Source organism: Colias philodice, chromosome 27 (assembly GCF_061535455.1).
Source record: "Colias philodice isolate Cphi_HAF_F1 chromosome 27, ilColPhil1 Martin Lab GWU primary, whole genome shotgun sequence".
Lineage (NCBI taxonomy): Eukaryota > Metazoa > Arthropoda > Insecta > Lepidoptera > Pieridae > Colias > Colias philodice.
In genome coordinates, this window is record NC_143112.1 from 1780588 (window position 1) to 1924766 (window position 144179).

Below are 144179 nucleotides of genomic sequence, written 5' to 3' on the forward strand. Positions count from 1 at the left end.
ATAATTTTATTTGTACTTTATATTTATCCTTGTTTCTCTTGTTTTCAGCAGTATTTTATTAAATGTACTTCACACACTTTTAAGGTCTTCTTTATAGATCTTCTTTCAATACTTCTTGCTGCATAACTGCTTGGCTTCTTTTTGAAGATTAATTTGTAAGATGTAATAAATTTGCGGATAAATAAACCGCGCTTATAGTTTGAGTTTACAAGACGTACTGACACTTATATGAAAGTGACGAAATGTAACAGGAAATGTTCGTTCATATTATTCATATGTTGCCGCAACAAAATCGTGCGGAACGGAACGGTGGTACAGCGTCATCGCGGCGTCACGTCGCCGCGCCGTGCGATTGGCCGCGGATGACCCTACCAGCTACCACTGTCCGCTACGACTTCGACTTGCCACGCAACCGCCGAGCAGTACACTCCCTCGCTAAAATCAATTGTCTAAACGCACTCTGTAATTTTGATTAATAAACTTTATACGCGCAAGTTTACTTTCGTCTTCTTTCGCCACCTAAAATCCAGAGACCAGTACGCTACATAATTTCTGGACCTTCGACCCCGGATCCTGGATTTTGGAGACGCAATCGGCGAAGAAGTCGCAAAATTACAGTGCAGTTTGGTAAGACGGTCAACTAATTTATCCAACCCTAAAGGCATAAAATAAAAACATAAAACTTCGTAAAAACATTGTATTTGTTACTTACTGTTCATCAATAATATTTTAATTTACACATCTGACCGTCGATACAACTTTTTCATTTTTATTTCCTTTTTACACGTTTTCAACAACAACACAATATAAAAACACAATACTACAGAATTTAACATCAACCCTAAAATAAAATAATTCATGAGCACAATGGTATATCTAGTTGGACACCACAATATAAGCAAATCTTCGGAGAACAAATACAAATTTATGATTAAACATAAGAAAAACGTTATAACCGTTAAACTAATTGCATACTTTCGTATCTTCTCCGAAACAACTTTATACAAAATGAATAAATACAATCCTGTACCAAAAAACATTACCGGCCATCGTAGTAAACAACACATTATTAAATAGGTAGTCCTTTCATCAAGGTAACACGTTATTACAGTGTAAAAAATACTTAACAATATTGGTATTAACCACGAGCACAATGTTACTTTATACAAGTCATTTTTCTTCATATTCACCGCGACCACTATAACACTTTCATACATGTGTTTTATGAAGAATATAACTAAAATTATTATCACATAGTCGTTGTATATTTGTGCGGTTCGAAGGAGACAATTTTCCAAAAACGTTCGTTCGTAAGAACTTGATAGCACATTCGTCAAAAGCACGAATCTTTCCAGAAACCGCGCTATGCTTACTTGTAATAACATCTGGTTTCTGTAATTCCTTCGCCATAATGTTACCTTTAGATTTGCGAATATAGAAATTAACAGAACCATTGCTGTCATAATCACTTCAGCTATTATAAAATGTATGAATTTTTGTAGAGTCTCTGCATTGTAAAGTTGTGTGAGCGTCAGATTTGTATAAGTTTTATTTGCCTCCAAGGTATCGTTGTAATCATAAGTAACATTAGCTGCTTCTGTGACAAACACTTCTGTTGTTATTTCTTCCATTTTGTCTGTATTGTATAATTTTATTTGTACTTTATATTTATCCTTGTTTCTCTTGTTTTCAGCAGTATTTTATTAAATGTACTTCACACACTTTTAAGGTCTTCTTTATAGATCTTCTTTCAATACTTCTTGCTGCATAACTGCTTGGCTTCTTTTTGAAGATTAATTTGTAAGATGTAATAAATTTGCGGATAAATAAACCGCGCTTATAGTTTGAGTTTACAAGACGTACTGACACCTATATGAAAGTGACGAAATGTAACAGGAAATGTTCGTTCATATTATTCATATGTTGCCGCAACAAAATCGTGCGGAACGGAACGGTGGTACAGCGTCATCGCGGCGTCACGTCGCCGCGCCGTGCGATTGGCCGCGGATGACCCTACCACTGTCCGCTACGACTTCGACTTGCCACGCAACCGCCGAGCAGTACACTCCCTCGCTAAAATCAATTGTCTAAACGCACTCTGTAATTTTGATTAATAAACTTTATACGCGCAAGTTTACTTTCGTCTTCTTTCGCCACCTAAAATCCAGAGACCAGTACGCTACATAATTTCTGGACCTTCGACCCCGGATCCTGGATTTTGGAGACGCAATCGGCGAAGAAGTCGCAAAATTACAGTGCAGTTTGGTAAGACGGTCAACTAATTTATCCAACCCTGTAAAGCTTCATCTGAGTGATACTGTGCTTTGTATATTCCAGAGCTTTTGGTGTTGCTTGCCTCCTCACGTGCTTTTACGCAACCGAAGAATCTGCTTCACGTGGCACGTAAGTACTTGTAGCTTTTTACTTCAGTAATTATGTCTCTATTTGAGCAAAAGGAGCTTAAGGATTTGAGGAAAAAAAGGGGTTTAATTAATTAATGTAGATTAACTAATTTTAAAAAATACGTTTCTTCGTTTGAAAACGTGGATCTTGATACGCATCAAAGGGCAGAACTAAAACCACCTAAAACTACGTAGGGGAGACCGAGTTTGGTTGTCTCACGGGTTGGTTGTCACAGCGGTCTTAACACAAAACTGAACTATCGAATAAGTCTGTTGAACAGCGTGGCAAGAGCGATACAGTGAAAACGCTGTCCCAACTTCGCGTCAGACCGCTCCGATCCGCCGTGAGGGCCTCACACGTGTTTATTGTTTTCGCACAGCAAAAGTAAATTTTTGTGCTGCTGTGTCGAACCTCGTAATTAGACGTTCTTGTTTTACAGTAATAATCTTTCAATGCATTTGATGATGATGAAATGTGTTTTATAATATCGTAGTATAGTTTTTTAGATATTCATTGATCGGAATTTATTTTCAATTTTATTTTCTTAAAACGTGTTATGGGGCTCGTTGTCACAAATTTTCGGGGGCTGGTTGTCACATATCAACCAGCCCCCTGTATGCGAGATGACTTTATTTGCGTTTTGAGGTTGTTTGTTTTAGCCGTAAATTTTCAATCAACACCGGAAAATCACCCTAACAAACCTGCTGGAAGTCCATCTGTCCTTGATGACTCTGTATTGACTCACGATTATTATTGTTTGCTAAAATTGTGATTGATTAATATTCAGACTGAAATAAAGACCGTAGACACGGTTTCATTTGGTTAAGAGTTCTTAATTAAAAACTATTCCGTAAAATTATAAGACCAAAGTGTGACTTTCTATTTATAAATTGCCTGTTATTTAGTATGTGACTACCTACCCTAGGCATTGTGACAACCATCCCTGACCCGGGGTTATAAGTCACATTTTTCTTAAGAGTGAAAATACAAAATATTTCTACAACTGATAATATTACACAAAAATACGTTTATTTCTTTTGTAACAGAATAATTACACTATCTTTTGGTATACAAATATCATTCCTAAACAACGTATTTTGGAAGTTACATAAAAAAAGCTAAAAAAAAGCAAAGTTTAATGAACGATTTCAACCAAGTTCAAAGTAAAATTGAAGAATTAAACAAAATACAGTGACGTTAACTACGTACGAGCACCCCTCGCGTACTCTGTGCTCGCGTACTAATCACGCACAAACCGTTGTGTAAAGGATGAAAATTCTTCGCAACAGATTGTCATATTGTCTACGGAGTACGGCGATAGTTGAAGTATATAATGAATCGGGTGAGTATTTTTGCGTACGCGCAGTTCTAGATAGCGGAAGCGAGCGATCCTTTATTAGTTTATTACGCAATCGTTAGCAAATAAATTAAATATAGGTACGAATATTACACTCCACTAAACATATTCACGGTGTAGGTAATTCTATTACGCAATGTTCGCAATTTTGTAACATTGAAATTAAATCGCGCGACGGGATTCCAAATTACATCAAAATTGCCTACAACCACGTTAATTAATAACCGAAGGAAAAATGCGCCTTAAGGCCGTGTACGCGGTCCGTGCGCTGTTTGGCTCAAATATGTGATTTTTCAAACTAGATTGTCCATCAACCACTTATCTTACAAACATATGAATTACTAATAATTTTAGGAAATTTTATTGTCTATGTAGTTAGTTAAGAGTTTTTTTCAATTAATACAGTATTTCTGAATACCATCAAGATAACTGAGCCGATGATTACTTGATTTCACTTTTAGTGTCAATTTCGAAGCTAAAAATATCTGAAATTGCTGACAGATCTAACACACAATTATTTTTAACTAACTGCAAAAATCCTTATTAAAATAGTTAGTTAAAAGATTTTTTTATTTTGGACTCCTAACTTACGAAATTAAAATCCGAACAATGTGAATTTTTTTAGAAATTATAGTCGACAAAATGATTATTTTCACCAAGATATTTGACTTTATTGAATATAATTTATACATATTGCAATAAAAGAATGTCTTACTTATAAGATAAAATTTAAAAAATCAACTAAGGTACCTCTATTATTTTTCTACATTTTTTTTTAAAGTACATACTATAAAACACTGCGCGCGACCCGAATCCCGATTCCCGATTAAAATCAGTCGGCAGCGAGCCTTTCCAGAGAGAGGACATGTTGCTCGGCGCTCTCCTGTGGACCTATGCTGTTCATAGTAAAAGGATAGCGCAAGCCGCGATCTATCGTAATAGATCGCGGAGTTTTTAACTTGCGTTAAATAGAATCCCACCAAAAACATTTTCATGTAAAATGTTGCCAAGACGAGCCCATATGATTCGCACTGTCAAAAAGTTATCAGATCTCATGTAGAGCCAAGCTTCTAACACTACACGCCCTAACTCTACAAGGCCTAACTTCACAAACTCTACACCTTAGTCAAAATATGTGGCTTGGCCATTTCGCTACATTCACATCGGCGTAAGGTGAAAAATTAATTCACTGTTCATTACTTTTGTGTTATACAATAGTTCTTGTAGTAACGAACGGCCAAGCCACATATTTTGACTAAGGTGTAGAGTTTGTGAAGTTAGGCCTTGTAGAGTTAGGGCGTGTAGTGTTAGAAGCTTGGCTCTACATGAGATCTGATAACTTTTTGACAGTGCGAATCATATGGGCTCGTCTTGGCAACATTTTACATGAAAATGTTTTTGGTGGGATTTCATTTCTTTTTGTAGGTTGTTTGTAACAATTTTTTTTAACAAGGAGTACCTATACATATATATATCTAGGGGAACCAAGTTTTAGATTATTAGATTAGACCTCTAGCGTCATCAAAATTTAATTTAAAATTACAGGTCTCATACAAACTCCCATCCCCTAGTTTAAGGGGTTGGGGGATGAAAGTTACAAGTTTTATAATTTTTTTGTTGTTTATGTGCTAATACTAGCTTACATACAAAATTTCAGCTTTCTAGGACATTAGGAAATACCTTAAGAATTTTGATGATCATCAGTGAGTCAGTGACGAAATTAGCGTTTTTTAGATATAAATAAAATCTGAAGTATAAAAGCTAATGTAATTAAAACTTAATACGTTCAATAAGTCCGCTATTGACAATATATCCCGAAAATTTTGTTGATCTAGCATAATCCAAACCCAAGTTATGAGGGTTCAAAAAAACGTCGAAGCGCTTCGAGAAAAGGTAGGTAGTGCCCGTGCGCCTCGCTTGGCTCGTCTTGGCGGGGGCACTACCGTGCCCCCAGATATGCGCTCTTAAAAGTGGTCCTTTCCTTTCCTTCAAAACACCAAATTAGGTTGGATAGTGTCGGGTGCAATTAAATCTTTTCCGTATACTAATAATAAAAATTTAACACATATTAATTGTAATTATTCGACATTATCCACGGAAGATGATTCACTCGATAAGCTAGTTAGGAATTTCTGGGAATTAGAAGAAATATCCGCGCCTAGCAATAAATTACAGCAATTATCTAGCGAATATTGCTTGTGAGGAAAATTTTATTCGCACAACACGTCGACTTTCCGATGGTCGTTTCTGTGTTTCAATCCCGTTGAAACAATCACCTGAGTTATTAGGTAATACACGCGCACAAGTTGAACGTCGTTTTTACGCGTTAGAGAAACGTCTTCAGAGTTCAGCAAAATACTAATTATAAAAAGATGTATTCTGATTTTATACAGGAATATATTAATTGCACGCCTCATAAGCGAAGCGTTGAGGTGGGTACTACTGTCACTTCGCGCAAAACATCTGATTTTTCAAACTTAAAATGTCTTTATGTATCATACATTGCACTTGTAAGATAATACATACACACACATATTAAGAAAAAACACTATTTTTAACGTTCATGATATTTTTGATGTCATTTTTGTTATTTAAACTAGTTAAAAAACAGTTTAAAAAAGTTCTGTCTTGGACGTCCGTGTGTCTGTATGTGCGGATCCTTTTTCTTGTTAACACGATAGCGACCGTAATACTTTACTAATCGAGTCTTTTTTTTTCTCTTACGCTTGAGTATGCTCAGGAATAGAACCCTTTCATTTTTCAGGGTCTGATTCGATGTGGTTTAATTGTTATTAAATAAACAAAAATAATAATTAATAAATAATTATTTAAAAAAAATTATGAGGCGTGCACTTTTGGATTTTCCAAATTTTTAGGTCATATGAGTCTCGTATGGGAATCCGCACTATTTCCTACCGCATCATGGTGTGTTTAGGGAGCACGCCACCACAACTAAATGAGAACTATATTTTCTATCACCAAAATTTATATTTGTCATCAAGTTGTATCACCTAATAAAATAGATCTATCACCACGAAATATTTTCGTTCTCAGATAAACAAAAATTGTTCCCAGGTATGAATTATCAAATTAATGTTAATATATTATGTGTAAAATAAGAGATCGATAACCAATAAAATTATATTGCATTATATTATATTTTATCGGACGTCGAGTTGAGACGTCCAGGATGAGGATAATTAAATGACCTTTTTTAAAGAAAATAATTAATACTACATTGAGGAAAATTCAGACTCACAGACTCTTCAGACAGACAGAATTTGTGCTCTATTCTGCTTGCACACAAGGATTTTGCTATTAAAAAATGTAATTTATGTATTAATTAAATATAATAGAAGTAGTACGTCACTCAATAAAGATATAGGTTCATGGGAATATTATCTAATTCTGTTAGTGCTTCTAAATCGTAACAAACAACAAATGTTAACAAATTCTTCTTCTATTAGATCGAATCTACATTTTGACCTTCTTATCTATTATATAACATATTTTGATCTTGACTATATAAGATTGATAAAGAGGTCAATGTTGTAGGAAATTATGAAAAAGAGTATTTTTGTAAATGTCATAATAATGTTGGTTACTACCTATGTTATGTACCACAGAATAGTTAATAGTACAGGTTTTACGTAGTAATCGACTCGACATTTCTGTTTTCAGAATTTTACCTCTAAGATTTGGCTAATGTTGATCTCTGACATTCGCACATATACGCAAACCCACAAGATCAGATTGGAAAATGTGTTTTCCCTGCATGACCGCAAACATTCGCACAATTTACGAATGTTTTCATTCCAATTCAATTTCAATTCCTCATTTAAATATAATCACGACACGTACACACATCTAGGGACAAAGGCATAAAATAAAAACATAAAACTTCGTAAAAACATTGTATTTGTTACTTACTGTTCATCAATAATATTTTAATTTACACATCTGACCGTCGATACAACTTTTTCATTTTTATTTCCTTTTTACACGTTTTTAGCAACAACACAATATAAAAACACAATACTACAGAGTTTAACATCAACCCTAAAATAAAATAATTCATGAGCACAATTGTATATCTAGTTGGACACCACAATATAAGCAAATCTTCGGAGAACAAATACAAATTTATGATTAAACATAAGAAAAACGTTATAACCGTTAAACTAATTGCATACTTTCGTATCTTCTCCGAAACAACTTTATACAAAATGAATAAATACAATCCTGTACCAAAAAACATTAGCGGCCATCGTAACAAACAACACATTATTAAATAGGTAGTCCTTTCATCAAGGTAACACGTTATTACAGTGTAAATAATACTTAACAATATTGGTATTAACCACGAGCAGAATGTTACTTTATACAAGTCGTTTTTCTTCACATTCACCACGACCACTATAACACTTTCATACATATGTTTTATGAAGAATATTACTAAGATTATTATCACATAGTCGGTGTATATTTGTGCGGTTCGAAGGAGACAATTTTCCAAAAACGTTCGTTCGTAAGAACTTGATATCACATTCGTTAAAAGCACGAATCTTTTCAGAAACCGCGCTATGCTTACTTGTAATAACATCTGGTTTCTGTAATTCCTTCGCCATAATGTTACCTTTAGATTTGCAAATATAGAAATTAAGAGAACCATTGCTGTCATAATCACTTCAGCTATTATAAAATGTATGAATTTTTTTAGAGTCTCTGCATTGTAAGGTTGTGTGAGCGTCACATTTGTATAAGTAATATTTGCCTCCAAGGTATCGTTGTAATCATAAGTAACATTAGCTGCTTCTGTGGTAAACACTTCTGTAGTTATTTCTTCCATTTTGTCTGTATTGTATAATTTTTTTTGTACTTTATATTTATCCTTGTTTCTCTTGTTTTCACCAGTATTCTATTCAAGCACTTCACACACTTTTCAGGTATTCTTAATAGTAAATATCTTCTTTCAATACTTCTTGCTGCGTAACTGCTTGGCTTCTTATTGAAGATTAATTTGTAAGATGTAATACATTTGCGGATAAATAAACCACGCTTATAGTTTGAGTTTACAAGACGTACTGACACCTATGAAAGTGACGAAATGTAACAGGAAATGTTCGTTCATATTATTCATATTCTATGAAATACCGCGATTTGTTTACGTCATGTTGGGAATGACTGCAGTAAAAACCAGTGGGGTCTTAACACAGTCAGTAATTAAAAATTGGGTCATTATAGATACGTACCTAATATGATATTTAGGTAGAGACCATCTAAAGTGATCGTGTCTCACTTATATGTAGGTGTAACAACTTAAAAAGAAAAATTAAATTTCCTGAAAATTTTTACTCAAGGTCTCCGCCTGATTTTAGCTCTCCAGCATTTTTAGTTATTTTAAATGTATCTTTTGTACTACAAAACGCAAATCGACGGTGTAAACATCGAAAAAAGTACATTAAAACTCATTAAAATTATTAACTAAACGTAACTAAGAAGATTTTAGATTAGTCTGTTTTTTGTATCACCTACAACATAGGTTGAGGTCACACGATAAAACATAGGAAGTCACTATGTTTACTAATAATTATATTACACGTTTTAATTGAATTAATTAGAGTCAGTCTACTCAAAGAATTATGATTGAAAATGTTAAAAATACTGCCAATTTTATTGTTAACTAACAATATTATTGTAAAGTGTGATAGTGGTATACAAATCACAATAAACGTAGCGCCAAATAAGGACAGAACTAACGTCACTTACTCCGGTGTTGACAAAAAATTAATAAGTGATAAAGACATTCCTATCTTCAATATAACAAAGGAAAATTTGAAACGTGGCTTTCGCGTTGAATTTGGTCAAACTCCTGACGATGTGTTTCTCAAAGATCCAACTGAATACCATAATTTGTTCCATAAATATAATTGGACACAAGTCAGTAGAGATATAAGAGTGAAGAATGTTGAAATATACGATACAATAATCAAAGACGTTGAACTGAAAACTCACAATCATATAAATAACACAACGGACACTATAAAATCTAAAATTTCACTATTTGAAACAGTTGAAAATACCATAGTGACAAAATGGTCGGAAGCAGGATATCCTGGTGAATTTTCATATAATGTGAATGCTAATTTTGATGGTATACGGTTTAAAATAAAACATTCGTGGAGGAAGAATGAAATGAAATTCGTTTCTGTTAATTTTGGTGCGTCTAAACAAGGCTTTATTTACATGCGTCCAAATCAAATAACAAGTACAGTTTTAACTGCTAAAAGAATAATAATGATCGTAAAAATCGACTTCATTACAAGTTTGTCTGGGGCTGTAGTGGCTAATTATGGGCATTTGATTGCAACATATCATTTTTGGGCACCAACTATCCAAAATATTATGAAAGCAGTCAACATTAAGAATGAAATTATCACATCTGAAGTTATGGAAATCAAATGTTATACGGATCCTGTGGTGAATGTTTTTGATAAAACAACAAAAAAGAAATTGCACATGGTCTCTCCATTTCAAACATTAAAAAGCAAATTAAATATGCCATAATAATTATTTATTTCATTGCGCGATATAGATATGAACTGTTAGCTAAAATATAAAATTGAAATTTTAAATATTGGACTTCAAATATCGCTAATTTTCAAATTATTTTAACTATTTTTTCATTTTTAACAACGGTTGTTTTTGCATATATGTAGTTAGGTACCTACTCTTTTTTCAGTTCATTCAACAACGTAACCTAGTATGTAATGGTGACATAAAATAATATGTTATTTCGTTTTGTTGTAATCTATAATGTAAATTGTACCTAATCGTAATTGAAAAAAGTTAAGCAAACTGCACATTTGCTTAACTATTGCACGCCTCATAAGCGAAGCGTTGAGGTGGGTACTACTGTCACTTCGCGCAAAACATCTGATTTTTCAAACTTAAAATGTCTTTATGTATCATACATTGCACTTGTAAGATAATACATACACACACATATTAAGAAAAAACACTATTTTTAACGTTCATGATATTTTTGATGTCATTTTTGTTATTTAAACTAGTTAAAAAACAGTTTAAAAAAGTTCTGTCTTGGACGTCCGTGTGTCTGTATGTGCGGATCCTTTTTCTTGTTAACACGATAGCGACCGTCGAGTCTTTTTTTTTCTCTTACGCTTGAGTATGCTCAGGAATAGAACCCTTTCATTTTTCAGGGTCTGATTCGATGTAGTTTAATTGTTATTAAATAAACAAAAATTATAATTAATAAATATTTATTAAAAAAAAAATATAAGGCGTGCACTTTTGGATTTTCCAAATTATTTTCAATTACGATTACATATTTATAATAATAATAACCGATAAAAGTATGTAATTTTAAGATTTAATTTTAAGTACTGATAAACCATTATAAACATAATAAACAATTTCTTAAAGAATAAATTGACGTCGTTACAATTTTTGTCATTAATCCTTTTTTTTATACCAGCGACCGTTACTCTAAAAATGTATCTGACATCTTGAATCGAATGCATTGATTACTTGTGAATAAAAATCATCATAAAGTAATAAATGCGTTGTGTTTTTTTTATTATGTAGATACAATATGTCTTATTTTGCTCCATAAATAATTTATGAAAGAAAGTACTGGGACAGGGATTTGCCTGATGAATTTTAAAATTGACATGTGTTTCAAGTTCGATTGACAATAATTAATGTTTCAAGTACGTATCGATTAATTCACTATAATCGATGTTTTTAAGCAGGTTTCCTCTCTTCGAAGATAAAATTGAAAGACGTCAAATGTTGCCAAAAAATTGGCTCGACAGTCGACAGTAATTAAAGATCAATGGGTGGGAAAAATACAATTTCTATTCATATTCAATCACATTATTCAATCAATAGATTTCCGCCCGCGGCTTCGCCCGCGTTTTCAAAGAAAACCCGCATATAGAAATTTTCCTGACGTATAGAAATTTTCCGGACTTAAGGAAATTTTCCTGTCTTCAATTAAAGTGAAACTTTTATTACATCGTCTCAAACTTTTTGGTCTGTGTAGCGCATGTCGCGTGTATCGCGGCTGCCGAGTAGGTATACCGTATACCTACTCGGCAGCCGACCGTCACGCGACATGCGCTACACAAAGCAGTGTTCGGAACCGTTCGAACAGTTTCACTTTTACCGTGGTTTCATAAAACCACACAACATTTTTTTCCTTTCTTATGGTAATTTTCCTGGCGTAGGTATATAAATTTTCCTGGCTTATAAACATTTTCCTGACTTTTACAAATTTTCCTTATCTACCTATATAAATTTTCCTGCCGTATTTTCCTGACATAGAAATTTTCCTAACGTATAGAAATTTACCTTGTTTATAGAAATTTTCCTGACTTATAAACATTTTCCTGACTTATACAAATTTTCCTTATCTATATAAATTTTCCTGACTTATCGTAATTTTTCTGTCAATCGAAATTTCCCTAACTATTGTTAAAATCATTTTACTAATCTTCCTAAAATTGGAAATTTTTACGACTGATTAAAGTAAACCACCCACATATTCCCACCCACATCCCGTACACTATGCTCTCTATCCACAGGCCGCGCGTTCGCAGAATGGCTCAGTATCTGGCATCTGCATAGCTAGCGAACATATAAACTCGCCCGGTCGTTGGGCGCTTTCACCAGGGCCCTGGAATAATGGAATTATTATTAATTTCATGAACAATATCATCATCATCATTTTTATTGAAAACAATATTCATATATTTTTCTTTGCCCGCGGATTCCCCTGATGTTAAATTCGCATTAGTATGAGTCGTTTCACCGCTGTCAAAAGTTACCCATGGCCATGTCACATTAATACGAATAAACACTTTCGCATTTATAATATTATAAGAGGTCCGCCCCGGCTTCGCCCGTGGTACATATTTCGCAATAAAAGGTAGCCTATGTCCTTTCTCGGGTATCAAAATATCTCCATACCAAATTTCATGACAATTGGTTCAGTAGTTTAGGCGTGACTGAGTAACAGACAGACAGACAGAGTTACTTTCGCATTTATAATATTAAGTATGGATTCAGTGTATTTCTGTGGAGTGTTTAGTACGGTCTACACTTCACTTATAATTATCTAGCCTTATCTGTAGTTGACGTCATCAATTGACAATGACACATTCAAAATGACGTTTAAACTTCAAAGTTCAAATTGCCTTCAGCGAAAAGTGAGGATAGTGGTGGAATAACGGGTTTATTAAATTTACAGCATTTAAATTAATTATCAAGGTTTTTTTATTTTTTTCCGGAATACGTATACAGATTATTGAAAGTGCTCAGTCGTTCAAGAATTTTTGAGACGTAACCAATAGAAAATCCGTGTGGAAAAATGTTAGTTTGAGCGCACCGCTCATTTTATTACTTTTGTAATAAATTAAAAACTATTCGTTTTTAATTTACAGTTTGACTAACGTGTAGTATTAGTTTTAAAAATAGAAATTATTTGGATTCTCATCATAGTTTTGTGTGTGATTATTTGCAATTTGTGTAACTAAAGCATCATGCAAGGATTACTATTGTGTGTGCCTTTATACACTACTGCGTAAGTAATTTTTCTATTAAAACATTTCTTTATTAACTAGAATTTATTCTGATAATGTAGCTCGTTATCCGTAACACTTAGTGCTTTCATAAAAATTTAACCATATTTTTAGTACTTATTAAGGAAAACTAAATGTCCAATGATACATTTTTATAAACATACTAAAGGTCCGCCCCGGCTTCGCCCGTGGTACATATTTACGTTTTCTCTACATAAGAACCAGCCTGGTACTTCAAGGAATATAATAAAAAAAGAATTATCGAAATCGGTCCACCTGTACACGCGTGATGCCGTGACCAAGGAAAACGGGTTTCATTTACATATATATAGACTAATTATACCCAGCAAAATTAAAAACTTGTACACCAATTTTAAAGAACATCAGCAGATTTAAAATCTATATTAACTATTCTTATATACATTTTTTGTTTGCTTTAACAAACTTTTTATTTTATCTAAGATCCGAATATAGGTCGACCTGCACCGGCGTGATAATAGAATGAGACCAATTTTATAATAAATGTAGTCTATTAAAAAATCTATTAAAGATGGGTTGACTGAAAAAATCCTGGACCGGACATTTTAATTAATTTTTAAAAAATATTTTTATTTTTTTAATTATGCAGTGTTGAGACAATAAACAATTTTGTTATAAAACAGCGCTTTTTTGTTACAGGGTGTTCATATTTGGTGCCTCAATAACAGCCGGGCTATTTGTATTCCATGTAGCCGTCGTGCCTTTGATATTCAAGTACTCTAAGACATTCCAGCGTAGTTTGATATTCGCGAATTTCGGTATGTATTATTTATTTATTATGCAATATTTATTATTAACTTTTTTTAATGACATTTTTTTTCTTGTATTTGTTCAGTGTTTTTTTGACATTTTGCTCCTAAATCTCGATGCCTATATGATTCATATGTACAAAAATTAGAACAAGAAAAATGATAAAGAATAATTTTCTATAATAACCCATTGATTTTTCACTATTGTCTCATTTATGAATAATATAAAAATATACTTTATTAATAATATAAACTTTATTTTGTTCCAAATAAAGTCTTTGTAAGTCCCTTCACATGCAAATTCAATAGAAATGTTATTTTTCAGTCCAATGGCCATTCCACATAGACCATGAAGACCCAGCTTCAAGTGGCATAGAAGGTGGTCGAAATATTACAATTGAATACCAGTCAAAGGTCGATAAGTGTCCAATTAAATTGGGTAAGTGTAGTGTGAGTTATTGAATTATATTGCTTTTTATTGTACACCATTACAATAATAAAAAGAGTGTGTGTGCCGAGCACGTGTCAGAAGTGAAACATGTTTGGCAAGATTCAAAGGTACCAAAACCGTCGCCTTACTCCATGACGTGACGGTATTGCCATGCATCCTTGATATTTTACTTTCAACGCGCCTAAAGAAGTTAAAATTTAAAAATTAAAAACATATTTTATTATAGAGACATGCACAAATAGCGGCCTTATAGCTACTAAGCCATATCTTCCAGGCAACCTAAATTAATATCAATGAATATGTGGTGTTGTATATTTTAATAATTTATTAATTTCGATTATAATTCTTCAAAAGCCCTTGAAAAAGTTGAATAAATAAATGTTAAAGTTTGATTTTAAATGTTATGATGACTTTTAAATAAGTTCGTTTCTTTCACACTTAGGTTAAATAACTTATAAGTGAAAGAGACAGATAATATAAAGGCTTTTTATAAGTACGAGGCAAGGACCTTTGTAGTTATGTGCAGTTATAAAACAGTGATTATTTCTTAATAAGAGAGATAATACATTAATATCTATACTTAATATGCTGAAGAGTTTGTTTGTTTGAACGTGCTAATCTCAGGACCTACTGGTCCGATTTGAAAAATTCTTTCGATGTTAGATAGCCCATTTATTGAGGAAGGCTAAAGGCTATATATGTATATCATCATGCTAAGGAGCGGAGCAATGCGGGTGAAACCGCGGAGCACAGCTAGTATCAAATAGTAGTAATTAAGTTATGTGTGTTTCACAACGAAGAACAATAGGCTAATTATAAAGATTAAAATTGATGTAAACTAATTGGTGTAACATTGTATAAATATACGGATAAAAAAAAGCTACTGAAAATTGCAGATTTCCGTGTTATAAGTAATCTTAATGTTATTCTATCTCTGTACCTAAATTCATCTTGATCAGTTGAGCCGTTCCGTCTATCAAATTTTTGTATATTATTTGATAGGCTAGAAATAGATTTTATTTATAACAATTGCTAATTAAAATAATTGTCCGTCTGTAACTCGAAATTTATTCCAAACTTTGACCAAATTTCTATCGATGAATATTTATAACGTGTTGTTATTTTTTTGCGTCATTGATTACGACGTGGTTTGAAAAGCAATTATATTACGGTGCATTTACACCAAACGAGCGAATGCTCATTCTAAGCGTTGCACATTCTTTCGTTGTTCTTAGTACGTACGAAAAGATTCTATGCAATGTTCTAATACTGAACAACACTGAATACGAGTTTTCGTTTACACTGAAAAATCACGAACAATTCTCGGTATAATATAAAATAGCCTCTTTATAATACATATAAAGTACTACGACCTTTCCATGTTAACCCTTAACACGGCAAGCCCTGAAATAATGTACCCAAATATGACCTGAATTGGTTTTAGTGATAGTTATTGATTAAAAAATACTATAGTAGAGAAAAAAATAAAACAAATTTTCCGTAAGTAGGTTTTTCAGGATGTCCGTTAAAACGGCCTTTGCCAAGAACCCCGTCTTCATTGCTGTCTCAAAAAACGGACAACGCTGTCATACAGCTTACAAAATAACAACGAAAAAAAATATAAAAATAACTGCGTTAAAAACAACCGACTTCATAAACAGAAAAGTAAAAAATAAAAAAGATTTGATATTATTAATTACTACATATTATTTAGATGTGCTATTTATTAAATAGGTTTGAAGTCGGTGCCAAACACTAGTATTAAGCCCGTGCATTCTGTTTATGAAGTCGGTTGTTTTTAACGCAGTTATTTTTATTTAATACTTTTTAGTGTATTTATCAACACGAATCAAACGAGCCCAATCTCGATATAATTGAGTCAATATATTACTGAGTTCCTATGGCCACCTTCCGGTTCCATCATCAAATCAGCTCTATGTCATGATAATGTTTCATCGCTATCCAATTTACATAAGTATACAAAATTTCAGCTCAATCGGTTACCGGGAAGTGAATCAAAGTTACTTGCAACATTTCAATGAAGTCATCGAGTACAGACAAAAATGCTCATAAAATAAAAACTACTGGGTTTATCCGAATAAAATTTTTATGGAACCAATTCGACACCATCCCGCATCGAACAAAAAAAGAATCACGTAAATCGGTTAAGAAACCTAGGAGTAATCGGTGTACATACATCCAAAAAAAAAAATTATACCGGCCGAATTGATAACCTCCTCGTTTTTTTGGAAGTCGGTTAAAAATTCACTTAATACAACACAATTGAAAACAATTTCAAGTAGCATTTTATTGTTTTATTGTATCACAGTATTTTCACTATCTATTATAACAAGAAATTCTTCAATTTTAACTAAATACCTAACAAATGATAATTGAGCCCTCTCGAGCTCAATCACACTATTTAGTTGTGTGGAATGTTAAATAACATTTATTATTACGTGTCAAGCAACCTTTGGTTTCATTTAATACAAATAATAATGGTTTTTCTAAATGTGAAGTGATATTTGGCCGATGATTAGGACATTTAGACGAAATGCATTTGGAGGTCGAGGAACTCCCGGTTCTATTGTAGACCCAACAGATTTAACTTATCTTAGATTATATTCGTCATTTTGAACTTAATTAAAAATAATTCTACGTATAATTAAAGACTCTAAAGCAAGAAAATCCCATAAAAGTGATATTTTATTAAAGTACGAATCATGGCAACGTCCGTTTCTTGGGACATGCCAAATGGGTTCTTAGTTACCTGTATTTACGGCACTGTCCCAAAAAACGGACCAGCTATATTTCGAATATTTTGTCATAGAATTATTTGAATATTTCATAATATTTAGAGCAAAAACAACAGTTTACCTCACCTAAAAGTTAAATCAATAGAAATCAAACATGGAAACTATTTCATTAAAGCTATTATTGACCAGAAACACAAACCATCACTAATTCCGGGAATCCCTAAATTCAACAGTCACCTAGCGGCTAGCACACGAATGAAATGTTCTCTTTATTTGGCATGTAGGAGAAGAATAAAGGATTGCTATCGTACTTTCTCCAACGTAGTCGATTTTCTAGATTTTTTGGAACGTTCAAGATTTACACGGTAATAAGTACATGTACTAAAAAAGTGACAGAAAAGCTTTAAGGGTTAACTAAATAAGAATTGTAGAACATATTATATGTCCAAAAATAATTTACATACCTAAATCCGTACATTTTTTTTTAAAACATCAGCTATCTAATATTAATTAGGACCGCCTCCTCGGTACAGTGGTTGACGCGTGAGCGTAACACCGAGGGGTCCTGGGTTCGATTCCCGGTGGAGACGAAGAAAAAAAAATGTCTTAGTCTGGTAGGACACAGAAGGCTGATCACCTACTTGTCCCTAAAGAAAATCGATCAGTGAAACAGATGTATAATGCATCTGCCCCTTACCCCACTAGGGGACATGGGACTTCACTTTTTTATCTAATATTTAGATTTGTAGCATTCAAAGTCATGCTTTATAAATTAAAAAGTTTTAAAGAATATAATTAGCTATCTGCCTAAAAAAAGCCCCTCATATACAGAAAAGCCAGCCTAAAATTACAGTCCCAGAAATAATAAAAATACAAGTATTTTTGGTCATAATAAAGACATATAGAGCTAAAGGTTACAAACATACAGTTTAATTTATGTATGCATGAAGATTCGTGCGAAGGTCTATGTTAATTATGTGTTTAAAAAAAACTAGTTTACTTAGGAGGTACTTATCGGGTTAGTAGGCCTACTACCTACTACTACAAGGTCTACTACCTTGCTATGTTTAATACAGAATTAGATAAAACTATAAACTATATCTTAATCTTAATACTATTATAAAGGCGAAAGTTTGTAAGGATGTATGGATGTATGGATGTTTGTTACTCTTTCACGTAAAAACTACTGAACCGATTACAAAGAAATTTAGCACACATATAGAGGGTAACTTGGATTAACACATAGGATAGGTTTTATCCCGGAAATCCCACGGGAACGGGAACTATGCGGGTTTTCCTTTGAAAACGCGGGCGAAGCCGCGGGCGGAAATCTAGTATATCATACTTTTATTTTCTTGGTGGGATTCAAAATACATGCTATTTATTTGATAATCTCTCACTTATATTTTAAATACTTAATCTATGTATACTAATATTATAAAGCTAAAGAGTTTATTTCTTTGAACGCGCTAATCTCGGGAACTACTGGTCCAATTTGAAAAATTATTTCGGTGTTAAATAGCCCATTTATCGAGAAAGACCAACAGGAGTGGAGCACAAAGGTTTTGGTGTGGAGCGCAAAGTGGAAAACAACAGGAGCGGCCAAATTTTGACTGGCAACCCAGTCGATATATATTCTCCTAATTAAAAATATACATAAAATTTCGGTTTTAGCAAAAAAACTATGAACGCACTAATCCTGCGGTGGGATCTTATACTATGTTAGATAGTCTATTTATCGAGGAAGGCTATTATAGGCTATGTATCATCACGCTAAGACTAACAGGAGCGGAGCAACGCGGGTAAAACCGCAGAGCAAGCTGGATTTTTTGAAGTAAAACTTCTTCATCGGGGTTGGAAAAAAATTTAGTGTAACATTTTTTCGTTACGCGTGACATTTTTCCGTTACGCGCCATCTTTTTCTTATCCCTACCATGTGTGATTCGACGTATTTCTGTAAAGTCCGCATACAGTAAATTATTTTTTGAAAAATAAGGTCATAAAGAAGTTTCACTTCTTACGTGTGTACACTAGTACACGCACACATTTTTTTTTTACTAATTCATGATTTGAAATTCCCCTTTCCAGGCATCTGGCACATTCTTCCAAAAAGCTGTTACGAGAAACTAAAAGGGAATTTCGAAGATAACTCCGACAAAGAGGTGCTGAGTAAACGCTTAGACGACGAGCTTCGTAATTCGAAACGACCTATCATACTCTATTGCCATGGTAATTAAATATAAGTAATTGAGTTTTTTAAACTAGAAAAAACTGAATCTTTTTTTAACTAGTACACAACCTGTATAAGCTGATGTATACCTAATTCAATTTTTGTATAATTTGTTAAATTTTGCTTATAGGAAAATAATTAATTAAAACATTCCATATAGGTATTAAGATTTTTATAATTAATTATTATTAGAACAAATACAATATATGGATATGGAATAGCTCGAAAAATTATTAAACAAAAAATATTGCCATATATTTTTAATATCAATATGGTTAATATGTACTTGTTAAAAATTACTTTTAATTGAAAAAAATAAATAAAATTAATTACGTTCCATTTAAAGCTTTTAAAAAGGTACATGCTGTGTGTGTATAGAAAAAAAATTTTTTTACATATTTATTGTATTTTCAGGCAATTCCAACTCCCGCGCAGCGTCCCACAGAATCGAATTATACAAATTTTTCCAAAAAATGGACTTTCATACAATCGCATTCGATTATCGAGGTAAGATATATTTTTATCTACACGCGAGTTTTTCGTGATTTTTCGTACAATATGAATTATTAATTAATTTGGTTTTTTGTTGATATCACAAAAAAGATAATTACATAATATAAATAATGTATACTTATAAAGGTAATTAATTAGTTTATATGGTAATTTTATTTATTATGTATGCTGTACATTGTTTGACCTCGGAAAGTTATTTATATGACCTTCTTGATTTTGTGACCTTATAAGAAAATCTATAAGGTTTATGTTAAACTAGCTTACCGCCCGCGGCTTCGCCCGCTTTGTCTAAAACTTAATAAATTATATTCTAAAACCTTCCTCTTGAATCACTCTATCTATAAAAAACCGCATCAAAATCCGTTGAGTAGTTTTAAAGATTTAAGCACACATAAGGGACATACGGACAGAGAAAGCGACTTTGTTGTATACTTTGTATTGATTATTTTTCAGGTTACGGTGATTCCACAAACATAAATCCCAGTGAAAATGGCGTCGTAGAGGATTCTCTTATTGTGTACGATTGGTTGAACAATACAATAGAAAACGGTCAAGACAGACCCGCTGTTTTTGTATGGGGACACTCTTTGGGTAATTTTTATATTTTATTTCTTTATTTTTTTGTTAAACTCGGATTATAAGTGAATTTTTTGGCGCGTTGAGAGTAAAATTTCAGCTCGCGTCATGGTAATATCGTCACGTCATGGAGTAACGCGACGATGTTGGTATCTTTGAATCTTGCAAAAGAAGTTTCACTTCTGACACGTGCGCTCGGCACACACGCTCTTTTTCATGTTTATTTGTTTTTATTATCTTTACATTAATAAGTAGATAGAATCTTTAAATAATATCTAATCGGTTATCCTAATAAATTACTACTATTATAATATTTGTAAAGTTGCTAAGAGATTTTGTGATACCATATCATATAATCTATACTTAATATTATAATGTTGAAGAGTTTGTTTGTTTGTTCGAACGCGCTAATCAGCGGAAGGCTATAATCATCACGCTAAGACCAACAGGAGCGGAGCAATGCGGGTAAAACCGCGGGGCACAGCTAGTATTAGATTAGATATTAGCCTTTTATCTGTAAATAATAAATATACTCTCTGATTTATCTACTTCTGTCTATACTTAATTACCTATCTATACTAATATTATAAAGAGGAAAAGTTTGAAATTATGTATGCATGTATGGTTTTCACGCATAAACCTCTCAACCGATTTTGATGAAATTTGGCACAGACAATCTTTAAACCCTGAGAAAGAACACAGGCTACCTTTTATTGCGAAATATGTACCACGGGCAAAGCCAGGGCGGACCGCTAGTCTGTTAATATTTTCTTTAGATAAATGGTAAATTATCTTGAGTATAAAGCAAACGAATCTCTTGACTCTTACGGTGCATTTACATCAAACGAGCGAATGCTCATTCTAACCCCGCTATGTCAAAATCTTTTTGTGTAAACAGGCTTAGAGCATTCTTTCGTTGTTCATAGTGCGTTCGAAAAGATTCTATGCAATGTTCTAATACTGAACAACACTGAATACAAGTTTTCGTTTACACTAACAATGCTCTTGCTATAGCTCTAGCTCTATGTTCGTTTGATAGCTCTATGTTCGTTTGATAGCTCTATGTTCGTTTGATAGCTCTATGTTCGTTTGATAGCTCTATGTTCGTTTGATAGCTCTATGTTCGTTTGATAGCTCTATGTTCGTTTGATAGCTCTATGTTCGTTTGATAATAGCTCTATGTTCGTTTGATAGCTCTATGTTCGTTTGATAGCACTATGTTCGTTTGATAGCTCTATGTTCGTTTGATGTAAATGCACCGTCACAAGTACAAAAAATAATAAAAAATCTCATTTTCAGGTACAGGAATCTCCTCCCATCTCCTAGGAAACCTAGGAGAGCTATCTAGGAATGTCCTAGATCGTCCTAATCCGTTACCCCAAGCGCAAGGATTGATTTTGGAAGCGCCTTTCAATAATTTGGCAGACGAAGTCGCGAACCACCCACTAGCTCCGGTGTTTGTTAGAAACTCGTTCTAATGTGTATTTATTAGATTATAATTAGTTTTAATTGAAAAAAATATAACCCGCCTTTAAATCTTCAGAAATAAAAACGTCAGAAATAAATTTCTGGTTTCAAATAATTATCAAAATCTGTTCACCCAGTCGAAAGTTCTGAGTCAAAAAATACCGTTGAATTAATAACCTTTTTGAAGGCGGTTGAAAATCGTAAAATATTAAGTATTTATTATATTACGTAGTTAGTACATAGTTACGTAGTTAGTGATAAATAATGTAGCTTTAAAATGGTAAAATCTATAAAATTTATTTGTTCTTGTAGATTTTTGCACAGTATTTTAATTTAATTATATTTAGTGTTTATTCCATAATTTTTTGTCCATTTCACATTTTAGTACTTAATAGTTATATATAACACTGGCTTTCCGCCCGCGGCTTCGCCCGCGTTTTCTAAAAAAACCCGCAGAGTTCCCTTTCCCGTGGGATTTCCGGGATAAAACCTAACCTAGATAGTTACCCTCTATATGTGTGCTTAATTTCATTGTAATCGGTTCAGTAGTTTTTGCGAGAAACACACACACACACATCCTCACAAACTTTCGCATTTATATTATTAGTAGGACCATTTTTTTACGATTTTTCGTACATCTACATAATTTTTTCATTTTTCAGCTAGTAAATTGGCTGCCATACTTCGAAGCGACATTCGTGTCACCGTTCGTGAATAACAAGAGACATTCGTTCAAATCGGACGAACATTTGTCGAAGGCCAAAGATTTACCCGTTTTGATATTACACGCGAAAGATGATGTCGTTGTGCCCTTCTGTGTGGGGGTAAAGGTAAGAAAAAATACAAAAAATGTTTTTTTTTTGTAAGGTTAATACTTAATAAACAACCTATATGAAAAAAAAAGTTTTTAAGTTTGATATTTTTTGCCGTTCTGGCTAAAGAAGGAAGCTTAGAGGATTTTTGCCCTTAAATTAAGAAAAATATAAGAGTATGAAAAAAATACATATTTTTCGTACTAGAAATTGCATAGTTATGTATGCCGCAAAATCTGGAGTTGCATAAAAAAGGCGATTTTTGTTGTATTAAAATTAATATTATTATAGTCAATCTTACACATAGTTCAATTCAGACGATACAGTTACGTAGGTTACAATAAAATTCAACGAAACACATAATAGTATAGGTATAAGTTCCAAAAAATTGTCCTTTATTTTTCATATTTTTTCTTAATAAATATTTTATTTACTGCAGCTATACAGATCCATAGTGGAATCACGAAACAACGACGACTCCAAAGTATCTCTACACGCGTACGACAAAGATGAGGGTCTCGGACACAAATATATATGTCATGCCAAAGATTTAGCTCAAGTTATTGGGTGAGTTCTAATATTACTACATAGTATAAAACAACTTTCTCTGTCTCTATGTCCTTTTTATGCTTAAATCTTTAAAACTACGCAACGGATTTTGATGCGTTTTTTTTAATAGATAGAAACACTAGAGCATAAGGTTAATAAATACATAAAACATGACAAATGATAAATAAAACCATTCGTACCACTGATTTTCAGTTTTTTACCGTAGTTGCCTGGTAGAGATCACTTCTTACTCTCATGGATTAAATGAATACCACACATCCAGCCTTCGCGTGTATAATTATTATTTTTTATTTTATTTTTCACGTTCATAATGTTATTTGTAATAATAATGTGTTTATTTTTTTTCAGTGAATTCGTCACAAAACACCGTTAAATGCAGTCTTCACAACTACTCGGTCGCGGGTTCGATTCCAGCTATGTTGGATGATTAAATTTGCTTTGCGCTTTTCGTGTCCTAATTGGCAAATTTTCGTACGATTTTATAAAAATACTCATAGGTTATGTGTGATTGTCGTTTTATTGTGATTATATTAAAGTTAGCCAGTTTCACAACTTCCTGATAAAGTAACTGATAGCCTAATTTTTTTTTAATTCTTTGACACTTAATTCCATACATTAAGATCGTAATTAACAGATAAGCTAAATGTAACATATCCGAAAGTTAGGAAATTGGCTATCATATTTTAGTTTTTGACTATTGCGTATTCAAAAAATTGTAATTTTTTATTGTGTATGTATAAACGTTTTTATATCAGTAGTGAAATTGTTGTTACAATAAATTGGACACATTTCACTTAGATGAGATTAATAAACAAGATAGTTGTTAAATATAGATAATATAGTTTGTTTGGCTGTGGGTTTTTTGTCACAATATTTATAAGTTATACGAGGTAAGGTTTTCTATGTATGAGACTTTTATAATATAATTATGTAAAATTTTATCTAAATACATGCAACCATTTATGTGTGATTGAGTTACGATTGTAATAACTTGTACGAATATCTTAGCATTACTAAATTTCGTTCAATTGCCTAACATCACAATGGCCTATTATAACACTGATTGTTTACTAGTAATATTTTATTTTATAATTAACGATTATAAAAATTATGACATTATATTTATTTAAACATTTTCTTGTGTTCTCGACTATTATAAATTCATTGAAAGTTAAGCGGATTTCAAACTGATTTATCCCTTTTATAGTGTTAAATTATTTTATAAATTGCATTGAATTAGGTGAAGGTAGTTTTAAAAGCGGTTTTTTTTATATTCACCACCAATGTAGTGTTTAGATGAAATAATGAATAAATCCTGTTTTAAATCCGTTTAAGACTATTTTTATCCATATGAATTATTAAATTAATCGCACGAATATTTGTGAATTAGGACACTACATTTGGTACCAACGTACCTGCTTTTTTACGTCCATTATTTATTTTATTTTAATAAGAAATAAATAGATTTTTTAATAAACTTGTTGTTTTATTTTACCCCAGCTGTCAAACAGAGCACAGATCAAATGCCTAAAATCTGTTATTTTAAGGTTCGTTAGATATTGGTTCGTTAATATACAAAATATTACATTATATTTTATAATGTTCTAATATGTGTAAACAACTACATATCTGTCGACTTTGTTAAAGAAAGTCCACCATTTATAACTTAAGAACGGCTGAACGAATTATGATGAGTGTAGGTTTACTTTATGAATAATATCTTTTTTTAAATTGAAAAAGCTTACAAAAAATACTATTTGGGCCAGCTAGTTGTATATCAAAGAAACTTTGCATCTTCGGGATATTATTATTATTTATTTATGTGCTAGAAAACCACAGAAAACATTTAAATGGATGTGAGAAATAACTTTTTGAGGACTGACATTGCGACTGAAAAATACACATGTTTATTATCTGTCGTATTTTATTTATCACTATTTCATAAAAAAAATTACGCCAAATTCACTTCAATGTCCAATTAAAATGATATAAACAAAAACATAAAATTAAACCAAATAAAAAAGAGAAAACATGTAAATTATTTAAAGTGAAACTACAAGAAAACACCATGGTTTTCGGGTAAGTACCATAAAATAAACTTAGTTATGTACAAGTTATTATTTGACTGAAGTCGCTATTTTACCCGTTGGTTTTACCCAAGTTTTACCACTAAACTATATTGAAGCGACACCTCGCTCTGAATCGCGTAAGCGAAATGTTTTCGCTACAGAGCATATATTATATATGTACAACTTTCCGACATCATCCATCGGGGCCTTCACGGCCGGCCAGTCGTGTAGACTGGTCGAGGATCCTCCCTTTTTCGATGGAGGAATTCCACCTTCCTTCCTCCACAATATAACTCTTCGTCTGCGAATTTAATCGTAATTTTGTGATTTGTCGTACGTACCTATATTATATATTATATTAGATGCGTATGTTTAGATCATAGACTAATAATAATATACTACGTATAACGTATACAAGTTTAGATCCAATATTGATGCATATTGTTACCTATATGTTTGATGTTTGTCATTATAACCGAAAAAAATAAGTGAAACAGAAGATATCGCGAAGTAATAAAAGTGAAGACATTAACCAAAAACATACTCTATTTAAAGTGTATATCACAGACATACATTATGTAATTATGTATGTTCAGGGCACTCCTCTTGACCGGCGCGTCCCTCACCGCAAGCGTGTTGGTGATGCAAGTAGCTGTATTACCGCTCATGTTTAGATACAGCAAGACTGTACAACGGAAGATGGTGTTTTCTAATTGCAGTAAGTATGGGTTTGAGGATAAATTTTGTAGTAAAGTGACACCAAATGAACAATTAACAATACTTATGTCTCATTGTATATGTATCAAAAACCTTCTTTCTTAACATATCTACGATTTCACAAATACAAATACCTACTTAATTAGGTAGATGCTTAACTTATAGTTCTGAAATATTCAACTAACTTTCAGCCCGCTCCTCACACAATACAATCTTAATGTAACGCCATTCGGAGTGATTCAATGCGCATCATAATGGATTTGCCTATTGAAATGAGATGTTTTGTTGCAGTAAAACCTAGCCTTTGTAATCCTCTAACCTCCTATAATCTATATCATAAAATCAATACGTTATTTCGTAAAATCGACAAACAAACAAAATATGCACTTTGTCACTACTTTTTTGCGCCTGTAAATATAAAATAGCAATTACTATGTAGAGTTTATTTACGCTCACTTAATAATGTCCCTATTTCTTACCACCTTAGGCTACAACTTACTTTCAAAACCACAGATATATTTCTTTGTTCAAAACAATATGAACTTTTCTGTAAGGATTATTAGTTTATAAAAATACTTGCTTAAAAATGTTTACTATGAAGATTTTTCTTCATTTGAATCAAATATTGAAGATTTGTTGAGTAATATCATCACTTAATATTCACAGTAAATTACCCCAAAAACTTGGACTTCGACAATCCAGCAAGTTGCAACATAATGGGCGGTAGAAACTTTAGCATCGAATTTGAATCAAAAGTCGATAATTGTCCGATTAAAATAGGTAAGATCAGTGCAGATTTTATAATATCATGCATCTATCAAGTATCATGTATGTATATTAATTTTTAAAATATATTATTTAATTTTTAAAATACATAATAATATGTACAAGAACTACCTATGCGTTTTTATCTACAGCTACGGTCAAACAATTTTTATATGCGTAGTTATAACTTATAACTTTTATAAATCTTGATAGGATAGAGATAAAAGATAAAAAATAAAAATTATTATCGACAAGTTTCATTGGAAACTCGCAAAAAATAGCTTATAGTTTTGTAACAATATACAATTGTTCTAAAATTACTTATGATTTTATCCATAGCTAGGTAGCAGTACCTATATCAATTAATATTATTGTTTTTGAATTGCTATCGAAAGTATGTGCAGTCTTTTAGATTGTGTATTATATTCCATTATGAGTATGCTTGTACAGTCTTACTCTTAAAACTTCATAGACACACATATCTCTCACAGGAATTTGGCACCTAGTACCATGTACAGTGTTACGGGAATTGCTCAGCACAACCAGCGAGTCGACTCTCTGTGACCGACTCCATCGCGAATTGCAAAACACAAGAAATACTATCGTACTTTATTGTCATGGTAAGGTTTCAAATATAAAAATAATATTTGGAAAATGAATTTGGTATAGATTTATTAGAATGGCAGGGCCGGATTTAGTATGGTAACAAATCAATTATTATTAATCATTTGTGTGTTAAAATTCTACTAGATAAAATGATAGATATAATTAATGAAAAAAAAATTGACCCCTGTACAGTGATTAAGATCTATGCCTTTTAACCTGAAGAATATGGGTTCGATTCCCAACAATAATCGGTGCAGCTTGGAATATATTGTGTCTCCAAAATACGCAGTTCTCTCTGTAGTCTATGTTAATTTTGTTGCCACATCGATCACAAACAATATTTCTTAGATATTATAATATAAGAAGTGACTTCAAATAATTTAAAACAGGAAATTCAAACCACAGAGGGTCACCGCATCGCCTACAAATGTATAAAGTGTTCCAAGATCTGAACTATCACGTCATCACGTTCGATTATCGAGGTGAGTGTATGAGAAAAATCATTCGATGAAATCCTAGTTCAGACATTATTTTAATAATTTGAAAGAAAAACGGTCATAAATTATGACTAGGTCCATAATATCTTATTTACGCTGCATATACTCTACAATTAGGTAATGTTTATTGGCTTATTTGGAATAGTAAAGTATAGGTTAAACATAATTTTGCTTAAATTAATGATAAATAAAAATAAAGAGTGTCTGAAATACCTACATATCCATCTGCAGAGAAAATAAAAATATAAGATCTTATTATTCAATAAAATAAGGCATGATCTGTGCGTTTAACTAGTTACTATATTTTTAAGGTTACGGTGATTCAACTCACATCCGACCAACAGAAAGAGGTGTCGTGGAAGATGCTCTGAAAGTCTACGCGTGGCTCATGGACGTCGTGGATAAAGAGAAACGACCCATGGTTGTTCTGTGGGGACACTCGCTGGGTAGATCTTTTAACGCACTTATGTTGTTACAGTTGCTATATATTATGTTGCTACAGTTGCTATATATTATAGTTTAAACAATTTTAAACAATTTATTTATTGTTCAGCATGGCGGTGTGGTCACAATCATTTGGAACTTCCCTTTTAAGTCATATAGACCTGTAGTAGGGAAGTTCCCTCTTCCTTACTGAAATATAGCTACATGCTAACAATACAACACAAAATTATTTAATTTATATGGTACTAAGTAATAATAAATAGATAAATATATTATATAAGTAATAAGTAAATAAATACAATAAATAAAATCAGAATATTTTATATTAAGATATACAATATACATACATATATATAAATAAAATAGAATAATTTATATAAACAAAATCATGTTAATTTTATTATTATTATTATTTTTTTACAATAGCAAATCTTCCGCATCGTCATAAGTGATAGTTTTGAGCCATTTATGCACTGTTTTTTTACAGTCTGCAAAGGACATTGTATATATATTTAGAGTTCTATTCATTTTGTTATATAATTTAATTGATTGCGAATAAAATTGTCTGGAGGCAAAAAGTGTTTTATTATTTATTTGTGGTAGAACGGAGAATGGTATTCTTTTTTTTAGAATGTTTGGGTCGACTTTTATGTTTTTATGAGTTTTAAGTATACATTGCTGAATATATAGTTTTCTTACCGTAAGGACATTTGCTTCTTTATATAGGGTATCGGTTCTATATCTCTTTTTCTTAAATAGCGCAATTTTAATAATAGATCTTTGTGCCCGTTCTATACTAATGAATTTTGATTTAAAAGTGCCACCCCAAATCGTAATGCAGTAAAGTAAAAGAGATTCGACTAACGTTCTATATATGTACATAATTAGTTCCTTATCTGCAATATCACGTAATTTTATAAAGACCCCAATTAGTTTTCTGGCGCGTACAGTGACAAGATTTATTTGCGGTTGCCAACTTAAATTTTTGTCCAAGATGATACCTAAGTATTTGATTGTATTTACTCGTTTAAGAGGGGGGCAATTTGATGAGCAAGATTTATAATCGGTGCAGTGGTGAAGAGTTAATGTTAAATTAGGATCTGGTTGCATATTGTCTCTTATTGAAAATGTAATGTAATGTGTTTTTGACGTGTTAAGTGTGAGCAGATTCATATTTAACCAGTTCGATATCTTAAATAACGCAGAATTTGCTAGATTAAATACTTCGATCCAGTTAGAGCCGTGGATGAAAATAGCGGTATCGTCGGCATATGAAAAAATTTTTCCGTTTTTAATTTTAATATTTGTTAAGTCATTAATATATGCTAAAAATAATGTGGGTCCAAGGACGCTTCCTTGGGGTACGCCGAAGTTGGAACAATTTTCATCATCACTTATGATGTCATTGTTCAGCTTTACCCTTTGAGTTCTGTTATAGAGGTAATCCGTTATTAATGAATGAAAAGTACCCCTAACGCCCATTTTATTTAACTTTTCTAGAAGAGTGGAGACAGAGACGGTATCGAAAGCTTTTTTTAAATCCAAGAATATGCATAAAACTTTACGCTTTGCATCTAATTGTTCTGTTATATTATTTGTAAGGCTGGAGATAGCGTCTTCAGTACTGATTCCTCTTCGAAAGCCAAATTGTGAATTAGAGAGAAGGTTGTATTTGTTTATAAAACTTGATAATCGTGAATTTATTAATTTTTCCATTATTTTTGATAGTGCTGTCAGGACCGAGATCGGCCTGTAATTGTTAATGTCGTCTCTGTCTCCACTTTTATATATGGGAACAATAATAGAGCGCTTCAGTTCAAACGGGAAGATTCCGTGGTGGAAGCACAATACAGCAAGATGAGTAATGCTAGGTAAAAGGTAGCTTTTAGCTAGTTTAAGGAAATGTGTAGGAATGTTATCCCAACCGGCCGCAGAATCAGACTTAAGATTATTTATGATAGTTTCTATCTCATTTATATTCGGTACAATAATACCTATCGAGTTTATTTGGGAGGGAAGTGAAGCAATGTAGGTATTCTTTTTCTAAAATTGGTTCACTTTTTATTTTTTGAGCCAAGTCTATTCCTATGTTGTTAAAATGTTTATTAATGTAATTTGCAGATTGTAATGGAGTGCTTTTTATATTTAAAAGTTCAGTATTAATTGATTTTTGTTTATTTATATTAGTTAGATTTTTTATGCATTTCCACAAGGTCTTGTTATCATCTTTAGATTTATTGAGTAACGTTCTTTCATATTGTTTTTTTAATTTTTTAATTAAGTTATTGCAAAAATTGCGATATCGTCGATATGTAATTTGCAAAATATTATTATTCTGGTCAAGCCGAGCTTTTTTTTGTAGTTTATTTCTGTTATTAATACATTTTAAAACACCTGGAGTAATCCAGGGCTTTAGAATTCGTTTGTTGGATGAAATTTTGTAGGTTTTTGTAAATTTATTTAGACATAATATTGTTGCTATATATTATACGTTATAGATTAAATGACATACTTACATACTTATTTATCAGTATAAAAAATAGTCTAACTTACTCCTTATAACATCAGCTATCTGTCAGTGAATTTCTCTTCAAAATCGGGCCAGCCGTTTCAGAGAATAACCGGTACAGACAGACAAAAATTGATTTTTTTTTTATTAAAAAACGGTTATTTCAATACAAACAGGCTTTCCAATTTTATTTATATCTATGTATAGATAGTATTGATGAAAAATTGTTATAATTGAAGGAAATCTCACTGATTTAACATATTATTTCGTATTGTGTTTCATTGTAGGTATGTATTTAACTTCATAATAATTATTATTTTAAACGTAATTATAACTAAGGTACAGCAATAGCATCCAATTTGGTGGCCAACATCGAAGAGCTCTGCCGCAGTAACGACCACAAGTGTCTGCCGGCTCCAGATGCGCTGGTCCTTGAGGCGCCTTTCAATAATCTACTGGAAGAGATTGAGAAACATCCGTTTTCAAAGGTAAGTAATTTATATTTTATTTTAAGCAGTTGGTAATAATTGTGTTACGTTATCTAGAGGTAAGTAATAGGTTTTCACATCTACACTAATATTATAAAGAGGAAAACTTAGTTTGTTTGTTTGTTTGATTGTAATGAATAGGCTCATAAACTACTGGACCGATTTTAAAAATTCTTTTACCATTCGAAAGCTACATTATCCACGAGTAATATAGGCTATATTACGCTAAGACCAATAGGAGCGGAGCCACGCGGGTGAAACCGCGCGGCACAGCTAGTATTTAATATTTTCTGTATGTTTATTATCATCTGATTAATTAAAATATATGTGGATAATGATGAAAATCAAGTAGGTGCGAGAACATTTAGAGACTCATGTGAAAATTATCTAGGTACTACGTGACCAAGCCAACTAGACCCTTTTCAACTGTGACGTCACCCGCCCATGTCTCGGGTACAGATAGCAAAAAAAAAATATTAATAATATCACTGTTCGCTCTCCGCTATGAATAGTCTTATTTTTCCGCATTTCGAGGGCTGTCTATGAATAACAACACAGTAAAAACTTAAACAAATAACAACGAAAAACTTAACAGTCAACAACAAGCTTTAACGATTAATAATAAAAAGTACAGAAATAACTAGCGATGCGAAACGTACGAATGCGTCGATGCTGCGAACCGTACTAAGGCGAACGCGGTACCTGAGGCGGTAAGCGGGCGGGGAGGCCGCATTCCACCCGAGCGTCTAGTTGGCTTGGTCGAATAATAACTACTAATTACATAAAAACATTACACAACTTGACCAGAAGTGCATCTTACTTTTGTTCAATTAATGAAGAAGGAAAGCTTTACCTGAATAAAAAAAACGGATCAGTTTAAACCAGGATCTACATCAATAACATACAATTATGAATTATTGCATTTTTACTGATACTTTTATTTTTTATTATTTTCTAAACTTTAGCTAGTATCCTGGCTGCCATACTACAAGCGTTCCTTCATAAAGCCCTTCAGCAGTTCCGATGAATTCTCGTTCACGACTGATGAGTACTTGGCGAAGGTCCCTGGTCTTCCGGTCCTGATGCTGCACTCGAAGGGCGATAGGATCGTGCCGTATGAGCTTGCGGTTAAGGTAATTAACAAACGAATATACTTACGAATATTAATTTATACTAATATGATTTTTTTTTCTATCTTTCTGCTGTTCTTTTCCCTTGACTAAGCGGATAAAGCCGCGGAACGTTGGGCATAAAACGAATTTACTACTGATTTGTGTCAAGTTTATGTTCCCTTTAATGTTATATAGTCGTGTAGCGACTAGAGCAAAAAGTTTTTTAACTCTGTATTCTATACATAACTGTAGTCTATAATATACAAACTACAATATTATTTATTACTATTTTGTATCTATAGGTAATCTACCCGACATACAATTGACGACATAATTCATGATATTATATTGACATGGAGGTTATTATTGTATTATTATTTAGCTGCATGATTGTGTTGCGCGTTCTCGTGCGAACGGTGGGGCCCCGGTGCAGTTTCACGTGTTTGATAGAGGCCACAATGATTTGTGTGAGGCCCCAGACTTGCCAGTCGTTGTTAGGTTAGTATTGAATACTTACGTACCACCAGATAAACTACAAATGTCGTGGTCTGTTTAGCTTTTTATGTGTGAGTTAAAACGACAAAATAATGTATGAAAATAGAAGAAAAACCATAAGCCAGTTTATAAAATTTATGAATTAATATAGGGTCAATTTAAAAATTGTCTGTGATAAGTATTATAAATTATTATCGTACTGTTTTACTTTATTGTTAACAGTTGCTTGCATTCATTCATTTCTCAATTGACAATTAGACAATGTAAAGTTGGGTTGTATTTTTTTCTGATAATTCAAAGAAATGAAAGGCATAGCGATTTAAATAACCTATCACCTACTACATACATTTTATTTTAATAAGAACAATCTTTTCTTTCAGGGATTTTCTACAGGTAGTGAAGGAGAGAGAATGTGTAAAAAAACGTGGAAACTGGAATAAATAAAATTTAACTTTTACATGTTGTTTTTTATTTTGATCCTATACTCAATGCAACTGTGAAATAACCTTTATATGTATAACAGATATTTTATATCCATAAATACACTTTCAGTGAATTCTATAAACATGTCCAATAGTATGGTCATACTTACGATAAATCAATTTAAAAAACTTGTTATAAATTATAATAACATTTAAATACGGCCCTGGATGAGCCCCAATTAAATAGCAAATAAAAACGATACAATGAATACCTGCACACCTTAATTTTATTACACGTCCATCAAAACTACGAAATTTACATATTCTATAAACCAATTTATTTAAAAATCTAGATTATTACGTAATCCGCTAACGTCGTACACAAAATATTAACATTTTATCAAGAAAAAAAGCGGGTTTTATTTAATTTTAACAAATTGCCGTAATTTATATATTTTTTAAGGTTCGCAATAAATCTTTTTGATTAAGCCTGCGGAGCGCACGGTAGCTGAAAGGATGTTTAATTTATTATCTATAGCCTTGAGCTGGGGTTGACAACCTTTTTACTTTCTATTATATTGTAATACATAATAAATGTTTATTTTTGTATGAACATATTAAGGATTTGGTTCAATAAGTAATAATATATTTTCTGAGAAGGAGTCTTTATTTGTAACAATCCATTTAAGTAGAATTGAATCTAATAATAGCCCGGATATTAATATAGGGAAATGTTTTATTGCGGAAAATTGTTTAATAATTCATTCAAACTTAATTGTATTTACACAATATGAATACATTAGAAATTGAATGTAAAATTGGTGACTTATTTATAACTCGGTTGTTAGTGTTATGTCAATTATACAGACAACTTATAATATGGATTAGGTTGTTCCTACGTAATACTCGCTGCTTTTTGTATTGGAAAGTATAATTTTCTATGAAAAATAATGCAAAAGTATATTAAAAATTTGCTTTACTACTTACCCTGTACCACTGCATTCTGTCACGGTATGGTTGAGAAAAAAAGGAATATTTGAAGTTGTTTTTCTATATCGTATCAAACTTTGACCCCAATAGACGTAAATGTTTTTAAGTTTCTGAAGAGAGCACATATAAATTAACAATTTTCTACACGTTCTTATACATAGCTAGGTTTATGTCTTTTATAGCTTGTAATGTAAATATTAAATAACTATCTATTATATATTTACCTTTACAACCAAAGGTTGAACACACAGGTTCATTAAGGTAGTGAGTCGTAATATTATTTATTCCTCTCGCACAATGGAACGGAAGCTCTTTGTTCGACGCCGGGCGATTTAACATGTTAAGAATTGTGAATGGGTTTGTTTGCATAGCGTGGATACCGCTGGACCCATTTTGATGCTGTTTTTGCTAGGCCATTAATATAGGGTAACGAAGAAACGATGTCGAAAATTGTTTCTAATTTAAATTTATTTAATTTAAATTACCTTTAATATACGTAGTAGTAGAACCTATAGGTATAGTAATATCACAGGTAATTTCCAGTAAATAGGCCTGATTTCTTCATCATTATAAATAGTGTTCACCTATTAGGTAACTGTATTAGGCGAAAGACGCGTGTTCGTATCCGGCCTCGTGCTCGAATTTCTCTATTCTTTAAAATTTTCTCATTCAAAAAGCATTTGAATGCCATCAGCTAAAAACCTTTCAAATACCTACTGATTGGTGTTTTATTTATTTTGAATATCAGATAGCTCTGTTAACACAAATCCGATTAGCCGATGTTGAACTACATATAGCCGAAATATTTAGCGGTGGTTTTTTAAATGTTTATTTTCACATAAATTATAATTACTGTTACAACAAAATTATACCTACTTAGTTACCTACTTTATATTTTGCAAACAAATACAATTCAGTCTCGAACAATAATTAACAAAACACTTTCACAAAATCAATAAACTATTAAAAACAACGTTAATTTTATTTCAATTATTATAAAAGCATCACATAATAGATCTAAAGATATTAAAACGAATATACTCTCATTGAGGACATCATGTCGTGATTTAGCCAAAATAGAATTTTACGCCAACAATTCTTTTTCCCGCGCAAAAATGTTACCAACATCTATACTCTATGGTATAGAGGTGAAATTCGAATTTAAATTACATTCGGATATTATCTGTGCTCCCCTAATAGTGAAGCGTGAAATACTCTAGAGGTTTCGCAATCTCGCCACATGTTGAGGTAACTTTATATTAGCAAATATTCATTACTGGCAACCCTGCGGTGCAAATTGGCGGGAATTTGAAATAGGTTATAAATATTTTATACAGATAATAAATGTTGAGGTCAGGATAGTGTAATGAATTGTTAAGTTTTGTTGAGATGGTGTATTAATAAATAATGATCATATTTCAGATATCTAAGGCAAGTTATAGGTTACATTACATTAGCAAGAATTTTTATGGAATAGGGAAAATTTTTATACCTACTTATCTACAAGAGTTTTTATGATAGGTAGGTATCTCTAGTTTGCATTTTTAGGGACACATTGATAACTTTCAAACATTATAATTTTATTAATGCTAGACTTTTATGCATAAAGATAGAATCTCGATGTAAGTTTATATTTTATATTAAATTTTTATTTAGGTACCTGTAGTTATTCAGATATTGATGAAACTTGAATTGAATACACTTGCATTTATTAATATTAGGGTCCTTTTTTAAAGTCGATTAAAAAAATCTAAAATACCTTTAACTTTAAGTACAAGTACATACCTGCCATTTAAAAAATCCGTTGTTCATTGTAACGTTCGTAAAAAAAATCCCAAATAATTATAATCCCACGGTCGTTGCCATTACAGAAATTAAATGTTTTGCTCGAAGCGTCATTTAATTAAATGGACGGATTTGTAACTTGGTTTAATTGTTGAATTTTGCGGAAATTAATGTATTATTTTATTTTTTAACAGTGTTATTCGGCACACAGCGCTATGTAGGATTAAATAATTAATTGATATTAATAAAAGCATACTGGATAAGCTATAATAATTACTGTAGTATAATTATATGTAGGTAGGCATTTAAAATTTAATTAATTAAATTAATTTAACCAAAATTTTGTAACTATGGATAATTACTAAGATTATTTTTTATCAATTCCCAATACCTACTGGCTGGTTATTTGCAAATAATTCAAATTTCTGTAGAACATATTAACTTCTTTTTTTAAATTGAAATGATTCATTAGAAATATTTTTTTTATCGAAAAAAACATCGGGTTATGACTATGTAAATAAAAAAATAGATTCTAGAACCTTCGTCGTTCTAGGAAAATAATAATAAATACAATATTTGCTCCAACCTTGTTGTGACCTTTTCGCACGTGATTACAGCTGAAGCCGTATCAGTATTGAGCATTAATGTGTGTTGCCATCGAAAATAATTAGATAAATAAATGTATAAGTGAGAGCACGAGTGGAAAAATATACTGGAAGTTAGCAATTATTGAAGGATTTCTCTAAAACTTACAGGGAGGAAACTGTAGACTTTTCCATAGGTAGGCTAGGTATCCTGTAAAATTGAAAACGAAATAAAATAATTTATTTGTGTAATAATTTTTTGAAGTACCGTGGGCTGTGTCCCCTTGTGGGGTATGGGGCAGATGCATTATTGGTACTATAGTTAGTACATAGTTACAACTTTTTCAATGATCGATTTATTTACCTACAGTGGTAAAGAGAACAAAGCGTTCTAATTGTGACCAAGACTTTTTATATTAGTTCTCACGGGAAATCGAACCCGAGAACACTTGGTTCTATGTTCATAATATTTTTTTTACCTAGGTAGGCATCTATTTGGAATCGAAAATTAAATTTGTAAAGCTAATTAGAATTAATAGATCATATCAGTAGATTCTTTATCTTCCTACACTAACTGTGTCATCTAATAAGAACTAAGAATAAGAATTAAACTCATTTTGCATTTATTTAAATATGAAATAAATTAAAATTTAATTAAGAACATTACAATTTAACTCAAATATTATAAAATCCTGAAACATCAATGTGAACATTAGAATCTGTTATTGAGACAGGACCGGCATCCACCGCGATCCCTCATAAAATAAATCATAAATACACTATTATTTATTACAACTTCAATTTCACCCACGTTTCTATTTATTTCCTGCAGCATATCTCGACTACAGAAAAAACATCTCCAGACCGATTCTCCTTTAAATAAAACAAAAGACTAGACATGTCGTTAAAACAATTGACTGCTTAAAAAATAAAGGTTACATTTACGAATGACAGCGCGGGAATTTCTATCGTCCGCCATGTTGTTAAGGCCCGTTTTGGCGGCAAACGCTAGGGTTGTACAACGCTGAGTTTCGTACGATGGAAAGTGGTTACATATTTATAAAATGGAATCGATTTTTAAATGAGCCAATGGTGTATCTCGGTTGTAGAGGCGGGTCGTGGGCTCCACCCAGTGTTGCTTGTCAGATGAGTGTCGAGCTTTTTTGCTCATTCGCGCAGCGTCCGCCGGCGCGGTCGGTTGATTGCTGGTCATGCGAAGGAGTAAATGGAAAGATTGTATGCACCCAATTGAATTTGATTGTGAATTGTCTACACTTATTGATTTGTGTTTGTTGATATGTTTTATTCGTATTTAAAACTTTATAAGTAATACTTTAGATGACACTTGTTTTAATTAAAAATATATTCATTTTAGTTTCAATCGGTTGTCCTTTGAATATCTTTCGTTGTTCTATGTGATACTTGTTATCAATATTAGTTTTATGATGATGATAAATTGAAGGATAAAAATATTAGGATTATTATAATATTTTTATTAAAAGAACTATCTCATACTAATTTGTATAATATCATTTAATATTAATTTAATTATTATATGAGGTTAAGATAGAAGACTATATAAAGTATAAACACACGCATTAAGAGGTGAAGACAAATAATACCATGAACACATTATTCATTATTTGTAAATAAAGATTTTTTGTAACAAAAAATGTCATTCTTTTTTAATTATTTTTAAATGGCAAAATAATTATTCTTCTGGGTACGTTTTTTTAATAAATCAATTAACTTTATAAATAATTAAAGAATTTGCAATTTGCATTCGTACAGGAAGAAAATTAAACAACAAAATATACTTACCCGTTACACAAAGTATTCAATCATACTACAAATCAGTTCAGCTATTTCGTTAACCTGCTACACAAACAGGTAAACTTTCCCATTTATAATATTTTTATTGGTATAATGCCGTTAGGTTCGCTTCCGTGTTACCAGATTTTCATAGCTACTGGTATTTAAGAGTTTTTAATTAAGTACCATTAATTAACCGTTGGATCAATACGGGTAATTAATATCACTAATTAATATAATTGGTTATGGATTGCCGTTTCCATTTAAAGGTTTAAGTAGGTACCTAGTAATATTTTTTTTTAATTTTGAATTTGTATTTTTTTTTGCCTTATTCTCATTTATTATGTTATCGGCCTTAATCTTTAAATAGTCAAATTGTACCTACTCATGAAGATATTTCAACGTCTTATTTAGAAGTACCATAGCTAGGTATTGAGTTGATTACAAAACAATGTAGACCAATCTAATTCTCCTTATAGGTACTTACGATTATTTCCAATTCCTATTCTGATATGAATGGATGAATTGAATGGATTGAGTGGATTGATAAGAATAATTAAAACCGACAATTTGATGCCAGTCTTATTTGATTTCTTAAAAAAAATCTTAAGTTTCTAGTTAGTATAGAATTGCCTAAATTAGAACGTTCCTTTTCTAAATTAGTACTAACCATGTCAATATACGATGACCCGGTTTTTTCCCCATCTACAACATCATTATATTTTTATTTTTTAAACTTAGTCACACCATAATGCACGACGCACATCTAGAGGAATGTTCCTGGCTGTTTTTGTTCGCTTTTTAAATATTCAAATTGAATCACCCAAATTAAGTAGCCATAAACGGAATCAGCTTCCAAATTTGAATATTTCATTTTTTTTCGTTCATACGAGCGCGTGCTTTGATCTGTGTGTGGGAATCGATGCGTGTGTGGGTGAATTAGTTACGCGCTTTTGTCGTACGCGACGTCGATAAATTTTTTGGATGTGATTTAATACTAAGAATGCTTGCGCAGGTAACCTTTGCAAGGTTTTTGATACAATTCACTGTATAGTCATGGGTAGTCTTTGAGTTTATTGAATAGAAAGATTTTTAATTATAGTTCTCTATTGTTTCAACTCTTATGAAGGTTATATGTACCTATATAATATATTATGTTATGTTAGGTTAGTTGTTTTCTTATTTCTACGACCTATATAATTAGTCATAATTAATACGTCATCGTTCATTCCTTCATACAACACTATAAAATTAAAAAGTCAAAAACATATATCGATATCGACATCCACAGTTAAAAGCACCGAAGCACACATCCCTATCTATTCCTTTTGTCAGAGCGCGCCGCGCGTTGATAACGAAACATTTTAAATTAGTGAAGATGAAGAAAAAATATTATAAAAATTGTATTTTTATTTATATTTTATCACGCGCACACAAAACGGGTAGCCGCTACCAGCCGTACCGATATAAATTATATCATTTTTCACTGCGACAACCCTAACGGGCGTAAAAAATGACGTCCCATTGAGTTCCAAGTTTGAAAGTTTTGCCGCGTTTTTTATTCGTTTCCGGGCGACGGGATTCCAATATTGAACTTCGGCATTTATAATGCAACCTTTAAATAATAAATACATTGCTCGTTTTATAACTCATTATAGTTTTATTCCGTACAGAAAGAGCAATGTATAGGAAATGATATTAAAATGAGTAGTGTCATATTTGACCTTGTTGATATTTTATGGCTGGGTTTTTGTCGCTATTTCGATTTTGCCGGATTCGTAGTTAGTAACGTGTTTGGAATTTATAATTATAAAGTTATTAATCAAATGAGGTTTCTGAACTTGAATGTGGGTCAATTTTTATGGAAATACCTGGATCGTAAAACGTATCTAGGAATCTAAGAACAGTGAAATGAACTATTTGATATACCTAATTTATTGTTTATTATAAAATGAATGTTGTTATTTTCAAGATATTCCGTCTTATCCTAATTTTCATGATAAATTCAATAAAAAAGGAAAAGTACCTACACAAAAAATATTCTAGGTAAAATAATTTCTTAGGTAGGTACTAACGCAAAATTATTTTCAAACATTAAAAAATTAAGTATCTACCTTTCTACAGAATTTAATAAATTCATATTCAAGTGTTAATATAGGTACTTACCTACTCATATACGCATGCATAATAGGTACCTATTAGAGGTAGGTAGGTACCTACCTATTATGCATGCGTATATGAGGTCCTTCTAACTATACACATTAAATTAAATACAATTCCCTTACTAGACGAAATTCCCAATAAGAAATCATAAATATTCTCATATATATTATATCATTTATATCTATAGAGCATTACACCTACCTCAGAGAATAAAATCTTCGGGTGCAAGGGAGCTCAAAGATAACCAGCCGACAAAAATATCATAAATTCATAAACCGAGGCGCATTGAAAAGCAAAAAAACTCGTGTTTAATATATCTCACTTGGTTACGTTGGATTTGTGTGGATAGGGCTTTAACCTATAATAAAATATATGTTATGCATTGAGGTCACATTGAGGTCTTTTTTAGTAACAACAGAAACCGGAAATAGATTAAGATGAATTAGTTTTCATTTTTCAGGATTAGCTTTTTTATGCAAAATATCTGATCGGTAATAATGCAACTAGAAGATATTTTACTGATCGATGCACATGCATCTACGTACGTTACCGATTGGAATTGCCTAATCAAACCAAGCCTTGAGGACCTCGCATATACCTATATCTACCTACTTTAAATTGAGATAGGCCCTACCTACATGATATTAAAACCTACCATGAAGAAAATTGAAAAATAAAAAGTTTTTTGTCGTAAATTGTAGCCAAATCTTAAACTCTTCGCTTTTATTTTTTAATAAAAAATCAAATAACACATTAATTATTATCTATATATATCAGATCAAACCGGGTGCAGAAATCAGAATTTAGAATATCTGATTTAAAATTAATCGTATTGCCATAAATCAAAAACTATATTAGCCTTATTAGGAGACAAAAAAACTAAGCTTAATCTGTCAACATGATTTTGTACTACAAAATGTGAAAAAAATGTCTTATAACATTGAATAGTCTGTATTTATAAGCCTATTTATTTTAAACTGTCATATCAATAATATATTAACATAGCAATTTTTATTAATATCTACAATTTAAAAAAAACAATAATTTTAGTTCTGTATCAAATATCAAAGTACCTACTCGTACCTACATGAGAAGCAACAGCTTCAATAGTCTTACGTTTATGAACGTATTCAAATTACTTTTCTCTGTAAACGTTTTATTAAAATTCAAAACCTCCTCCATTTAGTTTAAAAATAATTAAAACTGTGCTTAAAGGCAAATCATAAAACGAGGGAAATCATTTTGTGGTCTATAAATTTCGACTCTTTTATTTTTACAGAAATAATATAAAACGATACAGTCATTAATCTACGTAGCCTCACTTAATATTAATATTATTCGGACAAAACACGCCATAAAAATGGCATTAATTAACTTAAATATGCGAAGATTTTAAACATAAAATTTTATCCACATAATTAAGAATCCGTGCAAAATATTAATTTTAATGACACCTGTTGATTATTATTTTATATTTAAGAAATATGTCAATGTAATGAAGCGAAGGTTGAAATTTCCCGTTGAAAAATTACATGATTAATTTGATTCATACGTAAAAATGACGTATCCATATTTTACCTCCTTCATTAGTCCGACAAAACCAACGACATTATACATCATCCTTTCTTATAGTAAAACGTAATAACACACATACAAGACGAGGCAATTAAGACCTCACCTACCTGTGACAAAGTCGAAAACATATTAGCAAGAATTTAGGAATAACGTCATTAGGACAGGCGCGAAATGAAATTCGATTCCACATTTTGAAATGTACGACGCTCGAATCGTTCGGTTTCCAATTTGATTTTAAATATCGACGTTCTACCGAAGAAGCCGGCCGCCATGACACCTTCTAACTATTGTTGCCATATTGCATTAAAACAACATTAATTTAACATATCTATATAACAATGCAACTCATGTTTCGTCTTATCCATGGTCACGGTCATTTTATTTATAGACTCAAGTTTGTTGCAAGTTTGAACAATTCAAATTATAACTGTTAATTATGGAACTAATAACTAAAATATCAAACATTTAATAATTGTATTATTAATTAATGTCATCCATACAAGGACTGTCTACACAATTATTGACTCTTATTATAATTATGTACCGCATAATGGAGTTTGATAAAACAGGGTTTCATTGAAAATACTTAGAATTGACTACAGAAAAGACTTCATGTAAGTTCGTAGGTAGGTAGTTAGGTACTACATTTTTGGAATCTATACTAATGTTTGTTTGTTTGTTTGAACGCGCTTATCTCGGGAACTACTGGTCCGATTTGAAAAATTCTTTCGGTGTTAGAGATAGCTCATTTATCGAGGAAGGTTATAGGCTATATATCATCACGCTACGACCAACAGGAGTGGTGCTACGGGGGTGAAATCGCGCGGAGCAGCTAGTAACAACTAACAATATAAACTCAAGAGGTCGTGTTTTTTTATATCATGCCTGGTTAGTTATGCTTATGAAATATGTATTTAAAACAAAAATCTAATTTTCTAAATATTATTTAAAAAAATAATATTTAAATTTTTGTTTACCGTGCTGATGACGTCTAAGTATTTAATTTATAATTTATTTATTGAACTTGATCAAAGTAATTTTCTTGGCTGTCACATCAAAAAGTCAACAAAATAATAATTTATTTCAACTTCTGTATAAAGATTCTTAATTTAGTTTACTTTACCGTTTGTTTATGCCAGAGCTGAGCGAAGCGAATCTAGCCCCCCTAGTCAAGTGGCTTTCTGTTAGCGTAGCGTTCAATTATCAAATAATTCAATACGTTTATCTACAGCCTACGTCAATCTCATACATTCGTAGTCTATTCTATTGAACGCTACGCTAACAGAAAGCCACTTGACTAGGGGGGCTGGGTAGTTAAGTCAAGTTAAACAGGGTAGGTTGGTACCTATAGGCTATAAGATACTTCATACTATGTAATGAGGAATTTTTATAGCTATAGCACAGTAAGCGTTTGCTTACTATTAAGTATTCTGTGGCACAGTATTACTTACAATATTTCCTAGTTTATACACGCAAGTTAACTAAATACATACTTATTGAACTAAGGCATGTCTATGGATAAATAATAAAGAATGGGGGTCTTTTCATTTGTGTGTTTTATCGCGTAAGTAAAAATAGTTTTTTACGTACACTAACTACCTAGAAATAGAATGAATAGCTTTGTTTAAAATCTCTTTTACAATATAGTACCTACCTATTCTATCTTGTTTACATTTTTGCAAACCAATTTCACGAAAAAAAAACATTCTCGAAAAACATTCTTTAAAAAATCAAACTGTCACATTTAGTGTTGCCATCACCATAAATTACTTATAAAATGTAAATTCTTGTCATCATATGTAATAAAAGTTAGATAGCCTGCTTATATTATGTGACATGTCGCTGGACGATCGTAAAATTTGTTTTTTATTAATTTTCTAATCTCGCTCGATTGTTATAGCTTATAAGTTTTAAATGGCACACGGTAGCGTGTGGGTTATTTATTAGTCGATTAGTTGCTCGCTGTTACGATAAGTGGATGCGTTTTATCGATTCACACCTGTTTTCGGATTTCGAAGATATTATGTGGTATCGATTTTTGAAATGGAATTTTAATTTTGTTTTAATGTCATTTGTTTGTTTATACCTAGTAATTAAAAATAAAAATTAGTTAACCTAATACACAGATGTCCTGGACTTCTTAGTCCTTGGTACAGTGATGTGATTAAATCTGGACCGTAATACCTCCCGAAGAGTCCTGGGTTCGATTCTCAATTATTAAGAACAAAAAAAAGGCCTAGATATCGGTCTGGCTGCAGTAAACAAGGCTGATAATGGCTAAATACTTAGGTATATCTTGGTATACATATTATATAAAAACGTGGCGTTTGGTTTTATAGGTTTTAACTTTATTATTATTATTTGTGTAGGTACCTAATTAATTCAGAGTTGCTGAGATGCTACCTACCTGTAAGTAGGTATTTGTAAACTTTTGGATAGGATAAGTTTTATTTTCTACTACAAGAAACAGCGAAGTGAGGGCAGGTCGTTAATCTCTGCTAAGTTACTTAGGTATCTTCAATTATTATTAAGCTTTAAAAGTCTGTACCTACGTAGAAAAATCCTTTTAGAACACTCTTATTTGAGAATAATGGAAAAATTATAACACTTATAACATTTAAAAAATCATACACAACATTCGATCATCAAAAATACGGTACACTAGATTTGTCATCAAAGTGAAATGGCATGATTTATCAATCGTGAGACAACAATAAAATGTGGCTAATTAGCATTAGGTATTTCCACGTGCCGCTCCCAGAGCGCTTATAAGTTACTAGCGGTCCGCCCCGGCTTCGCCCGTGGTACATATTTCGAAATAAAAGGTAGCCTATGTTCTTTCTCAGGGTCTAAAGATTAACTGTGCCAAATTTCATCAAAATAGGTCCAGTAGTTTATGAGCCTATTCATTACAATCAAACAAACAAAGTTTTCCTCTTTATAATATTAGTGTAGATAACCTATCTATACCTTTAGACTTATGATCTTAAAACATGTGACGATAAATTTAATTAAATTCACTGTAAATTATAACCATATTTATTATGATGACGCTTAGGTATTTTAAAAAATCTTCACGCTTTTAAAAATACCTATATCATAATTATTTGCAGTAAACAATAGCTAAGCGTAAACAAAGAAAGCTCGTGCCATTTTATAAAAAAAAACGTTCCGTGAATAGGCGATTTATAAATTCTTAAAAAGTGAAAAGCTTACCTACCTAATCTGTGGTTCGCACTACCGTAACATTATCTATAATGGTTCTATGATTGTCATTAGGTTTAGGCGCCAAATTCTATTGTTATAGGTACCATTCAGTCTATTGTTTTGTAAATAAAGAAAACAATTGTTCTATTAATCTACCTTTTTGGTTATTCATTGCCACCTTTTTATTCGATTCGTGGGAGAAATTTTTCGATATATTTACGTAGAAGTTTCCTTATATCGCCTATTCGATGAAATGTTATTTCTATTTTATAAATATTTTTAAATGATTTTCTTGGTTAAGGAACGAATAATAGATTTGATACCACAGTAGGTAAAAACTAATACCTAATTTAGGCGCTAATTACCTATTGTTATTAGATACTGTTAATTGCTAATCATATCTTGATTAATTACAAAAACACCTGCCATTCGACATGTTTATAATTTTTGCTTGTCATTTGATATGTTATATAGGTGGTAGGTATATACCTAAGATAAGAACTAGGAAGGTACCTACCTACTACGATGTCTGAGATAGTAAGTACCTAGATTCAATAGCTAGCTATAGGTACCTAAGGTACTAGTTATTATTCCGTGACCTAGTGTACTATTTTATACGAACATTCTAGGGTAGGTACTATTTATTTATTTATTTATTTATTAATCCTTTATTGCACTTAAAGAGAATAAAAAAGAAATACAGACACTAAAATATAGTTTAAACTAAGTACAAATGGCGGTCTTATCGCTTTAGAGCGATTTCTTCCACACAACCTTACTATTGTACCTATACTTGTATACTTTGTGCATGAAAATGAACTTAAAAAAAGAAAGACCCATGGAAAAAATTAGATGGTAGAAAGAAGATAATTATTATGAATTTTGATGGAATGTGAAATCTCTAGTAGATGTTCATTTTTACCTAATTGATTCTTCGCTCCTAACTCGTTCGTTTCTTGATCAGAGATATGTTATTTATATCATCACCTATCTATAGCCTTACCTACTCTACAAATGGTCTGTCCAACACAAAAATAGTTTTAACACCAATAGTTCCTGAGATTAACTCATTCGAACCAACTCTTCAGTTTTACAGTAGGTATTAGTAGATAGATGTAAAAAATTTATACGATTTAATTCTGATATGTCGGTAATACTCATCTATAGAGAAAGGATTAAAAAAGCTCCTTTGTCAGTCTAGTAGGTACTTAGACAAAGGGATAAGAACAGAGATGCTGCAGTTAAATACATACCTACGTCCTACATAGGTAATATCAACTCCTTGTCCTTGCAATAGTCCATTGAATAAAAAGTTCTAGAGTGCGTGAGTTAGTAACGTAAGATGTTTCTTCGGAAACATGTCAAGAGTCCCTAGGTAATAAACATACTAAAACCCCGGGCCACTAGGAGGAGCCCCGGAGTGGGGGGAGGGGGGAAATGGGTCCATTTTTTCATTTTTCGCTTAAATCTCAAAAACGGTACATGTTAGAGAAAAACTTTCAAGGAAAAGTTGAAAGGCCATAAAATTATCTACAAGTTGTACCTGAATCATTTTTTCCTATATCCTACCGTTTCTGAGTTATACGCAGTAAAACATGATTTTGGCTCAAACAATTTCCACATCAATCGATCAAAAAATATTTCTTTCTTCCAAAAAACTCAAATGTGCAACTTGTGACCAGTACTGATAGATTTCTCTTAATTAGGTCTATAATTGGTAAAATAAACACATTCCTCCATGGAAGCCTTTAGGAGGAATCGATTGTCAAAATATTATATTAGGGTAGTTTGAGTTACTGAACTTGATCTTTTTATTTTTTTCTTCCAAAAAACTCAAAAGTGCAACTTGTGACCGGTACAGATAGATTGCTCATGATTAGGTCTATCATTGATAAAAATACCAGATTCCACCACGGAGGCGTTTACGGGGAATTGAATTTTATTAGGGTAGTTGCGATACTTGAACTTTTTATTTTTTTTCTCCAAAAAAACTCAAAAGTGCAACTTGTGACCGATATTGATAGATTTCTCTTAATTAGGTCTATAATTGGTAAAATAAACACATTCCTCCATGGAAGCCTTTAGGAGGAATCGATTGTCAAAATACTATATTAGGGTAGTTTGAGTTACTGAACTTGATCTTTTTATTTTTTTCTTCCAAAAAACTCAAAAGTGCAACTTGTGACCGGTACTGTTAGATTGCTCTTAATTAGTTCTATAATTGGTAAAATAAACACATTCCTCCATGGAAGCCTTTAGGAGGAATCGATTGTCAAAATAGTATATTAGGGTAGTTTGAGTTACTGAACTTGATCTTTTTATTTTTTTCTTCCAAAAAACTCAAAAGTGCAACTTGTGACCGGTACAGATAGATTGCTCATAATAAGGTCTATCATTGGTAAAAATACCAGATTCCACCACGGAGGCGTTTACGGGGAATTGAATTTTATTAGGGTAGATACGATACTTGAACTTTTTATTTTTTTTCTTCCAAAAAAACTCAAAAGTGCAACTTGTGACCGGTACCAATAGATTGCTCATAATTAGGTCTATCATTGATAAAAAAACCAGATTCCACCATGGAGGCGTTTAGGAGGTATTGAATTCTATTAGGGTAGTTACGATACATGAACTTTTTAACTAACTACCCTAATAAAATTCAATTCCGCGTAAACGCCTCCATGGTGGAATCTGATATTTTTATCAATGATAGACCTAATTATGAGCAATCTATCTGTACTGGTCACAAGTTGCACTTTTGAGCTTTTTGTAAGAAAAAAAATAAAAAACTCATGTATCGTAACTACCCTGATAAAATTCAATTCCCCGTAAACGCCTCCGTGGTGGAATCTGGTATTTTTAGTAATGATAGACCTAATTATGAGCAATCTATCTGTACCGGTCACAAGTTGCACTTTTGAGTTTTTTGGAAGAAAAAAATAAAAAGATCAAGTTCAGTAACTCAAACTACCCTAATATAATATTTTGACAATCAATTCCTCCTAAAGGCTTCCATGGAGGAATGTGTTTATTTTACCAATTATAGACCTAATTAAGAGCAATCTATCAGTACCGGTCACAAGTTGCACATTTGAGTTTTTTGGAAGAAAGAAATATTTTTTGATCGATTGATGTGGAAATTGTTTGAGCCAAAATCATGTTTTACTGCGTATAACTCAGAAACGGTAGGATATAGGAAAAAATGATTTAGGTACAACTTGTAGATAATTTCATGGCCTTTCAACTTTTCCTTGAAAGTTTTTCTCTAACATGTACCGTTTTTGAGATTTAAGCGAAAAATGAAAAAATGAACCCATTTCCCCCCTCCCCCCACTCCGGGGCTCCTCCTAGTGGCCCGGGGTTTTAGTATGTTTATTACCTAGGGACTCTTGACATGTTTCCGAAGAAACATCTTACGTTACTAACTCACGCACTCTAGACCCCCCTTGGAGGGACTCATTCAATGGACTACAATGCTATTTCAGTTTTTTTGGTATTTATTGTAAGGTTTTGTTTACCATTTTGTATGCCATTTAATCAGTTGTTAGATACATAAATATACCTATAGGTAAACTTCTGGGAACCTGAAAACGAAAAAATTGTTTTAACAATATTATACAAGATGCAATTATGCTCCTTTTCGCGCTGTCGGTTAATAAATAATTACCTATATTACAAGCAGCGTTATTTGTAAAAACAACTTTGTAAGTAAATTATAGGTAATTTACTGTGTAGGCACAGTTCTTGGAATACCTACAGTAGAACTAGAAGGTACAATATATTTTTCTGCATAATTTTCATTATAATTTATTTAAATCGGAATTACAATATACCTATTTTATACCAATATTTTTCTTCTTATTTATTAAGCCACTTAAACGCTTTTACGCAAACCTATAAATGTAAATAACAATATTTATCGGGAGCCATCCGTATACGCGATTGTATTAAAAATACTTTCTAGGCAATAAATATAGGTAATTGCTTCTAAAAACAGCACGCGCCCGTCGCAGTGGAAGCGCAAAACTAAACGACCACCTACCTCAATCACGCCTCTTTACACCCACATCTTAACTACTAATTTCGTCTCAGGTAACAGAAAACTGTCGTCAAATAGATAATAAACAGTCGTTATCGCTTCTTTCCTTGTTACCTGAAAAATTGCGGTGGAATAAGGGTGGGGCGGAGAGGCAAGGGGCGACGACGCGCGGCAGTCTCGCCCCGGCCGCGGCGCGTTAGTGTCGACGCAACAATACAATAGAACTATTTTACATTTTGAACCGTGTATCCCGCGCATTACAGCTTCGGCCCGTATTGACAACGAATTTACACATAGATTAAAAAAAAAAAGTTATTTGACAGTTCGATTCGCGGCGAATACAATCAAGGACGGTGTAATTAGGAAATTTTGGATAAGTGCGTCTTTTGCGATAAGATAATTTTTATAGGAACGTCATATTTGTGGCGTGCTCGTGAGTGGTCGATCGCTTATTTTGAAGTGAATAAGTTTTATTTTAGTGCGACGTGTTGGTTTTGGATTTTGGTGGTGAAGGTAAGTGTTGAAAGCGCAAAAAATTATGAAAATATCGATTGTTGTTTCACTTCTTCTTCGTGTTTTGGAATGGACAGGTTGTCAAACAGTTCATTGACCCTTATTTGACCATAGACACGATTATATAAACATAAATAATATTACTAAACAATATCATCTGCCCATAAGATTTTCTACATACCCGCTTGCGGCCTGACGTTCGCTAACCTAGGCCTATATTATAGCCGCATGATTTATTACTGCATTAACCTCTATTAATGCATAACATTATAATTATTTAACTATTAATTTAACACGTTTGTTGGATACGAAATAACAAGTGGAATTTAGTAATAATACGATTATCTAGAATCTAGATATTTAACACAAGTATGAAGTAGGTCTAGATTGAACTAGTTGTATCTGGAACTAAAAGAACACATCTGTCATCTTTGTGTCCAAATGTATATTTTAAATGTCAAATTTACATCTCTATTTAAGCTGAGCTTTATGGAAAACAATTTTAACAAAGAATATTACTTACCTATTTACCTATTTATCTATTTGCATCCATTCTTAGATATGTATATTATTTTTATAGCAAATAATAAACGTGATTTTATTCAATTTATTTACTTTATATCTTTAAAATCGTGTAACAATATTTTTTATAATAATCTAACCATAAAGAAAAGAAAAAAAAAAGGAAATGTTCTATTCGATATTCAAATAGCCGACGCGCGCGTAATTTCCAAGATAGCCTAGTGATTGGTTTCCATACCAAAAGTCATTTAGAAACACCTCGTAAACACATACAATTTACGACTTTATAATATTCGTATAAATTATATTATATTGCATAGGTTACAAATTATTATTTTACAGTTAGTGTGCATGTAATCTATCCATATAGTAGGTAGGTAGGTACCAGAGATGTAACGGAGCTTCGATTCCGGTTCCGTTAAGTCGGAACTTCCGATTATTATTACACTTTCGGTTCCGACTTCGGTTCCGATACTTTTGTATCGGATGTTAATCGGAGGTCGAACGAAACAAAGCGGGCAGCGCGCGACGGCCTGTACCGATCAGGTTCATACATGTCGCGCGGGGAATCCCCCGACCCCCACTACGTGCACTCTATCATCAATTATTTTTTCACTTGTTAGTTGTTACAAAGCATCAAAGCGTTTGTTCATAAAGTACAATACATTACTTTTGGAGTCCATTTTGATTTAATTTGCTTTAGCTATTGTTCATTTATTGTAATGTCACCAAATGTAACACGCTACTTTGGGTTTTAATTTTAATTAAACTTTAAATTCATTAATTTTATCTTTTGTTCATTTGGAATTATGCCAATTTTTTTTCACAGTTGTTTTTTATTTTATAATAAAAAATAAAAATGAAAAGAATTGACTATAAATCATGTTTTATTTGTCTTTAAACAAACTGACCCTGCCTCCGATTTCGATTCCGATTCCGATAAACCAAATTTGAAAACTCCGATTCCGATTTCGGTTCCGATAAAACTACCTCCGTTACATCCCTGGTAGGTACCTACCAATTTAATATTATGAACTTTTACTAGGTAGGTACCTACTGCGTGCGCTCTGTGCAATGATTCGGTATTATACTTTAAGATAATAATAATAGTTTAAAAAAACTAAAAAACACGCTTTTTACATTAAACCGAACTAAAAAATAGAAAATTTTTAAGTATCAAATTAGTGTATTGTCATCGGTCCTCAATAAATCTACAAAGTTTGAACGAAATCTGGCCGTTTAAAGTGGGTCAAAATCGCGCCCAAAGAAGTCGGTTACAAACATACAGGTGAAGCTAATATAAAGCGTGTAATAATAAATACAAATTATTAACCATATTAAATGTATAGGTAGGTACAGTAATTGATAAAAGTATCTATACAAATCAGTAGGTTATACCTAAAAGGTAGATATTTGTAAGTAAGCTAGCTTTAGGTAGATAACTAGGTACCTAATTTATTTGCATAGGCACAATAGGTAGATAGTCTATCGGCTATCAGTTTAAAAAATATAATCTAAGTACCTACTTAGATTCATATACCTACCTAGGTAGGTATATGAGCATTGTATATTACAGTAATTAAACCTAGATATAAAATTAAAAAAAAATATCTAGGTATAGAAATACCTACCTATACATTTATACAACCTACCTACCTATAGAATTTTTTAAGATCTAAAAATAATATTGTCAATTTATGAACCATGATTCGCGAACTAATTTTTTGATTCGATAAGAGCCCCCGCAGACCACAGACTTTTTATCGGCAGATAGTTTGGTCGGGCTCTTAATCAGTACGCAGATATAAGCAAATGCGCACACTATGACGATTAGGTATCGGCCGATAAACAAGTTTGATGGGCTTCCCGATTCAATTCAGAGCCCCCGCAGACCACAGACTTTTTATCGGCAGATAGTTTGGTCGGGCTCTTAATCAGTACGCAGATATAAGCAAATGCGCACACTATGACGATTAGGTATCGGCCGATAAACAAGTTTGATGGGCTTCCCGATTCAATTCAAACTATACTGTCGGCAAACTATCGGCCGACTGTATAATCAGTATTGGCTCCCTACCACACGCGCAAACACGACGATTTTTTAGTCGGCCGACTAGGCCAATAGTTCAGTTCGCTCCGAGCTTTGACAGCGAATGGTCGGCCGCGCATGTTTTGTAAAATGGCGTCGCTCAATTCTCAGTCGCTTATTTCGGAATTTTCGATCGTAACTTTGATCGAGGAAGTCGAAAAACGCCCTCCACTTTATAAGAAAGACTTAAAAGAGTAGGTACTCTGTATTTGACAAGTTGGTTGAAGCTAGTTATGCTCATTCGATAAAAGGCGAAAATTTTTTCGGGTAATGGAGTAATTTGGAATGCATAGTGTAAAATTTTCCATTTTAATCTATCACTAAAGATAGGATGCACCCAATACTCTCGGGCTCTCTTTTTAATTTTCCTCCTCCGGTGTATGAGAGCAATAATAACAATTCTATACAATGTTTTATTAATTTTCATTGTGCGGTGTGACCACTCTTTTCAACAGTTGGTTAGAAACTAGCAAATAGTCGGCAGACTGTTGGATAGTTTGCGCACTCATAACCGACTGAACTGTTTAGTTGGCTCGGTGTGCGTACTAGCAGGCCAACCCGACTAAACTATCGGCCGATAAAAAGTCTGTGGTCTGCGGGGGCTCTCAAACTATACTGTCGGCAAACTATCGGCCGACTGTATAATCAGTATTGGCTCCCTACCACACGCGCAAACACGACGATTTTTTAGTCGGCCGACTAGGCCAATAGTTCAGTTCGCTCCGAGCTTTGAGAGCCCCCGCAGACCACAGACTTTTTATCGGCAGATAGTTTGGTCGGGCTCTTAATCAGTACGCAGATATAAGCAAATGCGCACACTATGACGATTAGGTATCGGCCGATAAACAAGTTTGATGGGCTTCCCGATTCAATTCAAACTATACTGTCGGCAAACTATCGGCCGACTGTATAATCAGTATTGGCTCCCTACCACACGCGCAAACACGACGATTTTTTAGTCGGCCGACTAGGCCAATAGTTCAGTTCGCTCCGAGCTTTGACAGCGAATGGTCGGCCGCGCATGTTTTGTAAAATGGCGTCGCTCAATTCTCAGTCGCTTATTTCGGAATTTTCGATCGTAAGGGCGCGTTCCCACCGTGTCGTGACGACAGATAATCGTGTAGTTTTAAGTGTCGTGGCTTATATGTTTAAATGGAGGTGTTCACATTTAGAACGACACAATTTACTGTCGTCTACGACAGTTTTTGCAGTGACGACACTTTGTCGTGACAGTGGGAACGGCAAGCACGACAGTCGTAAAACGATAAAAAATCGTGGACGGCAACTCTATGACGTCCATTAAACTCAGGAGAGTAAACGCACTAGTAATCACCAAGCGAACGCAGAGGCGACTAGATTTGTAGCTTGCTGATGATGTGTAAACGACAAAGCGACTGCCAGGAAACGATAAAATGTCGTCGTGATCCAATGGGAACAGCTAGATACGACAGTCGCTAAACGATAAAAAATGTTGACGACAAACAATCGTTATAATGGGAACAGGTAAAGACGACAGTCGTCGAACGATAAATTAGTCGTTACGACATAGTGGGAACGCGCCCTTACTTTGATCGAGGAAGTCGAAAAACGCCCTCCACTTTATAAGAAAGACTTAAAAGAGTAGGTACTCTGTATTTGACAAGTTGGTTGAAGCTAGTTATGCTCATTCGATAAAAGGCGAAAATTTTTTCGGGTAATGGAGTAATTTGGAATGCATAGTGTAAAATTTTCCATTTTAATCTATCACTAAAGATAGGATGCACCCAATACTCTCGGGCTCTCTTTTTAATTTTCCTCCTCCGGTGTATGAGAGCAATAATAACAATTCTATACAATGTTTTATTAATTTTCATTGTGCGGTGTGACCACTCTTTTCAACAGTTGGTTAGAAACTAGCAAATAGTCGGCAGACTGTTGGATAGTTTGCGCACTCATAACCGACTGAACTGTTTAGTTGGCTCGGTGTGCGTACTAGCAGGCCAACCCGACTAAACTATCGGCCGATAAAAAGTCTGTGGTCTGCGGGGGCTCTGACAGCGAATGGTCGGCCGCGCATGTTTTGTAAAATGGCGTCGCTCAATTCTCAGTCGCTTATTTCGGAATTTTCGATCGTAACTTTGATCGAGGAAGTCGAAAAACGCCCTCCACTTTATAAGAAAGACTTAAAAGAGAAGGTACTCTGTATTTGACAAGTTGGTTGAAGCTAGTTATGCTCATTCGATAAAAGGCGAAAATTTTTTCGGGTAATGGAGAAATTTGGAATGCATAGTGTAAAATTTTCCATTTTAATCTATCACTAAAGATAGGATGCACCCAATACTCTCGGGCTCTCTTTTTAATTTTCCTCCTCCGGTGTATGAGAGCAATAATAACAATTCTATACAATGTTTTATTAATTTTCATTGTGCGGTGTGACCACTCTTTTCAACAGTTGGTTAGAAACTAGCAAATAGTCGGCAGACTGTTGGATAGTTTGCGCACTCATAACCGACTGAACTGTTTAGTTGGCTCGGTGTGCGTACTAGCAGGCCAACCCGACTAAACTATCGGCCGATAAAAAGTCTGTGGTCTGCGGGGGCTCTAATAAATCATACAATATCCTAGTTATGAGTACTTTACACAATTAAAAATATTTACGGACGGAAAATTCTGTTAGGAATGTTAGTTAAAAGTGTTGAATAGAAAATATGAAAATCCATACTAATATTATAAATGCGAAAGTAACTCTGTCTGTCTGTCTGTTACTCAATCACGCCTAAACTACTGAACCAATTTGCATGAAATTTGGTATAGATATATTTTGATACCCGAGAAAGGACATAGGATAGGTTTTATCCCGGAAATCCTACGGGAACGGGTTTTTCTCTGAAAACGCGGGCGAAGCCGCGGGCGGAAAGCTAGTAAAGAATAAAATGGAAATAGTTTCGACGGATTATCATCGTTATGCTAGCATTTGTGTTAAAATTTTAAACCTTTTCGAATAAACAATTTGATCTAGGTACAATATTTCAATATTGATAGCCATACTATATTGATACCATTAATCACTACATACCTAACATAAAACAAAGTGCCTACCTAGCCGTCCGCGTATGCTTATTGCTTACTAGCTTTCCGCTCGCGGCTTCGCCCGCTTTGTCTAAAACCTAAGAAATTATATACTAAAACTTTCCTCTTGAATCACTCTATCTATTTAAAAAAACCGCTTCAAAATTTGTTGCGTAGTTTTAAAGATTTAAGCATACATAGGGACATAGGGACAACGAAAGCGACTTTGTTTTATACTATGTAGTTATCTGTGATAGTGATACGTGCCTATTAAAAACATATAACACTACCTAGATACAGGTAAAAAAATCGTTTTTCATTTTTTTAGTTATAGAGACACTAATATGAATAGTGTAATATTTCATCTCAATTGTATAATAGCGGTGACTGCAGTGAGCCGTGTTTATAAAATAAATAAAAACAACTTTTTATATTTGAGTCGCAAGTCGCAACATTTGAGGTTGTCGGTAAACTTATTTAGATAATGATAATTCAGAAGCCAAGATTTTTAAAGAATTGTTTTTCTCGAAGTTGTTTTCATGTGTTTTTGATTATTAAAAAAAACTAAGGTTAAATTTTTGAAACGTGGTCCCTGAATTTCATTATTTTGAGGTGTCTAATCGATAGCGGGTATAGTGACTTTTCACGGCAATAAACTGAGCTCCGTCACGCTGGAACCCGCTTTAAAAAAAACCTTACTTTTTTCAGCCTATTTTACCTACAAACGATGCTAATAAATGTAGTATAGGTCAATTTTTTGTAGTCTTATTAGTTACTTAGAAAACATCATTGATATCGTTCGAAGTAAAAAATATAAATAATAGCGTGTTGATTAGTTTTGGAATGGGTTCCAAATTGATTGTAGTTTATTGTAGTGGCAAGAAAATTCTTTATTTGCGTTGTTTTATCTCAAATTATTGCAAGAAGGTCACAATAACAAGATTTTAAAAAATAAATAACACTTGTTCAAAAACTACAAACGATGCCAATAAATGTAGTATAGGTCAATTTTTTGTAGTCTTATTAGTTACTTAGAAAACATCATTGATATCGTTCGAAGTAAAAAATATAAATAATAGCGTGTTGATTAGTTTTGGAATGGGTTCCAAATTGATTGTAGTTTATTGTAGTGGCAAGAAAATTCTTTATTTGCGTTGTTTTATCTCAAATTATTGCAAGAAGGTCACAATAACAAGTTTTAAAAAATAAATAACACTTGTTCAAAAACTACAAACGATGCCAATAAATGTAGTATAGGTCAATTTTTTGTAGTCTTATTAGTTACTTAGAAAACATCATTGATATCGTTCGAAGTAAAAAATATAAATATGTAATAGCGTGTTGATTAGTTTTGGAATGGGTTCCAAATTGATTGTAGTTTATTGTAGTGGCAAGAAAATTCTTTATTTGCGTTGTTTTATCTCAAATTATTGCAAGAAGGTCACAATAACAAGATTTTAAAAAATAAATAACACTTGTTCAAAGACTACAAACGATGCCAATAAATGTAGTATAGGTCAATTTTTTGTAGTCTTATAAGTTACTTAGAAAACATCATTGATATCGTTCGAAGTAAAAAATATAAATAATAGCGTGTTGATTAGTTTTGGAATGGGTTCCAAATTGATTGTAGTTTATTGTAGTGGCAAGAAAATTCTTTATTTGCGTTGTTTTATCTCAAATTATTGCAAGAAGGTCACAATAACAAGATTTTAAAAAATAAATAACACTTGTTCAAAAACTACAAACGATGCCAATAAATGTAGTATAGGTCAATTTTTTGTAGTCTTATTAGTTACTTAGAAAACATCATTGATATCGTTCGAAGTAAAAAATATAAATAATAGCGTGTTGATTAGTTTTGGAATGGGTTCCAAATTGATTGTAGTTTATTGTAGTGGCAAGAAAATTCTTTATTTGCGTTGTTTTATCTCAAATTATTGCAAGAAGGTCACAATTACAAGATTTTAAAAAATAAATAACACTTGTTCATAAACTACAAACGATGCCAATAAATGTAGTATAGGTCAATTTTTTGTAGTCTTATTAGTTACTTAGAAAACATCATTGATATCGTTCGAAGTAAAAAATATAAATAATAGCGTGTTGATTTGTTTTGGAATGGGTTCCAAATTGATTGTAGTTTATTGTAGTGGCAAGAAAATTTTTTATTTGCGTTGTTTCATCTCAAATTATTGTAAGAAGGTCACAATAACGAGATTTTAAAAAATAAATAACACTTGTTCAAAAACTACAAACAATGTAGTTGATTGTAGCTAAACTCATATGTTTGTAGTGGCTGCTGAACCCCTGTAAGCAATAAAAAACAAAAAAATTAGTGTTCAATAAGTTAATATATTCAAAACAATTATGAGCCTTGGATTTCGTGTCGTTTGTAGTTTTAGAAAAAAAATATTCATGTTCATACATACATCTTCGCACACGTGCGTGTTTGTGTATGCGTGTGGGAGTTTCGTAATTTAGTGTACATTAAATTGCACATGATATATGTTAAAAAAAAAGAGTTGGATATCTTTAATGTTCAGTAGTTTGCTGTTCAATGTTACAAAGTCACTTAATAATCCGAAACTGCTGAGACGACAAAAGTAATTAAAATGAAATAATGGATAAATTCCATCCGAAACGAAAAAAAACTCAAAATAGTGCAATATAAAAAAATTGGAATTAATATTGTCATTTATCGTTTATTGTAGTACTGGTAAAATAATTTATCCTCTAAAATAACTTCAAGAAAAATCAGATAAAACTAGCCAAATTGTAGTGGTATAATAAAATGACACTGGCATAAAAACTACAAACGATATGAACAATTGTCACAGTACCTTTATATTTGTATGTCTTGCTTATTACTGATTATAAGTGCGAATGAATAAAATATCTACTTAGTGTTTGATAGAGTGATACATTTTAAGACGTTAGAAAATAGAAAAGGAAATCGTTCGTAGTTTCACAGTTTGTCTTCCGACAGCATACCTTTATATGTATATGGACATTACCGATTAAATATAAGCGTGCGTACACAAGTTTACAGTTACTATAGTGCCTACAGTAAATGTAGCATCGATTATACCTCAAAATATAAATTCAAAATCGTTGGACTTACAAGTATGTGCTGTTTTTCGTATTAAAAAATAATGACAGCCAACTATACACGGACTTTCGTAAGTATTGAAAACTTGAGCTGCAAATGAGTTGAATTTTTAATTATAATTTCTGAAAGTGTAAAACTTTTTGATAATTGAAAATTGTTAATCAATAATCAGAGAGTAATTGTTAGTATTTTTAACAACAGCTACGATACAGTTGAAGGATCGTATACTACAAACGATTTTATAAACTGTAGAGCTTTTTGAAGACTAAAAATTGGTTCATCGAAAGCCTTATACTGCGTTTATAGTGATTCAAGAGCAAAAAAATATTTCTTTTTTATTTATTTTTATCTACAAACGATGCTGATGAATGTAGTATAGGTCAATTTGTTGTAGTCTTATTAGTTACTTACGGCCGAAATTAATATTCAATCCAATCTAATATCTGCAGATTTTCGATCGAAAATGTGATCCGGATTTTAAGTTAAGTGTGCCAATAAACAATCCGTGGATCGAAATTGCAATCTCAAAAACCAATCTATCTGTGGGAGGACGGATCACAGATTACAGATAGACCTCTGTTCGAGAGGTACCTCTTGCAATAATTTGAGATAAAACAACGCAAATAAAGAATTTTCTTGCCACTACAATAAACTACAATCAATTTGGAACCCATTCCAAAACTAATCAACACGCTATTATTTATATTTTTTACTTCGAACGATATCAATGATGTTTTCTAAGTAACTAATAAGACTACAAAAAATTGACCTATACTACATTTATTGGCATCGTTTGTAGTTTTTGAACAAGTGTTATTTATTTTTTAAAATCTTGTTATTGTGACCTTCTTGCAATAATTTGAGATAAAACAACGCAAATAAAGAATTTTCTTGCCACTACAATAAACTACAATCAATTTGGAACCCATTCCAAAACTAATCAACACGCTATTACATATTTATATTTTTTACTTCGAACGATATCAATGATGTTTTCTAAGTAACTAATAAGACTACAAAAAATTGACCTATACTACATTTATTGGCATCGTTTGTAGTTTTTGAACAAGTGTTATTTATTTTTTAAAATCTTGTTATTGTGACCTTCTTGCAATAATTTGAGATAAAACAACGCAAATAAAGAATTTTCTTGCCACTACAATAAACTACAATCAATTTGGAACCCATTCCAAAACTAATCAACACGCTATTATTTATATTTTTTACTTCGAACGATATCAATGATGTTTTCTAAGTAACTAATAAGACTACAAAAAATTGACCTATACTACATTTATTGGCATCGTTTGTAGTTTTTGAACAAGTGTTATTTATTTTTTAAAATCTTGTTATTGTGACCTTCTTGCAATAATTTGAGATAAAACAACGCAAATAAAGAATTTTCTTGCCACTACAATAAACTACAATCAATTTGGAACCCATTCCAAAACTAATCAACACGCTATTATTTATATTTTTTACTTCGAACGATATCAATGATGTTTTCTAAGTAACTAATAAGACTACAAAAAATTGACCTATACTACATTTATTAGCATCGTTTGTAGGTAAAATAGGCTGAAAAAAAGTAAGGTTTTTTTTAAAGCGGGTTCCAGCGTGACGGAGCTAATAAACTGCTTTTCTTTTTCTACGAAAATGCGTAGTTTTTGTGAAAATCGAGAATGAAAATTATTTTTTTAAGGTTATATTTTTGTACTAAAAACTAAACTGTGAAATGTCACTACCCTTCATCGATTAGACACCTCAAAATAATGAAATTCGGGGAGCACGATACAAAAATGCATCAGCCAAAACTAAAAAAAGCTTAGTGTTTGTAGGCACTTGCTTTAAACACTTGTTTATATGAATTTTATACCAAAACATGCTATTTAAATAACAGTAGCTTCTGTTTAATTCAGGTTTTCCATACGCATAGAAAATGCATTCAAATCTATACTAATATTATAAAGCTGAAGAGTTTGTTTGTTTGTTTGTTTGAACGCGCTAATCTCGGGAACTACTGGTGTGATTTGAAAAATTCTTTCGGTGTTAGATAGCTCATTTATCGAGGAAGGCTATAGGCTATATACCATCACGCTACGACCAACAGGAGAGGAGCCAAGGGGGTGAAACCGCGCGGAGCGGCTAGTTAAATATAAATCTGTACTACATAAAAATTTGACTGGTTGGTAGTGCCCCTGCCTTCCAAGCCAGACGTCGTGGGTTCTATTCCAACCCGGGGCAAATATTTATGTGATGAACATAGATGTTTTGAACATAGAAATATTATCTATATGTATAAGTATTTATTTAAAATTATATATCTATGTATGTTTATCAGCCATCTGGTTTCCATAACACAAGCGAAAGCTTAGTACCTAGGTACCTATATGGGATCAGATCGTGCCGTGTGTGAAAATTGTCTTGAAATATATTATTATATTTATAGACTAGCGGTCCGCCCCGGCTTCGCCCGTGGTACATATTTCGCAATAAAAGTTAGTCTATGTTCTTTCTCAGGGTCTAAAGATTATCTGTGCCAAATTTCATCAAAATCGGTCCAGTAGTTTATGCGTGAAAACCATACATACATACATACATACAAACCTTTCCTCTTTATAATATTAGTATAGATAAACGAACATAGCTACCATCTACCAACCTAATGCAGTATTTATGCTGTTTTTTTGTTAATAAGTGTACTAATTTAACATAGCTTTTGCGTTTGTTTGTCCCTATACTTGACTGATTTTTTAAATTCCTTTATCAGTAGCCTATGTATATATCCACATTATTCCTACAATAACCTTGTCAAATATACAGACTAGGAATGTTCTTTTTTGAGTAAAAAAATTTTTTATAAAGTTGATAAAAAAATAGTTGTGTCCGGTAGGCCGATAGCCACCTACATAGATAACATATCTTATGTTAACCGTAGATTAAAAATTTATGATAAACATACATTCATATTCTATAATTGTTTGATCACTACCTAATATTGTGTATGGGTTTTATTTTTTATGTAACTAGACGTATACAAAAATTCATTAAAATCGGTTAAGCCGTTATGGAGGACTTGGGTATGTTACAGACACTGTGACAAGAGACTTTTTTGTAGAACAGAAGATCTTCAGATGCTTCAGGAAAATTTCGTTTTCAATGTACCTATTTGTAGCCGCGGACTGAAATCTAGTACGATAATAATACAGAAGTAATTAAAGATTAGGCTACCTACCTATACTAACTGTTAATTAATAATTATTTGCGGAATTCTTTACTTTCTTAATTACAAACGCAAATTAACGAAATCTTTTAAATAAAATTCTCGTGTCACAATGTTAGTCTGCATACTCCTCCGAAACGGGTGGACCGATTCTCATGAAATTTTCTGTGCATATCGGGTAAGTCTGAGAATCGGCCAACATCTATTTTTCATATGTACCACGGGCGAAGCCGGGGCGGACCGCTAGTCTTATATATAAAATTCTCGTGTCACAATGTTAGTCTGCATACTCCTCCGAAACGGCTTGACCGATTCCTCTGAAATTTGGTAAGCATATTGGGTAGGTCTGAGAATCGGCTAACATCTATTTTTCATATGTACCACGGGCGAAGCCGGGGCGGACCGCTAGTAAATATATAATAGTTATAATACAGGTGTATTTTCTTCAGGTATCTAATACGACTTATCATTAACAAAGATAAATCAATCATAATCGACCACTTCCGTTCAAAAGTTTTATCATTTATAATTTAGATAATTTTATTGAAAAATCATTCGCAATATAAATTATGTTATACCATCTACCTAGTACCTACTGCCTGACAAACGTTGTTCTGACTTCTGCCTTACTTAAAAGTGATAAGTCACTTACTAGCTGCGCTCCGCGGTTTCACCCGCGCCGCGTGGTTCCGCTGCTAATGGTCTTAGCGTGATGATATAATTATAGCCTATAGCCTTCCTCGATAAATGGGCCATCTAACACCGAAAGAATGTTTCCAGTCAGACCAATAGTTCTTGAGATTAGCGCGTTCAAACAAACAAACTCTTCAGATTTATAATATCAGTATAGAAGTACCTACAGATGGGTATAAAAAATAGATGTTCGATTATCAGACCCACCCGATATGCTCACAAAATTTCATGAGAATCGGTCAAGCCGTTTCGCAGTTTTACCATAAACACAGCGACAAGAGAATTTTATACACCTATTAGATATTTGCAATCTTTTTCAACATAAAAAAAACCACAAGTACTATAGTATCTTGATAAGAATCTCAAATTCTCTGCAAGCAATTCATGTTTAAGTTAGGGGTAAGTTACCCCTAAGGGGCGTGGCCCCACCACGCCTACATCCCACCCCTTATAAATAACTAGGGTAGTTTCTGGCCACTTTATAAGCTAATATTTTATCTGTCTGTAATATATCAGGAATGGGTGTAACATTGTGGTGGTATAATTGCTAACTTGGAAGTTTCTTCGTCAATATTTAGCTATTTATAGTTCGGGTGAAATGTTTTAATTATAAAAAAAACACGCATTACACTACGTACCTATTAACAAAATTTATTAAATATGTAGGTAATATAATATATCTACTGTCATACAAGTAGGTACCTAGGTAGTTGCTTATCCTTATTTTTCTTCTTTCTTTACCTAAGTAAATATAGGTAGGTTACCTACATACCTTTTTTTTTTTAAGTGGGGAAATCTTGCATAGATACCCACGGCCTCCGGGGAAGGGGCCGTGGGTTATGTCGGATTCCTACCGACCAAAACCCCACTGTGTTCCGTCAAGCCGCATCAACGGGGCCACGGGTATGGTAGAATTCTTCCGTGACCAGGTTACCTACATACCTAATGAAATTTTATCTTTAGCTATATTTTAACTATTTATATAGTGATGAGAAAATTGGTCTTTAAGGCATATTTATATCTTTACTCTTAGAAGTTAGAACATTCGTAAAATAAGATAGTAGATAGGTAGTAAATTAGTTTCAAATAACACCCAAAGTTATTCATATCTACCAAAATATTATTATTAACCTACTTTCCATTCCATCAAAAACCAATATTTCGATATAAAGAAGCTATTCATTGTCTCTTAGATAATATTGAAAATAATCGCACTTTCCAAGTAATCTATCTAAAGGCAAAAGATTAAAAATTACGCGTTAATAAATGACTTTAAATTACGGATATTTTCCTGTGTGCACTAATAAACGCAACCACTACCGCCAGCCTGACAGCGCGGACTCTAACCGAAATAGCAAGAGAAACAGTATATCAAAAACCCAGCTATACTAAAATGACTTTTTTTAAAACGTTAATAGCTCCCGTACCATAAGGTTTCAGTGTGAACGTAATTGATAAAAGAATTCGTAAAATGAATTAAAAGAGCGTCGAAATAGAGTAATGATAATAAATTAGTATCTATTTGATATCAAATAAGTATAATTAATAGACAACGCTATATGTAATCAATGTATTATCTTTTTATCACGCTTTTATTAACTTCTCTTAGACTCGATTTTGACTCACTTAAAGCGGACAGATTTAATTCAAACATTGAATACAAATTCGATTTATTCGTAGCTACTATAGCCATAGACTATCCACTACACTAAACGCGCTAAACCGTAGACAGTACCCAAAGAAATAGCATAGGCCAAGCATAGGCCATAGACCGTCTACGCGCTAAACGGATAAAAAAAAAACAAAACTGTCAATCCAATGTTATAAGTGGCCAGTATCATAAACAACAAAATAGTTTCTATATCCAAGCATTAGAGTCTATATTCTCCATACATTCGGCTCCTAATGAGCCACGTGCGTCGAACTAATGAGGCCAGATAACGCCTATTAGAACAAATCGCGATGGCCAAGATCCCCCTGTGTTGTCTGTTTGATTCGTATAATCTGTGGCCTTTGATGTGCAATATTTGATCTGTGGATTTAGAAATTCGCGGTCAATTAAAATTTTAAGTTTAATAATGTGCTCGATTAGTCAATTCGCAAATGAAATAAGATTATTATAATCGATAAATTGACTTATAAAAAGCCAATTTATCGATTATAGGAGACTGAAAACTTAGAAGTGATTTAATCCTTGAAATACAACATTTTTACGAGTTTGAGATAATATATTGACAATTAAATATGTACCTAAATAGTGGTAAAAACTAAATATGAGTCGCTACTGATTTAATCTATGCTATCTATGGTTTAATGTCATAATTACCCATGTGTAATTCGCCTGTTTTCAGGAAGGAAGGAATATCATTTAAAACCAAAAAATATAATCGCTAACCAATCTAAATAGTAAATACCATAAAATACATTAATCTGCCAATATTGGAGACTTATGCGTGTTCAAAAATCCGTATTTTTCGATAATTATGATTATTGTTGATAAATATTGGCTAACTTGTGATAACAGTGAATAGATATGAAAGGTTGATAATTCTATGATTAATTGCTGTGTTTTCAATTAAAACGTCAATGAGAATTTTTGGATCTGCCAACATTTGATCGTGTGTGTTAAAAATCTAGGTATAACATACTTATATTATAAAGCTAAAGAGTTTGTTTGAACGCGCTAATCTCAGCAACTACTGGTCCGATTTGAAAAATTATTTCGTTGTTAGATAGCTTATTTATCGAGGAAGGCTATAGGCTATAGGCCTACCACGCGTAAACACGCTCGCTTGTGTGCGTGAGCCATTTTGAAAATGTTTTTGTGTTGTGTCTGTATATTGTGTTATAACGTTGTAGGACGTAGGTACTTCACAAAGCCTGAGGCATAAACAATTTGGTCTATTGTTTATCAATATGTGATATCTCTCCTTACCTTTTCCTTTCCCTTCTACTCGTTATCAAAAGCTGGCAACACATTTACTTTGCCTTACTGCTACAAATGTTAGTTTCTTAAAACGAAAAAGAAATAGTTTGTTAAAACAACTTTTCTACTAACCTTGCTCCCGCGGTTTCGCTTGCGTGAAATTTATTATTTTATCCCTTTTTAGGGTATGTATGTTTATTCCCAAGGTCTAGTTTATTTCGGAACCAAATATCGTCAAAATCGATTCAGTGCTTTAGTCATGATGTTATTAGATAGGCATATTATCTTATTAAAACTTACCTTATTGAGACAACATAATATGATTCATAATTTTCGACTAATTATCTGAAATCATACAAAAATCAACCTTCAGATTACAGATTAGGGTACAATATGCCTTATCATTGTATATTGTCATAACAGACGTAAAGATAATATAAAATGAATTAGGTAGTTCCTTTTGCGATTAACTAATCAATTATTTATCGGTTCAGTTGTATGTTTATCGATTCATATCAGATATATGTACGTATAACTAGTTTTATGCCCGCGGCTTCGCCCGCGTTTTCAAAGAAAAACCCGCATAGTTCCCGTTCCCGTGGGATTACCGGGATAAAACCTATCCTATGTGATAATCAAAGTTACCTTCTATATGTGTGCTTAGTTTCGTTGTAATCGGTTCAGTAGTATTTGCGTGAAAGAGTAACAAGTACACACACACACACACATTCTCACAAACTCTCGCATTAATTATAATTTATAATATCTATTAGTAGGATGGATAATGGAAATAGAAGTTAATTAAATACTGTAGCCATATAAATATATTTATTGATCCAACTAAGAATAGGAACGAGTCAGCGCCATGTTGTGACGTCATAGCTGTTCAAAAATTAAGCTATGACGCATTTATGTATGTTAAGATGTAAGAGTCTGGTAAAATAAAATAGACCATTAGGTACTGATACGCAAAAAGGATTTCTATAAGTATGTAGATAAATTGTATTTTTCAATTGAAAGTAAACACTAGATAAAATTTGGAAAATCCAAAAGTGCACGCCTCATAATTTTTTTTTAATAAATATTTATTAATTATTATTTTTGTTTATTTAATAACAATTAAACCACATCGAATCAGACCCTGAAAAATGAAAGGGTTCTATTCCTGAGCATACTCAAGCGTAAGAGAAAAAAAAAGACTCGATTAGTAAAGTATTTCGGTCGCTATCGTGTTAACAAGAAAAAGGATCCGCACATACAGACACACGGACGTCCAAGACAGAACTTTTTTAAACTGTTTTTTAACTAGTTTAAATAACAAAAATGACATCAAAAATATCATGAACGTTAAGAATAGTGTTTTTTCTTAATATGTGTGTGTATGTATTATCTTACAAGTGCAATGTATGATACATAAAGACATTTTAAGTTTGAAAAATCAGATGTTTTGCGCGAAGTGACAGTAGTACCCACCTCAACGCTTCGCTTATGAGGCGTGCAATAATAATTAATAATATAAAGGTCATTGGCATTAGTTCGATTCATTGCATCCTCTACATACCAACTACATTTTCAACCGCGGCTTCGGTCGCGTCTAATTCATTTTTAATTAACGCAGAACAGATATTTTATATATTTTTTTAATATTTAAGATAATCTATAAATATATAATATGACATACCTACAGTCAATTCTCTAGGTCTAGGTATGTACCATGTATTATAACTAGCGGTCCGCCCCGGCTTCGCCCGTGGTACATATGAAAAATAGATGTTGGCCGATTCTCAGACTTACCCGATAGGTATGCACAGAAAATTTCATGAGAATCGGTCCACCCGTTTCGGAGGAGTATGCAGACTAACATTGTGACACGAGAATTTTATATGTATATAAGATTATAATTACAAAATCCAAGCTCAAACTCAAACATTTATTTATTCAATTACACTTATTTATTCCTTTTACACATTTTTGACTTATTCATCCTTCCTATTACAAATTTTTTATCAAAATACGATATTTTTATTCATTCTTTTTCCTACACATTTTGTTCATTCATTCCTCCACGTAACATAGCAGAGCCGCGGCGGGGCGTGAAACATAAGCTATTTTTACTGTGGCCTTTATTCCTTTGGAACCTTGGGACTAATTGGATACATCATACAAGCTATGAGTCAGCAGATCTTTTATGCTACTGCGTTACGCGTGTATACTGTGTGTACGAACTTGAACATTTCTAACGCATCATGTTTTAAATTTTAAAAGTACGTTGGTAATTTGATGTTTCTGTGGAATATTTTAAAGGCACCTATTAATGATGTTTGGAAAGCTCGATGGAAATTTTGTTGGTAGACTTGAGATGAATTTTAAAAGCGGAAAGTAACAATATTTTGTACTGTTGACTGTTTCTTGGTGTAAGTTGGGTTCAACGTACAGACTTGTTCAATGTAAAATTGAATATAAATCTAGCCGAATCATAACTAATGTAACAAATTCATTAGAAAATTAGAAAATAGAAATCATTGTTTAAGAAATTAGACACTAATTTCTTGATAATAAATAAAACATAGATCAATGTACATTCACGTAGGTACCTACAATAGTAAATTAGGTATTGAATTATTTTTTGACAATCGTGAAAAAATATTTATATATCCCTTTTGTTAAAAAACGCGCCATTATCTACGTTCCACAGAATAAAAAGCTCAAAAAGGGCCATAGACAATAAATTTTTTGTCAGGCAGATGTTCGGTTACATACATGGATAATAATAAATACTACGCCCATGCCCCCTGGTGTTTGTAACACCCCGTGGGCCGTGACGCCCTTATAACCACCCGTTCTTTGGGATAATAACAGTAATTAGCTGTAGTGCTTCTCCTTTGCCAGCATTCGTGAAAAAAAAAAATATAGCTGTCACCGCATATCGGCGGGACGGACGTTCCAATTTCAAATCGGTTTTATTTTTAATTTAAATTCCAAGTGGCAAGCATTAGAGCTGTCAATTATGACAATTTATTGACATTGCCGCCAAAATTTAAAAGTTTTGTTGTTTATAGCTTGTGTTATGTTCTGCTTGTTGATTTACATGCAAGTTTACATGTAAATTATAACGATGTCATTTTGTATGCAGAACGTAGATGTTGTTTTGACTGACCTAGATAAATTACAATATGAATAGTATTTATCCAATAATAAAATTAGCGTTGCTTACAAGCCCATACTATTAATAGCTTCAATGTTGTCGAAGTTATGTCGTATTTTAATATTAAATAGAAGATGATTTCTGCCAATTGTTGAAGGAACGGAATCGAATTTTTGTTCCGTGTCTTTCTACACCTAGGTACCTTGCATCTTCAATTATAAAAATATTTTAAGATGCAAAGGAAATTATACCACTTGCATACATTTTTAATGGCAAACCACATTGTTGTAAAAAGTCTTATAAAAATAACTTTCGATTACATTCATAATTCCTTATAGGTACATTCCTAGACTTATAAAAAAGCTACTTACCTGTAGATGCTATGTTCCTCATGTATTTTCATTAATGTTTTGCACAAAATAGCCATTTTTAAAAAAATCTACGAAAGCTACTTTTTGAGACCACACGCGCAAAATCAAAGTTTTTGTTACTATCACGTACGTGGGTTGCAAATCCTAAAAATGTCTTTATTCAGTCACGTAATAGTACAATTAAAGAGGTACAATAGATTTTTGTTGGAATAAAACTAGTGGAATAACGCGGTTTTGTCTGGGCTCTATAATAAGTATATTTTTCCATACAGGTATATTATTAGTTAAACTAGCTGTGCCGTGCGCTGTCCCCCGCGAACGAACCCGCCGGTAAAATCAAGTATTTCTATAGTTCATGTGTTATTCTGATCTATAACCTATATTACTGCAAAGTTTCATCCAAATCCGTCGAGTAGTTTTTACATAAAAGAGTAACAAACATACGAACATTAATTCTCACAAACTTTCGCATTTATAATGTAAGTAGGAGGTATTATTTGTATTGCAATCACATTAAAATCTTGCAGGTAAATGATTGGGTAAAAAAACAGATGTTTATCAAGATAGAAATCACGATAAGTAACAGAAATATTCAATTTATTTGCATTTATTATTTTTTAATCGATCTCGGCTGTCGGCACTGTTTAGCTGTGACGATTTTATGAAACTGGCATATGTTATAACTTATAATGTACCTAATCCTAACTAGGTAATAACCTTTTTTAAGTGGGGAAATCTTGCATAGATAGGTACCCACGGCCCCCGGGGAAGGAGCCGTGGGTTATATCGGATTTTTACCGACGACCTCAATGTGTTCTGTCGAGCCGCTTTAATGATGGGGCCGCGGTAATTGGTTGGAATTCTTCCGCGACCAACTAGGTAATAACCTAGGTCCTAGATAATATTCACTACGCTATTACATTGAGCTATTTTTAAACACGTTTTATTAGCTTCACCTGTATTGTATGTAACCGACTTTAGACTCGATTTTGACCCACTTTAAACGGACAGATTTAATTCAAACTTTGTACACTTATCAAGGCTTAGGTAGTGACAATACAAAAAAAATGTGTGCGTGTACACACGTAAGAAGTGAATCTTCTTTATGACCTTATTTTTCAAAAAATAATTTACTATATGCAACTTTACAGAAATACGTCGAATCACGCGTGGTAGGGATAAGAAAAATGTGGCGCGCGGAAAAATGTCATGCGTACCTACTAACGAAAAAATGTTACACTAATTTTTTTCTAACCCCGATAAAGAAGTTTCACTTCAATAATTTCATGAATTTAAGCGTGTTTTTTGAAACTATATTAATTATTATTTCTTTTACATAGATACTTCTCTACTGTCTTTGAACGTTATATAGTCACTGGCGCTACAACTGGCGCCAGCTAGTAAATTACGATATTAATGATTATTTGGATGACTAATGTAAAGAATTACTGTGTAGGATTCGCTTATTCATTTTAATATACGTTTTATATTTTATTGTTTGTTATCAGTGATAAGAGATAACAATGCTACATTTTATTATATTGTATCTATGTTTTACTTTTTTCATTAATAATTATATTTTTATCTATTGCTTTATCTACCTAGGTAGATGGTACGTTTTCATATGAATTTCAATATTTCGATTTGAAATTGATACAAAAATTACACGTATTTTGATATAGTTGTGTGTTGTCAATAGATAACTTATTAATCATAATGAATATAAAGGATAAAAAAGAAAAATTAAAAAAAGAATCAAATTTTAGGTAGGTACATACCTACTTAGTTATAAAGAATCTTAGTTTTTAATTGCAAATTGCGTGAATGTGTCTTTCAAGCCTTTTTATGTCTAGGGATATTTATTCCTATACAATAAATAAAATATGTATATGTAACAGATTACTTAATTATTATAAAATGACAAAATATATTTATTTGGATGTTGCATGAAAAATGAGAAATAGGTATCTAGGTTATCGAATAGGTTTTTTTTAATTTCAAGGTTTTTCAATTTCTTTTGAAATACCTACCTACGTTATGTTAAATTTTATGTAAGTGTAGGTATACTTGATAGAAATAACTATAGCATTGGCTGCTCTTTTTATTAACCTATAAATATCTCTATAATCATATGTTTGCATACTTTAATAAATAGTTAAAGAAAACAACCAATAATAATAATAAAACTTCTCAAAGACATTTAACTTATATTTATTATTTAGCTTCAGTACGAACTACGAACGTATACATATAAACCGACCATAATTTCGCAAACTATTCAAGTATTATGCGACCAAGTTATGAAGTTGTATGACTTGGGCGGGTTGGCCACGCCCATCTTCCGTCCCGCTCTAGTGCCTCTCGCTCTGATATTGATTTGTTTACTGTTTGCGCTTACTAGGGTTGTGAAATGCTACTGTATTTAATATTTTGAGGTTTTTGTTGATATTTGCTGGAAGAACCGTGAAAATTAATGTCTGGATGTTTTGAAAGGCAAATAATAATAACACAAGGAGTTTAATAAATTGTTATTTTTACATTTCAATGATCGTATTTTAGATGGAAGTAGGTGAACAGCATCCTCAATGATATTTTTAATTTATCTAGTGAGAATAGAACCCGAAATTTAACATGTCTCTTATTAAACTTTGACCGTTAAATAAGTATTTCTATCAATACAACAAAACTTATTTTGTAGATATAGGTAGTAGGTATTTTTATTTTTATTTCAAAGTTTGTGGTATTTACGGCTACCTAGGTATATATACGTTCGGATACATAGGATACGTAGGTCATTGCACCTAGCTATCTTCTGTAGTTTATAAATTACATACCTACCTACATATCTACCAATTTGGAATCTATCTAAGACTAGCTGTGCTCCGCGGTTTTACCCGCAGTGCTCAGCTCCTGTTGGTCTTAGCGTGATGATATATAGCCTATAGCCTTCCTCGATAAATGGGCTATCTGACACCGAAACAATTTTTCAAATCGGACCAATAGTTCCTGAGATTAGCGCGTTCAAACAAACAAATTCTTCAGTTTTATAATATTAGTAGGTCAATCGTTTAGAATTTGTTGAATTGGTAGGTATACCATTTATAATACCTATTTAGTTAGGTACATATTTTTATGGTATTCCTTTAAATACCTACTACACGATCTTAAAATCAAGATTTTGTCAGTGGCAACCCTTATCTATATTCTGTAAGTAACAAGGTAATATTTACAATGGCAATTTTCTTATAGTTTATTGTATCATAACATAGTCGAGTAGGTACCTATCTATTGATAAGAGTTTCTGAATACAGAACATCTATACTAATATTATAAATGTGAAAGTAACTCTATCTGTCTGTTACTCAATCACGCCTTAACTACTGAACCAATTTGCATGAAATTTGGTATAGACATATTTTGATACCCGAGAAAGGACATAGGATAGGTTTTATCCCGGAAATCCTACGGGAACAGGTTTTTCTTTGAAAACGCGGGCGAAGCCGCGGGCGGAAAGCTAGTATTATATAAATACACAGTGACAGTTATTGTAGGCTTTATCTACCTATGCTTCTATAATCTATAGGTAGTTAGGTAGGTACGTTACCCTATCCTACTATAGGTAATACATAATAATATTAACTGCGAAAGTTTGTGAAATGATGAATGTATACGTGTGTAAATGTATGTTTGTTATTCTTTCACGCAAATACTACTGAACCGATTACAATGAAATTTAGCACACATATAGATGGTAACTAGGATTAACACATAGAGGTTTTATACCGGAAATCCCACGGGAACGAAAACTATGCGAGTTTTTCTTTGATTTCGTAGCCGCGGGCGGAAAGCTAGTAGTTTATACTCGATAGTCTAGATTCTAGACTCTTCTAGACTCTAGAACATACCTATAGTAAGGTGCTGGTTGTCGTCGTCAGCCATTGGACGTCCACTGTTGGACATAGGCCTCCCCCAAAGACTTCCAGAACGGCCGATCACCAGCGGCCTGCATCCAGCGGCTCCCCGCCACCTTGATCAGGTCGTCTGTCCATCTTGTTTGAGGCCGTCCTACGCTGCGTCGTCCTGTACGTGGTCTCCATTCGAGAACCTTTCTGCCCCAACGGCCATCGGTTCTACGGGCTATGTGCCCAGCCCAGCTCCACTTCAACTTGCTAATCCGGTGGGCTATGTCGGTGACTTGAGTTCTTTTGCGGATCTCCTCATTTCTGATTCGATCACGCAAAGAAACCCCGAGCATAGCCCTTTCCATAGCTGGTTGTACCGTGTACGAAACTACTACATGTTTATTTATTTATTTATTTTTTAACACTTTATTGTGCTGGCATACAAATAAATCCTTAAAAATAAAACTTATAACTAGTCCAGCACAGAAGGCGGCCTTATCACTTAAGAGTGATCTCTTCCAAGCAACCTACTGTGTGGAATAATATTATTAAAGAGGAGGTAGGTAGGAAGTACAAACAAAACTATGTGATATATTATAATTATGATGTGACAATCCGAACGATATTTAAAGTCTAGTGTAGTTTAATAAATATGTGAGAAATATATTTTTTGGAAACTATAAGAAATTGACTTGTTTTGTTTTTAAAAAATGTTTATACCTATTTGTTCTTAAAATACACCAAGAATTTGTATAAAATACACCTTTATTTATGTTTGCAAGAATAATGCTCTTTAATTTTGCAAATATACCAAATTTATTATTTAATAGGATAGGCTAGGCTTCCGCATTTTTTCCGTCATTCCACGCCACCAAGTTTCATCAAAATCCATTCAGCATTTTTGCATCTCCCCACACACACCTATTCGGATATAACTTATCAAGTACCCACAGTCAAGCATAATCTTTAAATAAAAATTAATACATCTGATTACTTATCTAAGTAATTTGCCGTTTCAATTTATTGTAACAAAAGGCCACGTGCCGAAGAAAATGAGGGTAGATTTGAAAGGATATTATATGGTATTTAATTATAGTTATGAATGAATATTCTTTTATTTAACTCTTATGAAATTTACTAGCTATGGTTCCCGACTTCGTCTGTGTTGGGAATTTTGCGAGGAACTATTTTTTTTCGGATTATGTATAGTTCTTTATACATATTTGGATGGGTTAGAATCCTTTACCTGGGATTCCCGTCAACGAAGAGATAGTATACAAACAGATAAGACATATTTTTTTGTGTAAATAACGTGGTATACCTATTATTTTTTACCATTAGAAAGCGATGAAATTAGATTACCTATTATAAATCTAAAAACATTAAAAAACGCATCAAATTCATATCCCGTTCGATAATCTAGAACATCTTTCCCCAAGAATATCAAGTATCGTAAAAAATCAAATAAATAAGCCATAAAGAAGCTATTAGGCCTTCGCCCCCGGTTTGCCGACAGGGCCATTAGCGGAGCTCCCTAGGGAGTAGGGCTTAAACGGCGAGTGGTTAGCGATTTTGTAACCCTCGACGAAAAAGAGGGTTGTCATAAGTTACCATTCTGTGTATCTCTGTATTCTTATACTATGGTATAGTAGTTACCAAACCGATGAACTGATTTTCGTTTGGTTTTATATGTTTGAAAGATTAGTAGCTACCATAAAGAATAAAGATGAACCTTCTACAATAGAGTCTTTAGCCAAGTTTCATGAAAATCTCTTCAGTCGTTTGTAAATCATCTGCTTATTGATGAGATCTTACAAATTCCTTTATTTCACAACTCCCTTAATATGGATTCCCTTTCAAGCGTGCATACCTACCTACTTGATTTATAATAAGTATGCTAGGAACTTCAGTAAGTAAAAAAAGGACTAAAAAACACGCTTTTAAACTCACGAAATTATTATATTGTCACCAATTTTTTAATAAGCGTATACAAAGTTTGAATAAAATCTATCGGTTTTAAGTCAAAAGGAGTCAGTTACCTACCTACATACAGGTGAAGCTAATAAAAGCGTGTTAACAACCTCAACAGTTAACCATTTTCCGTACTTTATAAAATCGCTTCAGCTTATAGCTTGTACCAAAAACAAATCATTGCGCGAAGTAAAGATCAAGTTACAAGTCCCTAGAGTTTTGCTAATTGTTTTTATCCTCCTGGGCCTTGTGAGGGACTATTACATGGTTGAAGACTATAATATAGTCTATTTTATGAGCGGTAGCGTGTTTTGAACAGTAATGAAAGAACACAGGACAATTGAATAATTAATTTTAGTTAAGTAGAAGTTAATTTTACTTAGATAATATCTGTAATTTCCTCTCAAATATGTTTTAGTTTAAATACATATTTTGTTTGGAAATGAGTACCTAGGTACTTCAAGCTTCATTTATAATTGACTAGCATTCCGCCCGCGACTTCATCCGCGTTGTCTAAAACTTAATAAGTTATTTATTGATTATTTTTTAAAATGTGAGCATACATAGACGGACAGATTATGTAGATAATTGATATAAAGAATGAACCTTGTTTCTTCGAAATGATTACCTATTATTAGGTAATCTAGGTCGTCTGTCGTGTCTCTGTAGTCTTACCATAATAATAATATTAAAAATATTATTTGAACATATTCTGCTGGTAGGCCCTTCTATAAATAAATAAATTAAGCTTGTGACGTCATTACCGTACAAAAAACTTTTAATAGAGACATCTAAACGCAAAATGGAATCACAAATCACAATAGATATGATGTTCATTCAAAGTTGACAGGGGCCATGCCTGTTTTTTTTTGTATGTTTGTTCGCGTCGGTCAATATTTGTACGGAACGGATATACATGTTACACGTGCATGCAGACGAAATATGTTACATTTCTTTTGGGTTTGAATTATTTGAAGTTTAATACTATTGAGAAAATGTGTGTGGAACTATACCTACCTACTGTACATTTACTTTCAATCTAATTTTTAAATGAAAAGTGAAAACAGATGATATATCCGATATTATGAGTATTTTATTTTGTAGAGAAAAATTATAGAATCTTACACGGTATAAATACCAACTTTAACTGTTTGACAAACAGGTTAACAGTATTTTTCATATTTTGTCGATATCTGCGTAATCATTTGTAAAGTTTTTAATATTGTCACAGAATACAATTAGATAATAATAGTAGCTAAGGTAATTAAAAAGCTTGCACATAGGTAGTTATTGGACATACCTATGTTTAAAAGTTAAAACACTAGATTATGATAAAAGTAAAACAAGTGATATAAGAAAAAAAAATATCTCCCAAAATCTCAAGAAACAGGAAGCTGTATTCTTATTTTTCGCAAAAACATCTCAATCACATTTCACCGAACATATTTCATAATTCCATCCATTCACCCCCGGTGTCAATATACAAAAATCTATTTGTCAACGCGGGAAAAGCAATAAATAATAAAGAGTAAACACGCATTGTTGCCAGCTAGAAAAACAAACAGTCCCTTGCGTGTAACTTTTTCTATTTGCGCAGTTGGCAACACTGGCTGTCAGCGTGACAGATCGGTTATGGCGCGAATTTTATGGCAAATTATAGGTTACTAGATTTCCGCCCGCGTTTTCAAAGGAAAACCCGCATAGTTCCCGTTCCCGTGGGATTTCCGGGATAAAACCTATCCTATATGTTAATCCAAGTTACCCTCTATATGTGTGCTAAATTTCATTGTAATCGGTTCAGTAGTTTTTACGTGAAAGAGTAACAAACATCCATACATCCATACAAACTTTCGCCTTTATAATAGTAGTAGGATTAAGATGTTGATTAATTATGCTATTAATAGGAAAGTTAATGCATTTTTTTTCATTCTTGACAGTTGACACTGGCAAATAGTTATATCATCTTGCCAATTAAGAAGCCATCTTGCCATAACAAGAAAAAAATGCATTCTTTTGTTTTGTATGCTTTTTGACAGGTGGCAAATATTTTATTCACTATTTAACATGATTCAGTTATTCAAATATTATATCGATTTGCCTTTTTATTCATATAACAAACGTTAATTTATTACAATTGTCAACTTCAATTAAAACAAAGGTTTTTCTCAAGCTAAATTTGTTTTTAACACAAAATACTTAATCAAGATACACTTTTTATATGCGGTTGCACAAACTAATTATATCTTCTATTAGTATAATTATAATCATAGTATAAAGTTATAATTGTGAGGAATTACTTCTTCAATATAATATTTTATGAGTATGATCATTAATAACGTGTCGAAATATCTCGATATCGATGTATCTTTCTCTTTTATTTAGGTAAATAAAATTCTCTAGTAACTGTGATTACTAATCAATATAATCAAACCCAATTTTCCTTAGTTCTGTGAGTAAAACTAGAAATAATTTATACGGAAAATTTAATTAGGTATTGCAATTATTTGTCGAGAAAATTAGCAAATTTTTATTCATTTTATATAAAATTATTAAAATACATAGTATGTTTTATATATTCAGGTGTAAGTACATAATATGTAGTTATATTGTTTTTATGTTCGTTTTAAATTACATTCAAAACATGTAATTAACTTTGAATTTTAATTCTGCAATATCAAATACTGCAGAGGCAAATCTACACTTCTACATCTACACTATCTACACTAATATTATACAGAGGAAAACTTTGTTTGTTTGTTTGATTGTAATGAATAGGCTCATAAACTACTGGACCGATTTTAAAAATTCTTTCACCATTCGAAAGCTACATTATCCACGAGTAACATAGGCTAGGTTTTATCCCGGAAATCCCACGGGAACGGGAACTATGCGGGTTTTTCTTTGAAAACGCGGGCGAAGCCGCAGGCGGAAAGCTAGTACATTATAAATTATAATTTATATTCTCTTAATGATGTAAATATCTAAGCCTTTATTATTATAATGTAATTCCTATAAATATTATACAATTGAGAGATAAACACAGTAAATTGAATCAATACAATATCTGTTTCTGAATTCTAATAAAAAGTGCTATAAAGTGTAACGCAATGCATTTAATTTTAATGCATTGCAATCTTATTTTTGTTATTATGTCTTTTCCAATTATTATTGAAAACATATATTTATCGACTACATATTTACCTTTATCGACAACATATTCTACAGGTACTTACCTACTAATTAAATACGATCTGTGCTTGGTTTTGTCCACAAGCAACATTTGTAGGTACCTACTACCTTTATTTCTACTCGTAAGGTGTTATTTTTTTAAAAAATAGTATTGCCTATGTTCACTCTGTGTCTTGAACTATTTTCATTCAATATTACATCCAAATCGGTGCTGTAGTTTAGTCGTGATAGCGTAACAGACGGTAGTTTGCGTCTATAGCAAATATATATATATACATATATGCCGCACGGTTTCACCTGCGGCCGAGCTTGCAGGCTTAAGAGTTTGTTGAAGAGTACTGGTCCGATTAGAAAAATTCTTTCAGTGTTAGATAGTCCATTAATTGAGAAAGGCTATTGGCTATATATCATCAAGTTAAGACCCACAGAAGCGGAGCTACGCGGGTGAAACCGCGGGGCGCAGCTAGTATGTCATACATTCGTTCAAACTTTTGCGTTTATATCAGTAGTATGCACGTATGGTAACAAAAATATCACTCCCTCATATAAATTACGTACCCACCGATATTGTGACAAAGATATTAAACTATAATTGACCATAGGGGTCGCTTTGTGACAAATTTCGACGCTTCGACGCACATTACGCTCACAATGGTGATTTTTTTCACACATTTTGGGTATTTTTCGACAATTCCCAGTAACCATTTGTCGATATAACAAAGGCTTTCGGAACTTTTTGTGGTATACGTGGTAAGTGCAAAATTGAGTGCTACTACATAGTTTTTGTGGTAACTTGCAGTGGTGAGGAAAGAGTTGTATAAGTGTTGCCATCACTACATAGTATAAAAAATTAAAAAAGTCGCTTTCTCTGTCCTTATGACCTATGTATGCTTAAATCTTTAAAACTACGCAACGGATTTTGATGCGGTTTTTTTTAAGAGAGAGAGTGATTCAAGAGGAAGGTTTTTGTATATAATTTATTAGGTTTTGAACAAAACGGGCGAAACCGCGAGCGGAAAGCTAGTATACTTAAAATTACGTTAATATACTATACATAAGTCATATTAAACTTTGGGAATGATTGCAAATCAACTTATAACTATATATATTACTTTTTAGTAATTAGGTAGGTACTTTCTTGTTAAACGTGATGTGTGCACTGCATTTCCAGAATTTGATGGATCAATATTTGACAAAATTAAGCAAAAAACTTAATAAATATATCATACAATACCGCTAGAAAGATTCTTAATGAAAATCCATTGAACAATACATAAAAAATTGCCCTTTAAAATTCCCAATTTCCCGAACTGAAAAGTGTTTAAAACGGACAGTGCTAAGAAGTAAGTGTTCAAAATATCGCATAGTTCTTCGAAATAAAATCGTCACATTTGCAAAGGCAACCAAAATGTATTTAGACAAATTATTGACGCATAAACTCCAAAAACGCCGCAAATTAAAATGTAACAATTGTCTTCAAAGGTACGACTTCAAAAATTCAGCTCAAGCAGAAATCCCTTTTACCAAGTATTCGAATATCGACTCTATGTACAAAGGTATAGATGATATTTTTCCTAAATTAAATCCTAATCCGTTAGATAATCTTTTGTTGACAGATTAGAGATTTCGACGAAGTGTGATAAAAGCGACAGTGTTGAAAAGCCTTGTCTTTTATGCTAACCTTGGTATGAAATTTTTGAGGCTCTGGTTTGAAATATACCGCGTATATTTTGCTGTTATATTAATATTTTTATATACGTCTGCATTAAAAATTGGATTTATAAAATTTAGTGCATGATTGCATTGACGAATTTATTAAATTTAGTGTCATTTACAATAATTTTAAATATTTTAATAACAATTTACCTACATGAGCACAGATGTAATTTGTAAGATATACCTATTCAATAAATTTTGCTACATCATATTTTAATCTTAATTAAATAGGTGATGTTAAACATAAAAGCTTCGAACTTTTCATTTCATAGTATAAATACGTACATTTCTTCAAATACCCCAGAAAATTGTCGAGGAAAACGCAGTTTTCATAGAAATCCGCTTCTCGTAGTTTTAGCAAACCATAACGAATTTTTAAATATAAATATCTCAGCATCTCAAATTGATACGAACATTTTACAAAAGGAATAAAGAAATATAAAATACCTTCTCATTGCATTGATCATAACAAAAATATTTTCGAACGAACATGTCATCACTTTCATACGTAACACAAAGAAAACAAGAGTGATCATAGCCCCCTCGATTTGCAGGTAACTCAGGTAACAGATAAAAAAAAATCAAACGTGACAAAATGTCTGTAAACATGTACCTAGAGCATTTGAAATTAAAAAAAAAACTATACAATTCCGCAATTCGAATCCCGAATTTTTGACACTGGCAACATGAGAAAAAAAGAAGAAAAAAACATTCAGAGCGGTCGTGACGAATTCGAAATTGGAAGGCGTTTGACGTTTGAATGTAGTGTTGCAATCGCGCGGAAAATTAGCCATTCTTCGGGTAATTGTTAAATAGTTTATGATTGTTGCAAAAAACTTGATAGGCACTATTTATGATTGCGTATGGCATGTGCAATGATGTTATTAAAAGATGCACTGAGCGGAAACAAACGTTTAGCTTTTACACGAATGTGTTGGAATGAAATTGATACGGCAATTATTTTGTATTTCTTTTCAAGAGTACTTGATGTTAGATCTACTTCATTAATTGTATCATAATAAATATTCTATGAAGGGTGCTTTTTTGTGCAGTTCATACTGAATTTTACCAAAAAATCCATTTATCTTTAGTGTGTAAGTAATGGTAACAATTTAACGTTATCTCTTTTAAATAATATTATGTAAATTAGCACTATTATGTATTAGAATTTTTTTTCACATATTCAATACCTACAGTAGTTTAAATCCTAAGCCGAAATAAATATTATAAAACAAACATAGAAATAAATAGTTTAACGTTAATAAGATTACACGTAAGTGCTTATTACAAAAATACCATTAATTATCAATTAAAACGGAATGCACTTAATTCAATTGATTATAATCCGACACTTATCTAAGGCATTAAAATAACTTTATTACTTAGTAAGTACATAGTAAATATGAAAATAATATGTATGTTACAACTTGTTGAAAGGTTAAAACTTAACAAAACAATAATAACACGCATGTTTTTCCTTGTTTACATTAAAATATGAAATTTTTTGATAATCAATGACTCATCGGAATAATTCTACCTATTTTTGTTAAAGATAATAATGATTTTATGCAGCAAATTTCAATAAATACATAATATACATATAATATACAAAATTTGATCAAAATGTTTTGATGTTTTATGTAGGTACAATGCGATTTATTTGAAACCTGTTTTCAGGAGGTTCTTACTTTTCTTTCTCGTAATTTCATAAAAACAACAAAAAACGACTTCTAGAAGCTCCTAAAATTTCTTAATAACACAACCTTTCAAATTAAAAGTGTTTTAAACAGACTAGTCAATTGAATTACTATCACACTTTAATATAAATTTAATTCTTGTTTCAGAATAACCACCAAGATGCTATCCCGAGCGTGCACACACACCAGCCATTAGACTAAAAACTACCAAACATGCTCCACACGCGCAACATGGCAACCCGGTGACTAATTTCCACCACAAAGAGATGGCGCTGTTAACAAACTCCTCCGCGAGTGGGCCGACGGCGGCCCCTGCGGCACCTCAAGCGCATCACTCGACTACACCGCTACATCACTACTTCCATTATCTGAAGCAGCCTTCGCCGCTGTCTCAAAACCCTTACGCTCATCACTCGAGCGCGCATCATATGGGCATGGGGCCTGGACCGCTTGGGGGGTTGGGGCCGTTTGGACTTACGCATCATGGCCTTGAAGCTGTGGGCTTCCCGCAAGGTAAGATCTATTGTAAGTTTTTTTATAGTAACCCTAGCAATAGGGCAGGCGACACACTTGGTGGTAAGTGATAGACGCCGCCCATGACGATCACAGTGTTGGGAACACTGCGATCGTATTGCAGGCTTTAATGTGGGAGTTGGTTTTTAGTATAAGCTATGATGTACATGCTCATGATTACTGTCACTCTAATGTTTTAATTAATAGTTTTATTCAAATTCAAATTCAAATTATATTTATTTGCAAGAATGTAGTTACAAATTATAGATGTTTTTAATTACAATATTATGTGGCTAATACATTCTACCCATTGATTGGGTGTGCAAATATTGAAAAAGAAAGTTGATTAGTCTAATTATTTAAATGTACACACAATTCAATTTTCACAATTACGCGAACGCACTACGATTAACACGATTATATCACACACAATTCAGTTTACACTACTTAAAAGTCATAAATTCTTCAATGTCATAAAATTGTTTCACCATCAACCAGTTCGTCAGTTTATTTTTGAAAAAATTTACTGGTAGTTCCTTGAAATTGTCCGGTATTTTATTATATATTTTAATAGCCATAAATATTACACTGTTTTTAGCTTTGTTAATTCTACACGTTGGGAAATGTAATTTGTTTTGGTATCTTGTCAACATATGCGAATTTACTTCTCCTTTCTTCTTAAAGTATTCCGGGTGATATTTTACAAATAAACATACTTCTCTTATGTACATGCAAGTTAAAGTAAGGATCCGTAATTTACTAAACAGAGGTCTACAACTGTCTCTTTGGTTCAAACCGCACAGAGCTCTGATACATTTTTTTTGTGAGACAAATATTTTCCGCACATCACAAGATTGTCCCCAAAGAATGATTCCATACGAAAGTACAGAGGAAACGTAGGCATGATAAGCATTTATTGCTGCATTCATAGAAACAGTATCTCTTAAACGCCGTAATACGTAAACGAAACGATTAATTCTGTCACAAACGTAATCAATATGTTTGTTCCATTTTAGACCTTCATCCAACAAAACACCCAAGAATTTATGATGATCTACTTGTTCTATTACTTGGTTATCACACTTTATATTTAGGTTTATTTTGGAGCAATTCTTTGTATAAAATTGAATTATTTTTGTTTTTAATAAGTTAATTTTAAGATTGTTGTCTTCTAACCATTTTACAATATTTTTAACTGCTTCATTTATATCTCTCTCGTACGTTTCCTTTTCAGTACATTTAACAATTAGGGTAGTGTCGTCTGCGAATAAAACTGATTTGTGTTTCACTGATTTCGGTAGGTCATTAATATACAAGAGAAATAAAAACGGGCCGAGCACACTTCCTTGTGGTACACCTGATCTATTAGTTTTTTTTACTGATCTATATACGTTTCTTGATTGATTTACTATTTGTTGTATTTCCACAAACTGATCTCTATCCTTTAAATAACTAGCAATCCATTCTTTGGCAATTCCTCTTATACCATATTTATCTAACTTAAGCAAGAGTAATTCATGGTCTACAAAATCAAATGCCTTGCTCATATCTAGAAATATAGCGCTTACGGGTTTTTTTTCGATGAAGGCTTGAATTATTTCTTTCACCATATCAAAGCATGCTAATGAAGTGGAACTATTTTTCCTAAATCCAAACTGTTCTTTACATAAGATCTTGTTTCTATCAATATAATTTCTAACTCTTTCTAAGATTACTTTTTCAAATATTTTAGATATCACTGGTATTAACGCTATCGGTCTGTAATTCTTAATATCTTTCGGATCGTCTTTTTTAAATAATGGTTTTATCACTGATGTTTTCAGCGCTTGTGGAAAAGTTCCCTGTTCCATCGATAAATTTACAAGAAAAGACAACGGTTCGCAAATATGGTCACTGCATGATTTTAATATTTTTGTACTTATTCCATCTGTTCCTACTGAATTAGTGTTATTAAGTGATTTTATTATTTTACAAATTTCGTTACTGTTTGTAGGTGTTAAGAAAATAGTATTGCAACTTTCTGTAGTCAAAGTCTTTTTTATGGCATTTACATCAAAATTAAATTTTGTTTGATTTGTGATGTCAATAAAAAAATTATTAAACTGTTCGCAAATTTCATTCATTGAGTCGTATATCTTATTATTAACTACAATCTCTTCAATTTCTGTAATATTGGTTTCGTCATTAATATTATTAGATATCATTTGCCATAAAGCTTTGTTTTTATTTTTTGCCAATTTAATAAATTTTTCACTTTGAATTTGTTTTGATTTAAGAATGCACCTTTTTAGTATATTTTTATATTTCACATAATGATTCCAACTATGAGTATACATTTTTTTTATATATATATTTTTAAGATAAAGTTGTCGCTTTCGTATACAACATTTCTTCAATCCTTTTGTTATCCAGTTAAGATTAGATTTTCCTGTACTTCTCTTTATCTTAATAATAGGAAAACAAAGATCATAAAACAGTTTGAATAACTCATAAAAAGCATTGAAGCATTCATTTAAGTTATTAAATTCATGTATTTCAGAGAAGCTTAACGATGACATACATTCACAAAATTTACGAATATTCTCATTACAGTAGTCTCTTTTTGTTTCAAACCAGGATACATTTGTTTTACGCTTTATCATACTAACTTTTAATATCTGTGCCGTTTCATGGTCTGACAAACCGAGGTGTAGTACTTCTGTGTTCACATTTCTTTTTATATTTGTTGCTATTTGGTCTATGCATGCATTTTTCCTAGTAGGTGTTTTTATTAAGCATTCAAAATTAAAGTTCTGTAGTAAAGTAATGAGTTCATCTGAAAACTTAGTCTTTTTAAGAATATCAATATTCCAATCTCCACATAATATTATTTTTTTATTTTTAAGTCCAATCCTTTGTAATATATCCTGAAGGTTTCTCATAAAAATATTTATGTTTTGACTAGGGATTCTATATATATAGTTCTATATATATTCCACTTAATATAGTTGTTACTAGCAAAGTTTCTGAAATACTTATATATATTGCATACTTTACTGCACATTTTAAAATTATTTAAGTGCATAAGAATACATTTTAAGTAACCCAGGGTAATAAAGATTCATTTGTACCAGACAGGAGATTAATCATAACACATTAATAATTACAAAATGACAAAATAAAATGGTCTTTCAAGCGAACAAAGTTACAAAGGACATCGGAATATTTTGTAGGAATGAAATTAATTTCCTTGTGCCCAAGAAAATGAGGTTTAATGTCTTGGACGAATTTATTTTTTTGTTATAATGAAAACAATTTCATTTATAATTCTTACCCATGTTTTTAAACAGATTTGATTTGATTTGAACGGTTATATTTTTGTACAGTAATTAGTGGTAGGTATGTATAGTTTTTGCATGTTATATTTTTTAATATTTCTAAATTCTAATCCTAATTAGGTATAGATTGAATAGTTTTTTTTTTTAAGAAATAAAATTAAGATATTTAAACACTTTATTTAGCATCCATAATATTATATAACATTCTAATTACTTCTTTAACTCTAAACTAAACTTAACCAAAAAGTCAACAGCTACACACCATAAACCATGAATACTAATACCAAACTACCACACTACCATACCACAATGCACTGGCAACCAAAAACTACCATTAGTAGAATTTACATCACGAAGACTCGAACAACACTGCATATTTTATGAGACAAGACATCCTTGGAAATAATCAAAACAGGGCCCTCGTAAGCCGCTTACCTCCCCTAGGGTTGCCAGGAATGAGCTTGTTAATTGTTTTAATTAGTAAAGTTTTGGTTTGATGTTGATTTTTTTAATAATCGATTATTGTATGTGTATCTATGACTATGTTACGTTTAGTTTACTTAATTAAGAACAATTTGCATGCATAGGTTGATACTAAATTGCAGACTGTCTGCATTAAGAATAATTTATCTCTGTGGAAAATTTCATTCATGATTCATGAGCCGTAAACACCCATTCTAGGACAAATTCGTGTTAATTTAAGTAGGTACATATTAGGAAACTTATAAATACCGTTATGTAAATTATAAAGTATACAAAATTATAAGGTTAGGTAATAGGTTACTATTTGTTTGTCCCAGAATACAATTTATCTTTCCGTGTGCGTAAGCTGACGAAATAATTAATAATTGATTTGCTATACGAAAAAAAAAAGTTATTGATTAGATATATTTGTAAAGCTCATTCGATTTAAACCAATTAAGTTAACAAAAACATATTTGTGATATTATATAGTAATTAAAGATGTAAAAATTAAAAAACAATGACGCATTTTGGACTTGACGTATTTTTTTTTATTTATTATAATGGAGACTAGAACCTCACCTTTGCTCCGCCCGGATTAAAAAGGATAAAAGCTAAATAAATGCAGCCCATCACTTATAATGTAGCTTCCTACTATAAAATATTACATTATCGGTTATGCACACGTTATACAATACAATAAATTTTCATAAAAAAATACAAAAAATCCAATTTTCCTATTATTATCTACCAGCGTAAGCAAATTCATCGAAAGAAAATGTTATAACAACAATCAAAATCATTATTATCATAATTGTTGGTTTTAAACGAATAGTTTTTACCCGTGATTTCTGTAAATTATCTTTTAGAAGCCGGCTTCACGCTTTCAAAGCGGGGTCATTAACCTCTCCTTTGAAAACATCCCTAATCAAAACGAAAAGGAAACATCTAGTACATCTCAATAAACCCATCCACTTCTTGACATTGACTACCGCTGCTTAACCTCACTAATCGTTCGAACCGCACGCTCGAAATATCGAAACCAATAAATTCCACTAAATCAGTAAACAAAATGAACGACCTATTAGACATAAACTCGAATACACGTTTAATGCCAGAATATAATCCCATAGCCTATAATCCCTATATCCGTCCCTTTCACGCGCATCCCTACAACGTATACCCGTCTCGCTCCCACGATACGCGTAACGATGGCAGCTGGGAATTCCTTTTTTGAATTTAATTTTTTTTTTAATCTATATTCTTTTTATTGGCGTCCTTTACAATTTTACGGCCAGTTGCTTTTTTAATCTGGCAATTTCATTGATAGTGGTAGGCTTATATGTAACTAATTTTTTTTTACTTTACGCAGTGTAAGTTGGTGGCTTTTATAATATTAATTAACATATATTTTAAATTATCATATCTTAAGACGGGATTTAAATTAAATACTTATGATTAAAGCACGGTTTTTAACATTTTGTTTTATTGCATAGCCAATAAATGGAATGTTGAATGCATTTTAGAAAGATAACATTTGGCAAGACTGGATGTAAGTAAGTGGTCTACAAAATCCTAGCATAAAAAAGATTTTTTTCTTCAGTGGACGAAGCTAAGCTAAAACCGGTTTTTATACCGATTATTCATTATTCCTCGAAATAGGAAATTCAAATATACGTATGGCATGATACGGTTTGACCGCCTCCTCGGTACACCGAGGGGTCCTGGAGACGAAGAAAAAAAAATGTCTTGGTCTGGTAGGACACAGAAGGTTGATCACCTACTTGTCCCTAAAGAAAATCGATCAGTGAAACAGATGTATAATGCATCTGCCCCTTACCCCACTATGGGACATGGGACTTCACTTATGATACGGTTTGACAATCCCTTCAGTAGACAATGGATTCCTAATCATTTTAACGTATATTAAAATCTTCGAAGAAGAAGAATAATATTAATTATGAACTAATATATCGTTGATATTATTCCTTAAAGTTTGTTTTTACTTAATATAAAAGAGTTCAACGCGCTACAATAGTAATTTATTATTTAACATTTTTTTATTATTAAAAATAATACAGTACCTGATTTTCCTTCTGTACTTTTTGTTAGTTCTTAAAGCTTCTTTAAGACTTAGTATCTCGTACTTCTTTCACTTTCAATATTTCATTGATTATTTCAAGTATGGTATAAGGCACTTTACTATAATAATAAAATTAGTCACAAAAACAAAATGACCCAATTACACCATGTGGCAAGGTGTTAAATTACGTGCGGTTGACACGTTGACCGAATTATCGATTCGATACAACATGATACAACACTAGTGGGTTAATGACCTCTGTTTTATAATTGGGAAAAGCTGCGTTGTAAGACTAGTATAGAATGTGTATGGAATTTAGGATTTGTTAGTAAATTTTAAACTATTATTTTGGAAGCTATGATAATAACGTCTTGTATTAAATAGTGTTAAATAATATAATATTCAGATTCAGACATTTTAAAATTCTGTACAATTTATTGTCTGTCACCTTAAATAATTAATGTAATACATAAATAAATAAAATGAATAAATAAATAAAAGTTTAATACGTGTTAAATTTTAAACATGAAAATACAAACTGCGGTATAAAGATAAACCATCATTAAAAAGTAATGACTTAATGAAAATCTAACAAGCTTAACAAACTTCAAGATATTGTAATCCAATTATAAAATACTATTGAGTCTTTTAGAGAAGCTATTTATATATCTATATATATATAAAACTCAAAGGTGACTGATATAGTGATCTATCAACGCACAGCCCAAACCACTGGACGTATCGGGATGAAATTTGGCATGCAGGTAGATGTCATAACGCAGGCGTCCCCTAAGAAAGGGTTTTAGAAAATTCATCCCCTAAAGGGGTAAAATAGGGGATGAAAGTTTGTACGATGAAAATTTATCTTTTCCACGCAGGCGAAGCTGCGGGCAACAGCTAGTACCTAATAAGTATATTTGTAATTGATAGGTTCATGTAGATAATGAATCTATTGTGGCAAAATATACTAGCTAATCAATATCATCACTATCACTATATAGTATAAAACAAATTTCTCTGTCCCTATGTCCATTTGTATGCTTAAATCTTTAAAACTACGCAACGGATTTTGATGCGGTTTGTTTTTAATAGGTAGTGATTCAAGAGGAAGGTTTTAGTAGGTATATAATTTATTAGGTTTTAGACAAAGCGGGCGAAGCCGCGGGCGGTGAGCTAGTTTAACATATTAAAATGTTACGTTTGAGTTACAGATATAACAGAAGGTAAAATAACTTACCAAAAACGTAACCTAAAAATTTCAGTTCTGAAATTAAGTATTAGTGTTTTATGTCCTATCATATTTTCGTTTTAAAACACATTGTTGCATCAAAAAAACAACTGCAATTACTAATTACCTTACAAATCATAAAAAAAAACAATGCCCTTATAAAAAGCCAGACAGGAGCTACCGATGGTCAGTTACATATTGATTAAAGAAGCCCGCAGTGTTATGTTACTTGCCTTGCCTTAACTCAATTATAACAACGCAACGGTTAGACGATGTTTTTTCTTTTACTATATTCTGTATTCACCTTTTATCTATTCTTTTTTTATTCTTATATATAAAAATGAATCGCAAAATGTGTTGGTAAGCGCATAACTCGAGAACGGCTGAACCGATTTCGATAATTCTTTTTTTATTATATTCCTTGAAGTACGAGGATGGTTTTTATGTAGAAAAAACGTAAACATGTACCACGGGCGAAGCCGGGGCGGACCGCTAGTAATATTATAAAGCTGAAGAGTTTGTTTGATTGAACGCGCTTATCTCAGGAACTACTGGTCCGATTTGAAAAATTCTTTCGGTGTTAGATAGCCCATTTATCGAGGAAGGCTATAATATATCATTACGCTAAGACCAACAGAAACGGAGCCACGCGGGTGAAACCGCGAAGCACAGCTAGTATTTTATAAGCTCCGTTCTCTTCTATGGTTTACAACTAAGTTCTGTATTAGTAGGTAATAGAGTTTTGAAAACTGTTTAAACAGTTTTTAATATAATTCCTGACACCCTACATACGTGGAATATAAATACGCTTTAATTTTGGAATATATCAAATAGGCATAGCCTATAGGCATAGGCTCTATGCAGCCCGGGGCCAGTATACGAACAAAACTATTCCTTCCTCGCAAAAAACATATAAATTCTTTAAAATTTGATTGCTTTACACGTCTCGTCACCTATTAATTAATAAAATATTTATCATCGTCAAATAAATAAACTGATTTATAATTTAATTGGAAACCATTCGAAAAGCGCTTAACATTCGACATTTAGAAATAACTGCTGGTGTTACACGAAACGAGTTTTTAATTCGCGCCACAACTAATACAGACTATAAATTTTTTACTCTACCAGTCTATGACTTCTTTTTAAAATTTATTTTCTACTCTTTAGTCTAAGACTTCATTATGTATGTTTGTTACTCTTTCACGTAAATACTACTGAACCGATTGCATTGAAATTTAGCACACATATAGAAGGTAACTTGGATTAGATTTTTCTTTGAAATCGCGAGCGATGCCGCGAACGGAAAGCTAGTTGTACATTAGGTTATGTAATAAACATGATTTTATTTATTCTTTGAAATTATAAATATCATATAGCGATATTCAATTCCTTATCTGTATTAAATGATAAATTAGTCATCGAATTCAAACAACTCAAATTTATGGCAATCTATCTTAAATTATTATTTAAAGAAAGGTAACAGATAACCTTTGTAATTATCATGTACCTGTACAATAAATAGTATAAACATTATTATATGTATTATAACACTATTAGTTCTTAAACTCAAACTCAAACATTGATTTATTCAATTAGACATCTAGAAGCACTTTTGAATCGTCATAACATATTTTAACATTTACCACCGATTCGGAAAGCAGTAAGTATCTATATGGAGAAGAACCGGCAAGAAACTACATAGTTGCTCTTTTAAAATCATGTCAACTTATATATTACTACTCAGAAAATAAATACAAGTACGATGATTTGTTAGATAGTAGATAGATGATAAATAGTGACCCAAGATAATACATACATATTTCAGGACAAATTTTCACACACGGCACGATCTGATCCCATACTAACACCTTGGCCACGGACACCGGCGGCGCGACCGACGGCGCGACGGGCGGCGCGGCAATTCGCGCGGCGCGGTAAGCATGCCACGGGCAGTTGCGTTCGCCGCCGCGACCAGTGTAGACGAGGAGACGAGATGGCTTTATCAAAGTTAGCTCGACGTTGTTTGGGGAGTAGCAGCTTTTTTGCTCAAGATTTAATGTTTGGAAGATATAGTGGAGTACACGAATTAAATATAAATCGTGTTACAGACGGAGAATTCCACCAAAAATATGAAAAATATAGGCATGATGAAAAATTATGTTGCGGGTGGCTAGACTTCCAAATAGCTGGTCTAGCTAAAATTTCTGCAATAAAAGCTTCCGTCTCCATTTTCGCGAAAAAAAAACAAACTATTTTAAATTAAGTTCGCTCCGGGAGTAGTCGCCGCGTCTGCCGCTCGACTCCGTGGCCTCCGCCGTAATAACTCATACATTTGTTTCGATCGCTAGTCGTGCCGCGCGATTCGCTCGGGGAAATTCGCCGGTCGTCTCGCTGGTCGCCGCTGCGCCGTGGCATGCCCAGTACATTTCCATACATTTGATTCATTCGCAAGACGCGCCGCCAGTCGCGCCGCGCGAATTTTCGCTATAGCGAATTGTCCGTGGCCAGCACGTAAGCTTTCGCTTGTATTATGGAAACCAGATGGCTGATAAACATACATATATAATTTAAAATAAATACTTATAATTATAGATATTCAACACCCAGACACAGAGCAAACATCTATGTTCATCAAACAAATATTTGCCCCGGGTGGGAATCGAACCCACGACCTCTGGCTTGGAAGGCAGGGCCACTACCAACCAAGCCCATCGGTCAGTCAAATATACTAGTCATAATATACCTTTTTTTTTTTTTTTTATAGTGGGGAAATCTTCCAAAGATACCCACGGCCCCCGGGGAAGGAGCCGTGGGTTATGTCGGATTCTTACCGACTAAAACCCCACTGTGTTCCGTCGAGCCGCTTTAATGATGGGGCCGCGGGTATTTGTTGGAATTCTTCCGCGACCCCCTCGGCGGCAGCCCATCTCCAGGCCAGGCGCAAGCCAAGAACAGGAAAGGTAGTTTGCCTGCTCTTCCCTCCCGTTGGCGGCATGAGCGGAACACGTCTCAAGCCGCCTCACCACACCGGACGATGGATTACATTCCCCGTTCCACCGCCCGGAAGTCATAATATACCTACTATTAGTATCTATAATTATTATACTACCTACTTATCAAAACATACACTACTTTTATTGTAGTGAATATGTCTTAACAAAGGCCATGGTAATTAATCTTGATTGAAACTACTGGTTACACAATACACATACAATAGTAAACGTGTATAATTCGATGAATAATATCGGTATTAAAGCAAAACATTTTTTAACAAAATCAAACTATCTGTAATTCAAAATTTACCCAAATTCGTTCCGCCGTTTAAGCGTGAACATATTCATGTTGAAAGTTGAAACATGTCTTTGATCCTAATATGGATTATATTATAACATTTAGGTTAATATGTATCTTTTTTTAACTAAGGTTGCATGATAGAAATTGCTGATGAGTGATAAGTTCGTCCTGTACCAATCCTTTAATGTACTAACTAGCTGTGTCCTGCGGTTTTACCCGCATATAGCCTTCCTCGACAAGTGGGCTATCTAACACCGAAAGAATGTTTCAAATCGGACCAGTAGTTCTTGAGATTATCGCGTTTAAACAAACAAACAAACTCTTCAGCTTTATAAAATTAGTAAAGATAATAGATATGCTATAGATAACAATTCACGTATATTTGACACAATAAATTAAACATGCCATTGAAAAGGTCAATAAACAACAACTAGAAAAAAGCTTAGGTCTTATAAAATTAGAAAGTAACAGTAATCTATATTCTAATGCAAATATAATTTGGTATTGTCATTAAATACGATAATGTGACATTATCAATCAATGACAAGTGACCTTTTGTTCTGTGAAAGTTGACTTTTTTGCTCTAGTTATACTTACTTAGGTTTCACTGTAATCTATTTCTTAGAAAAACTTCGAATCGTATGTGAAAATTGGATTACACTAGTCTACATGTATCTATATGTATAATAGATATCGGTCTTACAAAAAATTTAAACCCTTAGCTTATTTAACTTAGTCTCAAAAGGGTCTAACAACTGATTGTATTTATAGTTTCTACCACCAAAACGTATTTCAATTTTTCTACCTATCCGTGTTCCTATGATAAAACTTTTGTAGGATAGTAACACTTTAACTTACACAACAGAGGTGCTAACATCTCCACTTATAGTCGGACTTTTTTTGGTTAAATTATCGTAATAAGATAAGTATCAAGTTACAAATACGTTATCTAGACTAGACTATACATATAGACCAATATTTTTTGTTAGTGCATTGTCTAAAAACCTGAATTCGATTCTTTTGTTCGAGCTCTGAATAGTTTGGTGCATTGTACCTAGAAGGACCTAACCTAAATCCGTTTTGTAGAGCCTGGATGAGAATTAGTTTTTTAGTTCGTTTTTTAGTTTCAAACTTTTGTAAACGTGATACCTACCTGTTTTGTACTTTTGAGTGTTTTGAAAAAAGAAAGTTTTATCAATCTACTAGCTGCTCCGCGCGGTTTCACCCCCGTGGCTCCACCCTACACCCTGTTGGTCGTAGCGTGATAATATATAGCCTATAACCTTCCTCGATAAATGGGCTATCTAACACCGAAAGAATTTTTCAAATCGGACCAGTAGTTCCCGAGATTAGCGCGTTCAAACAAACAAACAAACTCTTCAGCTTTATAATATTAGTATAGATCTATACTGTTATAAATTACATGCCTTTTTTGATGAATTTTTTATCCAAGATTTGATAACCGTTGACAAATAATTATAACTTTATAATGATTATTTAATCCATTGTTAAAAAATCTAAGTGCATGATTAAGTCCTTGCTGATAACAACTAGTCTTAACTAGATACACTCATGAATACTTCAATAAAAAACACATAAACAGTAAACCGAGAAACTGACTCCAACATGTTGGTAACATACCGCTATCCTACAAAGTTAACACCAAAACACGCAAGTCCAATAAATCATATAATTTTACTACAAATTCAAAATTTTAAAACTTAATGATTCACATTTATAATGCGGCATCACGCGTTATATCGGGGTCATTCTGTCATACCCGGTAAATTAACTATCATATTTTATACGGATCGAGGATTGATATGGAGCGGATAATACCGTATTTTTAAATGTTATTAATTTTGTTTGCTATGGGTGTTGTTGAATTAATGAAATAAAAATAATCTTAATTAGATAGGCGAAAATTAACAGTGCGATTATACTATTAATTCAATGTGTTATGTTTATAAAATATTCCTTACATGCAAAAAAAACGTATTATTTGTAAATATACAATATACAAATAATCTTTTAGATGTAAACGACCTTTTCGTTTACTTGCGTTTCAAATAAAAAGACACCTATTAATATTTATAAATAAGCCCTCGTATAAAAGACATTGACAATCTCAGTTGAGAAATAACAAACCATTATAAGATTCTTATTGCTATAAGTGCTAAAAACTCGCTACAAATCGACACATTTCACAAAATATACTTTGCCGTCTAAAGAAAATTACTCATGCTTTACGCATATTTATTTACACCATTTGTAGATATAGGTAAATAAATAGTATTAATCCGATTAACTGTGATTTTTATAGAAAATGCGTAAACTGTCTGAGTTGCTAATATTTTTGCATTTTACTTCGTTTAAGTATTCGTGCAAAACCTATCATTAGGTTTTACAGCTGTAGATTTTGTATTTATTTTTGTGTCGCATCGTAATTCTAGAAATGTCTGCCTATTAGTTCCTTCCAGTTTTATAGTGATAAAAAATAACTTTGTTTTTAAACAAACAATGACGAGCAACTATGGAGTTTCTTGCTGGTTCTTCTCCATAGATACTGCTTTCCGAATCGGTGGTAAATGATAAAACTGTTCTGACGATTCAAAAGTGATTCTAGAAGAAGTGTAATTGAATAATTAAATGTTTGAGTTTAACAGAGTTTTCTTAATACTATTAATCTTGATGACAAATAAACAAAATAGCGTCGCTTCTACAGTAGCTGGAAAATGAGAAACTCAACAGATAAAAATTAAGCTACCATACCTAGCAAACTACATTAATAAATTATCTAAATCCCATCAATACACGCATTTATTGCTGCGTAATAAATGGTAATAACATCTCCATATACATACATGCAACATAAATAATTTTAAACTTTATCATTCATACATTCCACAGCTACCGGCGCCTTTGATGTGCCGCCATCTTGCTCGGACATATTTGTTTTTATTTTTTTATAAACTTTAATGCAAGGCTCTTGTCAACGTCAAGTTTTATCTGAAACGTCATTTTAAAAAGAAATATTTCGCTACTTCTGATTAAGTGAGATGCTTTTAAGTGTAAGTTAAAATGTTTGTTCCGCTGTGCTGGAGCGATTTTGATGGAGTTTTGTGGGATGATAGATTAATGCTAGATTTAGCAGGGCATGGGGCAGATGTATTGTACATCTGTTTTATTGATCGATTCGTCTTTATTAACATTAAATTAACTATAGCTGTATAATTTGGCTTTAATCAGGTAAAGTAGGACTAATCCATTAATCTACCATACCAAACATACATAATTTTTTTTTACTTTTACATTTATAATATTACATGATATAGCAATTTGTACTTATAATTTACTAGCTTTCCGCCCGCGGTTTCGCGTAGTCAAAGAAAAACCCGTATAGTTCCCGTTCCTGTGGGATTTCCGGGATAAAAAGTAGCCTGTGTTTTATTCTGGGTCTTCAGCTACCTACACACCAAATATAATGGCAATCAGTTCAGTAGCATTTGCGTGAAAGCATTAGATTAGCATTCTTACAAACTTCCGCGTATGTAATATTCGTAGGATCATACGCACAAAACATATTGTCACAAGTTCACATTGTTCATATTGTCATAAAAATCTCACTTTTCCCGAAAACTCGGGAAAAAATAACTTCACCAACACGTGCAAAAAACAATCACGTACGCCAAACATTTTACCGCCAATGTATACAGATAAAGCAAACAAATTATCCCCCTCGTATTGTAACATCTCACTATATTGGGCAAATATAAAATTTACACATCAACACTTGCTACCCCTTATCCAAGAATTAAAAATATAGTTTGTTACAATTTTTCGCTTTATTTAATAAACAAAAATACATACAAAATCATCAGTTTTTTGATTTCATTTATGTACATACTTGTTTTATAATTAGTATAGTGTGTAACTGCACTAATAAAAAAATAGGGTTATGTCTACAAAAATGTGACTTTAATTTATTGTTTTAAATTTTATACTACATCCACCTCTGTAATATATGAAATCAAAGACCCATTCAGCAAAAACGTAACGTAACATAGAAATCTAGAAGACTTTTCAACGTATTTTAAACGCGATTTTTTATCATTTATCTCTATATCGCAACCTACCTAGAAATCTCTTCCATTTTCACACCATTGTTTCAACAAGCGCTGTCAACATAAATGTTTTTAAATCAAATAACACTCAGCGACACCCCAGTCTACCGTGCGAACGAACACACGGTCCTCCCGACCATAGTATGAAGAGATAAGTAGGGTGACTCCCGGCGTTTAGGAGCGCTCGGTACCTAAACTCGCGAAGCGTGTCACTTGTCTCATTGATATCTATACTAATATTATTAAACTGAAGAGTTTGGTTTGAACGCGCTAATCTCAGGAACTACTAGTCCGATTTGGAAAATTCTTTCCGTGTTAGATAGTCCATTCATCGAAGAATAGAAGCGGCTATATATCATCTCATCTCGCTAAGACCAACAGGAGCGAAGCTCTGCGTGTAAAACTGAGCACAGCTAGTTTTAAATAATTGTATAAACAAACCGCTCACAGCAATGGCGCTGCCCTCACGAGAACGGTCCATGAGGAGGAACCGAGCGGCGTTGTGTGCGTACTGCGTGCGTCAAGCTTGCGTACGTACATGAACGGGGAGCGAATTTCCAAAGCCTATAACTATTTGAGTCACGAATCGGACCCTAATAGATGAGCTTTTGTTTATACATATAACTGGACAAAACCTAATCAATCCCAGTAAAAAAGTGACTCAAATGGATAAGCTTTTGTCGATATTTTCAAAAATTACATACGAATAATACCTAGTCGAGTTACGAGTAGAGTCACCGCCATGATAGATTTATAGCTCTCTGCGTAGGTACATACAAACGGCGCGATGTACCTTTATTCGAGTTAACTTACTTTTCTCTTTATACTATGGTGCAAACGAACGTTCCCTCCGACCCCCAAAGACATTGCGGCTGATCAGCCACCAATGTTTTGTTAATAGCATTTGCATAATTCAAAACGAATTTCCATCACGTTTTAATTTGTCGTGCAGATTTGGAAGTTTCGCTGTTTTAGTCTTTGCTCTTTGGGTTGAATTGGCGAACGAGTTTGGTTGAAGAGATATTTATTTTATGTTGATACTGTTTTAGGTAGGTAAGTTTGGTTAGTGCTGTTCGTTAAATTAATTATTTATTCTCGATTGTATTTCCGCCTATTTTGAAACACAATAGGTACAAAGTTATTTTTTAGAGTGTATCCATATTAACAATCTCTCTGTAGTTAAAATATAGTATGTAGTTTTATACCAGCTATAGATATTCAACGCACAGTTCAAAACTTCATACGGCCAAATATTCAGTCGTCAATAGGTATACTTCTAGTAGCGTTAGCTATATCTACTACTAGCTGAGCTCCGCGGTTTCACCCGCGTGGCTCCGCTCCTGTTGGCCTTAGCGTGATGATATATAGCCTATAGACTTCCTCGATGAATGGGCTACCTAACACCGAAATAATTTTTCAAATCGGACCAATATTTCCTGTGATTAGCGCGTTCAAACAAACAAACTCTTAAGCTTTATAATATTAGTATAGATTAAGTACCTGTTCTTTGCTTCTAGAAAGCAATAATAACTCCAAGTAATTTAAAAGAATTGATAGATGCATACATTTTATACTAAATGCCAGTTTGTTTAGATCTAACCTCAAAAATCTAAAAAAGGATCAGTATTCAAAGTCCACCCTTTGTCACCCTTAACAATTTTAAGTGAAAATTCACAAGTGAAAGACCGGCTGCATCTCACACCGTTGTTTGTTTATGCAATGGCTCTTAAGGGCAGGAGGGTTAGAACTTCATTTTAACTGTCGTCAGTTTGGAAAAACAATGCTTGAAAGAAAACAAGGGTGTGAAAGATAGTGTTTATAAATAAGGTTGATATATTCACACAATCATTAAATGATTGTTTGATTGTTGGTCTTCACATTTCTTATTTGCCAAACAAACAAAATTTTTGATGGTTTGGCCAAATAAAAAATGTGAAGTTTTATATTAGTTATCTAACTTATTATTACGGAATCAATTTACAATTAATCTGATATAATACTGAAATGTTAATGTCTTAATAGTAGATATATTGCAAGAAATAAATTAAAAGTGAGGACAAGGAAAATGTCTAGGTACGAAAGCATTTTAATATTACAAAATATTATATGTATACACTTCAATTGGTGTCTTTGTACATGGTACTAACATATAACGAAAAATATAATATCTAATGGATCTAAATATTCCTTCATACGATATAGTTCTTTCTTTCTAAATCGAAACTTCTTTCTAATCAAAGTTTTGCTTCATCGCTTTAATATTTTTATACATTGAAACATGCAATTTGATATTTGCATATCTCTAGTAGATACGTACATTAACCAAAAAGCAACAATTTTTAATGAAAATAGACACCAGGGTGACTTGTTACAAGCCCTGAGGCGCCCCACACTCCAGCTAATTGCTATAACAACAAGCGGTGTTTGCGCTTTTTGAAAGCACCGCTAGCGATTTGTGGTCCAATTGTTTTAGGGTCCTTCTCGTAAAAAAAGGATATTTTTGAAGAGAAACTTCGCTAGGCGCGTTGAGAGTAAAATTTCAAAGTCGCAAAATGGCAATACCGTCACATCATGGAGTAGGTAAGGCGATACCAAATATCTTTGAATCTTGCCAAAGAAGTTTCACTTCTGACACGTGTGCTCGACACATACGCTCTTTTATGTTTGTTATTTGAATAAAATTCTTCTTTAAAAAATGCTTAAACATACATATATTTTAAGATTTGATGGCACAAGATTGTACCTACATTATTTATACGAAAATTTGTATTAAAGATTAGACGATTAGAATAATAATATATTATGTTAATGAATATGTAATAACTCAGTAATTAACAAGAGGATAAAACTATCTTAACATTATAATTTTGATAAGGCTTTACGTTACTAATCCTTATGTTTTGGAATCTCTATAGAATCGGATAACATAATATGTTTTCCATTTAACTATTTTAATGACAAATAATGTAAAATACATTTATTTATTTATTTATACATGTATTTGATAAAGCTTAAGTATGAGTAATTTAATTGTCTTTACTCTGTGCTGAAATTCAGCTTCATTTATGGACAAAAAATCTCCATAAATAATTTAGTATTTCGCAATAAAACGCGTTTAAAATCCGCATAATATTCTTTACTTTGTGATCTAATGCATTATAGGTATACAAAAAACAACTTTTGACAACATTCTTTTTGTCAAGTCGGCTAAATACAAATTATAAGTCTATAGTGGCATTCTATCAATTTAAATAATTTATTCTGTAAAATAATACGTTAAATTGATTATCACTTGCACACGCGGCACGCACGCGACCTCCATTATCTGTTTGTTCAGCAATTCGCACGTTATGAGTGTACATACAGACAAAAAGTTTACTTTGGGCTGGAGTGGTGAAGTCGAAAAGTAAAATAAATTGTTGTAGGAAAGTAGTAGTAAAATAAAAAATAATAATAATAGTATGAGTTGATGTTATTTTTATTGTTGAAAAAATAGATCTTCTTCTTATATATAAAGATGAATCGCAAAATGTGTTGGTAAGCGCAACTCGAGAACGGCTGAACCGATTTCGATAATTCTTTTTTTATTATATTCCTTGAAGTACGAGGATGGTTCTTATGTAGAGAAAACGTAATTATGTACCACGGGCGAAGCCGGGGCGGACCGCTAGTATTTTAATAAATATATATCAGATAATTAAAAACTAGATTAAACGTTTATTTCTATTACATATATATACAATTAGTATGATATAAGATTACGTAATATTAGATAGTATTATGAATTCTATTTTTATATTATTATAAATTAATTGTTTACCTTCATTTTAACCTCAGGTAGCTTGGAAGAGATTGCTGATAAGCGATAAGGCCTTTTGTACTTTATCTCTAGATACCCTTTTGAATTTATATAGGAATGAAATGTTTTAGTATTATAAATATTTAAATAATTAATACATTCAATTTTTCCGGACTCAAATACAATGAATCTTACCATACTTTAAAGTGACGACAACAGAATGCAGACGCAATAAAACTACAGAGTGTAATTTTAACAGATTTAAAATCTTTCTTATTCTCTCCAAATCATGAAATGTATTCTTTGATTTAAAATTTTCACTCCGTCATTACAAAATTCCACCCTGTATATTCTGAACGGCTAGGCTTTGAGAATAAATAATAGGTATCTATTATTATAATTTTATTTCTACAAGAAAAGCGTAAAATTTCTTCATACGGAAGCGAGATTAAATACAATATTATCTTGAAACGGTGTGAACGTCGCTGATAATGTTATCATTTCCTGTATGAATACATTTGCGAAATTATCTTTACTTTGTACTTATTATTTAAATTACCTATTATTTGTTTTATTTAATTGTATTTATCAGCAATATTCCCGCTTTTATGGGTTACTATAGCTGCGCTCCGCGGTTTTACCCGCAGTGCTCCGCTCCCGTTGGTCTTAGCGTGATGATAATATATAGTCTTCCTCGATAAATGGGCTATCTAACACAGAAATAATTTTTCAAATCGGACCAGTAGTTCCTGAGATTAGCGCGTTCAAACAAAAAAACAAACTCTTCATCTTTATAATATTTAGATAGTAAAGATTTTATCATTTATGTATCAGCAATATTTCCGCATTTATCGAAATCGGTCCACCCGTTCACGCGTGATGCCGCGACCAAGGAAAAAGTGTTTCATTTTTGTATAATATATAGATTTAACATAAATAAGCGCTGTGGTTCGACATTCGATCAACATTTCAAAAATGCAGGTTCTCTTTTCAAACGTAGTTTATTTCTTATTACATTTAAATATGGAATGCACTTATAAAGAAAACATTTGCGCAACCTCCTAACTTATTCACGCGTGACGAAATAAAATCTCGTTACAATCAAAATGTTTTAAGATTAACGTTAATGTGTTAAGGGGAGGCACCCTTATCTTAAGGGCGCATACACCAATAGTTTCGGTAGCTACGATAATCCGTCTGCCCTTCTGTAGAAATTGATAGAAAAAATTAATGGCTCTATGGTCTGGTTGAATATAATCTGTGGCACGGTTGTGCTTTTTACATCTGTGCTAAATTTGATATTGTTTTTCTCTTTTTGATTGAAGAAGCATAGTTTACGGGAAAAAATAGTTTTGTACTTACCATGCCGCGCAGTTTCACGGACGAACCCTCGAGCAAATGCAAGTACTTATTTCTAAAGCAAAAGTATTATCTGGTACGTTAGCTACTTCAATGCAAAGTATCATCAAAATTTGTTTAGTGGATTTTGCTGGAAAGAGAGATACATCCACTCTTTATAATAAGTAGCTATAAAAAACTTTCCTTACAATTCCACGATTGTTCTACCACACATATTACTTACAATTTCATCTATTACGCAACAGCTTTCACAAATAACCGCCCCATAGTTCACACAAACAGCCAATAATTTATTAGATAAATTTCAATTTACCAACAATTCTGTTATCACACCCCTACATTAGTGCTAATAAAATCATTCCATTCAATATCCGACCCTAATTGAATAGCTTAAGGTCGAGAATGTATATTAGCGTACCCTTAAAGTTACCCTTAGGGCTGTGTTGCACACAATTTATGTGTTAACATGATTTATGAGTTGGCAACCCTCGTTTCAGTGGGTGTGAAATATAGCCTGTATTTGCAATGTATATTTATATAACTTCCTTATGTATTAAGAAAGATATATTGAACTATTACTTAGTCTCAAAATTATATTTATACGAATTTTTACAAGTTTAATAATATTTTGAGTATTATACAGGGTGTCCCACTATTGGTATACTAAGCGCGAAGGAACTTGTAGTTTTGCATACACTGATCACGTAAAAAATACTTTAAAAAAAAATTACGTCCAAAATTTTTTGCTAAATTTTTCCTGAAAATCCATATTTTCTTCTCTAGCTTCGCGTAGCCGGCATATACCGCTTCTCTAATAATATGAGCATTTTATCTATGAAAACATAATCTTAAACGATAGCTCACGTGCTGGTGGCAAAGTTGGGCGGCTCGCTTGTTATGGGTGTACACATAGAGTTTTAAGAATTCATCTATTTGAAAAAAAAAATGCGTCTGGAATTTTTTAATTATTTTTTACGTACTCAGCGTATGCAAAACTATAACCTCCTTTGAGCTTAGTATACCAACAGTGGGACACCCTGTATAAGCGAATATCAAAATGCGTTAAGAATATGCTTAAATTTAATATATACTGGACTAGCAAACCGGGTGAACTCCGTTTCGCCACCCGAGACACCTTTTCTTTGCTGTAAACCTCACGGAGCCCGAGACCTCTCCAACGAATACAAAACCGTGGAAATCGATTCGTGCGTTCTGGAGTTATAGCGTCAGGAAGGAAAACCCGACTTATTTTTATATAGTAGACTAGCGGTCCGCCCCGGCTTCGCCCGTGGTACATGTTTACGTTTTCTCTACATAAAAACCATCCTCGTCCTTCAAGGAATATAATAAAAAAAGAATTATCGAAATCGGTTCAGCCGTTCTCGAGTTATGCGCTTACCAACACATTTTGCGATTCATTTTTATATATAAGAGAAGAAGATAACAGCGTAACATTTATTGGACAATTATATAACACCATACTATTCGTAACAACTCTACAAGTAAGTAGGTACAATTATTATTATGAGCAACTCTTTATTTTAAGAAAAATAAGCCATCTTCACTTAAAACGAAACGCTACGAAATTAAAACTATTTATCTGTTAAATATCTCTAACTCGATCTAGATTCAGCAAATTGCATTCTTTCATCTGCAGATCTTATATCTTCTTAAACGAATAACAACCAATTATACACAATATGTTCCCTCATGATATATTTGCGATCAGATTAAGTTCCCAAATGAATAGCGCATGCATCATTAAATTTATCTCCGCCCATCATTATACATCAAAATGCTCCTAATTAGAGCAAACAACTAAAACAAACGTTTGCGCGCCATTACGAGCCCCTGTCAATTTGACAGTTGACGTTCCCGCGATTTTTTTTTAAGAGTTGCCAGTAGTGAAAACTCCTTTCTATAAGGGTGAATTTGACAATGACGCAGCTGTGTTCCCCTCGGATATTTTACACATCATTAAAAAGGATGCGTCGGAGACCCCTGGGGTCAAATAGCGTGAAAAACGGGAAAATAACAAGCGTTGCATACCGGTTGTGGTGTGTTTGTATTGCAGACACGTGCTAATGGCTAATTCAGAGGTTTGGGCCACTTTTGTTACGTGAAGAAATAAATAAATGAAACTGTTTGAAATGCAAGATGATGGTGTACTTCTAACTTATAAACTAAGTAGATAGGATTGCCTATATTATAACAGTAGGTATGTAAAATGTAGTAGGTAACAATAGGTTTCTAGCTACACCAATATTACACACAAAAAAGTCTTCAGAATAAATTTGTTACGGTGCTCATCCAATCAATGAATACAGATTAAAAATCTAAATATATATTACAATATATGTTACATAATATAATCAATACCGTGACATGCGCTAACCATAAGACCACCTCAAGTGCGCTTCACAGAAATGCGTAACCAAAATCGAGCAAGTTCGAGCTTAGATGTTATCATGGCATCTACCGCACCTTTAAAATGATCGGCGTCGTAACAAGATACTACACGAATACACCATTAGGAGTCATAGACAAGCCAGCATAAACAAGCTACTAGCCCTATCGAAAATCAGCCTCAGATAATATCAGAGCCCACGCTAAAAAAGAAAAAAGACCGCCATGTCATGAGGATTAACGCTCAAGCCCCCATTGTTAACGATGACAATTCGAACGCATCTGTCCTGCTCTATCCTTCACGGAACGCTCGCGGCGGAACGGGACAGATGTCTGTCTATTTATTTTCACTTTTCTATGGATAGGTAATGTGACAGTTTTCGTATGAAATGTTTGTTTGGATTTCAATGGGGACGGTTTCGGACTAGTTTCGAATGAACGTTGTATTATTTTATTTTAATCCGTAAGCGAGAGCGCGATTGAAAAGTCTAATAACAATTTTTCGCCCCAGCTGAGTTTGGTTTGACGGTCGAATTAAAATTTTGACGTTCGCGTCACCGATCTTTTGTTCGGTTGAAATTAATTTGATATTATTAAATAGCCGTTACATGATACTGAAAAAACGTTCAAAATATATAATAGAAAATGATAAAAAAAATTCTTGAAAATAGTCCTTTTAAATTTACTTCTATCAGATAGTACCTAGTTTTCTTCGTTATCTATCTAAACAATTAATCAAGATTTGAGTTTAATTTCTGTTCACATTTTTGAACAATGTTAAGCGTTGAGTAATGAGTTCTACATGAAACTGTTTAGTTTAACTTCCTTTGTCAAACAAACAAAAAAATTCATATGAATTCGATGTATGAATTTGACATTTTTCATTGAATATTTACGTTCTAAAATTAGCACTTAACACTCGAAAATAGAAACATTTCATTTATGGTACGGATTTGTTGTCTATGTCTAACATAAAGAGACTAAGCAATTAATCATGTAATTTTCTCTAACAACTCATTTAATCAAGTCTTACAAATGTTTAACGTAATATAAACTTGACAAATGGCGGGCTAGTATTTTTCTATAGGGATTACATATCTGTGGCACGCTTTTATACTCTGTGTTTGTTTTTCAACATGATTTACGCGGGAATTCTTGACATTTTAAATTTAAACAATGGCATTCTACACGGTGATTATTGTTTTAATTGATTGTTTTTTAAGTTGTTCAATTAATAATGTAGGTAGACTTCATGGTTGGTTGGACTGGATTTTATACGCGCATCGTAGTTCGAAGTAACTTTTCATGAGAAAAAATGTACCTACTCTGATAAATTAGCTATAAGTTAATGATATTTATTACAGACAAAGATATCTATACTAATATTATAAAGAGGAAAGGTTTGTATGTATGTATGTATGTATGGTTTTCACGCATAAACTACTGGACCGATTTTGATGAAATTTGGCACAAATAATCTTTAGACCCTGAGAAAGAACATAGGCTACCTTTTATTGCGAAATATGTACCACGGGCGAAGCCGGGGCGGACCGCTAGTAATATGTATATTTCTATTTACTTTCGGACGTATAAAACATCGGAAACAGCGTAAGTTTTTAGATTACTTGTTAATTATTAGAAGCTGCAGTCACATAGTTTTTAGAATTATGTGACTGCTTCTTATTCAAAATCCATCCCCGTGTTTTGTCCAATTTTCGTTTTCACAAGGCTTATAAGTTTCTATTTATATTAGAGAGAAATAATTTAAGAATTAGGATCTAAATACATATATATAGGTATAGGTATAAGTAATATTATAAGTGGTACATAGCGTAGGTATACAGGGTGTAATCGTTAAGTGTGCACAGGCGATTTATCCGTAAGTATTACAGATAACAAAAAACTTTAAACTGATATCGAAAGTACTTAACCTAATGAGTAAAATGGCCGTAATAAATTTTTAAAAATAAATCGAGAAATATCAAAAAAATTATCTTTAAACCCTCCCATACATTAAGTATGAAATATGAATATCCCATATACATTTAATATGAAAGATTTTAGCTTTCTTTTTCTTTTTTTGGTTTTCTGCTTTAATTACTTCGCAAATTTGAAGTGACATTTTCCACGTTTTTCCGGAAATTTTCACGCATTTTCCGGGAATTTTCCGGACATTTTCCGGACATTTCCCAGGGATTTTCCAGGGCTTTTCCAGGCATTTCCACGCATTTTCCGGACATTTTCACGCATTTTCCGGGTATTTTCCAGATATTTTCCAGGCATTTTCCGGACATTTCCCTGACGTAGCCTGTAAATGTCTGGAAAATGTCCGGAAAATCCCCGGGAAATGCTAGGAAATTCCCCGGAAAATGCCTGGGAAATTCCCGGAAAATGCCTGGGAAATGTATGGAAAATATCCGGAAAATGCGTGGAAATTTCCGGAAAATCCCTGGAAAATGTCCGGAAAATGTCCGGGGGGAGCGTGGAAAATGCCTGGAAAATCGCCGGACAATGCCTGGGAAATTCCCGGAAAATAACCGGAAAATGTCTGGAAAAATCCGGAAAATCCCAGGGAAATGCTCGGAAAATCCCCGGAAAATTCCTGGGAAATTCCCGGAAAATGCCTGGAAAAATCCCGGAACATTCCCGGAAAATAACCGGAAAATGCCAGGGAAATGTCTGGAAATATCCGGAAAATGCGTGGAAATGTCCGGAAAAGGCGGGAAAATGCCTGGAAAATCCCTGGAATATGCCTGGGTAATGCCTGGAAAATATCTGGAAATTATCCGGAAAATGCGTGAAAATTTCCGAAAAAAGCGTGCGAAAATGCCCGGAAAATGCTCGGAAAATCCCCGGAAAATATCCGGAAAATGCGTGAAAATGTCCGGAAAGAGCGTGGAAAATGCCACTTCAAATTTGCGAAGTAATTAAAGCAGAAAACCAAAAAAGAAAAAGAAAGCTAAAATCTTTCATATTAAATGTACTTATATGGGATATTCATATTTCATACTTAATGTATGGGAGGGTTTAAAGATATTTTTTTTGATGTTTCTCGATTTATTTTTAAAAATTTATTACGGTCATTTTACTCATTAGGTTAAGTACTTTCGATATCAGTTTAAAGTTTTTTGTTATCTGTAATACTTACGGAAAAATCGCCTGTGCACACTTAACGATTACACCCTGTATATTCCACTAGCCGCTCCGCGCGGTTTCACCCCCGTGGCTCCTCTCCTGTTGGTCGTAGCGTGATGGTATATAGCCTATAGCCTTCCTCGATAAATGAGCTATCTAACACCGAAAGAATTTTTCAAGTCGGACCAGTAGTTCCCGAGATTAGCGCGTTCAAACAAATAAACGAACAAACAAACAAACTCTTCAGCTTTATAATATTAGTATAGATAAAAGAAAGGAAAGATAAAGAAAGATATGGAAACACTGTAACAGTAAAACAAAATGACACAAAATACATTTTAAACCCTTTCCACAAACTTGGCAATTACATTTTCCAATATAAAGATTAATGACAAATTTTATGACGCATTAAATTTTATTAATGGCCCTCGTTAATTAATTTGACATATTATAAATACTTAATAAAAGCAACGGAACTGTTAAATTACTCAGTATGAAATATTATCTTAAATTAAGGTTTTTTACTTTTGATTTAGATAAATGAACTGTGTAGGCGTAAACATTAAGTTCGGAATAAACAGTATGTTCCATTCCAGATAATATTTTAATATATTTGTTTACATTTATTATTATTCAGTTATAAATATATTTTAACCTAGCTTTACAATTTTTTTAATTCTTTTAATTAATGTTCATTAGACTAGTCACTAGAAGGTCTAATTAAATAAAGCTTATTTTAAACTTTTTCCTTTACCCTTTTTTAAACAAGTTAGGCACCTATGTAGTGGGAATTAAAAAAACAAGTCGCTCGGAAAAACATTTTCACATAAAAAAAAGACGGGTTGCACTCTGGGAGTGCCGGCAGAAGTGAAAACTTGATTATTAACGTTCAGCATGTTTGATATTTTGGAATGGTATCCGTCTTACGCATGGAATATAAGGGCTAAAAAAAAATCCGTGTTACGCTTTTTCGATCAGGCCACGTGTCCTGACGCGAGTTAAAGATTTTATACCCAACGCCGCTAAAGAAGTTTTCACTTCAAAAATGTAATCCAATTCAGTGCAGCCATTCCATAGCTATAATGCGCGTACATATATATATATAAATATTTTAAAGATTATTTTTTATTTAATTACAGTACCTACAATAATGTTTTAAATCACTTGCAATAAAGTTCCCACATAACCTGTTTATTACATGTTTTCACACGTCGCGAACTGATGCGAACAAAATATTAATTATCTTGTCAAAGCTGTCTGTAGTAGGTTTTAGATTATTTATTAGCAAATTATTTATGATTATATGAGGAGTTGATTACTTGATTGGGTTTTGTTTTAGTTATCATTTTTAATCTCCATGTTTTCTTTTTACTATAGTAATAGGTACTGCTTAAAAAATATAATTGATAGGTAAACAATCTATATTAATATGATACTACTTTGCTTTTAAAAAAAAGTTATATTTTTGCATTTTAAATCAATTAAACGACAGAAGTTCAAAAACTACGACTCACTTTTTTATTAATTAGAGTTATAGTCATAATAAGTCTTAACTATAATCTTATTTTTATGTTTCTTAACACCTATCTTTTCGCTTATAATCCACCAAATACCAACAACCGTATCTCAAATACAACCACTGTTATTACATAATTATCAAACATACATATCAATATAATTATACCAATAAGTCTAAAATACCCCATTTTACAGGCGTGAACCCCAGAAAGCAAAGGCGAGAGCGTACAACATTCACACGGGCACAACTAGACGTGCTCGAAGCACTCTTCGGGAAGACGAGATATCCTGACATCTTCATGAGGGAGGAGGTCGCTTTGAAGATTAACCTGCCGGAGTCGAGGGTTCAGGTATGTTAAATTATTTGGTAGTTATATGCTATCATACCTATCTATATAGGTATCTCTATGGTAAAAAGTATCATATTAAGAAATAATCTTAATTTAGTTAAAAAAAAACACGCTTTCATGATAGAATGAACTAAGAGTAAAAATATTTTATAAGTAAACAATAAGGTAAGCTCATGAGTCATGACTACATCGTCTAAAGTTTTATCATATTATGCTATACTCTTAAATTAGTTAAAAAACTAAAAAAAACACACTTTAATTATGGATTAACTTAGAGAATATTATTAAATATATTTTTTTATTAATCAGAACAATAAGTAAACAATAGGTAAGTTCATGAAATTATTGTATTGCCACCGATCCTTGATAAGTGTACAAAGTTAAAAGTAAATCTGTCCATTTAATTAAGTCGGTCAAATAGTATAAAAGAACATACATACAAACATACAGATGATTATATTGTATGCTTAAATTTAGATGACGCAATTATCTATACTAGGTAATATTATAAAGCTGAAGAGTTTGTTTGTTTGTTTGAACGCGCTTATCTCAGGAACTACTGGTCCGATTAGAAAAATTCTTTCGGTGTTAGATAGTCCATTTATCGAGAAAGTAGACCAACAGGAGCAGAGCTACACGGGTGAAACCGCGGGGCACAGCTAGTGTACACTTGTCTTGTTATGTTTTTAAAATGATGCATCCATAATAATACATAATTATTTTAATGAATATTGTAAAATGTAAATGTCTCGAGATATCTAAATATATTATCAAATTATTTAATAACGCCATTTAATTAATTCAAAATTAACATAATCTGTAAATATGAAAGTGATATAAAATTTATTTCAATTAATTTGATTATTATAATCCGTAAATAAATATGTTTCAATTATTTTAATGTGATTATGTGAAATTAGGATTTATTGATGCAAAATTAATTATGTTTTAAGATACGGTAGTTACTAGTATGTAATCAGTTATTTATTTATAAATTTTAGAAATATGACCGTACTCCAATGACATAAAAGTCGATTTTTCTTTTAGAAATGGTTTTTTCTTCTTTCTTCCAAAGAAAACGCAACTTACCAATCAAAATACAAACACAATATGTGACTTTGTTACAGTATTTGTTCAATTGTAGCACATTCTTTTGAGTACATTTCAGTTTTCAAGTCTTTAGCCATAGTGCTAAATGGAAATAGCTAAAAATCAAATGGTCCGGGAGCCAGCAGCAGATTTTATGACCAAGTTCCTCTCAAGCGGTAATTAGTAAAATGCATCAAAGTATAGTATTATGAAGCCTCGTGAACGTCAGCTGGAGCTCGGTTGGGGGGAAGAGCGGTTGTAGCCTCCCGTATCAGCTGACGGTTTTTCCACCAAGATACCGCCAGCTGACATATATATTTATCCACAGTTACATATAAGCTATCATCAGGTAAATTTTTGTTTGAGAGGAAATAACGGAAAATAAATTTTTCTTTAAATTTAACTTTCATGTTCGAGACACCAGCTGACGTATAATACACCATGTTGTAACCAGCTGACTATTTTTTTTCGTTGAGATATTGGGTTAGCTACAATTTGACAAATTTTTAGCTGAGAGGAAATGAATGAATGAATGTATTTTTTTTCCTATGTGCGTGGGAGGCTACAACCGCTCACCCCCCCAACCGAGCGCCAGCTGACGTTCACGAGGCTTTATAATACTATACTCTCATGCGTCTGACGAATTATCTCTTGAGAGGAAATAGTTAACCAAATTTGCACCTGGCTCCCTAACTAAAAGTTAATTCCCACATTTTCTTTTATTCCATTTACGAACATGACTCTCGCATTAACGAACCAATCGAATTACGTTCCAAATTTGAAATTTGAAAATCGAATCCGCACTCCATTGTTCGACAGAACGTTAAACATGATGAGATCGTTCATTTCGCTTCGAGACTTCAAAGAGAGCGGACGTAATGTAATGGAGCGCTCTGTTTATTTGATTTAAACGCCTTTTATTTGATAATTGTATTAGGGTTGAACGCAACTTACAGGTAGTGTTATGATTTATCATACTATTATGTAGTACTAGCTGTGCCCTGCGGTTTTACCCGCATTGCCCCACTCCTGTTGGTCTTAGCACGACTTACATATAGCGTATAGCCTTCCTCGATAAACGGGGTATCTATTATCATCTAACACCGAAAGATTTTTTCAAATCGGACTAGTAGTTCCTGAGATTAACGCGTTCAAACAAATAAACAAACTCTTCAGCTTTATAATATTATAGTATAGATAACATATTTATCCAGTCTTCGCAATAGAACCTCAGTTATAGTCAACTATAATCTCCCTCATGACTATTTACAATACTTCATCTTTGAACTAATTTCCTTGATATTATCTAGTTAGGGTTAGTATAATTGGATTATTTTGATCTTTGCAAGAGATACGGTTAATGAGGATGTAACCTTTGTATTCTAATTTATATATTCATTATTTTTAATTGATATTTTTAATGTCTTATAGGAGTTATGGTTATAAAGTTGTAAAATTAGTATTACAAAGGTATTATATTTTTTTCTATGCACTCTTAAATATTTTTAAATAAATATTTCCAATATCAAAATCTACAATGTAATAAGTTCAAAAACTAATCCGTATTATCCCTAATAATCCTTCATAGTACCGCCACAGTATTACAATGTTATTTCCTACAGTAAGGAATCGCCTTTGATGTCGCGCGATGCCGCCGCCAGCGTAGGTACTTACGCTGCCACACGAAAATACGCTAGGGTTGCAACAAATGGGAAATAAAACAATTGTGATTATTAATACTATGATGAAATCATTTATTCATATGTACATTCAAAATAATTGCAATTATTAAATCTGATGTAATTATTTGTTCATAAATATATAATTACAGATATTGCATTGCTAAATATTATTTACGTGGACACTTTATTTTTGGATGTTCTTAATTGTATATTATACCATTTAACTAAGTAATGCATTCGCATTGGGATGTACAATCTGATTATAAAATAATGAGGACAACATATACATAGCTTTGATTTTGATTCAACAGATACAATTAATACAATCTTTCTGAAATATTGTTTCCTTCTGGGATTTCAATGTAGATTTACATTCGTAAACGGAACAGTTTTTGCGCGCCATAATAGAATATGTAAGTACCTATGTATAATAAAATTATTACACAAAAAATACGACTGCGTCGTCCTTTCGCGATTGTTAATGCAAACTCAGCGTGATTGCATTAAGCGGCCCGCGTCGCCCGACCCCCCGCCAGTTCCCCTCCGTTTCTCTGCACAAGTACATTCGTCGCCATACTGTAGGAAATATGGTAATACTGTGGTACCGCTACAACCTATCGATACGAATACAAAATGGTGCGCATTCGGTGTCACAACTAAATATGATGTAGGTAATAATTCTAGTAATTACAAACATATTTTAAATAGATAATATACTAGCTGCGCTCCGCGGTTTCACCCGCATGGTTCCGCTTCTGTTGGTCTTAGCGTGATGATAATAGCCTTCCTCGATAAATGAGCTACCCAACACCGAAATAATTTTTCAAATTGGACCAGTAGTTCATGAGATTAGCGCGTTCAAACAAACAAACAAACTCTTCAGCTTTTTAATATTAGTATACATTCTATGCTAGCGGGAGATCGCATCTTTGTACGCATTCAATTACCTGTAACCCTGTAACTGTTACAAAATAAAAATATATCAAAACACCAGCTATCTGGTAGATTTTTAATAAATTATATGATAATACGATTGAAACGTTTTGGATGTCAACCAAAGGAAAACAACGGACGGACAAACTATTATTATATATTTAATTGTTGTTTCCTTTCACATTAAAGTGGTACATATTATAAAATTTATTTTTTATTTTTTTCCATACTATTAATATTATAAATGCGAAAGTAACTCTGTCAGTCTGTCTGTTACTCAATCACGCCTAAACTACTGAACCAATTTCCCTGAAATTTGGTATGGAGATATTTTGATACCCGAGAAAGGACATAGGCTACTTTTTATTACGAAATATATACCACGGGCGAAGCCGGGGCGGATCGCTAGTTATAATTTATATTTTTTACAAACCTCCGCTTTCTATTTACATAGCTGATTTCAAAAATCATTCCTATACCATTAACCATGGTCTATTCATATAAAATATAAATGAAACAGTTGCAAAATGCAAGCCCAGCACGTTATCACGTGACTGTATACGAAGTAGTCGGATTAACTCCCCCCAGTAATGAATGAGTTAAGTTTTATGAAAAAGAGCAAAGAATGAATGGCCTTTGTTATAGTAACAGATGCAAGCGGCCATTTTGTTGATAATTATAATATGTATGGGTGTATGTGAATTCAATATTGGTTGGAAAGAATTGTTGCAAATTATGGTCTATGGAGTATCGTGATTGATTTTTTTGTTTAAATGGCTGCCTGTTTTTCATATTATTTACAAATAATTAATAAAGGATATAATATCATACTTTGTTTTGCTGCTACTTACATAAAACAGATAGACAGACAGACGGACAACAAAGATATCCTATAAGGGTAATATTTCAGTGTCTTTTCCTTTTGACGTTCGGAATCTTAAGGCGCTTATATACACACGGTTTTTCGCCGTGAAAATCTGCGGATAATTTGCTGTACCTACAGGCACGGTCGTCATGTGTTGTATGGATCACTATGGAAGCTTGTAGACGTGCCATACGTACGAATTAACCGTATAAGAGGCCTAAAAATACTTATTTTATAACCATGACTAGCTTTCCGCCCGCGGCTTCGCCCGCTTTGTCTAAAACATAATAAATTATATACTAAAACCTTCCTCTTGAATCACTCTATCCATTAAAAAAACCGCATCAAAATCCGTTGCGTAGTTTTAAAGATTTCATACATAGGGACATAGGGGCAGAGAAAGCGACTTTGTTTTATACTATGTAGTGATAATGCAATAAACTGCTGAACTAAAACAAGTATCAGTCTATATTGTATCTATGTTCGAAAATAAAATGATATCAGTCTGCAAGATATCAATCACTTTCATCAATCATTAGTTTTACTGTAGATAATTGATATGATGAAATGTTTGATATATTACAGCGATAGTGAATTGCTCAAACGATAAATAGGTACAAAATAATAAAAATAATACTCAAAAGATGAATATTATAATCATAGAGCGTATAAGCATGGGAACGTATTCTAAATAAAAATAAAAAAAGCGATTTTTTTCATACCTATGTAATTCTTTAAGTAAGCCAATAAGAATTACTAATACAACTGTACAAGGAATTAGAATTATAAGCTGAAAATATATTTAACGATACCAAAAAGACGATTTAATATTTAAACAATTTAAATTACCTGCACGACATAATTCTCTATACATAATATATCTTATGAATTAAATTCCATATTTTCTTATTTATACGCATTTTCTAATAAAATATAACGAACAGATGGCTCACACGTAATAGGGAGTAATTGCAATGTGTATACAATACCCCTGTTTATTTTGCGGCTTATTTGTGAATTATATCGCCTACCACTAACCAATTTATATTAGGATTGTTAGATGAATCTACATGTTTATTATTCTTATTTCTTATTGAATAATATGAAGTTAATAAATTAGTTACAAAAATGTCTCTTTAAATAAAAACTTGCTTCTGAACAAAATATCAAGAAATTCACATCTTTAGACAGGGTTATATAATTTTAGCGCGGGTTGTCGTATTTCACATACCTAGACAATTACTATTAAAGTGACAGATCCCTGGTTTAAAGTTAGACTGTGTTTAAATTGTTTAGTGGTAATACCATTATAAATCTGGTGTTATGTCATTGACAAATTATAGATTTAGAAAGACAACAATAATGTGTTGTAGTTCATTTATAAACAGTCTGTATTTTTCGGTATATACATAAATTATAAAAATAACTTCCTTAATATATAGAAAATAAAAACCTCTGTATGTTTGTAGTAAAACAATATTTTATTTACAGGTCTGGTTCAAAAACCGCCGCGCGAAATGTCGGCAACAACTCCAACAGCAAACCAACACGCAGATATCCAGCAAATCTTCCTCCGGATCCAAAACAATATCGTCCACAAATACGATAAAAAGCAATTCCTCCTCAAAGATATCCACATCGAAATCCTTAACTAGTTCGAGTTCCACGACACAAAACACGTCGAGTATCACGACGTCATCACCGAACCTACCAATAACCCCCACAACTTCAGTCAGCCCACCAATCAATGTAATCTGTAAGAAGGAAAGCGCTCCATCCAACTACGACTCATCTCCTCTAAACAAGAATTTATCACTCCATCATTACAATTCGAACGACTTAAGAATCAGCGGGAAGGATTCCTCCCCCTCAGATACGTTATCCAACGTCCACTCGTATGGTGTTACTCCGAAACAGGAGTTATATTCGAGCCCAAAAAGACTGGATTATTCGAGTAAAGTCGATTATTCGGAGAAGTCGTTCGGCAGTAACCTAGTTAAGGACCAGTATAGCTCCCGTTTGACTGGCAACCTGACTCCGTTAGGATCTAATTCCTCGATAATGACTACGCCCTCGCCCCCCATAACTCCGCAGAGCCTGAACGGACCGGGGAATGTGTATCACCCGGACAGCTACAATAGCTTCCATTGGCCCGGCAGCTCGGATTATATACGAAGTTATTCGAGCTCGCACCACCATCAGGGCTACGGGCAGAGCGCGTACAATTCGCCGTATTATCCTAGTCAGGTAAGATATTGATGTTAACTTCCTATTTGATAGTAACATTCTCGTGAATTGCTGTAAATCTTTATTGAAGTCTCATAAAATTTCACTTTAGAATACTTCGTTAGTTAACTAATAACATAATTTATCAGTAGCTTAACCCTAATCTTTCTTTGTAGAATTGCTTACAGCGTCAAAAGTTAGTCAAATAAGTTCTTTAACAACACAATCCAATATAAATATTTCGATATCTTTATTAAATAACGTATTCCTACATCTCTATCCATCCAATGTTGTTAATACACAATTGTCCCAAAAACAAACAGACAGCCTTATCCTAAATAAACATACACCAAGAGAAATAGCCACACAAACTAACAAACACCTTTTCCAGATGGAGTACTTCAACGGCTCAGTGAACCAGTCCCACGGCAGCCACGGCCACAACCTCGCGAACGGCAACCAGCTCTACAACCAGGTATCGTTCGGAAACCCGTCCCCACCTGCCGCGTGGCCCTCACACAATATCCTTTCCTCTGGCCCCGAGTCCCCAGAAAACCAATCCCAAAACTCCCCACACCTCAGCATGCTACAAGCCTCCCAAATCACCAATTTCTCCAACTCGGGTAATAGCTACTTCGCCCCGGAAAAATACGGCATTAATATGGTGTAGTATCTCTAGTCTTTTTCTAGGTTATTGTAAATATAGGCGGCAGTGTGTCCCAGCGGCGCTCGGTTCGATTTCGACTCGTTTTTGTTTCGATCTTTTCTACTTTCAAATGTTCGACACATTTCTTCGATCGTGCCGTCGACTTTGGCGGAAATGTTTCATTCATTTTGAAAGTGGGCGAAATCGGTTGTACATTTATACATATCGCACCTTGACTTGCGACGAAACGAGCGTCGTTGCTATACACTGTCTATAGTTAATTGCAAAGGAGATTCTGTCTATACTTTGTAAATTTTCATTTTGGACAAAAGCGCTTACCGTGTTTTCTTGCCACACAACTTAGTACAAAATCATATCCCAGTAATTTAAAAACACAGTAACTTATCTTTATTATCACCAATAAATCACAAACACGGTTTTCGCATTTGTCCAATTTAATATTTACGAATCGTTCTAAGACTTTTATTTAAAGCGGCTTTAAATTCAACGAATTATTTAACTGAGGCCTAATTACGGCTGGCGAGCCATAAAATTCCAAACATTATGTTTTGCAATGTACATTCCCAAGTCATATCATTTACTTTTAAATTAGGCTATGTCTAGTGACTATCGCACTTGCGTTAAAACTATTGTAAATAGAGAATAAGAATTTTTATTTTTAAATGAATTTGTAAATGTGCGTGCTACGATTGTATATGTGACTTAGTATAAAGTTATGTGTTATTCCTAAACTGTCGGCAAATCGCTGTGATTCACTTTCGTTAATGTACAGTCGATGTAAATTAATTTATAATAGTTTAATTTACTTACGAAATAAATGAAATAATCGTGTTTCATTTGAACTTAAAGTCAACTTTGGGAACGGTCAGTGAAATCGTGCATTTCATTTAAATGTAAAGTAAATGAAACGAACAATACAATTATTGAGAGATTACTAGGTTATGTATTTATGCCTTGGAATGTATTGATTTCGATTAATAAATATAATTTGAATTTAAATCAACGTTTGAATCCAAATGTCGTGTTCATTTAGCGAAATTAGTACATTTATTTATTACATTATAAATACATTTGCATAGATTTGTTTTTAATTTAATTTTCGGAAATGTAGAATGAAGTAATAAATTTGTAACTTATAGTACATTTTATGCTTGGACATAGATAAGTTAGGGTTAAGTACATTCATTGTACTAAGTTCGATAAAGAGTCAGTGTATTTTTTTTAAGTTAAGTTGTATTAATTATTGATAGCTATTGAAATATTGAATCCGAATATATGCATATAAAATACAATATTGTGTTTGATTTATTCCCTGTGTTTCATGTTTCTACATTTTTATGAATACATTCATTAATTCAGCCTTTTGAATTGAATGCATGTAATAACATATTTACATGCATTCAATTTTATACAATATCATATTTAATGTGAAATTATTATCTACAAGATAAAAGCAATTTTTATTCCTTTTCCGATTTCCTGGATAAAGTTTTATATAATGGAATCGTTTTAAATAACCATATGGCATGGATGAACATAAGCAGCTAAAATATGTTTTATATCACAAGAACTTGTATTCTCTGTTTGATAAAAAATAAACTACATATTTAGCTTTTAAAGTACCGAACCGATTTTGTGAAATTTGTAAAGACGTTACCAGAGTAATATGTATTTATAAACATAAGTATCATCATTTTGCTACACTTACATTCGCTTATATTTTAATTTCGAAATTCCCAAAAGAAATTCCCACAGGGTTCCCGTGAACACAGAATCTTGGAATTTGGAATGCAGCAACGTCAAAGGTAAAGGAAAGTTTGTGAAAAGCCATAATCTACTATATATAAAAATAAGTTGGGTTTTCCTTCCTGACGCTATAACTCCAGAACGCACGAACCGATTTTCACGGTTTTGCATTCGTTGGTCTCGGGCTCCGTGAGGTTTATAGCAAAGAAAAAGTGTCTCTGCAGGTGGCGAAACGGAGTTCGCCCGGTTTGCTAGTTTCAAGTAAAAATTACCTAAAATCAAGTTTATTCGGAAATCGGAACCCTCGGTGCGCGAGTCCGACTCGCACTTGGCCGGTTGTTTTTTCTTATTAATATCATTGTTAGCAACCTCAATCATTTACGAAAGAAAAATGTTTATTTTGCCAGAAATATTTCAGTCCATTCTTGAACCATGAACGTATTTGAAAAATAACCCCCTAAGAAGCTAATCAAAAAAATTACATAATCAATAATATCTACATAATATATAAAAATATTTACCTATAAACAAGATAGTAATTATTTCCAATTAATTATCTGTTAGGTGAATCATTTAATAAAATTACGATGAATTAATATTATCTACACAGATAAGTAGACAATTCTTAGAAATATCAAATTATTGTCTTTTTACATTGAGGTATTATTATAGAGAGGACATCACGAACAAAATCTGTGCGACAAGCGCGGCGGCGTGGCGCAGGGGGGGAGTGAGCCATACACTTTGTAGATATTCTGCCTCTTATTACTTAACACCAAATAAATATTGTTTATCTCATTAAAAAGTCATATGAATAAACTTATCAATTAAAACCAATCAATGTAACAAAAAAATAAAAAAATGTATGCGTGTACCAGAGTACCTACACACGTAAGAAGTGAAACTTCTTTATGACCTTAAAAATGTCACGAGTATGGCGTAACGAAAAAATGTCACGCGTACGGCGTAACGCAAAAATGTCACGCGTACAGCGTAACGCAAAAATGTTACACAAAATTTTTATCCAACCCCGATAAAGAAGTTTCACTTGAAAAAAATAGTTTGAGACGATTGACTCTAACTATTGTTACAAATAAGGTAGTAGCGATGGCCTCTCTAGTACGTAGTACATAGTAACTCAATGTCTTTTTATTTATTTTTGAAGGTTGATGCGCCTATTAATTAAAAGGCTTAAAAAGATATTTATTAATTTTAGTGATATAATAGATAATAAATTAATTCTATTCTATCTGTTAGATAAATCAATGAACGAATTAAGATAGGTGTAAATTCTAAGAAATGACACCAACTTGTTATCTTACAAAAATATTTGAAAAATGGATATGAAATTATGAACCTACTAGCTTTTCGCCCGCGTTTTAAAAGAAAAACCTATCCTATGTGTTAATCCAAGCTACCCTCTACATGTGTGCTAAATTTCATAGTAATCGGTTCAGTAGTATTTGCGTGAAAGAGTAACAAACATACATACCTACACACACATCCATCCTCACAAGCTTTTGCGTTTATAATATTAGTAACTAGGAACTAGGAAAGATAGGATAGGATGTATCAAGGAGAGCTGTTTTTAGAACATATAGATAATGTATTTGAAGCTTCTCAACAATTACAGAAAAATACATTATTAACAATAAATGGGGGGGCAAGTATCTCGCCTCGCGGCGGTGTGAAAAAAAACTCCGGCTGAGTGGCCAGACGGCCGGAGTCTAGGGCGACTGAGTGAGGAACCTTCGGACTATCCGAGCGTTATCCAGAAGGACTGCCCGCTGTATCCCCACTGTCATGGGCTTTACCGGTAAATCCAACCTCCTTAAATATTGTTTTAAGGAGGCAGGAACCAGCCCATTGGTGGACACAACTAAATAAATATTATTATTCCACAATAAATATTATTATGGAAACAAAAAACCCGACTGCTAATTTATGTAACCTATGCCACTATCACAACTCTGATGATTACAACGACACTTCATAAGTCAAAATCCGTCCAACAGTTTTCGCTGTAGGGCGAAGAAATAAAGAAACACACATATACTCGAAAAACTTTACCATCTTTCTATCGAAGTCGGGTTTAGGAAATGGAAAACATTGCAATATTAAATAAATTGATAAATTATAAATTGCTAGGAACTAATATTATAAAAAAGATTACTCTATTTATTACATTATTTGTTATGATTTAAATAAAAAAACTGCTAGACTGATTTTAGAAATTAACTTACCAATGGAAAGTCTATCTTTATCGAATAGGGACCTAGTATCTACCTAGCAGGCGAAATAATATATTTTTAAATGCTATCACAATAGACATCAGATAAAATTACGTTTGTAGAATGTAGATACTACGTACAACTTACCATGTACTACCATGATATTTTCTACAAATGGTTGATTAGAGTTTAAATATCAAAAATCAAACTAAAAAATCAATCAAAATCAGTTCATTGGCTCTATGTTTACACTGATAAATATATTAAACTAGCGGTCCGCCCCGGCTTCGCCCGTGGTACATATTTACGTTTTCTCTACATAAAAACCATCCTCGTACTTCAAGGAATATAATAAAAAAAGAATTATCGAAATCGGTTCAGCCGTTCTCGAGTTTGCGCTTACCAACACATTTTGCAATTCATTTTTATATATAAGAAGATAAAGAACTACTCTTCAGGAAGATTCCCAATATCAAAAATACTTTTCTATACTATAATATTCAGCGATAAGGCCGCCCTCTGTATGTACAGAATGAGTGAATGAAAAATTCTTTATTGTACACCATATAGGACAATTTAAAACACATAATAACTTATATTAAATATTAATGTTAATGTTAATATAAGTTATTATGTGTTTTAAATTGTCCTATATGGTGTACAATAAAGAATTTTTCATTCATTCATTCATTCAATATTATAAAGCTGAAGAGTTTGTAGGTATGTTTGTTTGTTTGAACGCACTAATCTCAAGAAATACTGGTCCGATTTGAAAAATTCTTTCGGTGTTGGATAGCCCATTTATCGAGGAAGGCTATTATATATGTTACGGCTAAAGGTAGGTGAGAACATAAACTTAAGATTAGCCGGCTAAACTTAGGTTTATTTTCGACGAGGTGTTAATGTTAGTTTGTTCTATCTTTAGCCGGCTAAACTTAAGTGTAACCGCAGGCCCGTGGCTAAAAATGTCGGGGTGGGTAGATTTGGTTACTATAATACATGTAAGGAACAGGGCGAGTGTTTTCTGGCACTTCGCCGGCTGCTGCCGCAGCACGCTCGCTGCGCTCGCTCGGCTCGTGCGGGTCTTAAGAGTTCTAACCTAACCTAACCTAGCCACCAGCTTTCTGCCCTGAGTCGGGGTGGGTAGATTTGGTTACTATAATACATGTAAGGAACAGGGCGAGTGTTTTCTGGCACTGTGCGGGCCCCTCAAGCCCTCCACCGGCCCGGCGCTAACCAAATCTACCCACCCCGACATTTTTAGCCACGGGCCTGCGGTTACACTTAAGTTTAGCCGGCTAAAGATAGAACAAACTAACATTAACACCTCGTCGAAAATAAACCTAAGTTTAGCCGGCTAATCTTAAGTTTATGTTCTCACCTACCTTTAGCCGTGACATATATACAAAAACGGAAGCACGTGGGTGAAACCGCGGAGCGCAGCTAATAACGATATAATTTTCTATACATATACAGATATATACAAAAATAAATTTCTGTATGTTAATAACCTATCTCATATTACACGAGCCGAAACCACACAACTTTTCTCAAAAGGAATTTCTATTATTGCAATATTCTTCATTGCTACTTCGCTCAATATCACTCGTGGTTTGATGTTATTCACTTTACCTACTTGGACCTTCTTCGATAAGTCCATATTTCAATATTATAAAATATCAAAGTAACTGTCTGTTTGTCTGTCTCTTCTTTACCCTTTACCGCCACTTAACCGATTTAAATAGAATTTGGTAAAAATATAGTTTGAGACCCGAGTTTACCCCGAGAAATCCTGTGGGAACAGGAAATATTCGGGTTTTCCTTTACTAAGGGGTAACTGCTGGTGGAGATCAAACACAAAAAGTTTCGATTCGAATCAGTAGGTAGTCCCCGAGATTAGCGCTTTCATCGAAACGAACAAACAAACTCTTCTCATTTTGCGAATTGTCTATGAAATAAATTATAAAATTAGGTAAGTTATATAGAGATCTGCAGGGTAGGTAGGTTCATTATCATTCTGAGATGCATAGTATAATATGTAGGCTTTAGAGATTTTCAAATTAGACAAAATATCCTTGAAATATCCAATTTTTTTTAGTTTATTAATTTATTCTCTCGTTTCTTGACCTAACTTCACCAATCACCAGGTTGATCTAATATACAAAAAGAGCGTGTCTACCGAGCACACGTGACAGAAGTGAAACTTCTTTGGCAAGATTAAAAGCTACCAAAATCGTCGCTTTACTCCATGACGTGACGGTATTGCCATGACGCGACTTTGAAATTTTACTCTCAACGCGCTTACAGAAGTTTCACTTCAAAAGTATCTAACCTATATACAAAAAAGAGCATGTGTGCCGAGCACACGTGTCAGAAGTGAAACTTCTTTGGCAAGATTCAAAGCTACCAAAATCGTCGCTTTACTCCATGACGTGACGGTATTGCCTTGAAATTTTACTCTCAACGCGCCGTTAGGTTAGGTAAGTATTCTCACTCACTCGCCAACGTTAGGTTAGGTAAGTATTCGCACTTCAAAATTAACCTATGGCGTAAAACTTAAGTACTTTTACAGATAATCCTTTACAATTTTACAAACAATTACAGTTCTTTGTAATACCTACTTATTACTTATTAGTAGGTACCTAAGTATAGAAATATGAGCTATCGTATTACCTTACAAGGGGCATATTTCATATTTGTATCACTGATCGATTTTAAGGGCAAGGTGTTAATGTACTAGGTAGGTATGTTTTTCGAGGGAGAGAGTTTATTTCAACTCTGTTTCCAACATAGTTCGACTTCTTAAAAATTAAAAGCTCTTGCAAAAAACCTTTAAATCTAGAGTTTAAACTCTATACTTAATATTATAAAGCTGAAGAGTTTGTTTGTTTGTTTGAACGCGCTAATCTCAAGAACTACTGGTCCGATTTGAAAAATTCTTTCGGTGTTGTATAGCCCGTTTATCGAGGAAGGCTATAGGCATCATCACGCTTAAACCAACAGAAGTGGATCCACGCGAGTGAAACCGCGGAGCGCAGCTAGTCATTTTAATAAAATATCAATGTATTACTTTCTTTCCGCCCATGCCTTCGGCTGCCTGTGAAGGAAAATCCCCATGGCATTGAGATGTTTCATGATCCATTCGTTACAACGTGTAATAAAATCAAATAGACGAACAAATATACAAACTTACGTATTTATAATAATAGTAAGGATACCTACTCGTTTTGGCTTGTAGTTCGTAGGTTAGGACTTAGGTTATAGAGATAAAGAATTTAATTTTATGCATTTTTAAATATAAGTGGAATTGTAATTTATTGATAAGAATAAAGAATAGTCAAACCGAAATTCGTTTAATCAGTATTTCATTGTAGGTATCTTACAAACCTTAGATACAAAATATATCTTCGTAGATATATCTTTTCTCTGTACCTACAAAATAAAGTTAACGAATTTTATTTCTTAAATAAAAAAATATACTCACCTTGAGTACCTACCTACTTATTTACAATGCTTCCTTCTTTTAAAACTTTTTCTGGTACAATAATTAATCTATTAAATCGGAACAAGTAAAACCGCGGTTACTAACTAGTGTACAATAAAATATCCTCACAGCAAGGCTTAGCCGTCACCTGACCTCAGTTCGTCGACTGAAGCCGTACAGACAGACATGCGACACTATCATAGTTACTTTTGTATTTATTTTATACTGTTTTTCTATACGGTGTTGTTTTCTAGAAGGTTCTTTTGGGACAGTGGTTTTATGCCATACTTACTTTTACCCGTGTATTTGTCCGCTTCAAAGGAAGATATAGATAATGATTATATCACTTTTTAGCCTTCTATCTCCAGACATAAAAATCATATCATCAAATTGCTACGTTGCGACGTAAAAGAAAGACAAACAAACACACTTTTCCATATATACATATTTAATAATATATCACATTTATAATGTTGTAGAAAGTTCTAAAAAAGTAAAAACTTAACACCACGATATGACACCGTTAATGAAAAATACAATAATTGTTATTAAGGAACGACAGCTTTGAGGCAGTGGCAACTCCTTATTTCATGAAAGATTGTTACAAAGTACCTAATCATGTGGGACAATTCACATTTCACATGTGAATAAGTGTTATTTTTAGAAATAATTCTTTGTAGATAATATATCCATAAATATATTCATATATGTTAGTATGAGTTCGAGTAGGATCATCATTATCTATGCTAATATTATAAAGCTGAAGAGTTTGTTTGTTTGAACGCGCTAATCTCGGGAAATACTGGTCCGATTTGAAAAATAATTTCGGTGTTAGATAAGTAGTCCATTCATCGAGGAAGGCTACACATCATCTCGCTAAGACCAACAGGAGCGGTGCACTGCAGGTAAAACTGCGGAGCACAGCTAGTAATATAATATCTATTGCCAAATTCTAGTGTGTTTACGAGAGTCGTAGAATATGAAAGCAAATTAAATTAATAAAGGCTAATTTTTCAATCCTTGGTTAAAGTACTTATTAGTTAGATTCCGTGTGTAGTGTATAGAGGGCCCCTAATACAGAAACATTTCCTAATTGTATTTTATTGTTTTTTTATTAATCTACTAGTAACATTTTTATGTTATTGTGTAGTACCTTATTGGAAGGGTTTGAAATAAACTTAAATGCAATGAACAGCAGGTTTATTATACCTAATTAACATGAAATAACTTTTATTCAGTTTCGCATAATAGCTCTCTTTTTGGCTCTTCTTACTTACCTTTAAAACTATCATATGATTTTACGCCTATTTCAATTTTCATAGAATTGTTTAACTTTGTGCAGAATTCCACTAGCTGAAGATCATATACAGTTTAAATGTATAGGCGGGTGCACGAAATTCACAATAATTCTAGCTCTTGTAAGTTCATGTAAACATAACTTTTCTACCCTTTTCTATTGAATTTATTACCTTTTACTAGAACTATCTTATTTCCTTGACTATTTGGTCTTAGAATCTGAACATTCCATTTGTTGATATTTAACACGGAGTTTAAGTAGATATCGGAAGGTATTTTGTAATATTAACATGTACTTTAATAGGTAGTATTTAATATTTATATTTAAACTAGCGATCTGCCCTGTATTCACCTGCCTAGCATTGACGGATCACACTACAATACATGTCCTAGGGTGAAAGAATTTTTAAAATCTTCCAGTAACGGTGCATTTACATCAAATGAACATAGAGTTAGAACAAGAGCATTCTTTCGTGATCTTTTAGTGTAACGAAAACTCGTATTCAGTGTTGTTCAGTATTAAAACATTGCATAGAATCTTTTCGAACGCTAAGAACAACGAAAGAATTCTCTAAGCCTGTTTACACTAAAAGAATTTGAGATAGTGGGGTTAGAATGAGCATTCGCTCGTTTGATGTAAATGCACCGTAACGCAATCAAACTCGTCATTATTACAAGATAGAAAAATAGAAAAATATGTACTTATTAAATAAATATTAAAGTTAAGTAAGTATAAGGCATTTTTATTGCTTTTCCCTTCAAACATGAAAAGGCTAAATAAAAGTTAACTGTAAGATACATCTTTCAATTTATCACAGTCTTTTATGTATTTGTGAATTACTTTATTTTCTTCAATTATGAGACAGAAGTCAAGTATGCTTCTGTAATAATACATTTAAATACGCTATCAATACCTGGAAATCGTCATAACAGAGGCTTGGCTTTTTTTTAGTTTTACATACTATCTCGATGTTTATAGTTGATTTTTTTAAGTTGAACTTCTTTAGGCGAGTAGAGTAATATTTCAAGGTCGCGTCATGAAAATACCGTCACGTCATGGAGTGCGATTTGGTATCTTTGAATCTTGCCAAAGAAGTTTCACTTCTGACACGTGTGTTCGTCACACACGCCCTACTTGTGCATTATCATTTTCTCTACAAACAAATATAGGTAGAGAAATTTATATTTATATTTCCCGGCCTACTTAGTCAGATAATTATATAGTACCTAAATGAGAAATTATTTCTATGGGTTTGTCATTCAGCTGAATCTCAAATTCGGCTCTATCGATTATAATATTTTCATAGTCACGTTCGATGTAAATCGAAATGATAAATTTTCTATTCGGTATTGAAATGTAGGAATGATGTTTAATGCTTAGATTAAGGATTGGTCTCCGCGCGCGCGCTACGACTAGATACCGCTCCACCTAAAAACAATAGCTCCGTGAGTGCGGCAACTCAGTTCTGTAGTGTGTGTAAGGCAATTTGTAAGGACGCTAGTGTGTGTGAAGAATTGTACTGCCAGCTACATAAATTTTACCCCATAAATGGGAAATGGGCTATCTTGGAAAGAAGTTCGAAAAATATTTTTATTTCATTTTGGCCTTGCCGGGAATCGAACCCATGAACATGCGACTCAAATCCACTTGCAATGCCACTATACTATCACAAAGGTTGTTTAAAAGTAAAAAACCGGTAATAAAAAAATAACATAGGTATATATGAGTCAGTTAAACAAGGTTAAACAGAAATAAATTATTGTTATTATCATTTTTTTTATAATATGCGTTAGTAATAGTATTGAAAAAAAAACATTATGAATAAAATAAGTTCAAATTAAAAGTGTGTTTTTGGGATATGCAGTACGGCAACACTGAATGGCGTCGTATTTTCGTAAACAACATTTTCAAAGTACAGGTGAAATATCGAATAATACGATTATTCCTGATCGTACGTGATCCCAGTGTCTTTCTTATTATTTGTTGTATTTTTTTTAAACAGTTTTATGGCACAAACTGGCATTTTACTTCAGGTTTTGTCCAAAATCTTTAGAAACTATCGGTACGCCCTCTCCACACAATGCTTGTGACACGACTGGCTTGGGTACGCCGAATTCGGCGTACTTTTAGTTGCCGCATTTTTCGAGTACGCCGGCGGTATCTAGTCGTAGCGCGCGTGCGGAGACCAATCCTTAATCTGGTTTAATGCTAAATTTATTCTGGCATTAATTGGAACTTGAATAAGTTTTCAATATAAATTAAAGTTTTTGTTACTCTAGCTTTGATATTTCACAACTTTTGTGTTTTCATCGAGAAAATATCTTTAACAACAGTAAAACTTATCCAACAAAATATCATAGCACAAAATCAACAATGTTGCAATATGCAAGCGACAAACAGCGAAACGTCAGCCATATTGAAAATAAAAAAGCAAAAATCTTCGCTCGACTCGTTTAGACTTCTCTTAAAATTAGCTGTTTAGATGCTACGGTAAATTGTGCCTCCATAGCTATACCAAACTTTACTCGTAGATATTCCTTCAAAATGTATTTTTATTTTAGCCTCCCCAACGCATTTCCATAACTCCATTCTCAAAACCAATCAAAAACCAACTCTATCCCATATACATACAGCTCAATATTAACCAGCTGTACTTGTAGTTACGTCATTTCGTTACAAAAGCCTCTAGTATGGTGGTACGCAGTATAACTCGCAGCTGTATATAGCAAACTAGTGTGATCTCTTTCCCTCTCGTATTGTTTTCGTATGCAGCTGTCCCTGTCGGCTGCGGAGTTAAGCCGCTTATCTTCGGCCCGCACGCCCCTACGTCCCTCTTGGCTGCTGCGTACTGGTACACTATTATGATGTCGAACGAAATATTAGAATAATTATAGGAAGATATTTGAAGTCAAAATATGTACTAATGCAAATAAAAGTAGAGACATGTGACAACAATGCTACATAAAACGATGATTTTTTTTTCAGAAATACTAGTGGAAGTGTAATTAATACCTATACTTACGGTTTGCTTACAGTTTAGGTACTTGTGATTTAAATTTCAGGATATTTTCCTTTGACTAGTTACAGGTAGAATTATCTTTTGTGTTTGTGATCTAATTTAGTTGGTAAAAATAGCGCCGATTTAATCCTCGACACATAAAGGGTGTCTGTATTTTAAATTTTAATTTTTTTGAATATGAAAGCTGACATACCTACCTAGGACGTACAATATTGTTGCACTACAATGACAAAGAGTAGGACTATGTTTATGATTTCATTACAATAGTTTTTGTAAATGTACTAGATTTCCGCCCGCGGCTTCGCCCGCGTTTTCAAAGGAAAACCCGCATAGTTCCCGTTCCCGTGGGATTTCCGGGATAAAACCTATCCTATGTGTTAATCCAAGTTACCCTCTATATGTGTGCTATATTTCATTGTAATCGGTTCAGTATTTTTTACGTGAAAGAGTAACAAACATTATACATAAGATAAATTGCAAGTCTGTAATAGTAAAATTAAATTATAGTTTTTACAGAAAAGTAAGTGTCTCCTTGTTTATAATTAATTCTTGTTAAAGCGAACAAATACACGGTGGTATGATACCTACGCCTTCTATAATATGTAATAAGTATAGTAACGAATCAATAAACCAATGATATCGAATTATAATATCCACGACGGAACTAAAAAGTGTCCATGTTGAATGTCGCACGCAAATTCCGAACACAGTTCACAGAATAGTCCCCCAAAATATATATTACAAGAACGGGACCACTCTCACTCCCCTATATAATACATATAGATATATAACAGACAATACAGCCTTATAACCGAATATATACCTTGAATATTTGGACGGTTTCAAAGAAAAATATGTTAAAGTCAAATTGTGAGGAATTCTTTGAGTTTTCTCGTAAAGTTTTTTATGCGTAATTATTTTTGGGCTTGGATTATCTTAGTTCAGTTAAAATGGGTTTGATTCGGTTTTGCTTTGGTAGAATGAATTTTAGTAAGTTAACAATCGAATTGATACACTTTTAGTTGTAGATTTATCAAAGTACAACCTTATTTCCAATGTTATCCAAAGTAGGTACCTACTTTAAAAGGAAATGTAAAATTGACATAACTTTCATTTAATGAGAGATTGTCAATTATTCATATCTAGGTACTTCTGGTATTGTAATAGATTATTAATTATTTGTCTTAACTTTTCTCCTAATTCCTTATCGTATGGTTGTAGTGTACCACTGTGATAGGTACATCACTATTAGCCAAATTGTTCAGAAATGTACCTATGTTTTGAAAAAATAATTAATACAAACATGATTAGGTTATACTTATATTTATGTTAGGTACTTCTTTTCGCAGACATGGTTAAACACTTAAAGATGGAAAAAAAGATAGATTATAATATCAATTAATATTTTGGCAAAAAGGACGCGAATAAATAAGTATACATAGGTACATACTACATACATCTCAACAACTAGCCATGAGCTTTTTTGAAGATCAGACTCATTATTTTTATTCGAAAAGCGTTAAATTAACTAATGGAAAATATCACGTTTTAACCTTTCTTTTTAATAAGTCGAAATATTTTAATAGACTTGAATATTACGTAAATTCACAAGATTACTTTTAAATAAACCCATTTAAAAGCATCAAAAACAGTTTTAAAAGTGATAAGAATGATATCGGAAAACTATACTACCTACTCTAGACTGTATAATGGTAAATAGCATCTCTAACTTCCGATACCTATTCTCATTGATTCCTATCTGTTTGTCTTTATTATCATAACACGTGCAAGATTTTCAAACTTCCCATAAATTATTTCTTTTAAATAAGAATATTTAAATTTCTTTTCGCGCATTAAAAACTCGAATTAAGTAGATACAAAGAATAGTGGATATTATTAATTAAATTTAAATGATTAAAAAAATTATAAATTCTGATGACAGTAACATCTAGGTACAGAGTTTCTAGCCGACTATTCTCTTTAGAAACTTTTATCTAAAAAACGTCTAGCAAATGTAGAAAAATGTTTCAGTTTGAGTTTCGTTCCAACGCTCAATAATTACGAACTTCGACTTGTTTGATCTCACTATAAAAGGTTGATATTTTCCAAATCATTTTTTTATCCGTACACTCGAAAACCCCTTCACATCAATAAAACGACCACCGAAGTGCAAAATGAGCGTATCATGGCGGGATATTTAATAAACGTGCCAGCATGTGGCCACTTGACAGCCATTTCAAACTAATTCAAACAAATGTTCAGAAGTGTCCGCATTGATTGCGCAATCCCGCCTTTTCTTGTCTATGCCCGATTGCGTTTGGCGGGAAAAATGACGTTTATTAAACTTTATTTTTTTATTTTTTTTAAGAATAGCTGATAGGTACATGGCTGTTACATAATATGAAAGTGAAATGTTTATAAAATGTTTCTAACGATCAATTTTTGAATACTAAGTACCTCAATTTTATCTTTATTTCAAAATTTTGCTAAGCTTTATTTCAAATGTTGACGAAACGACTGTATTATAAAAGAATAAAAGACACAATTATAGGTACCTTTTCTTTATTCTTGGGAGTAATAGTTTCCCTTATCCCCGTACCGATATTGCAACATTAAATTTTCATTACTTCCCTCCATATCAAATAACATTTCACTCACAATGCAGCTAACCGTCAGATGTATTAGGAAAATGAATAATAAATCCGTACCACAGACAATAGAGGCATTAGGCACCATAGACAAGTTTACAAGGGGTGGGCTAACAACGCCAACTCTATTATTTATGGATTCTTTAACATATAAGAGGTATCGAATGAGGGGGAAACTTCGGACATTTGGCGCAAGGAAGTGTTTCTTCTGCTTCGCTGGGTGAGGGATGAGGGCACAGGTTTGCGTTGTGGTTGAATAATGTAGCGATGTATCGAATATAACTATTTATTTGAGTGGAAATTGGGGGAGTATTATTTTTATGATGCGTTTTAATTTGTTTGTTTGGATGTGAATGAAAACATGTGTTTAAGTTTTAGTGTCTAGGTTGTCACTTGCTTTAGATATTACTAGAAAGATTATAGCTACATAATATCTATGTTAAAACAGTCTAGAAAGATCTTTTTAGTTTTACTCTGATATTCTTGGAATACTTAAACATTTTAGTTTACAAAATGTTCGTCATTTAATAATTCATTATTTTAATGTCATTCTAAAGAAACTCTACATAATATACCTATTTATATGTAAAATATATTCCGCATAACACAAAAAAAAACAATATCAATTTACAAAGAAAAATTAAAAATGTCTTACCGCAAATCCACTGCGTCTATCAGCCATTTTGTATCGAATAAAATTAAAATGTATCTCAAGTCTACATCTTTATTGCAAGGGGCGGACCAATAAAACGCCGTATTTACGACAAACTTCGAGTGTAAAATAACTAAATTATTATACAGTGGGCGTTTATAATTTACAATAATTGTACGCAATAAAAAATGCGTGCTGTAATTGACATACCCTGGTGACGTCATCACGATACATAATTTTCACTTTTTGGTGGTAATGATAATTAAATACCTAGGTATAAGTACCTATTTGATGTAGTACAACATATTATATGTATAGAAATAAATATTTTAGGTCTTTATATGGTAACGGTTAAACTTAGAAGATGAGTATTTTTATGTTAGTCTTTTTGAAACGCGCAAAAATGATCCACGAATTCTATTTTCAATCTGGGTATATCTTGTTAAGGGGGCGCATAAAGCAAAATAACCAATCTTCTATTAGATGATACGTGTAATATGCAAGACCAAATCTAAAAAATAAAATATATATCAAACTAGATGATATGTTCAACGATTCTGTTTAATCAAAAACATAAAATATTAAAATTTACTCGATAATAAAAAATCACCAAGTTAGCTCTAATTTTCACACTTTTACGTTTTCTACTTGACATGGTAATACTTATTATGATTTTTTTTTTCATAAACAATTACATTAAAACATTTGCAAGATATTTGTCAGAGCATTTTGTGTAATTACTTTTAGTTTTGGTTTTATCTGCGATAAACCACTTTTGGCGCTCTTTTTTTCTCGAGATAAAACGTTTGATTTTGTCACGATAAAAGTGGTTTATCGCAGATAAAACCAAAACTAAAAGTAATTACACAAAATGCTCTGACAAAATATCTTGCAAATGTTTTAATATAATTGTTTATGAAAAAAAATCATAATAAGTATTACCATGTCAAGTAGAAAACGTAAAAGTGTGAAAATTAGAGCTAACTTGGTGATTTTTTTTTATCGAGTAAATTTTAATATTTTATGTTTTTGATTAAACAGAATCGTTGAACATATCATCTAGTTTGATATATATTTTATTTTTTAGATTTGGTCTTGCATATTACACGTATCATCTAATAGAAGATTGGTTATTTTGCTTTATGCGCCCCCTTAACACGTTGCTTGAAATTCATTCATTTTTTCTTATTAATTTGTTCACGTTAATTAAAAGCTATTTCAATTATTGTTGACAAAAATGCTAAAATGTTAAAATGCACGAAGCCGCAGCTACAAACTAGTCTATAAAAATTGCGCAGTAATAAACGCTCTAGTCGTAAACAAAATAACAAGGTAATTTAGCTCAATACTTTAAGCTCCTGTACTTACATTTATTCCTTAAAATAGCAAGAATTTTTACAAGGAAATACCTTTTTTGTATCCTGTTTTTGTAAGCAAGATATTATATTTGTGTCGATAAATAATTTGTTACAATTAGGTATCTACTTTATTTTTAGACGAAAATGTTATTGTTGAATCTTCCGTGATTCCGATATTCAATTTGTTAATATAGTCGATTAGTTGTATAGTCTTTGCTGTATTGTGTATTGTGGCTAAAAAATTAAGGTTGTTTTTTTATCCGCTCTGTTATAATTTTAAATCTCTACATCGATCCTAATATCTAGTAAAAACGAGGTAAAAACTATTTAGTTTGTTTCGTCTCTTATAACAAAGTAGGCACGTACCTAGTTATCCTAGGTACTTAGTTATGTTACTTACCTACTTTAAAAGTATGAAAACAATACTCAATACACTAAAAATTAAAACTAAAGCAGCTAACGCTAACTAAATTAAACCACGTTTGTTTAATGTTTTAAGACAATATAAATAAATCTATACTAATATTATAAAGCTGAAGAGTTTGTTTGTTTGTTTGTTTGTTTGAACGCACTAATCTCGGGAACTACTGGTCCGATTTGAAAAATTCTTTCGGTGTTAGCCCATTTATCGAGGAAGGTTATAGGCTATATTTCATCACGCTACGACCAACAGGAGTGGAGCCACGGGGGTGAAACCGCGCGGAGCAGCTAGTAAGATAATAACTCTACAATACATTCAGTAATCAAATACAAAATTATTTCAAAAACGAATACAAAATTCAAATGTGTCTTAATAATCTGTGGTCGGCAACACAAAACTTTTTGGTAAAAGTTTGATTGGTATAAAAAATTGAATTTCGCATTCAAAGGGCTTGTTGAAATCAGCAAAGCGTCCAATTCAATTTTTCGCCATATTAGATAGAAGGAGCGATTTCATTGCATTATTCTCATAAATTTATGCCCAGTTTGTTTCCCGCTTTGATCTATTTTCTTGATTTTACCGCTGTGTGTCAGTGGCAATTTATTTTTAATGTTTTGTGCAGGTTTGACTGTGTGGTGGAGTATTATTAATAGGTTATATGTATTCTTGTAATTGGCGCTTTATTATTACATATTAGTATAATTTCTTATTAGTGTTAACTTTAGGAAAATCATGAAAAAATTCACAAATTAGTATATAATTAATTTTTTGAAACTTCCTGTATCAAAAGAAGTTAGCAATACAAATGTCATCATCACTGACCGCTTTGCATGAAAATATGTAGGTATATGAAAGTTCATCATATTTCTGGACGGATTCCTAGAATTACGATATTCTACTCGTTTTTCGCTCCGTATAATCCACACGTTGTATCCCTATTTCACAACATTCGTTCCATTTTCAAATGTTAAAAACATAACGTCATAATTCTATTGTCTTTGAAAACAATTCGAAATTCAAAAGGCGTTCGAATTTCAAACCGAAATGACATTTCCATGTAAGGGACGCGATTCGCCAATTCTGCTTGTTTGGTAATTTTCGACGATTTATTAAATTAAATCGAAAATACTTTGATGTGAGCAGATTCGGATATTCGATTATACGCAACTCGACTTTTCAATTTGGCCTCCCTTATAATGGATGTAAGCAAGGAATTATATTGATTCGATCGTACTGTTACGACGTTAATGTAACTTAATGTGAAATAACATTAAAATTTTCGGTCATTTAGCGGTAATGTGAATAAGGTGGTATAACTATCATATTATAGGTATACGTGAACAGTTAATTATACTTACTTTAAAGAAAAGTATGTGTTTAGCGATCCGCCTTCATATTTTTTTTAATTTTTTGCTTAATTAAAAAAATTGCGTGACATTCCGTGTATGAGGTGAAGCATAATATTCCAGATACATATCATATAAGATTTAACTTTAACTTTTAACTTCCATGAAATCACGTTACACCTCATCAATCTAAAAGTGGACTGTCAGAGGACATGTCATGTTCAATTTTCTCGTTCTAAGTTAGAGAAGTGAAAAATTTTCTTACTCCGACGAAAACTCGTACTAATTCACTACCAATAATGAAGAACAGCCTCCTTGCAAAATCAAGTATTTTTTATGTAGGTATATTACTGTAAAGTATGTCCTGTAGTGTTTTCGTGAAATAGTAACAAACATACATAGTTACCATCCACACAAACTTTCGCATTTATAGGTAATATTAGTAGGTAGGTGGTAGCATTTTGAAAGTAATGTTATATCTACTCTACAATTAAACGGAATAGCAACAGCTATTCCGTAAGTCTAGTCTAGTAACAACTAGGAAAAAAAATATTTTAAAAATATCGTTCGTTATCGTTAAAATATTTTAAAATTATCGTTAAAAAAATAGTTTAAAAATATCGTTCACTGCAGATTATACTCTAATACAATTTATTTGAAGCCCCATGTTTATATTTAATTTACGGATAGCAACACTCAAACTACATTTCCGATGTTTTGGCGCGTACGGCAACCGATTAGCCGCCAATCCTCTTGATTTTGAAATTCGAATGCCACCATTTTCGGTCACGTGTACATTGCAAATAAGGGAAGCCAACCAATTCGTATACAGGGTGAATTCATATTTTTAAGTTATGTAAAAAAGGAAATATTCGTATTGTATTTAAATATTATATTTTAAACGTTGTAATTTCTGTTATTTATATTGAAGATTTCCGACCTCGTGTGAAAAGTTTGAAAATAAACTTATCTTTAACAGTGAATATGGCGTGATAATAAGTTATTATGTTATACGAACTATAGAATGGAACTTGTTTTTACCTAATGATACAACAAAAAACATTTAAACGTTCTATTACTCACCTATACGATTAAATTACATCATTCTTATAATCTATTTAATTCCGTACCATTTTCCGTAATTTCTCCTTATTCCAACAATAGTTGTTGATAATTACATAAAAACCACACCTACAAATTCAATTTCAATCCCATATCTCGAACATCCTGTATAAAGTCTGTAAAATACGATACGGTAATTGGAGCACTCAATTTGCGCGGCACTTGGCCGGCGCGCGTGCCGCCGCGTGCTGCAATCAATTGTCTATGTCCCACTCTTTTATCTATGGCCTCTCCTCCTTTGTCTATGACCTTTTCTCTTTTATCTATGGCCTCTTTGTGTGATAATATCTATGGTTCTATCTGTTAGGATCGCATTGGTATTGTTCTAGACAATGCGATGCTATTTAATTATTGTTATATGTGCATTAATTATTGTTATATTATAATTATATGCATACCTACTTATAGCAGATCGACCAGGCTTCACAAGAGTATCCTATTAATTTCTATACATACTTTATCATCATCAGCCTATATATTATGTTCCCACTGCTGGGACACGGGCCTCCTATGAGGGTACAGGCCATAATCCACCACGCTGGCCAAGTGCAGGCAGATGTCACATGTCGTCGAACTTTTTGATTCTTCGACATGTCGGTTTCCTCACGATGTATTCCTTTACTGTTTCTAGCAGTGCGATGTTAATGATCTGTGTGATAATATATTATTCTTTACTTGATAATAAGAAGTTTTGTTTGTTTGGACGCGCCAATTGTAGGAACTTGTGAACGATTTCAAAAATTATTTCATCGTTGGATATGTTCGTGATCTCTGAGTGCTATAGGCTATACGGTTATGTACCTACCACGGACGAAGCCAGGGCGAATCTTAATTACTAATTATAAAGGCGAAAGTTTGTATGGATGTATGGATGTATGGATGTTTGTTACTCTTTCACGTAAAAACTACTGAACCGATTACAATGAAATTTAGCACACATATAGAGGGGTAACTTGGATTAACACATAGGATAGGTTTTATCCCGGAAATCCCACGGGAACGGGAACTATGCGGGTTTTCCTTAGAAAACGCGGGCGAGGACGCGGGCGGAAATCTAGTATTTTATAAAAAACAAAGAGTAGAGATGAAGAGGTTATTGTACACAAGGCGGTATTATCGCTTTTGAGCGAAGTTTTATAATTTAACAATAAAATAAATTTCTTATATCTTTTAATCATAAAAATATACATCACCTAAACACACCTAATCAATGTAATTACTAAAGTTAATTGCGAACCCTAATTGTAGCTGTCACAACATTTATTATTATTTGAATTTAAAATATATTAAAGTTACCTCCGTCAAGCGTTTGTCAAATTAATATTTATTTGAATTTTAATTAAAGTCATTGGCCGTTTTAATAATGAAGATAATGTAGGTACTGAACTTAACCTTACTTTAGTCTTTATCAAACATGTAATATTAAATTATTGAAGTGAAACTTCTTTATCGGGGTTGGAAAAAAATTTAGTGTAACATTTTTTCGTTACGCGTGACATTTTTCCGTTACGCGCCATCTTTTTCTTACCCCTACCACGCGTGATTCGACGTATTTCTGTAAAGTTGCATGTAGTAAATTATTTTTTGAAAAATAAGGTCATAAAGAAGTTTAATCAACTTATAACAGTTAAGTTACACTGGTAACTTAGTATCTACCTACTATCCTACTAAGTTACTAACCCATAATAAGGTTAATTCAAACTCTTAGGTACGTACCTTTTTTGCATAGATACCCACGGCCTCCGGGGAAAGGGCCGTGGGTTATGTCGGATTCCTACCGACCAAAACCCCACTGTGTTCCGTCAAGCCGCATCAACGACGGGGCCACGGGTATAGGTAGAATTCTTCCGTGACCCCATCAGCAGCTGCCCGTCTCCAGGCCAACACAAACTATGAGCCCGCCAGCTCTGACCTCATGGGGCGGCGCGGCGTGAGCGGAACACGTCTCACGCCGCCTCAACTCACTGGACGATGGACTAAATCCCCGCTCCATCGCCCGGTACCTATTGTTACGCATAGAAAGACAGATCTTGCATCAAAACGTGTATATGAATAGAGATATTTTCTTAAATATACGTTAATATAAGTGTAGTAGAATTTAGTTAACATGTAGATAGGTATATATTGCATTAAAAAAATATGCTAGGAATGTAAAGCTATACGCGTTTCATTTCATTACGAAATGATAGCAACCCCTTTTTTGAATCGTATAGAAAAAGTGCACCATTTGTAAAGTAGCTGCTATATTATTATGTAAAAAGAACAAAAGAAAGTATGTTCTGGATTCGTGACGCGAGTTTTAACCTGGCTTCTTAATAAAAATGTAAATTTAATTATAACTACAATCTGACACAATATACAGGGTTACTTGTAAAACACCAGCAACCTCGCAGCTAAGATCATAAGTAACAACATTAATTGTTCTACGACTATTGGCATAACGCAATAAATTATTTTTTAATGTTTTTTTAAGCTTTTATTGTACTCTCCTAACATTTTAAGTCTATGCGTTCTATTCATTATCGAAAGGACGACGCGACGCCCCCTTTCCCCTCTTGTTCGCTTCTTGTAATTATTTAATTTTTTGGATGCGCGTAGAGTTTATAATACTCAAACGGAAAAGTCAAAAGTCGTAGAATAAAATGTTGTTACTTATGATGTTAGCTATCTCGTCCTGCGAGGTTGTTTGTGTTTTACAAGTAACTCTGTAGGTATAGCCAGCTGAAAAAAATTAAAAACTGTCGCACAATTGTTAAAAACACGAATAAAGAAGTAACAAATACGATTTCTGAACGTTTAAGGCTGCAGTCTAGCAAAATTGCGTTTTCAACAAGTTATTTGACAATTTTTTCCCGGCTAATTAAATGATAAACTGAATTTTTTTTTCTCGTTTATCAATTAGTGTTATATACGCAATGCGCGTGAATTTTTTCACATTTATAAAAATACTTTATGTTACCTTAATCAGGCCTTCAAGATAAGTCTCTTTCCCCCAAAATCATTTCGAGCTAAGTTTGTGCACTCACTACGTTGCAACCGATTACAATTTATACAATCTGATCAGCGCATTATTATCCTTATATAGTCGTTATTAAAAACTGCTGAATACAATTGCCGAAAAACTTATGATTTTCCTAATTAGAACGTTATAAGTTCATTAAATTTCCCATTTTTTGCCTTACAAAATCTATTGATAAATACTGCTAAAAGTTATTTTTTCCATTAATTTATTCGAGTTGGTTGAAGACCAATGAGTATTAATCCTTTAAAAAATTTTTTTTTTGAATTTTGATAATTCTTTAAATATTAAAAAAATATTTAAAATAATTAGGAAAAATCCTAGCGAATTTCTTTAGTCGCGCTCCTTGGGCCGGAGCGTTCTGACGTGTGCTCTACGCTCGATTTTCCTTCGTACCGAAGTGAAAGTTGCTCTACTTCATTAAATTTAATATTTTTGTTAATTGATTATTTTTATCTTAGTTTTGTGCAAATATTCGTATTTTTAAACATTTGATTTCGATATGGAAAATAAACGAAAAAAATACGCGTGTAACTACTAGAAAAAAAATTATCTTCGAACATAAAGTTAATGAAACCAAATAGATTGCAAAGGTGATTGGCAACAATTTCTTTATTTTACGGGGTGTCAGTAAAGGGATGTATATTTCTTAAAAACTAAAGTAATCTCATAAATTTTCTTATAATATAATTTTTTTTGAAGTTCCAAAAATGTTTATTTTTCGTTTGAGAAATACGAAATATAATATAAACTTGTATTGAGAACTTGAACTTCCCAAATTCATCCGGGGAAATCCCCATACGGGGAAAATGATTTGTTTACTCCAAAATTATATGCCGAGGTGTTTTAATTTTTTCTTCTAGTCATTTTCAACGTAGCGGCATGTTGTTTGATTATTAATTTTGTAACTTAAATACAGGATGTTGGTTTTATATTCTGATCTTACAGACGCGCTGACAAATTTAGTCCGCCATTTCTAGTTTAGTCCACCAACTCTTAGTACCAATATTAAAACGAATGGATTATCATCACATCATCAAAACTCAGATGTAATGGAAGATCACAATAACATAGAAAATTCAGTGGGTGTTGAGAACTAAACAAACACAAGTAACAGAGACGCGAAGAATAAAAAAAGAGGACGAAAACGATAATTCGTTGATGCTTTCCCTTTTCGACGTATTGTTAGGGTACATCACCAATCTGCAAAAAACAAAACTGATGATGAATTGCTGATTAAAAATGAAAAACAAATAATCGACAACAGTGGTGAAAATTTGCTGATCACAATGAAACATCCTTCAGTGGTAGCAGATTTACTCATTTAAAATGTATCGGTGAACAGCGTAAAGGAGAGGAGGACAGGAAAACATTATGAATGTGGATGGTGGATTGTATACAGGGTGTAATCGTTAAGTATGTGCAGGCGATTATGACGTTATTATTGCAGGTATCAAAAAACTTAAAACGGATATCGAAATAACTTTACCTAATGAGCAAAATGACAATAATAACCTTTTAAAAGTATAACGAGAAATATCTAAAAAATTTACTTTATACACTCCCATATCAAAAAGGGAAAATGGGACTAGTAGAAGTTAAATGTCTAATTCCGGCAAAAGACATGAATGCGGAAGATGCGGTTAAAAATAAAAAAAATAATATTTGAAATACAATGCAAAAAATAACACTTTTGTCATAGATAAGAATCATGACTATTTTTTCCAAATTCAGGGACAACTAAACGTTGCAGAAGCAGAAGTCTGCTTATTTGCTGTTTGGACTGGAGTGAATCATTCGTTAAAAATATAATATATAAAAAATTATGTAACGTTTAGGCAAAATAAAATGATGGACCATTATCAAGATTTTACATAAATTGCCTACTGTCAGAATTGATTGATTCGAGACTTCAGCATTCGATGCCCATCAAGGACCCATCCTATATCATTCAAGCGATTGAAAAAGAGATCAATCCAGTGCAACCGATAAAGCATCAGAATGCTAGCAAAAGATTTATAGGTTTATCAATATAAATCTATATATTATACATAATATAATAAATCTGTAGAAGACGCGAAGACCGACATCCGCGCGGACGGAGTTGCGGGCGGAAGCTAGTCAGAAATAAATATCTTTTGTTTTCATTTGCGTATTTTTCTATTTTATAATTTTTTAACACAAACATTACATTTTTTTTATTATATACAAAATTTGTTTATCCGTTTTATTAGTTAAACTGAACAACTTTCACTAAGAAACTTAGGTCGAAAAAAATGTATAGAGTTATGCATTTTGTATGGAAAGCTTATTTTTTTTTTATATTTCGTCCAAATTTCTTTGTAAAAGTTGATCAGTTATATAAACATGAAGTTGAAGCTATCAATAGAAAGTATTCGCAAATTTTGTGTACTGATAAAAAAAAATCACCCGGTGTAATTTTCACGAAAATTGTTTCAAATTGTCATTTTTGGTACTTATTACGAATATTAAATTATGCATACGAATGATTTAATTTTTAAAAATTAAGTGGAGCAACTTTCCCTTAGTACATTTGTATTATTTACATATAGGATGACAGGATGCATTTGTTTGCACTACTAGACCAAGCCCTTAAGAACGTTCTGTATTAAATTTGGCGCGCTAAAAAATGGCAAAGGAACGTTGACGTAAAGCCGTAGAATTAAAAAAAAAACACCGCCTCGATGGATTAAGGTGCACGCTCCATTGCCGATTATAATTTAGCAAAAGGTTACTTTTTAAATTTTTTCACCCGTAATATTTTTCGCCAGGTGTACGTAAAATACACTTTAATTGGCATATCTTATGTGGAAACTAAAAACCATTGTTGGCGGGTTTTTTGGCAGTTTTTTTATCTGTGGGGGTGAGATTGTAACATACGCCTATACAATGTTATTTTTTTTTTTGTGAATCTTTCTATCAGACCAGTTATTTTTTTATACGAGGAAAAAGCGTACCTACACGTGTATATACCAACTGTTTAACTTTTACAAAATAAATACTAGGTACTTGTTGAATACATTGGTATACATGTACATCACTATTTTTACGTAGCACGTAGGTAGTAGGTATATAAAAACGAAGATTCCCGCGGACAGTCTATCTGTCTCTATGTATGCTTCGATAATAATAAAAGAAGTCGTTCAAGAGGAAGGTGTTAGTATAGGTAGGTATACCTATAGGCTATAATTTGGTAAGTAGACAACAGGAGCGAAGCCGCGGAAGGAAAACTAAAATGAAATAAAAACTAGCGTGTAAAAAGCAGTAGCATTTACATATTACTTTTGGCCAGTTATCATTTGATACGAATTTACTTGACAATTATACATCTATTTATCTAAGCGTATTTATAACATAATAATTTTATGGTGGGATATATTGTATTTCATTAAAATTGCAGCATAAATTGTTGTATTTTGATTTTACCGACTGACCAAAAAAAGCATATCCACTAAAAACAGATAACATTGAATGATAAAATAAAAAACAGTCAAATTTTAATAATTATCTATTAACAATTAATTTTACTAAAAATTGTACCTACATGTAAAGTGTGTGAGAATGTGAGTGTTTATCTTTCATTCACGTCACAACGGAGAGATTTTTAATTCTGGAGATAGGAGGCCTAGACACAGAATAATAACTAGTAGCTAGCTACATATACAGGGTGTCCCACTGTTGGTATACTAAGCTCAAAGGAGGTTATAGTTTTGCATACCCTGAGTACGTAAAAAATACTTATAAAATTCCAGACGCATTTTTTTTTTCAAATAGATGAATTCTTAAACTCTATGTGTACACCCATAACAAGCAACCCGCCCAACTTTGCTACCAGAACGTGAGCTATCGTTTAAGATTATGTTTTCATAGACAAAATGCTAACATTAGAGAAGCGGTATATGCCGGCTGCGCGAAGCTAGAGAAGAAAACATGAATTTTCAGGAAAAATTTAGCAAAAAATTTTTGACGTAATTTTGTTGTTTAAATATTTTTTACGTGATCAGTGTATGCAAAACTACAAATCCCTTCGCGCTTAGTATACCAATAGTGGGACACCCTGTATAGAGATGACAAAGGCTACTTTTTTACCGCGTTGAAATATGTTACATAGAAAAAAGAGAGCATCTTATCCCCATCCTATTTAGATGGGGAGCTAGTACATATTATAATGTGCATTGGTGGCTCAGTGGTGAGGACCTCGAACTTCAGATCGATGATTCGAGAATAGGCGGGCGTGCATGAAATAAATCGATTTTTCAATTTATCTGCACTTGTTAACATCGCCACTGTTATAACGGCGAAGAAAATCATCGTGAAGAAACTGACATGTCGAAGAATCAAAACTTCAGAGACATAATATGCGATATCTGACAATCCGCACTTTGCCAGCGTGAAGGATTATGAAGCCCGTGTCCCAGCAGTGGAATCGTACCACAGAATTGTACCTATACTGATGATGATGATTATATTATAAACTGTAGGCACTGTCGTAGGTATAGGCATATTTTACTAGCCGCTTACCCTGGTTTCTCTCGCATCTAGATTCCGAGGCTCTATAAAAAAGGAATTTTTATTTTTACTATTAAAATGTATCCTGCTCTTTCTTCCCAAAAATATAGGACGTCCGTTTTATTGTAGAAAACACATTAAAAACGAACCAGCTATTAATACCAAAAGGAATCCGTAACTAATTCAATTAAAAAAAGTGATCCGAAATAAATAATCTATAAAATACAAAAGTGACCTTCCGGTGCATGAGAAGAAGTAAAAAAAAGTATAACCCCATAATTCACAATTAAAAACGGCTACTGGTCATGACGGAAAGTATAGATAATAAA

The 144179-nt window shown here is 32.7% G+C and overlaps 4 protein-coding genes across 4 annotated transcripts; all 4 read left to right on the forward strand.

Annotated features, from left to right (window-relative positions):
• The first annotated feature begins 9373 nt into the window (after window positions 1–9373).
• On the forward strand, window positions 9374–10327 carry LOC149476506 (U-megalopygitoxin(8)-Mc8-like). The gene has a single exon (XM_089711652.1). It carries the CDS (start codon window positions 9413–9415, stop codon window positions 10325–10327), a length of 915 nt encoding a protein of 304 aa, XP_089567778.1. The 5' UTR covers window positions 9374–9412.
• A 2608-nt stretch (window positions 10328–12935) lies between these two features.
• On the forward strand, window positions 12936–25003 carry LOC149476507 (lysophosphatidylserine lipase ABHD12-like). The gene is made up of 10 exons (XM_089711624.1): window positions 12936–13367; window positions 14044–14162; window positions 14479–14592; window positions 19449–19589; window positions 20005–20097; window positions 20557–20694; window positions 21979–22139; window positions 22809–22976; window positions 23398–23525; window positions 23877–25003. The coding sequence occupies exons 1-10, from the start codon at window positions 13327–13329 to the stop codon at window positions 23899–23901; spliced, it is 1128 nt and encodes a 375-aa protein (XP_089567750.1). The 5' UTR covers window positions 12936–13326; the 3' UTR covers window positions 23902–25003.
• Window positions 25004–25596: 593 nt separating this feature from the next.
• Window positions 25597–33674, forward strand: LOC149476508 (lysophosphatidylserine lipase ABHD12-like). The gene is made up of 10 exons (XM_089711653.1): window positions 25597–25607; window positions 26194–26315; window positions 26981–27094; window positions 27571–27699; window positions 28075–28167; window positions 28494–28628; window positions 31475–31623; window positions 32589–32756; window positions 33118–33233; window positions 33611–33674. Exons 1-10 carry the CDS (start codon window positions 25597–25599, stop codon window positions 33672–33674), a joined length of 1101 nt encoding a protein of 366 aa, XP_089567779.1.
• Window positions 33675–49971: 16297 nt separating this feature from the next.
• Window positions 49972–118251, forward strand: LOC149476509 (uncharacterized). The gene is made up of 5 exons (XM_089711791.1): window positions 49972–50320; window positions 82072–82437; window positions 109361–109515; window positions 115576–116331; window positions 116702–118251. The coding sequence occupies exons 2-5, from the start codon at window positions 82191–82193 to the stop codon at window positions 116978–116980; spliced, it is 1437 nt and encodes a 478-aa protein (XP_089567917.1). The 5' UTR covers window positions 49972–50320; window positions 82072–82190; the 3' UTR covers window positions 116981–118251.
• The last annotated feature ends 25928 nt before the right edge of the window (window positions 118252–144179 follow it).

Coding starts and splice junctions, on each gene's coding strand:
- LOC149476508 (XM_089711653.1), top strand. Junction 28,168..28,493: donor CATCACGTTCGATTATCGAG/GTGAGTGTATGA, acceptor TATATTTTTAAG/GTTACGGTGATTCAACTCAC. Junction 32,757..33,117: donor CGTATGAGCTTGCGGTTAAG/GTAATTAACAAA, acceptor ATTATTATTTAG/CTGCATGATTGTGTTGCGCG.
- LOC149476509 (XM_089711791.1), top strand. CDS start 82,191: ATGGCGCTGTTAACAAACTCCTCCGCGAGTGGGCCGACGGCGGCCCCT. Junction 82,438..109,360: donor AGCTGTGGGCTTCCCGCAAG/GTAAGATCTATT, acceptor CCCATTTTACAG/GCGTGAACCCCAGAAAGCAA. Junction 109,516..115,575: donor TGCCGGAGTCGAGGGTTCAG/GTATGTTAAATT, acceptor TTTTATTTACAG/GTCTGGTTCAAAAACCGCCG.
- LOC149476507 (XM_089711624.1), top strand. CDS start 13,327: ATGCAAGGATTACTATTGTGTGTGCCTTTATACACTACTGC. Junction 20,098..20,556: donor AATCGCATTCGATTATCGAG/GTAAGATATATT, acceptor ATTATTTTTCAG/GTTACGGTGATTCCACAAAC. Junction 20,695..21,978: donor TGTATGGGGACACTCTTTGG/GTAATTTTTATA, acceptor TCTCATTTTCAG/GTACAGGAATCTCCTCCCAT.
- LOC149476506 (XM_089711652.1), top strand. CDS start 9,413: ATGTTAAAAATACTGCCAATTTTATTGTTAACTAACAATATTATTGTA.